Source organism: Chionomys nivalis, chromosome 3, assembly GCF_950005125.1.
Source record: "Chionomys nivalis chromosome 3, mChiNiv1.1, whole genome shotgun sequence".
In the NCBI taxonomy this organism is placed as follows: Eukaryota; Metazoa; Chordata; class Mammalia; order Rodentia; family Cricetidae; genus Chionomys; species Chionomys nivalis.
The window spans coordinates 77,035,154-77,179,332 of record NC_080088.1 but is presented as its reverse complement, the minus strand read 5'-3'; the positions used below and the strand labels follow the sequence as shown (position 1 = coordinate 77,179,332).

General features: G+C 41.1%; 5 protein-coding genes across 9 annotated transcripts in view; 2 read left to right on the top strand and 3 right to left on the bottom strand.

Moving 5' to 3' along the window:
• LOC130871326 (barrier-to-autointegration factor-like) overlaps positions 1–527 on the top strand; it is a 1,270-nt gene extending 743 nt beyond the window's left edge. The window contains exon 2 of the mRNA XM_057764677.1: positions 58–527. Coding sequence (XP_057620660.1) covers positions 58–454 — 397 coding nt within the window. The 3' untranslated portion in view covers positions 455–527. The remainder of the gene's footprint in view (positions 1–57) is intronic.
• A 34,599-nt stretch (positions 528–35,126) lies between these two features.
• Positions 35,127–86,518, bottom strand: LOC130872205 (sperm-associated antigen 6). 2 transcript variants are annotated; one of them, XM_057766070.1, is made up of 11 exons: positions 86,420–86,518; positions 86,245–86,340; positions 71,072–71,238; positions 59,688–59,871; positions 51,102–51,307; positions 49,496–49,669; positions 48,452–48,604; positions 46,839–47,030; positions 42,153–42,269; positions 41,470–41,615; positions 35,127–37,681 (listed from the first exon to the last, which is right to left on the bottom strand). In XM_057766070.1, exons 1-11 carry the CDS (start codon positions 86,442–86,444, stop codon positions 37,612–37,614), a joined length of 1,530 nt encoding a protein of 509 aa, XP_057622053.1. In that variant the 5' UTR covers positions 86,445–86,518; the 3' UTR covers positions 35,127–37,611. The 2 variants fall into 2 exon arrangements, with proteins under 2 accessions (XP_057622053.1, XP_057622054.1); XM_057766071.1 differs by lacking the exon at positions 41,470–41,615.
• Positions 86,519–109,522: 23,004 nt separating this feature from the next.
• Igll5 (immunoglobulin lambda like polypeptide 5) lies at positions 109,523–121,812 on the bottom strand. Its single transcript, XM_057765660.1, has 3 exons — positions 121,619–121,812; positions 111,149–111,264; positions 109,523–109,857 (listed from the first exon to the last, which is right to left on the bottom strand). Exons 1-3 carry the CDS (start codon positions 121,810–121,812, stop codon positions 109,535–109,537), a joined length of 633 nt encoding a protein of 210 aa, XP_057621643.1. The 3' UTR covers positions 109,523–109,534.
• Positions 121,813–139,544: 17,732 nt separating this feature from the next.
• Vpreb1 (V-set pre-B cell surrogate light chain 1) lies at positions 139,545–140,167 on the bottom strand. Its single transcript, XM_057765661.1, has 2 exons — positions 140,079–140,167; positions 139,545–139,992 (listed from the first exon to the last, which is right to left on the bottom strand). The coding sequence occupies exons 1-2, from the start codon at positions 140,122–140,124 to the stop codon at positions 139,628–139,630; spliced, it is 411 nt and encodes a 136-aa protein (XP_057621644.1). The 5' UTR covers positions 140,125–140,167; the 3' UTR covers positions 139,545–139,627.
• A 2,384-nt stretch (positions 140,168–142,551) lies between these two features.
• The window catches only part of Top3b (DNA topoisomerase III beta), a 23,753-nt gene continuing 22,125 nt past the window's right edge, over positions 142,552–144,179 (top strand). For 2 of the 4 annotated variants that reach the window (XM_057765550.1, XM_057765547.1), the window contains exon 1: positions 142,586–142,854. The gene's annotated coding sequence lies outside the window, so the exon portion shown is untranslated. The other 2 variants (XM_057765549.1, XM_057765548.1) reach the window with 2 other exon arrangements.

Genomic DNA, 144,179 nt, shown 5'->3' with positions numbered 1-144,179 from the left:
CCTCAACTCTATGGTGCTGGGTGGCTAGACGGGCCCAATTTGGGTATTTTTTGGAAGGCAGCTCATAAGACACCCGGAAGCGGAAGTCGAAGACCGTTCTAGTAGCTTGAGGTATCGGCGGGAGCGGCCGAGTAGCGCGAGCAGCCATTACCAGAGCTGGAGCCGCCGGTTAAACCTGATCAAGAAGACAACTTCCCAAAAGCACCGAGACTTCATGGCAGAGCCCATGGGGGAAAAGCCAGTGGGGAGCCTGGCCGGGATTGGTGAAGTCCTGGGCAAGAAGCGGGAGGAAAGGGGCTTTGATAAGGCTTATGTGGTTCTTGGCCAGTTTCTGGTGCTAAAGAAAGACGAAGACCTCTTCCGAGAATGGCTGAAAGACACGTGTGGTGCCAATGCCAAGCAGTCCCGGGACTGCTTTGGGTGCCTTCGAGAATGGTGCGATGCCTTCCTGTAGTGCACTCTGGGGACTCCTTAGTCCCCCCAGCCACAGAATCTAGTCTCCAGAGTCAGCAGCTGGGTGGGGCTCCTCCCTGTCCCCGTGAAGGAAAAGATTGCTGTTGTCACAGTCACCTCCTTTGTACTCTGGGGTCTTTTGGGAGTTCTCTTCCCCACAGCCTTTCATCCGTTTTGGAATTCTTGCCCTTGCATGCCTTGCCCCTCCTCCCCCTGCAGGTCGATGGCAACAGCTACCAGCTTTCCTGAATGGATTTCTGGCTCCTTTCTCCCTCCCTTCACCATCTGTTGGATGCCCTTTGGCTCCCCCCCCCTTTTTTTTGGCAAAAATCGTCACTCTCCTTATAAATATTTCTAGGTTAATAAAGTCAGTGGCCTTCCTAAAAATAAAATAAAATAAAATAAAAAAAGAGTGAGGGTTTTTGTCCTGACTCAACTTGATGTGCTAGGCATTGCTGACTCTTTATATGAGGCCTTACTCCTCCTGAAGAGTGAATAGGGATGGGTCAGAGAAAGGAAAGGGTATTGGGAGGGAGGGAGGAAGGAAGCTAGAACTGTGAATGGTATTGATATGAATCAAAATTTAAAAGAACAAAGAAAAATCGATTATGCTGAGCATTAAACTAAAATAATTATGTAGTAGTTGATGGTATCATCTTAAAATTTATGTCTATTAAAATGACTTCCATACACTTATTTAAACCAGAGAAACGAATTTTGTGTTTCTTGATTAGTTAACTGATTGTTTGATGATCTATTTTCAAGGAAAAAAAACCCAGTATTATCGTGTTATAAAGTAACTGTATTTCCAGTACACAAATTGCACAATATTGTGTATCCTCTTCTGAAAAGTCATTTGTATCACTGGACACACAGTAGCATAGGCATTGAGTATAAGTTTCTGAAGACTCAGAAGGATGGGGTCATACCTCCAGTGCAATGTTGAGTAAGATGAAATGATGAGGTTCATCCAGTATGTGACTACAAAGACACTCACCAGAGCCAGGATGGTCCAGGTGGCTCTTTGCTCTGGGGAGTGTCTTACAGAGAGGCTGCTTCTGTGAAGATGCAGTGATCGCCTATGATGCCAGAACAACAGAAACACCATGTATGCACTAGAGAACATCATGAGACCCACAAAGAAGACATCCCTGGAAAATGTCAAAATGAAAAACAGTCCCCTCATGATGGGGGTACTTGGAGATATCGAGCAGTATTCACTGACCACAAGTAGATTTGTCTGGCTTGTGTTGGAATAAGCTACAGTGAACGAAATGATGTTACTACTAAAAGACAAGTTGAGGAACCAGAAAAACAAGAAAATATACATGATGTAATTTGTAAGTGTGTGTTTGGTTTTAACCACCCAGTCAGTGCTTGGGCTGATGATGGTGGCCTGTAGCACACTTAGGAAGCAGGTGATACAGATGGAGAGGCCCCTCATCACCCTGCTCAGGTAAAACAATGCCTTGCATTTTAAGTCATTCTGTAAATTCAGTGACTCAAACATGTTTGGAGACCAAAAATCTAATGCAGTGAGCAGCATCACAATATGAACAAGGGCCAAGTGACATGTGATCAACTCCGTGGGCTTAATTCTGCAGTCTTGAAGGACCATGAAGACATGCAGCAAAAGAAGGAAGGTGCTGGCTGAAATTCCGATGCAAATTTGAAAATAATAAATGTTCTTAATGATGACATGAGTGTATATCTTATTCATCTTCATGAGAGAGGGGAACATTCTGTATCTAGAAAGAAATGTGGGAGAGAAAGGTTAAAAAAAGACACAATGCTACAATTAAGATGATATGGGAATCCTCTACATATGCTATGATATGTTTTATTTCCATTGGTTGATAAAGAAGCTGCTTAGCCTATGGCAGGCAGAATAGAGACAGGTTGTAAACTAAACTGAATACATAGAGAGTAGGATACATCAAAGAGATGGCATGTAGCTGCCAAAGGAGAAAGACTCTAGAATCTTACTGGTAGGCCACAGCCTTGTAGTATACATAGATTAAAAGAAATGGGTTAATTTCAGATGTAAGAGCTAGCTAGGAATATATCTAAGCCATTGGCCAAACAATGTTGTAATTAATATAGTTATTGTGTGAGTATTTGGGTCAGGGTGGCCGAGAAACAAAAGTGAAAACTCCACTTACAAAATGGCACCCAGTTCAGGAATGTACATCAACATTACAGAAAGCTTTTGAAAAAGGGCATCTAGACCTACAAAAACAGAAGTCAATTGGAGCTTGTTGGTAGTTGCATTTTTTTTTTCAGATTGGCTCTGTCTGCTGGCAGTGAACAGAGGCATGACTCCTTTAAGAGAAGGCTTCCAGACTCAGCCTTAGCAGCAAAAATTGCATGGCTTCTTTAAGAAACTGCTTCATGGTCCATGCTTGTGGCACAAATGGCTCTGGTTCTTTTTGGAGGTCTGATTGAATGGGGTTTGTGGGCAGCATGATGCAAGTTACTTGGTCGTAGCATGGGCCAACTGCTTCCCAGAGTTGGGGTGGTAAGCATGCCTCCCAGAGCTGGCAGTGAACATCTGTCATGTTGAAAAGCTGAGAAGGGTAAAACGGCAGCCAAAGAGGCCGCTCTGGTCCTAGCCATGCCTGCTTAACAGTTTACAACATCGATTATAAAATGACTGCAGATACACAATAGGATTCAGATGAATAAGATCTCTGAATGGGTCACAGTGTTAGATAAATGTACATGGATTTAGGAGAGAGAGAGAAGAAAAGTCTTAAAGAGTAAAGATAATGAAATATATATTAAGGAGTGATAGAATAAAAAAGTCTCAGAAAGAAGGAAAATACATAAAGAGTCTGGTTTATGTATATAATTGTGTTTTCTTTGAACTTTTTACTCTTAATGGGCTAACTGCAGAGAGACATGTGATTGTGAGAGCTATTGAGCTAAGCCGACATAAAGGTGTCTTGACTGCAAAATGTGAGTCTAAGGATGATGTGGGAGTGTCATATATCAATCTGTTGATTTCATTGGTTAAGTAATAAAGAAACTGCTTGGCCCTCATAGGTTAAAACATAGGTGGGTGGAGTAAACAGAATAGAATGCTGGGAGGAAGAGGAAGTGAGTTCAGACTCGACAGCTCTGCTCTCTGGAGCAGACGCCATGCTCTCCTCTCCAGAGTAGATGCAATGAAGCTCTGACCCAGGATGGACGTAGGCTAGAATCTTCCCGGTAAGCGCACCTTGGGGTGCTACACAAATGAATAGAAATGGGCCAAGCAATGCTTAAAAGAATACCGTTTGTGTGTCGTTATTTTGGGGCATAAGCTAGCCAGGCAGCCATGAGCCGGGCTGTGGGAAGAGGCACGCAGCTCCTACTACATAAGGACATGCTGCTTTGGCAAAGAGGGTCTGCTTTTGTTTCCACAGAGGATGGGAACCTGTGAATTCCTTCCAGGATAATGTGGTTTAATGGAACAAGAGCCCCTGAAAGGTCTCTGGAACCCTAAAAATACTTTGCCCAACAAATAGCAGGAAACACTTTAGAGAAAACTATGTCCAAATTCCCAAAATGATGTTTATAAATTGATGGGGAAAGCTCTCTTAACCAATCGCCTTTAAGAAGTGGAGCCTAGTTAAGGTGTGGCTACCTGGAGCCCAGGAAAAAAAACTGGGATGGACCAGGTGTGCACTGTCTCTGGGTGATTCCCGCCGGACACAGCTAAACTCAGACTTCCCATTTTTGTGGTGTGAGTTTCCCCTCATTAACAATTAAAAATATAATTATTTATCGTTAATCTGGCCTGGTTATTTCCTGAATTGAGCTAGCTTCTACACTTGGCACCCAACTTACGCTTGCCTGGTTCATGAGGCCACTCAATTCTTTGGCAGATTTGGCCAGTCGCAGCACAGAATGCTTCTACCTCTGTATAAAACATTTCTTATATTTTTGGTTGTGAGCCTAGCCCTTAATGGCTGAGCCATCTCTCCAGCCCGAATGGTGGCACACGCCTTTAATCCCAGCACTCGGGAGGCAGAGGCAGGCGGATTTCTGTGAGTTCGAGACCAGCCTGGTCTACAGAGCTAGTTCCAGGACAGGCTCCAAAGCCATAGAGAAACCCTGTCTCGAAAAATCAAAAAAAAAAAAAAAAAAAAACCATTTCTTATATATTGATGTATATTTACAATATTGCAGTGTATATTTCTACCTCTAATTAAGATACTTATACATTGTTTACATTTGGAAGTCATTGTCCTCATTTATTACACAGTTGTTTATTGTCTTGGTCTTTAAGTTATATAGGTATTAAGAATTACAGATCAATAGTCATCTGTGTTTGTCATACTTATAGTTAGACTAATCAAGTTCTTTAGATACATAGAGATTATATTCTGCATACATAGATAATATTCAACCACTTCAAAGAATTGTAGAAAATGGCATTTAAATAACTTAGAGTTCTGTTGAAGTGAGACATAATTGCTCCTGGCAGCACTACCTCAACCACTGACAAAGAAATGCCTATACCTCAACCACTGACAAAGATACATAGTGTCCGGAAATGGATAAAACAGAACTGTCAAATCTTGCCAAGAGAGTGTAAGTTAGTTTTGAAAAGTTTCTTGCCTTTGAAAATGATCAGTCATTTTAGGCATTAGCCAAAGTTGGTTGCTTCAATATTGCAAATGAGACTTTAAGTGATTGCCCAGGTAGCCAGTTGTCTCTGTCATTTGTTGCACATTTTGGAAGTTGCTTGATTACACTTCCTGCTTACTCAAGTAATATTATTTCCCTTCTCAGATATTCGATGGGGTTGAAGATTAAATAGTTGTAGTTACCTTTCTCATTATTTAGCCAAGCTTAATCTCAATGCAAGATTTAGACTCCTTAAAAAGAATGTTTAGTAAAACTTTTGTTATGCATTCCTTGCTTATTATTGTTTATATTGTTTGTAATTTTATATTTGGTATCTGTTCCTATTGTATATAGTTGTATTGGGTTTGGATCGATCTTGTTTAGACAAAAGGAGAAGGTGATGGGGAAAGCTCTCATAACCTTTAAGAAGTGGAGCCTAATTAAGGCGTGGTTACCTGGAACCCAGGAAGAAAAATTGGAATGGACCAGGTGTGTGCTCTTTCTGGGTGATTCCCACTGGACACAGCTGAACTCGGACTTTCCATTCTTGTGGCGTGAGTTTCCCCCTTATAACAATTAAAAATATAATTGTTTATCTTTAAGCTGTCCTGGTTATTTCCCAAATTGAGCTAGCCTCTACAATAAATGTTTTATTACAAAAGGTTGGTTATAAATGATTATAAATGATATAGAGATAAATACTTTGCATTGGTATGGATCTTGATCTATTGATACAAATTTAGGGTCAATTTTGTTACACTGTGTATAGGAATTTCTGCTCTAGTTTAAGGTATTGTGTTTGTGCAGTTCATTTTAAAATGTATAATTTAAAATTACAGATTAATAGATAATCATTTATAATAGTCAAACCTGTAGCCATATTAGTTAGGTTTTCTAGATATACAGAGGTACATTTCGGTTAGATAACCTTGAACAGTTCAAAGACCTACAGAATATGGCATTTAAAAGGTTTTAAGAACTTTACTTGACAACTAGACATGTCTGCTTCTGGCAGCACCAATTACTTCAAGAGAATGATGGGCATTGAAGAAGCTCCTTATGGAGTTTGCTAGACTTTTGAGCAAGAACCTGTTCTTGCCTGGACTGATTGATGGTATGCTGTATAAACTGGACATGCAGGGCCCACAGAAAAATTACTGCTGAACTTGCCTAAAGAAGGTGAGACAGTACTTTAGGGTTGCTACTTTATGAAAAAATATGCCAGACATTCTGTAGAAAACAGAAGAAAGTGACTGACAAACTGCCAATATATGCAAAACATTCTTTCAAATTTCTTGCTTCATGAAAAAGTCTGTCAGATACTATGGGCCTATAGGCTGAAGATGGATGCCCCAAAGTTACAGAAGAGCTTTGGGTGACTGTTTAATTAGGTAATATCTTTCTAGGGTCTCTGATGGAGTTGAAGACAAATAGTTTTCCTTAGTTACGATAAAAGATAAATTAGATATAAACCTTTAGACTCACAAAAAGTATTGAAACTTCAAGTCTTGCTTGATACCTGTTTTGTTATATATAATTTTAGTATGTTAAAGTTAAAACCTTCCTTTTTATTTAGACAAAATGGGGAGATGATGTGGGTTTCCCCTCTGTATACTGTGAATGTCTTTTATTACCATTGGTTAATAAAGAAGCTGCTTTGGCCTATGATAGGACAGAATAGAGCTAGGCAGGAAAACTAAACTGAATATATAGAGAAAGTAGGCAGAGACACCATGTAGCTGCCAAAGAAGAAAGATGCTAGAATCTCCCTGGCAGGTCACAGTCTCATGGTTATACATAGATTAATAGAAATTGGTTAATTTGAGATGTAAGACCTAACTAGGAATATGCTACTAGCCAAACAGTATTGTAATTAATATAGTTTTTGTGTGATTATTCAGGTCAGGGTGGCTAGGAAGCAAAAGCACAATCTGTGCTTACATTAAGTTTTTTTGAGATAATTACAGTTTTATACAATTTTCTACAATGTGTTTTGATCATATTCTCCCCATACAAATCCTCCTTAATCCACCCATCTTCCCTACGCACCCAACTTTGTGTCCTCTTTTAAGCATATAAAGTCCAATTTAAATTTTATTTTATTTATAGATATGAATAATTTGCCTGCATTTATTTCTGTGTACCACTTGTGTGCCTGGTGCCCACAGAATCTAGAAGAAGATACTGGATCCTCTGTAACTGGAGTTACAGGTGACTGTGAGTCTCTATGTGGTTGCTGGGATTTGAACTCAGGTCCTGTGGAAGAGCAGTCAGTGCTCTCAACTGCTGAGCCATCTCTGCAGCTTCCACATCAAGTCCAATTTGTACTGCCCATATACTATTGAACGTTTGCGACTATACTCCTAAGAAAACTGACTCTTCCTTTCTCCACAGCTATCAGTTGCCCGAAACCCCTCTGCTGGGGATGGTCCTTTCTGCCCACTTCCCCTCTCCATTCTGGGATTTGTTTGGTTTAAATTTGAACAGGTGTTGTGTCTGCTGTCATAACTTATAACTTTGAATTTAAAATGTGTTGTCTCCTGACTGTGTGCAGATGACATTGTTTCCATTTAAACGTCCACTACATCTGGCTACTATACTCTAGCTGCCTCCTTTTCCATAGGGACCCCTGCATGCATGGAGAGGAGTGTGTGATACCAAATGTACCTTTTAGGGATGAGAATTCCTTATTCCCTCACTCTCAAGACTTTGACCTCTTGTGCGAGTCTCTGTGTTAATCACCGTCTACTGCATATAGAAGAGTTGAGAGATGCATTAACCCATGGGTATAATAACACATCAACAGAAAATCTGTTTAACACTAGCAGTATAGCATTTATCAGAACAACAGCAGTAGGGCCCATGAGCTACCCAGCCTGAAATGGTGTCAGGTGTGAGTTTCTGTCCTATAGCAGTTTCCTCAGAGATTAAAACTTTCCATCTTGGAGGGAAGCTCCTTAAAACACTGGATGAAACAATTGGATATTTTAAGACAGGATTTTTACAGAGAGGAGAAACACCAGAATATTCTAAGGAGAGCTGAAGCATTCCTTCTTGCAAGCAAACTCAAGATCGGGAAGTAAATAACTCAAAATAGCCTAAGGAACTTTCTAAAACTGTCCAAACTCTCCAGGCCCCTCCCTCTCCCAGGCTGTAGAAGCAGTAAGGACTGCTGAGACACACACTCAAAAGAGGAGACCTTCCTTAAAGAGGGTGGAGCTACCCAAACAGCCTGGAAAGAACACTTTTCTACACATGAGGTTCCCAGCTTTTGTAAGTTATCACCCATGCTTCGGTGGTATCTGTCACTGGTTTACTATCTAGAGTGATTACATAGTTGTTCCTGTCTCCTTAGCAATAATGTTACACAACAACTTTATTTTGTAGATTGGGCTTTAAATCCAATCATAAACTGGCTGATTACTCCAAAATCCAACATGGTGAACCAATAAATTTCATTGTGTTTACTTACAAGGATACAGGTAAGGGGTTCCTTGCAGGAGTAGACATGACTCAAAGACAACTGCATCATCAAGAGAACAACTGTATTACCTACTTAATCTTCTGTCAGATTAAGTATATCAAGTGTTATGCTGGGATCCAAAACTCATCCTCATATGTGCAATTTATGACTGTCATGAGTACACATCAAAGTGATTTCCTAGAAGCCTTTCCTGAGGTTCCACTTAATACAGCAATCCCTTCTATTTTCCTTTGAAACGTCTCAGGCCTCAGTAAGTAAAGATGATGCCCCTCATGTTTTAGCAGTATATTTCAAATGTCTAAGTGCCTTGGACAATGTCGCTGAAAAAAATGGCAGCTGCTAGGATTCAAGGCAAATTATTTTCTCAAATTATTCTAAATATGTTTTAGAGCAAACAAAATGGAAAGCTAATTATAAATGATTATATATAGGCACAGTCAGATAACACATTACAAGCCTCCACTAAACTGAGATAAAATAATTATAACTACATAAAGAACAAATACAATGTTTCTTTGTCATTCCAAAATCTTCACTCACCTCTTTGAGCCATACACCTTTCTGTAAATGGTGTTGGAAAGGCTTGTACTGCGAGATCCTCAAATGACATCCTCTGTAATGTTCACATTGTGTTGTTGCTGAAACTGGGCAAGAAAAGATGATGGTTGCTATGGAACAGAGGCAACAGCTACCATGTAATCATCTTATGGTTCCTCTTGGAAATTTATCTACACCCGCAGGATCTAATAACTGATTCTTGTAAACAGTATACACATTCATCTAAAGGCATTGTATGCTGATTATCTGAATTTTAAAGTTCACTTTGTGTTCTGCTCTCAACACTGAAGCATCTTGGCATTTAGAATAATATGGCCATGACCTGTGAGCAATGGGTTAAAAGCAATTTCAGAAAAGTCACCTATAGGTTTGTCATAAAGAAAAGAAAATTAAGTATCTTTTAATATGCTAGGTATATCAAAATATGAACACACCAATTGGCATTTACTGTTGAAAGAAACAAGCATGAATTGCTGATCTCAGGATGAAACACCACGACTCTAAGGAAATGGGTAAGGCAGATCAATTGAACCTTCCTGATTCTGGATTTCCCATAAAATTTGTGTAAATTTAATTTAAACCTAACATGTATGTAGATGCATATGTGCACACTAATGCATATATATGTATATATGTATGTATATACATATTATTCATAGGATAAAACAGGAAGTATCACTATTAAATAGATTAGCAAAACCATCTGTACCAGCGAGGTTTTATGTCAATATCATCCAGGAAAAAGAAATCTTAATCTAGAAAATGCCTCCATAGAATTAGCCTGTAGACAAGTCTACAAGGCACAGAGCTGCTGAAAACAGTGTTTGTGAGTGGCCACTCTCAACTCGAGTTCTGAGAAAACAAGTAGGTGGCAGAAGCGCCAGTGTAGAGACAGAACACAGAAACCCGGCACAGGATCCTGAATGCAGCCGTGTTGTGAAGTAGGAGTCCCTCTAAAAAGCCTCTCTCAAAGCCTTACAATCTCAGCACACCAGGAAACCAATAGGGCATGGCACTGTGGTCTCACAAACCAGCACACGCGTCCTGTCCATGCCCGTGGAGACAACAGGAGACTCCAGTGCCTGTGTCAGACGCTTGACTTGAGGGAAAGGAGCACTAAAGCCTTCACATTGCAGGCTCCCTGCCGAGGGCAGCCGGCTTCACGCATTACCCTTCTCAGTGCACAAAGTACAGACTTTACACGTTAGCAATTTAAGGCAAACAATAATCTGCAGCATTAAAACTTAAATGAGTATCATGATTATCAAATTCCTGATCAAATGGACCAGCATTTTGTTCCACTTTTACAAAATGAGACCAACTTCTCTGCCTTCCATTCTGAAGACACATAGATGTTAGAAAACTACTACTGAGTTCAGAAATAGTCAATAATCTCATAATAACTCAGAAAGTAAACTATAATTTAACTTATGACTTAGTGAATACATGTTTAGTAAATGGACCTAGTTCGATATTTGGGGTGAAAAAAAATCAAGTTCTAGATATTTCTATATTATGTTTTCTCTAATGTATGTAATCTTGTCTAAAGGTTGCTAATTATATTTACTGCATTTCTATAACTCTTACCCAAATTAATATTCTGATCAGTATTATAAGTTCCATTTGGTGTATAAAATACTTAGAGTTTTTAAGAAAATATTTGAACTTCATAAAATTGATTAATAAATTATCTTATTTAGATATAATTTAATGGTCATCAGAAGTTACCTTGATATCATTTTGTAGTAAAATAAAAAGATTTGTATGGCCACATATCACATCTAATTACTGTACAGCAATAGAACACCTTACTTTTACAATGATGCAATAAAATATTTTTAAAATATAAAAATTACATAATACAATCAATGAATATGCACATGAAATTTTTATTAAAATGATTTTAATTATCTCCTGACTTTCTTTTTTAATTAATTAATTTATTTATTTATTTATTTATTAAAGATTTCTGCCTCCTCCCCACCACCGTCTCCTGACTTTCAAAATATGACTACAGTACACTGAATTCTTTCAGATGAGGTGTATTCTACTAGAAAAATTGGAAATACATACATACATACAAAAAGACAAACTAGCATGAAAAATAAACCCTGAAACAAATACTGGGGTAAAACATAAAGCCAGAAAAGCAAACCAGCCAGCCACTGACTCTTACCTCTACCTCAGTCCAAAATAACAATCCTAATTTTGAACTGAGGTTGAGGTGACAGCCAGTGACTAGTTGTTTTGCATTGCTGACCTTCAGATTGAACCCCAATATCTGTCTGTGACTTTTTATTAATTGTACTACAATAAACTGTGAAGGTATTTTTTAAAAAGCCAAAATATAAATTCAATCTAGTTCTTCAAAAAAGTTATAAAAAACAAAAGCCCTTATCAAAACTACAAATGTATGGGTTTTCACCTTTTGTGAAATTGTTCTTTTCACGTATGCTACTTACTATGATTCAGTGAGCACACAGACCATGTCCTGGACAGATACAGCTCTGTTGTTTTAGTGGAAACCATCCTACCGCTCCCAGCCTCTCCCCCAAGTCTCCAGCCTTAAGCACTTACTGCAAATGAAGTAGAGAAATAAGCACTAGGCAGCCTGAGAATTTTCTGTGAATGAAGTGAAGGGAGGCCCCGGACAGGGTTATATAGAGGGTGCACCATCCTCTCCTCTCCCACTGCACTGCTAGTCAAGTCCTGCTCTTCACCAGGACAGCCCTGGCCTGGGAATGTAGACGGGGGCGCTACCAATGGGAAAACTCAGCTTAACTAGTTAGAAAAAAACAACATAGAAGGACCAGCTGGGCTGTCACCTCTTCCCTGTGGGAACTCATTTTCCCAGCCACATCTGTCTGAGTTCTCTGCATAATCCCAGTCTCATCCACAGGAGCAAACTACAGCTAAGAGTCTGTCTCTGACAAAAGGATGATGCTGTGTCAGACACCCAGTGATCTCCATGGCTTTGGGAAGTTCCTGGGAGCCTCTGCAGGCTGTGCCTTGGGAGCCTCCATAGAGGACAAGGTGCTGTTGTACAAATTAAGCATGCATAGAAAAGTGCTCTGAGCACATGAATTAAATCAGGCTTATGATTTCCAGCATGCAGGGAAAACAAGTTCAACCACTAGGCAACCAGCACTGATCACACTCAAATGTAGCAAAACATAGTTGAACTCTGTCAGTACTATGTTATGAGATGAAACAAGGTCCTCAGCCCTTATAGGATGTAAAGTGATGATGTGAGTGACTGTTAGTGCACCATACAAAACACTAACTGTGAACTTGCATCTTCATGATATCCTGAAAATGAGAAGGGATCTGACAGAAACCAGAAACCTAACAACATACCATACTGTTTTCACAAACTGAAAAGACAACAGACAGGGACAAGTGTGTCTGCACCACTGCCAGGAGGTGCTTGTACAAGACAGGTACAAAAATTATTTCTCAATAAGCTTTATAAGAACAATAAAGGTTCAAAATAAGAATAATGGAATCATCATATATATATATATATATATATATATATATATATATATATATATATATGTATTACACATCTGATTACATATGGGTCAAAGGTGTGTGCCACCACCACATAGTCATAGATATATTTTAAAAGATGGGTAATCTTCAAACACTTCAGAGATCTACAGAATGTGGCATTTAAGATGTTTTAATAACATAGGTTCTTTTTTATGACAATGAGACATGTCTGTTCCTGACAGCACCAATCTTATTTGGAAACAATGAAGGGCCTTGAAGAAACTTCACATGGAGTTTACGTTCTTTGTGGCAAATGCAAACCACTGGGCAAGAAAGTGTTCTTGCCTCTATTACTTGTCCAAACTGGACAAGAGGACACAAAAGAGAGTGATTGTTAAACCTTGTCAAGACAAGGCAGACAACCCTTCAAAAATACTGCTTCATAGAAAAGTCTATTGATATTCTAGGCCTGTAGGCAAAAGAGAGCTGCTCAAACATTACTGTAGAGAGCTGCGTGGAGCCACACCTTAAAGATGGCGCTGGCTTCCACCTTCCGTGATCCCGAAAGTGAGGGCTCTCTGTGAAAAACAACTCCATATATGGCAAAGGCCAGACTCTTGCAATCATCACCCGATGATCATAAGCTGCCTGCGCATGCGTGGACCTATGAACGGTGCCCACGTGGCTATCCAGGGTTGGTAGCCCAGGCCTATTTAAGGGCTGGGAGAGGTTTTGCCCGGGGAGAGAGAGGGATTTTACAATTATTTACAAGGTCCTGAATAAACTGCTTAGCAAGAAGAGCTCCGGTGTTGCGTCTTCCTTGCTGGATGAGGCGGCCATGACACATTACAGAGGACTTGGATGACTGTCCAGGCATCCAACTGGTTTTGTCATTTCTCGCATTTTTTGGAAGTCACCTGCTCACACTTCCTGCTTAGTCAGTTAATATTATTTTCTTTTCAGGTCTCTGAGGAAGATGAAGACTATATAGTTATAGTTTTCCTTGTTTACCAGACTCAGAAAAGAAACTCATTAAAAAAAAAAATATATATATATATATATATATATATATATATATATATATATATATATAAAATATCCATGCTACTGGTAGTGGCACATGCCTTTAATCCCAGCACTTGGGAGGCAGACACAGGTGGATATCTGTGAGTTCAAGGCCAGCCTGGTCTACAGAGTGAATTCCAGGACAGGTTCCAAAGCTGCAGAAAAACCCTGTCTTGCTTTTGCTGGCTTGGCCTCCCCTGCTGAGGGCTATATATACTTGTGAGAAAGTGGAATAAAGGACTTGTCTGCAGAACCTGAAGTTGTGCTGTGTGTTAATCCTGATGTCCCTTGCTCAGAAGAATGACAGTTGCCGTGCTGGCGCGGCAGAAAGATTCAAAGGATAGTTTTGGATATTAATGAAAATTAGGATAGAAATTGAATCAGGTATAACACTTTAGACTCACCAAGATAGGATAGATAATAGAGTATTTTCTCTGAATTTGTCAAATGCAAATGAACTAGACATTGTTGAGGTATTTATTGTCTGTATAGATTGTAAATATTTGTTGTATTTATTGTATATAGCTTTTCTTATATTAGTTATAGCCTTCTTTTCTTAATGTTTTAGTTGTAGCCTTATTTTTTTAATTTTAGACAAAAATGGGAAATGTGGTGATATTTTCTTTGTGTTTTAACAAATAAAGTTTGACTGAAGATTAGAATGCAGAGCTAAGCCATTAGAGGCCAGGTAGAGGTAGAACACACCTTTAATCCCAGGACTTGGGAGACAGAAGAAGATAGATCTCTGTTAGTTCATGGTTACCCTGGGCTACACAAAATTTATGCAGTCTAAAAGAGAACAGACAAAGGTAATCCCAGCACTTGGGATCACACATCTTTAATCCCACTAGGGAAGTGGAGACAGGATGGGTGGAGAAAGGAATATAAGGTGGGAGAAGACAGGTACCCAGAGCTGTCTAAGGCAATCTGAAGCAGTCATTATGAGGAGCAGTCTGAGCATCAGTCAGTCTGAGGAGGCAGTCTGAGGACAGGATCATCCCTTTGGCCTGAGTATTGGTAAAGGTGAGTACTCTAGTGGCTGGCCACCCTGCTTCTCTGATCCTTCAGCTTTCACTCTCTGATAGCTGGCTCCAAGTTTCTATTACTAAGACCAATAAGAATTTGTGTTACACTTCACTGCCCCATTTTCTACATAATCATGGTTTTCAGTGCTAGGTCTCTAATACAGAACCTCATGCTTGCAAGCAAGGGCTCTTTGACTGAGATGCATTTGGTGACCTGTTGTCTTAGAGACACCATGGCCACAGCAATTCTTATAAAGTAAAACATTTAATTGTGGTGGCTCACACACAGAGGCAAATATTTAGTCCATTATAGTCATGGCGAGAAACAAAACAGTAATGGTACTAAAGAGGGAGCTGAGAGTTTTTATATCTTGACTCAGAGGAAACAGGAAGGAGTCTGAGATATTAGGTGTGACTTTAGCATATATGAGACCTCAAAGCCCACTTCCACAGTGATACACTTCCTCTAAAAAGGCCATACCCACTCCACCAAAGTCATGCCTCTTAATAGTGCCACTCTCTTTGGGTTCATTTTCTTTCAAATCACCAAACCTGTCCTACTTCCTGCCATTCCATGTCTCTGAACTTCTCTTTGCTCCTGTTTCTATTTATCTGGTGGAGACATGGAGATAGGGTCATTCTTCTGTGGCTACATCTGTTCCAAGCTGTACCTCATACTTGCTATAAGGATTCAATGCTGTCAAGGTCTCTGCAGCCCTCCAAGTTGATACCAGCAGAAATCTTTGATCCACCTTTGCTACCATCCTCCATGAGCCCAGATATTCTGTCTCTATACCCCAGTGTGTACCATTGGGCATTAAATAGCTATTGTTTCCTAGGGAGAAACTTCCATGTCAGGCATGTGTCTACTTCAACCAGCATGTCGTGGTAGGTCTCCAAGTTGGGGTTGAGATAGAGATAGCCAACACCTCATTCCTCATCAGGCTCTGTCCAGCTGCAGGAGGGTGGGTTGGGCCTGAACTTCATTCTGATGGATCTTCAAGGAGAAGGTCCTGGAGAAGGATTTAGAGAGAAAGTACTTTCAGAGTCTCTTATGACGCTTTCACCCCTCACAGTGAGCAATTGTCACCACTCTGGCCACAATGAAGACTGAAGTTTACTCACTGCAACCACTGTTTGATGATCTCAAAGGCAAGCTCCTCTCCCTGGGTGTCAGGAGCCATGTCCCTCCAAATTATTATAGGAAGCAAAGCCATGAGGAGTTTTGCAGAGAGCTCTACTTCCCAATTGTATTGAGAATAGTTTTATTGACCAAGCCTATCCCACACCCAAATTAACTGTTAATAGAGAGCTATCTGTTAACTGAACCCGTCTCATATTTCAAACTATCTAGAGAACTAGGTGTGTCAACTTGTGACTTCCTGACCAAGGAATCGTGACCTGACTGATTGTAACCTTTTGGCCTACGTGACGGGCGTGGACCACGTGGCAAGATCCCGTGCCCCAGCCCCCCACGCTCCTCATCCAGGGGCTATATAAGCTGTAACCATGACTCTAATAAACGGAGGCTTCGACAAATATGCTTAGCCTCCTTCCTCTCATCAGCCCATGTCTTTCAGGTGGTACCTCTCCGTGACCCTGGAATAACTGACCAGCCAGGCGGGTTACAGACCCTAGACAGAGTAACCCGTCAAGGCGGTCAACACCTAGGCAGCATAGAGAGCCTCTGGCAATCCTTCACACTCTTTATTGTCCCTCATGAAATGGGCTAGCTCTTCAGTACCTCTACTCCTTCCATAGCTGATCTCTCTACAGTATCCATTGCTGAGGAGACAGCCAGTTCAGACCCCATGAAACATGCTAAAGAGAGTGCAGCCACAGTTAAGAAGGCACATGTCACTTCCCATCAGCTCTACTCTACTTCTGCTGCAGGAGGCTACACTCCACAGTGGCACCCTTGAAGTGCCTCAATGGCTACCTGCCCCGAAGATGAAAACTCCCCCATGCTGTGGTGTGACCCCTAGGTTCTGCAGTCCCCCTCCCATCTCCGGCCTCAAAGGCCAGCGGAAGCCTTTCTGGTAAACCTGGGACAAAACGCCATTAACCAGCCCTGGATCCCGCCCCCTGCCCCGTATCTGAAAAGGTTTGGCATAATACAAAAAAGCTATTTGATCCCTCCTGGATGTTCACACATGCCTTAATTGGGGCAGGGGGAGTATTGTTAATCCTTATTCTCTTTAAATGTCTCCTGCAGCATATTCAACAGCAGTGGGCAGCAACTAAGGCCACTCTTCAGCTGTTAATGGCTCTTAGGCATCCCTCTCACAGTCCTCTGCAGGAGGTTAAGCATGCCTGGTTAACTGAATTCAAAAGGCTACTGCTAAACCTCACCCTAGCAGTCTCCAGGAATGAAGACTCTTAGAGGACAATGATAGGTAAGGGCTTGTTCAGCAGGTCAACCTAAGACAGGCACTGTCAAGTTGCTGAGTCCTCCTAAGGCAGGGTCAACAAGGCCGGAGCACCCAAGTAATAAATAAAACAGGGTGGATATGTAGGAAGATAAGGTTTGTAAGACTGAGAGATGAGACAACCTGGAGTCTGCCCGAGGGCCTAGTAACAGGCACTGTCAGAGGTCCTGATTGTGTCTAGGGACAACAACACAATAGCAATGGATTGGAATGCAGCCTGGGTGCTGGGAGGATATATGAGGCTCTCCCCGTTGCTAGTCTGCTGTTTGCTGTTTACCTGACTCCAGGTGTCTATGCTGATGATGCTGTGCCTTCTCACCCCCTCCCCTGAGGGAACCATTAGGACCCAGCAATAGGTCTCCTTGCGAGACCCCTAACAGTGGGAGCAGGGCTTTCTCTGACACCTTTGCTGGCTTTTGGGAACCTGTCCCTCATACTGGATTACCGTGTCTATAGGGACACACAGATGTGAGCCTTTTCCACCTTGAATGGAGGTGAGAGAGTTTGAGTTTATTTTTGTTCTTTCAAAGTCGTTGAGAACAGGTATGATATAAATCCTGACCTAGGATGTGGTTACTTAGTGTTTTGAATATTAAGATGGCCCATACAGGTGGATCCACTCCACCCTGACCAAAGGTCAGAGAATTCAAGCCTCCTCCTGCTCCTTCATTTAAAACAGGAGGATTTGACATAGGGAGTGGCTACAGAATACTTGGTCTAGGGTGTGTTCCCTGCATATTCCTGCCCAAAACATAAAATGTTTTACTTAGGAAATAATGGCTTGATGTCTCAAGTATTGAAGCACATAACTTTTCTTGTTGTCCTTTGTGTCATGTTAAAGTAATCTTTTGCCTTCTCCAAACCCCTGTATTGGGGTATAAAAGCATATGAAAAATAAACATAGGGGCAGCCGGGCGGTGGTAGCGTACGCCTTTAATCCCAGCACTCAGGAGGCAGAGGCAGGCGGATCTCTGTGAGTTCAAGGCCAGCCTGGTCTACAAGAGCTAGTTCCAGGACAGGAACCAAAGGTACAGAGAAACCCTGTATTGAAAAACCAAAAAAAAAAATAAAAAAATAAAAAAATAAAAAAAATAAACATAGTTGAATTCAGTATTCAGTATTCACTGAGTTGCCCTCCTGCACTATCCTGTGTCTCTGTATTTCTTTCATATCTCTGCTCCTCCTACCTAATGTTTATAACCCACATGCCTCTACCCTGAAACATACGAGTCTGTCATGGCTGGACCATGACAGAAGTCACCCCAAAATGTGGCTTACGACACTTGCCCAGCCTTAATACATGAGGAGGTGCTCAGATTGGCTGCAACTTGATATGCCATGTTTTGTTGATATCCATGAGAGGCCTGCCCTTTTCTGAATAGAAACGGAGGAGGAATATATTGGGGTTGGAGAAAGAGGGAGTGGGACATAGGGACTGGGAGGAGAGGAGGGAGGGAAAACTGTGACCAGAAAGCAAAATAAATACATTTTTAAAAAGAATCTGAACACTTTATTTAAAAATGTTTTACTTTCATACACAATATTAGCTTTCACTATGACATTTTCAGTTTTGCTAATTCTCATCTTCTTCTCACCCTTCCCGCCCCCTTGTCGCTTCCATCTGACTCCACAACCCGATCTGCTTTCATGTTACTTGTGCCTGATTGGTCTCCCTCTCTTTCCTTTTTTTTTTTTTAATATCCTGTAACCACATTTTCTCCCACGTATACATACACATAAATAAGCCAGGATTTACTTATAAAACAGAATGTGTGGGATTTGCCTGCATCTTTAAAAGATTCTTGCAATGCTTTGAGAATATTATACAATGTATTTTGATCATATTCACCCCTCCCCCCCAACTCCTCCCATATCCAATCTCTCCACATCACCTTCTTCATTTTATGTTCCATCAAGTCCAGTTTGTGTTTCCCAACAACTCTTGGGAGTGAGGCCTGCTCTAGTATTTGATTGGCCATCCAGGGATGACATCATTAAAGAATACATATTCCCTTTCTCCCAGCAGCTATCAAATCAATTGTTCCTCAGCTAGTTCTCACTGGGATTTGTGTCCACTTCCCTCCCTCCATGCTGGAATTATTGTCCAGTTTGAGCTTGCATCCCATTTAGGCTTGAACACTCTATAGTCTTCTGTGCTTTGCATTGACCAGCTGAGTGGCTCTGTTAATTGTCATTTACTGTAAGGAGAAGTTTCTCTGATAAGAGTTGAGAGAGGCACTGATCTGTTTATATAACAATAAGTCCTTAGGGTTATTTAAATAACATGTCAATTTAGCAAAATGATGCTTTGTGGTTCTCCCCTAGGGCCTATAACCCATCTAGCCACAGGTTCTTGGCTCATTTAGCAGTGTCAGATATGGGTTCCATCTCATGGAACAGGTTTAAAATGCAATCAGAAAGTGGTCAGTGACTTCCATAATGTTCATATCAGTATCACATCAGCATATTTTGTTAGGTCAGTCATTTTGTATCCTACAGACATGATCTCTTTTCTCCTATGGGGGTTTCCATATCACCTTCAAGCACTATGAGAACTAGCCATAGGGATGAAGATTCCAGGTGAAACTCAGTTTGGTTTCTCTATGTTCTATGACTTAAGCATGTGGAGTCTTCAGGAATAGGATTTTGTCATCAAGCTCTGGAGAGAACTTAAGAGTATTGCAATACCCTGCAATGCCTGCAGATCGATTGTATTCCATAGGCTAACAACTCAAAAGGAGTTAACCAGTTGCTATTATTGGGTTTATAATTTCCTAGCATTAAGTGTCTAGTTGGGTTATTGTCCCCTACTGTAGCATTTCTCCATTAAGACTCTTTCAATGTGTGTATATGTTTTAGGAAGGTTCTGGAGTAGTGAATTTCCAAATCGTTTTTCTGTTGTGGCATAGTTGATCACACAGTGAATCCTGAGATTAACTTAATTAAATAAAATCAGCCTGTGTCAAGAGGTTGAACCAGCAACTGGTTGACAGGAAGTAGCCATGGAGAGTAAGAGGGAGTATGGAAAACAGAAATGTACAGGAAATAGAGAGGAGGGACTTTGAGTTTGGCGCCCTGTTGGGGGAGGGGTAGCAGAAGAAGAGCCCTATTTCTGAGATGCTGGCTAAGGAAGAAGGTCAACTTGTTGCTCCTCAGCCTCTGTGAGCTTGCAGGTTGTCACCCCTGAAATCTGACTCACAAGTCTTCATTGGGGTAACAGTTAAATAATAATTCCACTGTGTATAAATGAACATTTTATTGTTCATGCATCATTTGATAAACATCTAGGTCATTTGTATTTTCTGGCTATTGTGACTAGAACAGCAATAAACATGGATGAGTAAGCCTTTGTAGTAAGGTTTAGAGTTATATGCCCAATAGTGTAGCTGGATCATTTCAAGCTTTTTCAGAAAACTCCACACCAATTTTCATAGCCATTGTACCAGTCTGGGACTTTCATCCTAGAGAGAGGTTCAGTTTGTCAGGGGCATTTTTGCATCCAATGAGATGATCATGTGGTTTCTCTACTTTATTTTGTTTATGTGATGGATTACATTTATTTAAAAATATGTATTGAACTACCCTTGCATCTCTTGAATAAAGATAAATTAGCCATAAAGATAACATTTTTATTTGTTTTTAAATTCAATTTGCAAGTATTTCATTGAGAATTTTGCGTATATGTTCATAAGGATTATTTATAATTTTTGTTGAGATTTTGATTGGTTTTGGTTTCTAGGTAATAACAACTTCATAAAAAAAGCATGTTTTGCAGTGTTTCTAGTCTCAGGTGGATTTTTTACTTAGTTTGACAATTCTTAGTTACTGCTTCTCATTTGTTGTTATTGGTCCATTTTAATTATTTTTCTCATCTTGATTTAATTTTGGTAACTCTTCCATATATCAAAACTCATCTGTTTCTTTTAGATTTTTCAATTTGGTGGAATATAAATTTTAAAATATGTTCTTATCATTCTTTGAATTGGCTCAGTAGGTATTGTAATATTTTCATTTTCTTTTTTCTTATTTTTTTCCTTTTCTTTTTCCCCTTTTTTATTTACTAAAAAATCTTTTTTTCATTATATATAACAATCCAAGTTCCCACTCCCTCCCCTCCTCTCATTCCCTCCACATACCCTCCCACCTTACCCTCATCCAATCCTCAGAGAGGGTAAGGCACATTGCTTTGCGGAAGGCCCAAGGCCCTCCCTACTATATTTAGACTAAGCAAGGTATCCACCTGTTGTAAGGAGAGCCTGCTTGTTCGTCCCAGCTGCCCGGCTAGCTTATCCCTGAAATAGCCACACAGAAATTGTATTAATTAAAATACTGCTTGGCCCATTTGTTCTAGCCTCTTATTAGCTAACTCTCACATCTTGATTTAACCCATTTCTATTCATCTGTACATCACCACGTAGCAGTGGCTTACTGGGAAAGATTCAGCATGTCGGAGTCTGGGAGCTCCATGGCATCTCTCTCTGCCTTCACCTTTCTTCCTCCCAGCATTCAGTTCTGTCTTCTCCACCTACCTAAGTTCTGCCCTATCAGGCCAAAGCAGTTTCTTTATTCATTAACCAATGAAAGCAACACACAAACAGAAGTACCTCCTACACCATCCATCCAAAGAGAATAGGTTCCCAAAAAGCCAGTACATGCAGTATGGATAAATCCTTGTTACACTGCCACTGGCCCATCAGTCTTCCCCAGCCATACAACTTTCAACCACATTCAGAGGGATTAGTTTGGTCCTATGCTTGTTCCTTCCCAGTCCAGCTGGAGTTGGTGAGCTCCCATTAGCTCAGGTAGACTGTTTCAGTGGGTGTACCCATCATGGCCGTGACCTCTTTGCTCATATGCTCATTCCTTCCACTCTTCAACTGGACTTTGGCAACTTAGCCCAGTGCTCCGATGTGGGTTTCTGCCTCTGTTTCCATCAGTGGCTGCGTGAAGGTTCTATGGTGATATTTAAGATATTCATCAGTCTGACCACAGGGCAGGTCAAGATCGGGCCCCCTCTCCTCTATTGCTTAGGGTCTTAGCTCTGGTCATCCTTATAGATTCCTGGGAAATTCTCTAGAGCCAGGTTTCTTGCTAACCCTATAATGGCCCCCGCAATCAAGATATCTCTTTCCTTGCTCTCATCTCTGTTCTTCCTCATTCTCAACTATCCCATTCCCTCAAGTTCTCCTATCTCCTTCCCTTCTCCCCTCCTCTTCCACCATCCCTTATCCTCTCACCCCCATGCTCCCAGTTTTGTCAGGTGATCTTCTCTGTTTCAACTTTCCAGGTGGATTTATATATGTTTTTCTTAAGGTTCACCTTACTACTTAGCTTCTCTAGGATCATGAAATATAGGCTCAGTATCCTTTGTTTATAGATAGTATCCAATTATGAATGAGTACATACCATATTCATCTTTTTGGGTATGGGTTACCTCACTCAGGATAGTGTTTTCTAATTCCATCCATTTGAATGCAAAATTCAAGATGTCATTTGTCATTTTTTACCACTGAGTAGTACTCTAATGTGTAAATGTGCCACATTTTTTTTTTTTTTGGTTTTTCGAGACAGGGTTTCTCTGTGGTTTTGTTTGTTTTTTTTTTGTTTTTGTTTTTGTTTTTGTTTTTGTTTTTCGGGACAGGGTTTCTCTGTGGTTTTGGAGCCTGTCCTGGAACTAGCTCTTGTAGACCAGGCTGGTCTCGAACTCACAGAGATCCACCTGCCTCTGCCTCCCGAGTGCTGGGATTAAAGGCGTGCGCCACCACCGCCCGGCTTCTCTGTGGTTTTGGAGCCAGTCCTGGAACTAGCTCTTATAGACCAGGCTGGTCTCGAACTCACAGAGATCCACCTGCCTCTGCCTCCCGAGTGCTGGGATTAAAGGCGTGCGCCACCACAGTCCGGCAAATGTGTCACATTTTCTTTATCCATTCTTTGGTTGAGGGGCATCTAGGTTGTTTCCAAGTTATGGCTATTACAAATAATGCTGCTTTGAACATAGTTGAATAAATGACTTTGTAGTATGATTGAGCATCTTTTGGGTATATTCCTAAGAGTGGTATTGCTGGATCCTGAGGTAGCTGCCATACTGATTTCCAAAGTGGTTGTACAAGTTTGCATTCCCACCAGCAATGGATGAGTATTCCCCTTACTTCATATCCTCTCCAGAATAATCTATCATTGATGTTTATGATCTTAGCCATGCTGACTGGTGTAAGATAGTATCTCAGAGTCATTTTGATTTGCATTTTCCTGATGACTAAGGATGTTGAACATTTCCTTAAGAATCTTTTGACCATTTGAGATTCTTCTGTTGAGAATTCTGTTTAGTTCTGTTCCCCATTTTTTAATTGGATTATGTAAGATTTTGATGTTTAATTTCTTGAGTTCTTTATATATTTTGGAGATCAGTCCTTTGTTTGATGTGGTGTTGGTATAAATCTTTTCCCATTCAGGAGGCTGCCTTTTTGTCTTATTAACTATGTCCTTTGCTTTAAAGAAGCTTCTCAGTTTCAGGAGGTTCCATTTATTTATTGTTGTTCTCAGTGTTTGTGTTACTGGGGTTTTATTTAGGAAGTAGTCTCCTGTGCTTATACATTGAAGACTACTTCCCACGTTCTCTTCTATCAGGTTCAGTGTGGTCAGATTTATATTGAGGTCTTTAATCCATTTAAACTTGAGTATTGTGCATGGGTATAGATATGAATCTTTTTTCATTCTTCTATGTGTTGACATCCAGTTATGCCAGCACCATTTGTTGAAGATACGTTCTTTTTTCCATTGTATAATTTTAGCTTCTTTGTCAAAAATCAGGTGTTCATAGGTGTGTGGATTAATATCCAGGTCTTTAATTCAATTCGATTGGTCAACCTCTCTGTTTTTATGTCAGTACCAAGCTGTTTTCCTTACTGTAGCTCCATAATAGAGCTTTGATGTCAGGATGGTGATGCCTCTGGAAGTTCATTTATTGTACAGGATAGTTTTGGCTATCCTGGGTTTTTTGTATTTTCATATGAAGTTGATTATTTTTCTTTCAAGATCTGTGAAAATTGTGTTGGGATTTTGATGGGGATTGCTTTGAATCTATAGGTTGCTTTTGGTAGGATTGCCATTTTTACTTTGTTTTCCTCCCTATCCAAGAGCATGGGCGATCTTTCCATTTTCTGGTATCTTCTTCAATTTCTTTCTTCAAGGACTTAAAATTCTGGTCAAATAGGTCTTTCACTTCCTTGGTTAGTGTTACCCCAAGATATTTTATGTTATTTGTGGCTATTGTAAAAGGTGATGTTTCTCTGATTTCCATCTCAGCTTCTTTATCATTTGTATATAGGAGGACTACTTTGTTTTTAGTTGATCTTGTATCCTGCCACATCACTGAAGGCAATTTTCAGCTGTAGGAGTTCTGTGGTAGAGTTTTTTGGGTCAGTTATATATACTATCATATCATCTGCAAATAGCAAAAGTTTGACTTCTTAGTTTCCAATTTTTAATCCTCTTGATTTCCTTTTGTTGTCTTATTGCTATAGCCAAAACTTTAAGAAGAATGTTGAAGAGATATGGAGAGAGTGGACAGCCTTGTCGTGTTCCTGATTTTAGTGGAATTGCTGTGAGTTTCTCTCCATTTAATTTGATGATGACTGTTGGCTTGCTGCATATTGCTTTTATTATATTTAGATATGTTCCCTGTATCCCTGATCTCTCCAAGACCTTTATCATGAAGGGGTGTTGGATTTTGTCAAATGCTTTTTCAGGATCTAATGAAGTGATCATGTTTTTTCTTATATGATGGATTACATTGATATATTTTTGTATGTTGAACCAGCCCTGCATCTCTAGAATGGAGCTGACTTGATCATTGTGAATGAGTTTGCCAGTATTATATTGAGTATTTTTGCATCCATGTTTATTTATTTTTTGTATAAATGGCATTTTTAATGAAGGCCAATTAGACACAGTTGCAAATGTTCAGTATAATTACTCCAGAATCTTGGCATCAAAATTGGCCTCTTCAAGAGGTATATGTTCAGTTCCTTGGAATTGGAACCTTATCTCAGATAAAACAAAGCATGAGATGGGTTGAATGTATAGGGCTAGAAAGGCAAATAGGAAGACTAAGGCCACATATAGCCTATATTGCAGTGAATTTGTGGGGTTGTGACCTATTGCAGCAATGGAATACCCATATTAACATTCCTGCATCCCCAAAAACTTATGTTTCTGAGGAAAATATTAGATGATGATGGACACCAGCCATTCAGACTGTACAAGAGCACAAAGCACTTGATAAACCTTCAGAGGTACCAACAGCCTTACCTTTAAAATGGTTGACTGAGAAACATTAAGCAGTGGCCTCTAGCTGAGGAAAAGATGCAGACTTTAGAACAGCTGGCACAAGAGCAACTAGATGCTCGACATATAGAAGAATCTACCAACCCTTGGAATTCTGTATTTGTTGTTAAAAAGAAATATGGAAAATGGAGAATGGTGACAGATCTAAGAGCTATCAACAAGGTTATTCAACCTATGGGCCCTCTACAATCTGGAATTCCTCTGCCTTCTCTGTTACCAAAGGGATGGCTTCTCATAGTTATTAATTTAAAGGATTGTTTCTTAACTATACCTTTACAAGAAAAGGATAGAGAAAAGTTTGCCTTCACAGTTCCTACTTATAATAATTCTCAGCCTACTAGAAGATATCAATGGACCTCCCACAGGGAATGCTCAATAGCCCCACCCTGTGCCAATACATTGTCAGCCAGTCATTGGAAATAATAAATAAGCAATTTCCTAGGTCTATAATCTACCATTACATGGATAACATTTTATTATCTGATTCAAATACAGATACTTTAGAAAGGATGTTTGAAGAAGTAAAGAAAGTCTTGCCTAAATGAGAATTACAGATTGCCCCTGAAAAGATTCAAAGAGGAGATTCTGTTAATTACCTAGGTTACATGAGTAAGATTGGCCTATAATTCTCTTTCTTCATTGAGTCTTTTTGTGGTCTTGGTATCAGGGTAACTGTAGCCTCATAAAAAGAGTTTGGCAATGCTCCTTCTGTTTCTATTATGTGGAACACTTTAGGAGTATAGGTATTAACTCTTCTTGGAAGTTCTGGTAGAATTCTGCACTAAAACCATCCAGTCTTGGGCTTTTTTGGTTGGAAGGTTTTTGATGACAGCTTCTATTTCCTTGCAGTTTATAGGTCTATTTAAATTGCTCACCTGGTCTTGATTTAATTTTGGTATATGGTCTCTATTGAGAAAATTGTCCATTTCTTTTACATTTTCCAATTTTGTGGAGTACAGGTTTTTGTAGTATGATCTAATATTCTCTGAATTTCTTCAGTGTCTGATGTTATGTACCCCTTTTCATTTCTGGTTTTGTTAATTTGGTTGTTCTCTCTGCCTTTTGATTAGTTTGGATAAGGGTTTGTCTATCTTGTTGATTTTCTCAAAGAACCAGCTCTTTGTTTCATTGATTCTTTGTATTGCTTTCTTTTTTAGCCCTCAATTTGATTATTTCCTGTCTTTTATTCTTTCTGAGTGAGTCTGCTTCTTTCTGTTATAGAGCCTTCAGGTGTGCTGTTAAGTCACTAATGAGAGCTTTCTCCATTTTCTTTACATGGGCACTTAGTGCTATGTTTCCATTTTCATCTCTAATTTATTACTTTGATGTTGATCTTTTCAAAGAACCAACTCTCTTCCTTTAATTGATTTTTTTATTTTTATTTTCTATTTCATTAATTTTAGTCCTGACATTTATTATCTCTTCCCATCTACTCTTTTTGGGTATTGTTTCTTCTTTTTCCCCAAGGGGCTTTTGTTTTTTATTTCTGGCACAGTGGATGCACCTAATTCCATTGTTGTTTCAGTCAATAATTGAGCTTCACATTTATTGATCCACTTGTCCAGTAGCTGCTCAATGGAACATTGACATCAAGCCAGATCTGCCCCTACTCTTGCCATCAAATGTATTAACTAAATCTCTATGGTTCTATTTATCAATACTACTTGGGAATCAGAGGCTGGGTTGAAAACCTGCTAGCTCAGAGAGGTTGAGAAGCAATTAGTTGATCTTATTTTTTCACCAGCATCTCAGAAGGAGAGTATCATTCCACTCCACCTAACCAAAAAGTACAGCCGCACTCAACATCCCTCCCTATTACTTCATGTGCATCTGTCTATCCATTTTCCAGACCCCCTCTGACTCTCTATGATTACGTAACACAAACTCCAGGTTCACTGTGTTATATATCCCACAACAACCTTTAAGTGTAACATTAAGTTAGCAATATGTTATCTCTCCAGCATTTTAGTGTAGGCTCTTCATGCTATAAACCTTCCTTATTGGGAAGCCTTTATTGTGTTCCATAGTCTTTGGTTTATTGTGTTTTTATTTTCATTTAGTCCCAGATTTTTTTAAGTTTCCTTATTTATTTCCTAAAACAACTGTCACTGAATAGTGTGCTGTTTTGATTCCATGAATTCTTATACTTTCTGTCATTTCTTTTTTTTTTTTTTTTGGTTTTTTTTCGAGACAGGGTTTCTATTTTCTGTCATTTCTATTATTGTTGATATCTAACATTGTTCTTTTGTGGTCAGATTATATAGAGGAACCAATTTCAATTTTTCTAAATTTGTTGAGACATGTTTTTTGTCCTAATTGTATGGTCTATTTTAGGGAAAGTTCCATGCACTAGTGAGAAGAAAGTATATTCTTTAGTGTTTGGGTGAAATGTTATGTAAATGTCTAGGGTATCTATTTGACTTAAAATGAAATTTAACTACTTCAGAGTTTGTTTAGCTTTTGTATGAATGATTTGTCCATTAGTGAAAGTGGAGTACTGATATCATCCACTATAATTGTGTTGTAGTCAAACTGTAATTTTTGGAGCAGGTACTGTTCCTTTTTTGAAATTTGGGGCCCTGTGTTTGGTGCATAGATGTTTAGAATTATAATACCTACCTCTCTGTATTTTTCCTTTGATGAGTATGCTATGTCTCTCCCTATCTTATATTTTGTTTTCATTTGAAGTCTCTTTTGTCAGAAATTATATTAGCTATTCTTGCTTGTTTCTTAGTTCTTTTTGCTTGGAAAAACCCTCCTCCACCACCATCCACTTATAGTAAAATGGTGTCTATCACTGGTGAGGTATGGTTTCTTGTTGGGTGACAATGTTCTCTAAGAGACATGAAAAATCATATACTCATCAGATATAAAACTGATGACAGATCAAAGTTAGTATATTTGTTATAAAGCCCAACTTGGTGAACCATTGACTTGTATTGGGATTACTTACAGGAATATGAGTGAAAGATTGCTTTCAGGAAATTTGCAATATAGTTTTAGCCATTCTGACAGCCATCACTGTGCCTAAAAATATAAAAGGGGTTTAACACTCTTGAAAGAAGCCATGGAACATCAAGAAGTCCTAATGAACTTTGATTTAGACATTTGAACAACTGTTTGTGTTCTGTTTTCTTCTAATTCCCTCTCCAGAACTTGAAATGCTAAGAACTACTTCTTCCTTTCCTCTATTTTCAGGCACCAGTCAAGGATTTCCTTTCATCTCTATATATGGTAGTTATATAGCACTGTGGGGATCATTAAAAAAGAGTACTCTTACTGCCACACCTAAAGTACTCATTCAACTTGAATAAAACAGATCAGTCATCACTCTAATTACATAAAGGAAATAAAGTTATCTCTGCAGAATTGGGGGATGATGAAAACATGAGGAAAAAATTGTTAGACAGTGTAGGGTAAGAATATCCTCCTCCAGAGGTAACCAGTTTCTCTGATAAAACCCAGAAGTATCATTGGTTCTCTTAGCAGGTTCATTCATGTTAGAGGTCAGAGAAGCCAAAAGTATTTGGGACTCTGATTTCTGATCTAGCTTATACTTGATTTTAGGGATAAGTTTTTTAAACAGGAGGTAGGGGGTTTAAAGAAGAAAAAAATCCTATGTGCTGGTCAGATTTTGCCAATTTGACACAAACCTAGGTGAAACTAGGAAGAGGGGATCTCAGTTATGGAAATACTCACATCTGTTTGTCCAGTGGGAATGCTTGTGTGTTGCAGGAGGGAAGCTGCTTGTTGGTTCCCAGCCACCTGGCTAGCTTAGATCTGAAATAATCACATAGAAACCATATAATTTAAACCACTGCTTGGCCCATTATCTCTAGCTTCTTATTGGACAATTCTTCCATATTAATTTAAGCTATTTCTATTAATCTGTGTATGGCCACATGGTTGTGACTTACCGGCTAAAGTTCTGGCATCTGTCTCCAGTGGGGCTACATGGCTGGGAGAAAGTAGGAGGGGTGAGAAGCCATGGAGCCACTGACAGAGTCAGACATGCCAAAACTAGAGTTAATGGGCCAAGCAGTGATTTAATTAATACAGTTTCTGTGTGATTATTTCAGGGCTGAGCAGCTGGGGACAAAATAAGCCCCCCCCAACACATGTGGGGCATTTTCTTGATTAATGACATTCAGATACTCAGATAACTGTAGAAATGTCACTGTGTAGAGTCTCCTGGGTTGTATAGAAAGCATTCTGAGAAAACCATGAAGAGCAAGCCAGTAAGAAGCTTTCCTCCAAACCTGGAGGGACAAGAGAGTGTCTGATATCCCAGTTGGAGAGTCCTATTCTCAAGGCCATAGTCCCTACTCCTCCATGATCCATAGCACCCCAGCATAAAAAGGACTGTTTCGCACATGCCAACACTTGTGATTTCATGCAGTCTCGTTTGTTATCCTAGGGCTCTGTCCTGTGCTATGGAGTCCTGTGCAGGAAATTCTTGCCAATCCTGAGTGGATTCCCTGTGCTTTCCTCTGAAACTTGCAATGTGTCACATTTTAAAGAAGGGCTTTGGTCCACTTTGAATTTGTTTTGTATGTGTAAAGGGTGAAAGATAGAGATCAATTTTAATTTGTTATGGTGTTAATTTGTTTTTGCCAAGGCTATTTGTGAGATAGGAGTCTCTCTTCCTTTTCTTCTTTTTTATTTATTTATTTATTTATTTATTTATTTATTTATTTAAAATTTTCACCTCCTCCCATTTCCCTCCCACTTCCCCCACTCCCTCTCCCCCTCCCTCTTCAGTCTTAAGAGCACTCAGGGTTTCCTGCCCTGTGGGAAGTCCAAGGTCCTCCCCGCTCCATCCAGGTCTAGGAAGGTGAGCATCTAAACAGACTAGTCTCCCACAAGGCCAGTCCATGCAGTAGAATCAAAACTCAATGCCATTGTCCTTGGCTTCTCAGTCAGCCCTCATTGTCAGCCACATTCAGAGAGTCCAGTTTGATCCCATGCTCCACTAGTCCCAGTCCAGCTGGCCTTGGTGAGCTCCCATTAGATCAGTCCCATTGTCTCAGTGGGTGGGTGCACCCCTTGCGGTCCTGACTTTCTTGCTCATGTTCTCCCTCCTTCTGCTCCTCATTTGGACCTTGGAAGCTCAGTCCAGTGCTCCAATGTGGGTCTCTAGCTCTATCTCCATTCATCGCCCGATGAAGGTTCTATGGTGATATGCAAGATATTCATCAGTATGGTTATAGGATAACGTTAGTACAGGCACCCTCTCCTCTGCTGCCCATGGAATTAGTTGGAGAAATCGCCTTGGCCACCTGGGAACCCCTCTAGAACTAAGACTCTAGTCAACCCTAAAATGGCTCCCTTGGTTAGGAAAACTTCTTCCCTGCTCCATATCCACCCTTCCTCCAACTCAATTATCCCATTCCCCCAAGCTCTCTCCAATCCTCCCCTTTTCCCTTCTCTCTCCCCATCTCCCCTTTCCCCCAATCCATCCCCACCCCCCTGCTCCCAACTTTTGTCATGCTCAACCTCCTTAGTGATCAGGGAAATGCAAATCAAAACAACTTTGAGATACCATCTTACACCTCTCAGAATAGCTAAAATCAAAAACACCAATGATAGCCTCTGCTGGAGAGGTTGTGGAGTAAGGGGAACACTCATCCATTGTTTGTGGGAATGCAAACTTATGCAACCACTTTGGAAATCAGTGTGGAGGTTTCTCCGGAAACTGGGAGTCAACCTACCTCAAGATCCAGCAATTCCACTCTTAGGAATATACCCAAGAGATGCCCAATCATACTACAAAAGCATTTGTTCAACTATGTTCATAGCAGCACTATTTGTAATAGCCAGAACCTGGAAACAACCTAAGTGCCCCTCAATAGAAGAATGGATAAAGAAGGTGTGGCACATATATACTTTAGAGTTCTACTCAGCAGAAAAAAAAAAAAACAATGGTATCTTGAACTTTGCATGCAAATGGATGGAAATAGAAAACACAATCCTGAGTGAGGAGGTTAACCCAGACCCAAAAAGAGGAATATGGTATGTACTCACTCATAAGCAGATTCTAGCCATAAACAAAGGACATTGAGCCTATAGTTTGTGATCCTAGAGAAGCTAAATAAGGAGGTGAATCCAAAGAAAAACATATATTTATCCTCCTGGATATTAGAAGTTGAGTCTCTTTTCTTCTGCATGCTTTTGGTACCTCTGTCAATCATTAGGTGGTTATATCACCAGACTTAGGTGCCCCATCAGCCAAGTTCAGCCATCTAGTCTCAATAAACCAATTAAAGGAGCCAAACTAATCATGAAAAGCAGTAAAAGCAGATACATTCCATGTGCCCACATGTGGAACAGGAACAAAGAAATCTAGTGATTCTCCACCTCCCTTCAGGGTCCTGACACCAGGGTAGGCTCACATAGAGAGTAAGCAAGGGATTGGTGTGGCGGCGTCCCTCCCTACCACCATCTCAGCCCCATGTCTCTATGTGGACGATCTTTCCTTCAGAGTCTTCCAAAAGTTTTCAACCTTTTCCCAAGTGACCCATTTTCAATCTTTCTCTAGTAGATAAGTTTCTTCTCTGGAGACCCCAGAAGCTTCAGTCATTCCCTTTCTCAGCAGGAAATTCCTGGGGGAGTTCTAATTTCTTGAAGTTATGAAGTGTGTTTCCATTGTATCTAATTTATTTTGTCAATATCTTAAAGTTTTCAGTACAGAGGTCTTTCCCTTCTTTGGTAAGGTTATTCCTAGGGTACTTTTATGTTTTATTTTTCAGGCTATTATGAATGAGATACTTATCCTATATTTTCTCAGCAAGTTTATTATTTGTATATATGAAAGCTACTGAATTTCATATACTGAATATTTATTGAAACTGTTTTTTTAAGTTTAACACTATTCTGGTGGCAACATTAGGGACTTAGTACAGAATCAGGTCATTTGTTAATGGGGATAATTTGGCTTCTTCCTTTCCTAGTTTTTATATTTTGTTAGTTTTTGGAGAATTTAATACAATGTATTTTGACCATATTCTTTTCCGTCCTTCAACTCCCCCTATCTCCTTCCCCACCTCCCTGCTCATCCAATATAATTTTTTTCTCTTTCTTTCTTTAAAAGAACAAGAACACAAGCCCCCAAAAAACTAAGACAAAACTATGTAAAAGCACACAAAAGCCAATGAGTACAGTTTGTGTTGGCCAAACACTCATGAGCATGCAGCCTGCCCTGGAATGTGGCTGACGTATCCAGTTTCACTCCATCAAGGAAAACTGATTTTTTTTTTCTCCCCAGCAGATGTCAGTTTCAAAGAGCTTCTTGTCCAGGGGTAGAATTTTGTACCACTTCTCTTTCTCCAATCTTGGATTTTTTTTTCTGGCTTGCACTTATACGCATTTCGTTCATGCTGCCACAGTCTCTGTGAGTTCGTAAGTGCGACAGACCTTTTGTATCTGGAAACTGCTGTTTCCACCACCACTGGCTTTTCTTCCGTGTAGACCCCTGAGCCTTTAGGGTAGCAAGTTGATAAAGACATCTGTGTAGGGTTGAGTGCTCCAAGGCCTCTCACTGTCTACAAATATTCTCCTTCCCCCAACTCCTCCCAAATCCATCTTCCCTTCCCAACCCAATTCAACCCACTTAACTATTTTGGCTTTAAAAGAACATTAAAATACCAAATAATCCAATTAAAAATAGGATACAGATTTACACAGAAAATTCTTACCAGAAGAATTTCAAGTGGTTTAGATACATTTAAAGAATTGTTCGGCACCTTTAGCCATCAGGGAATTCAAATCAAAATGACTCTGAGATACCATATTACACCTATCAGGATGGTTAAAATCAAAAATACTGATGACAGTTTATGTTAGAGAGGATGTGGACTAAGAGGAACATTTTTCCACGGATGGTAGGATAGCAAACTTGTATAGCCACTTTGGAAATCAGTATAGCAGTTTCTCAGAAAATTGGAAATTAATCTAACTCAAGACCCAGTTATACCAATCTTGGACATATACCCAAAAAGATTCTCAATCATATCACAAGGACACTTGCTCAACTATGTTCATAGTAGTGTTATTTGTAAATGCCAAAATGTGGAAACAACCTAGATGCCCTCAACCAAAGAATAGATAAAGAAAATGTGGTACATATAGCACAATGGAGTACTACTCAGCTGTAAAAAAACAATGACATCATGAAATTTGCAGGCAAATAGATGGAACTAGAAAAAATAATGCTAAATGATATAATCCAGACATGGAAAGACGAACATGGCATGTGCTCATTCAAAAGTGGCTATTAGTTGTAAATTAAAGAATAATGAGGCTACAATCCACCGCCCCAGAGAAGCCAGGAGGAACCTAAGAGAGATGCATGTATTTCGCTGGGAAGATGAAATACGTGGGATCTCCTGGGTAAACTAGGGCAGGGGATGGATGGAGGTAAGCGAACATGAGTGATCAGCTTGGGTGGGTTGGGGGCAAGACAGATGAGGAATAATGAAAGATATATCTTCATAGGGGGCTTCTGGGGGTTACAGAGAAACCTAGTGCCAGGGAAACTCCCTGGAATCCACAAAGATGATTCCAGCTAAGATTCCCAGCTATAGTGCAGAGGGTGCCTTCTCTTGTAATCAGATTTGTAACTCTTCTAAATGTCCAGTAACTGATGTAAGTAGATGAAGAGATCCACAGCCAAGCATTAGGCCAAGGGCCGAGTCCTGTTAAAGAAAGGATTGTACAAGCCAGGAGGTCAAGGTCATGACAGGGGGATCCACAGAGACAGCTGACCTGAGCTCTTAGGAGCTCACCGACTATGGACCAACAGCTAGGGTGCCTGCAAGTGACAGACATAGGTCCTCTGCATGTGTGACAGTTGTGTAGTTTGGTCTGTTTGTGGGTCTCCCAGCAGTGGGATCAGGACCTGTCCCTGGCACTTGAGCTGGCTTTTAGGAACCCCTTCCCCGTGCTGGCTTGCCTCATCCAACCTTGATGCAGGAGGATAAGCTTGGTCCTACCTCAACTTGATATGCCATCCTCTGCTGACTCCCATGGAAGGCCTGCCCCTTTCTGAATGGACATGGAGCAGTGGGTGGGGAGGTGGGAGAAGGGAGGTGGGGTGAGATGAGGGAGGGGAGCTGTGGTTGGTATAAATAAATGAAAAAATAAATTAAATGTCTTGAGGAATGCAGACCTTTTCAGTTCACAGAAATATTATATAGATTTGTGGTGGCATCACTTAACTACCTGTCAAGCTCTAGACTCTTTAAACCCCATTAATCAATCTTCGGGATCTTATAAGAGAGGGCTTTAGAAACCAGATGAGGCTCTTTACTCTGTGGAGTAATTTTGAGATCCTCTAGTCTGTCTCCTTTCACAGTACACTGTGATAATTCAGAAAAGTAATGCGGAGACTTCACCATGGTCTGAAAGTTGAATCAGTCCAATTCATCCAGGTGCCCACAAGTCCTAACTTTCAGGCAAACCTGATACCACTTCTAACTAAAATGTGCTTGCTGCAATCCTGGCTAGCACTGGGAGCAGATGAGAATAGAACAATGACATCTGGATTATTTAAACTATACTGTGCATGCCAGAGACATCTGGAAATTTAAGAACTCAATGTAAGTTAAAAAACACTTGAACTTCTTTATATTTAAAATATTTTATTGTATAAATATCCATTCCAAACTCCCTTATGTTCTTATTTTTCTCAATCTGACATTTATCTGAAAATCTACTATAGACAATACACCAGTCATGAATGAAAGAAACACAGTAACATTTTATATTGAATTTTATATTAAATTATCCCGAGAAAATATCTTTATCTAAGTCCACTGAGATAAACAAGAGAAAACGTGAAAACTCTGTGTTCTACTAAACAAGACTCCTGTGACTCTAGGGAATTTGATTCCAGTCCCACATGCCATGAGCACACCTTTACAGCGTTCCTAGCTGTACAGAAAGACGCCAGAACATGCCAACTTGTTAAAGACAATTCTTTGCTGTGTCGTGATATCTGGAGTGATTGTTTAAGGTTTGTCTTCTTCTTTTGCATTAAACCTTTTAAAATTTTACTTACTCAAGTTTGCAAACTCAGTAAAACTAACTCTCTTGATTAGGGTTTCTATTGCTGAGAAGAGACACCATGATCTCGGCAGTTCTGATCCAATGACATACCATTCTTAGAAACTTGATTTCATTGCTCAAGCCTGGTCACCCTGCCTATGGGTATGCATAGCCATGGTCCCCTTAGTGTCAGAGGCTGACAAAATGATTTGAGGATAAGAATTAACAGTCCAAATGTCACACATAGTATTAGCATTAGTGGATTAAGGGGAGGCACTGGCTAACTAATGCCCAGATGGTCAGATATCAGAGAACGAACGCTATGTGAGAAAAATCACACAATCATCTAAAGTGGAATGGTCACAAACCCTAGAGACTGTCCTACGTGTTGGACCAGTAAGTCAGATCATGACTGTGTTAAAGTTATGCATAAGGTATTTTTCTGATGACCAGAATTAATGGACCAGTCCATCAAGGACTCTGACATGAGTATTTCACCCATGATAGTAGTTTCGCAAAAGGAGAATGCCTTTTAAAGGTACTTCATGATTAACTGAGTTTCATCACTGAGTTGAAATCTCTGCCAAAGTGAAACTCAGTAAAAAAGCCAGAACTCATAGTACTGACCACAGCTCTCTAACGAACAGCAGGGACTGAGGTCAATATAAGCGTAATCTCTAAATAGCCTTCACCACCATCCACATACATGAAGCGTTATATAAAGAAAGGGGCCTGACTCAGAAGGAAAAGTCTTAAAACAGGGAAAAGAAATCCTTGAAACCTCAGATGCTGTTTGGATTCCTAAAAGGGCAGTAGTCATGCACTGCTGGAGAAATCAAGGGATTACATTTACCGTGCAATGACTAGCAATTCTAGTTTGACATAAATAAAAGATAGGTTGGAGAATGCTGGTCATAAAGAAGTTTTAAAGTTTCCACAAAGTTGTGCATTACTAAAAAAAAATGAAAGCAGAGATGGGTTCGGAAAAATGTCCAGACGTAATGAACAGTTTCCTTTTGATGAAAAATCGAAGATTGGGGGAGTCCAAAAGGGAAACCTGAAGCTAGGCTTTTAGGACAATCCCCACTGTCCTAAAGGTTGTCTAGGCTGGCCTGCACCTCCTCTTCAGGCCTCCTGATGAGACCTCTGTAAGCCCAAAGATACAAATATACTGACCATCAAAGACTCCTAACTCCAAAGACAGATTCCCAAAGTCAGAAAATCATTAGATATAAAAAACAAAAAGGACAGTTCTAATGCTGTTTTTAACACTTTATTGAAATCTTCTTTGGCCCCATTACTGAATCTAATAAAAATGAATATAAAGTCTGAGCCTGATATATTCTGCTCAAATTACTTAAATCCCTGAAAACATGACTTCTGAAATTTGGTGAAGTGAACCTAGGACAAGGACAATGAAGGCAAATATTGCATGTTTTGTCCCTGCATATGGATCAGGAATAAGAGACTTCTCACCAGGAAGGGAGAGCACAGGTACCAGAGAGTAATGCTGAGAACCCTTCAGTGAGGACCCAGAAGGAAAGAGCTTCCCGACCGGTGAGTAGGAATGAGGAGAATGTGCCTAGGTTCTTAGGAAACCTAGCAGGCTCTAGAGCTTCTACTTAGTCCAGTGCGTTTGTGTGACCAGCACCAGAGCCTCTTTTAGGGTTATTTGTCATCAGGGTCACCTTTCAGCTCTTTTCCTTCTAGATGCTTTTATGTAACTTGAAAGGCAAGTTTTCCTTGCCTATGTATGAGAAAATGGCCAAAATAGCCTAAGCACTGTTGAGCGGTATTTCTCAGCTAGTTGGAGGGAATGTTTATGCTGTTTATATGTGGTTTTCTGCAGAACGATAACAAATGTGTTAAACCTTTTAATGTCTTCAAGACTATCTTTAGAGAAATTCCTATGCATGCAATGACTATGGCTAGCCCTTCGTATATTCCAGCTACTAATTCTTAAACTACTACATACATTTAGAAAACATTATCCAAAGGTATCTCACACTGAACATAGCTAGAATGTACTTTCAAAAAACTTTAACAATCACTATTCATACTCTCCTGGGAAACTGAGGAGTATAAAAGTATGGTTTGTTCAGTTGGTAAGTGGCTGGTAGCTGTCCACCCTCTGTAGAAGAGTATCCGAGTATCCAGGTGAATAGTACCTGAAAAAATAAATTTGTTATTAGATAGGGAAATTTTTCAAAGGTGGACTCAAGAAAGTCTACATAAGAACTTGCTGAAATAATATAAGTAAAACCTCATGTATGGTCTTAATCATTACATGCTTTATGCATACGGTTAGAGACAACAAAGAATTTCACCTCACAACACTGTACTTGAGAGAGAATAAAACACTTAAGAAATATATATAATAACAACTTAGATGCTTTCTAAGCAAAACCTTCAATCCATGTACAAAATTTCACCTCAGACATTGTTTTATCAATTGAGTAATTTTACTTTTTTCTTTTGATTTTATGTGTATGTGTGTTTTACCTGTATGTATGTATACATATGTAAGTGTGTTTTACCTGTATGTATGTATACATATGTAAGTGTGTTTTACCTGTATGTATGTATACATATGTATGTGTGTTTTACCTCTATGCATAGATGCATACAACTTCCGTGTCTCATGCCCTTGGAGGCCTGAAGAGGGGATCAGATCTTAAAGCATTGGCCTGGAAAATGGCTGCAAGTCACCATGTGGGTGTTTAGAATTGAAGCCAGATCCTCTGTAAAAGCAGCCATTGCTCTCAACTGCTCAGTCAACTCCATAATGTTACTTTAAAAGAACAATAGCTAATAGATATTTTATGTTAGACTATATAATTTATCATTACTAATCAAATTCTGCATTCAAGCCTTGTAAATCATTTCTTAATATATATTTTAATTATACCTGGTCACAATTCACATTAAATAACTATTTCACAAATTACTTTTAAAATTACTAAAATATAAACTATGTATACATCGATGTCCATACATATACCCATATACAGATACATACACACACATATATACATAGTGATATTAATTATATTTTTAAATTGAACATTTCATAAAAGATTAGCATTTTATCTTGGTTTGGACTTGATTTGGCCGCTTTCAGCTAACTTTACCTATGCCTACTTAAAAATTTGTGAATAATATTATACTAATTTCCTCCATAATTTGTTAAATTACCATGGCAAAAATCAATAGCTGTATTCTTTTTCAGTAACATCCTTATACACAGTCACGGTTAAACATAACATATACACATCTAAAGAATGTTTCTCACAAGGCCTTCTACCTTGGAAAATGGCTTTCAGAAGTGGGTTCCTTCATGCAGTCTTGCACTTAAGGGTCCCCAATTATTTATTAGTCTGAGTTAGTACAAATTTTAAAGCTTGCTTCAATCTCCTATGCCCCTTATAAGTGCTTTTGATGTAAACAGATACTTTATTATATAACTACAAGAGGCAAATTTTCTATGATCTTTTTAAGTTATGTTGTTTAGTATGGTACCCACTGTCCACACAAAGCTAAGGAACACTCCAAACAACTGGTCTACATGAGAAACTGAATACTTTGTATCTAAGTTTTAAAATTGATAATGCAATGATCAGAAAATATTTATATGTTGTAGCTTTGGCGTTTGTCCTGGAGCTAGCTCTGTAGACCAGACTGGCCTCGAACTCACAGAGAACTGCCTGCCTCTGCCTCCCAATTGCTGGGATTAAAGGCATGTGCCACCACCACACAGCAATAACTTTTTTAATTTGGAAAAAAAAATCAGTCAGTATGTTCTGGTCATAGTTTCCACTCCAACTCATTCAAGAGCCTTCTCACGCTTCTACCTACACAATCCCATACCCCTTTATCTTGCTTTAAAAAAACAGACAATACAGCTCCGTTGGAAGTCAGTGTGGTGATTTCTAAGAAAATTAGGAAACAATCTTCCTCACGACCCAGTAATACCACTCTTGGGTATATATCCAAAGGATACTCAATTGTGCCATAAGGACATGTGCCCAACTATGTTCATAGCAGCATTGTTTGTCATAGCCAGAACCTGGAAACAACTTAAATGCCCCTTGATTGAAGAATGAATAAGGAAAATGTGGTACATTTACACAATGGAGTACTGAACAACAGAAAAAAATAATGACATCTTGAAGTTTGAAGGCAAATGGATATAGCTAGAAAACACTTTTTTGAGTGAGGTAACCCAGACCCAGAAAGACAATTATCACATGTACTTACTCATAAGTGGTTTTTAAACATAAAGCAAAGAAAACCAGCCTACAAATCACAATCCCAGAGAACCTAGACAACAATGAGGACTCTAAGAGAGACATACATAGATCTAATCTACATGGGAAGTAGAAAAAGACAAGATCTCCTGAGTAAATTGGGAGCATGGGGACCTTGATAGAGGGTTGAACGGGAGGGGAGAGGCAGGAATGGGAGCAGAGAAAAATGTAGAGCTCAATAAAAATCAGTAAAATTTAAAAAAAGAAAGAAAGAAAAATATGCCCACATTCCCAAAAAGTGGATTATGGATGTCTGTCTTTGTTTAGTGTGTTGGTTACAAGGCATTATGGACAATGGTCAGAAAAAAAGCTAAACAAAGGAGATTAGATTAAGGGTCTTGTTTTGAAAAGAAAAAAAGGGGGGGGGGACTGCTTCAGGATAATATTTTTGTACACTGTAAACATTGGCCACTCGTATTGGTTTAATAAAACATTGATTGGCCAGTAGCCAGGCAAAAAGTATAGTTGGGGCAACCAGACTAGGAGAATTCTGGGAAGAGGAAAGAAAGACACAGTCACAAGCCACACACAGGAAGAAAGATGAGAATGCCTTACTGAGAAAAGGTACCAAACTATCTGACTAAACATAAACAAGAATTATGGGTTAATTTAAGTTGTAAGAGCTAGTTGATAATAAGCCTGAGCTAATAGCCCAAACAGATTAAAACTAAAATAAGGCTCTGTGTGTTTATTTGGGACTGAACAGCTGTGGGACCAGGTGGGACAAAAACTTTCATCTACAGTTACCCATCACTTTTGGCTCTTATAATCTTGCTTACTCCTCTTCCTTATACATCTCTGAGCCCTGAAGGGAGAGCCTTAATGAAGACATCCATTTACAACTGAGTGTTCCACATCTCAGTCTTGGTCCATTGTCCAACTATGGATCCTAGAATAACCTATGAGTCACTTTTTCACATATAAATTTTGTAATTATAATTTTTATGTGAAAATTTTTCAGGTAAATTTTCCAGTAGAATATGCTCTCTGAATTAAGGTACAGTATAAATGGAAAAAAATATTATAAAAACATAAAGTAACTCAACAAGAATTTGTCTCGTTGACCATGTGCTTTGCTTTACAGAAGTTTGTCAGTTTCAGGAGGTCCCATTTATTAATTGTTTTTCTCAGTGTCTGTGCTACTGGGATTATATTTAGGAAATGGTCTCCTGCGCCAATGCATTCAAGTGTGCTTCCCACTTTCTCCTCTATGAGGTTCAGTGTGGCTGGTTTTATGTTGAGGTCTTTGATCCATTTGGACTTGAGTGTTGTGCATGGTGATAAATATGGATCTATTTTCATTCTTCTACATGTTGATATTCAGTTATGCCAGCACCATTTATTGAATATGCTCTTTTTCCATTTTATGTGAAAGTCATAATCTATCAACCTGTATAGCAGACATTCACAATTTCAAAGCAATTTAATTTGAACTCTGCATTTGGGTATTTAGTAAAATATATATCAAAATAGTATGCACATGTGATAAACAACATTGCAGACTGACTGAATGTGTCAATAAGAACATAATCTAATTGTTTCATTTGCATGAGGTAAAAGGGTCTTGTGTAGAATTTCAAAGTCCACATATTTACACACTTGAATACTGAAAACACTGCCATACTGAAATTCCCAGTCCAGCTCCGTACCGTACTATTTCCTCTGGGTAGCAGTTGTTAATGCTGTTGATGTATTCCTGCAGGAGAGAGCCAGGTTCTGCTTTTATCTCTTGCACCTTTTTAAGTCCTCCACTAGTTACAAAAAGCCGCCGAGCTTTGCTGTCATGAGGCAGCACCTTAAAGGGAAAATGCACAGACAATCACATCTTCCTTCGCAAGCTAGCATTTTACTACTGAAAATAACTTAGTAGAGAATTTACTCTCAGTGTGTCTATAACAGAGTAATCCAAATCTGCGGGTAATGGGAAGTAAAACAGCTCCTTTTAAAAGTCTATCAACTGTTCATGTTGTAGAAATGGAATAAAGCAATGAACATGAACAAAGTTAGTGCTATCCACTGCATACATGAAGCTTACACTCCAGTCTCTCTGCCTCTACAAAATAGAGGCAGGTTCTTTAACAAGGTAGAAGGGTCCCTCATAAACATCTAGTACTCATCCTGGATCCCCACCAGCCAGTCATGAACTGCAGCAGTTGTAGTAACTCAGAGCATGGGTGTTGTGGCATTGCTTGCCTTTGCCCGTGCTCTTCCTTCTCTCTAGAATGCCTTCCCACTACAGGAACTCATCCTCCCCTGCCTGGTTAACTCCAACTTGTTATTTGCGGCAGTAACTTTAAGATTTTCTTTCCTTCCTTGCAGGTATGTTTCTTACCTTACTGAACTGACCAACAACGTGTTTTAGGATATTTGGAGGTGCATCATATAAAAATGGCTCGAGGGCTGGGAGGTAGGTGCATTTTTGAAGAATATTCTTTATGGCTTTTTTACTCTGTTGAAAAACAAAGCAAAGTGCATATAAAATCTTAACAATCCATAGCCTATATTCTTACTGCAAATGAAACCAGTTTACTGGCCTAACCTGCAGAAGTTACATTTTCACAAAGAGTTACAATAAAAACTTTTGACTGGTTTTTAATGATAGAATACCTTGGCAGTTATCATTGTGTTAAATCTTAAAACATAAAGTGAATTGTTACGTTAGTTACTTAGGGTTTCTAATTAAAAGAGACACCATGACCACAGTAACTCTTACAAAGGAAAACATTTAATTTGGATGACTTACAATGCAAAGATTTAGTCCATTAACATCATGGTGGGACATGGCAGCGTGCAGGCAGACATGGTGCTAGAGAAGGAGCTGAGAATTCTACCTCTTGATCCAAGACAATAGGAAGTGAACTAAATTAAATGTAGCTTAAACATAGGAAAACTCAAATCCTGCCTTCACAGTGACATACTTCTTCCAACAAGGTCATGTCTACTTAAACAAGGTCACACCTCCTAATAGTACCATTCTCTAAAAGCTTTGGGGACCACTTACATTCAAACTACCACAGACCTCTAAAATAAAAACTTTAATCCTCTAAAGAAAGAGAGAGAGAGAGAGAGAGAGAGAGAGAGAGAGAGAGAGAGAGAGGCACTAGAAAATGGAAAGAGAGAGAGGCACTAGAAAATGGAAAGACATTCCATCTGCATGAGCTGGTAGAATTAATATGATGAAAATGGCCATTCTAGCAAGAGCTATTTACAGATTCAGTGCAGTGCCAACCAAAACTATCCTATAACTCATAAAGAACCACAAAAAATCAAAGCAATCCTAAGGAAAAAAAATCTGGAGGGATTACTACTCCAGAACTTAAGATATATTACAGAGACATAGAAATAAAAACATAAAGTTTTGGCACAAACATAGACATACAAACTGATGGAGCAAAATAGAAGAGCCAAACACGAGCACACATAACTTCAGCCACTTAGTATGTGACAAAAAAAAACAAGCTGAAGAAAAAAAAACATCTTCAATGAAAGGTCATAGGAACTGGATGTCTACACAAAGAAGAATGAAATTAGATCCATATCTATCACCTTGCAAAAAAAAAATCTCCACACTGATCAAAGACCTAAATGTGAAACCCAAAACCACTAGAAGAAAACATAAACAGAATCCTACACAATAAAGGTGTAGAGAAGGGCTTTTTGATAAGTCCCATTTGCTCAAAGGCGAGGGCCAGCAGTGACAAGTGGGACTTCATAAAACTAAAAGGCTTTTGCACAGATAAAGAAATAATCAGCCTGATGGAGAAGAAACCCTCATAATGGGAGAGAATCTTTGCCATCTATGCATCTGACATCCAGAATCTGTAAAGAACTCAAAAGAGAAAAGAAAAACAAATATCCCCTTTGAAAGATGGACCTGAAACCCGAACAAAGGAATCTCAAAAGAAAAAACTAAGGAGGCTAAGAATTACATCACAGAATCTGCATTGTCCCTAGCAATGAAGGAAATGCAAATCAAAACAATACTGACATCCCATTTATCCCAGTCAAACAGCAAAGAGCAACAAAACAACCAACAACATCCGAGACTGGGTGTGGGGAATAGGGGAACCTCATTATCTGCTGGTAGAATTGCACACCAGTGCAGCAGTGTGGGAATTAGTGTAGACAATTATCAAAGGCTAAAAATAAATATACAATATACCCCAGCTATGCCACTCCTTGGCATATACACCAAGAACTCAAGCTCCTGTTCCACAGGTAACTTCAGTCATGTTCCCTGCTGCCCTATTCACAAAGTTAGCAAATGGAAACCACCTAAATATCCTTCCTTTGATGGATGGACAGTGGAAATGTGTACCTATATACTATGGAATACTATTCAGCTGTAAAGAAAAATGAAATCATGAACTTTTCAGGTAAATAGATGGTACTAGAAAAGAACATATCAAATGAGGTAACCCAGACCCAGAAAGCCAAACACTGTATATTCTCTCTCACTGGAGGCTGCTGGCTCCAAATTTTCAGATTTAAGTGTAGTCCTCTCTGCTCATCAGGACCTTCTCTATGTAACAGAGACCATTACAGAAAACAACAACCAAACAAAATGCAGAGTTTGTAGCCCAGCCACAAAGGATACCTCTACTCCTTCACCTAACACTTGGGGAATATTATGGAATGGGGGGGGGGGGTATAGAAGGATTGTAAGTGTCAAAGGATAAGAAATTTACTATGAGATTGTGTCTTCTAGGAATGTCAGAAGCAATAGTCATGAAGTTCCACCAATGTGACTACCTAAGCATCAGCCAAACAAGGACAATAGGCATGTTAAAGTGGACAAAGGAAAGCCCAGGAGGCATCAGCCCTACATGAAGAATTATAAGCAGCTAAGAAGGCTGAGAGCAGGAGAAATGGTCTTCCCCAAGTAAGGGCACACCAATTGGTTATCCCATACCAAATGGACAGCTCTAAAGACATATATAGGAGTAACATAAAGAATAGGTGAGCAGGTTATTATATTCAGGAGTATTAATGTATATACATATGCATACATGCATATAACAACAACTAATGAAAAACAGAGGTCATGAATTAAAAAAGAGTAGAAGTGCCTATGAGGTTTATAGGGAAGAAAGGGAAGGCAGAAACTATGTAATTATAATCTCAAAAATAAAAGAAATAATAAAATACAAAAAATGACCCAGTTTTAAGACACAGGGATTTTAATACAGTGGAAGGCTTTTCTAGCATGAGCATGAGACTGAATCGTGTAGAAGACCCAGATATTAACCCACAAACCTATGAACGCCTGATTTTCGACAAAGGAGCTAAAAGTATACAATGGAAGAAAGAGAGCATCTTCAACAAATGGTGCTGGCAGAACTGGATGTCAATCTGTAGAAGAATGAAAATAGATCCTTATCTATCACCATGCACAAAACTCAAGTCCAAATGGATTAAAAACCTCAATATCAGTCTGAACACACTGAACCTGATAGAAGAGAAAGTGGGAAGTACTCTACAACACATGGGCACAGGAGAACACTTCCTACGTATAACCCCAGCAGCACAGACATTAAGGGCAACATTGAATAAATGGGACCTCCTAAAACTGAGAAGCTTCTGTAAAGCAAAGAACACTGTCATTAAGACAAAAAGGCAACCTACTGACTGGGAGAAGATTTTCACCAACCCCGCCACGGACAAAGGTCTGATCTCCAAAATATATAAAGAACTCAAGAAACTAGACTTTAAAGTGCTAATTAACCCAATTAAAAAATGGGGCACTGAACTGAACAGAGAATTCCCAACAGAAGAATTGCTTTTGGTCCCATTGTTTTATCACAGCAAAAGAATCCGTAACTAAAATAGTGGCACGCTTTTGGCCCAAAATGAACTTTAGCATAGCCTTCTAGTTTGCCAGAATAACAGATGAAAATATCACAGGACAGTTCTTAATGTTTTCAGATACACTTTTCCTCAGTATAGTACTGTCAAATCAAGCAGAGTTGACCGAACTCCATCCTAAATCTATAAAACAACAGTTGATAGAATCCAAGAGACTATAGAGAAGGGGGAGGAGAATGGTGGATCCCCTACAATAAGATGCTCAGGGGAATTGAAGTCTGAGGAAGATTCTGCAGTGGTGTTTTGTTTTGTTATGGTTTTTGGTTTTTTTTTTCGAGACAGGGTTTCTCTGTGGTTTTGGAGCCTGTCCTGGAACTAGCTCTTGTAGACCACGCTGGTCTCAAACTCACAGAGATCTGCCTGCCTCTGCCTCCCGAGCGCTGGGATTAAAGGCGTGCGCCACCACCGCCCAGCCTCTGCAGTGTTAGTATCAGGACTGACAATGGTTCTTTTTTCGGTTTAATATATAGAGAAGCTACTAAAAGCAATTAACTAATTTATAGTAAATAAGACACATTTGATAAACTAAAACACATTAGGAAGGAAATCTGGGGCTAATGAGATAGCTCAATGAGTCAAGATACTTGCTGCCAAGTTTGAAAACCTGGGCTCAGTCAGCAGAGACCCACATAATGGAAGGAGATAACTAATTCTCACGTGATGTTTTCTGGCCTCCCCGGGTATACCATAGTATGTGTGTGCCCACAAATACACATATGCTCAAATAATCAGATAAACATAATAAAATTTTAATAAAATAGCATGAAAATAATTCTTCATAGGAAATACCAACAGAAATATAGTCTAAAAAACATTAATTTTATAAACAACTTGATATCTTTAGAGAATGAGGAAAGTGATCTCAATTCTTTTAATAAATTTCTATTTCTTTTTTCAAGACAGGGTCTCTGATAGCACAGATTGGATTTGGAGTCACTCTGTAGACAAAGATGACTGAACGCTTCCCCTCTTCCTGTCTTCAGAGTCCTAAGATTGTAAGAGTGTACCACCACACTTGATTTTAAATTTGTATTTCTTGATTTAGAAAAACCATATTATCCATCAGAAAATGAAGACTTTAAATCACATGTTAAGAAAAAAAAACTAGTTCTATCTAGCACATCTTCCCAGAGCATAAAGACTAAACACTCACTTTGACCTGCAAGTCCTCGGAGCTCTCTGGGGACATGTACAAAGAAAGCAGAACCGGAAGAGTGTTTGTGGCCGCAACAGCCCTGGCGTGCTCTGGCGTGTGTCTTCCCAGCTGTCCTAAGGCCCAGGCGGCAGCAGCCTTAATGTGATCTTCTGGTTCTTCTGAGAGGCAGATTGATAACTGGGGTACACCCTGCCAGGGACCCAAAGAGCGAGTGTTATACGTAAATCTAGAGCAGACATCAAAAGAAGGCATATTGACCTTCATTCCTTTCTCCCGAATGACTCAAGAAATAGGCACATCATAATGCCTCCTGCCATTTAAGCCAACGAACTGGCTAGAGCCAAACTGTATTAATTATCTGTAATAAGCTAACTTAACTATCCTTGTATCTCTAATAGCTTTTACTTCACAAATGCTACTGTGATCAACTAAAACTATTGAGGATCAGAAAACCTTTCTTTTTGCTTGTTTAAAAAGTTAACAAAGGGGGCCTGAAGAGATGATCCAGCACTTAAGAGCACTGGCTGTTTTTCCAGAAGTCCTGGATTCAATTCCCGACAACCACGTGGTGACTCAACAGCTATCTACAGTGAAATCTGATGCCCTCTTCTGGTGTGCAAGCATATATGCAGATAGAGCACTCGTGTACAAAAAATAAATAAATAAATCTTTTTAAAAAGTTAACCAAGGACTGAGAATACAGCCAAGAGCCCTTGCCTAGCATTTGTGCAATACTGGGCTCAATCTTCATCAGTACACACACACACACACACACACACACACACACACACACCATTAATTTATTTTTACCAATTACAGTAAATCTGAAAGCAACATGATGGAGTAAAATTTTAATAATATGAGCAAGTGGACTATACCCCATTAATATCTTTCTTGAAGTAACACATATTTATTTACTTTGTTCAACTTAATTACAGCTTTGCTCATCCTAACAAGCTTGGATGCCTAAGTAGGAATGAATCCTTTTGTTATACTAGTAGAATATGCTTATATTTTATATCATAAGCATTAATGTTAACTAACTAGTAAAAACATGACTACCTAGAATACCTCAAATATATCACAGCTTTTGTATCAAAGGAAAACAAATCAAATTCTAATTCCAGACTCTTGGTGAGCATATTTTTCTAATTTGATACTATAGTAATTACCCCAAATTCAGTACCCCCAAAAAAAATCCTCTCAGTGTCAGAAGGCCATGGCACCAGGCAAAGGTTAAAATTACTAGGTTGCAGTTCAATTTCCTAAAGAGACCTACTAATTTTTTTCATTTGTTCCTTTCCTACAACTGTGTATTTCATCCACCAATACATATACTTAACAGATAAACCAGATAACAATATTTAAAGGTGGTAATAATTATTGATTCCAGAAACTGAATAAAACAACATTGTCAGTTTCCCCATGCTTTCTCCAAGGTTTACTCCCGGAAATATACTAACAAGCACTGAATTCAACAGTGAACTAATTGGGAAAATGGGTGATCTTTTTGTTCTGCTCAGTTAGATTTTCTCCTCTGATGGAGAACATCAATGTACCGTTCCACCACAGAACAGCTGACTACGCCACCGGAAGTGAAGAGCGCACACCTTGGAAATGATCACCGCCATGGCCAGGTTCTCAGAATGAGCAGCCACGTAACCCAACAACATGATGCCGGGCAGCCGTATGTTCCCTTTGCAGAATCCGATGCAGTCAATCACAGCAGCCACGCCTCCTGCGTTAACAATCAGCTGTGAGAGCTGAAGGGAAAAAAAGCCCAGATAACACAAGATGATCTTTAAATATGGCCTGACCACACTTTAATTTAGGACTTAAAATACAACTGACAAAATTGAACTATGACGTAGAGAAACTCTTGTACTTCCTAAAGAGATACACAAGTATAGCACTCTTGCTGTTTACAGATACACGCGCTGTGAGAACCTTATTCTGTGGTTCACTTTCTTCACATCAGTGGAACCAGGTTTGCCTGTATGATGGATGTTAAAATCCTTCACCTAGACCCGAAAATCAGAGCTAGTTTATAACTAGCTAATTATTCAGCTAATATTAATCACTGAAAACTCCGACATTAGAATATTCTAACCCATTGCCCCTCTGCTGGCAACGACTAGTAAGCTGCGTGCACTTCGATTATGGAAAGTCCCATGCAAACAAAGATAAATGAGACACGAGGACTAATGTGCGATAAAAATTAAAACTGTTAAGCAACACATGCACAGAAATGATTAAAATTTCAGCATCAGCACAGGCTTTCTTTGTGTTTATTTTTTCCATGTAAATCTACAGAACTGATACAGGCCAGGAGATCTCTGTGGTATGAACCAGCCTTGTTCCTAGCTGACACACAATGACAGAGGCCCACAGCCCCTACACCTAGACATGGAAAGCTAAAAGTGATTAGCTGGATGTTAAACTCCAACTACACTAACACGACCCCGTAGTTCTCGCTGGAGGGAATGTCAGAGCCTGCAGAACATTTAGCGACGGACAGAGAACTTTTTGATTGTCCCCACCTGGGAAAGGGCACTGCAGCCATCGAGTCGGCAGAGGCCAGGGACACTGGTACTCACTAGAACTAAGTATATTGCATCCTGAAGCACAATTTTTAGTTGTTTGTTTGTTTTTACCTCGGGTGTATGTTTTGCAATCTCTCTAATTAAAGTGCAAGCGTTTTTCTTCACGTATTCATCTTTGTCCTTCAGACAGGTGAGTACAACCGGGAAAATCTCCGCTTCAACCACCATCTCTGCCAGATCCACCGAATGTTTTGCAATCTGACTGAGAGCAGAAAGGACCTGGCGCTGCCGAGCAAAAATAAAATGTAACATTAGACATCATATGAATCCAATTGTGCGCCTTATAATTCAGATGTAGTTTTAAAGGATTTATAATATTCCCATGCAGTAGTGCTGTTTTTGAAGGCATGAAGAAATTATGGGGAGCAGCTGATGAGGCATGGCATTGTGTGGCAGGGTTGGAGCCTCCCTGAAAAGAAACAAGGAGGCTATTGGTGAAGGCACAGCTTCTGCTGCAGTGGAAACCTTAGGACTGAAGGGGTCATGGGGCAAAGCTGAGACTTGGCACCATGTGGCAGGGTCAGAATTACTGAAGAGGCCGGGAGAGGCCATCAGAGAAGGCACAGCCTCAGCTACAATGGAGACGCCAGCATACTGGAACTACAAAGGACAAGGGCAGGTGTGGAGTGAAGCTGCCCTGAGCCTTGGAGACAAGCTGTGTGTGCTGCAGATGACAGAGCTGGAGAAGAACCTTTGGAAACCAGAAGATCATGAGTGGACCAGAGATAGCAGGCACTGAGTTATACTGTTGGAGTTTGGTTTTGCTTTGATCTGATGTGCTCTGGTTTTTCCATCTTGGAATAAGAGAAAACATTTTTCACAGGAGCCCAGAGTTAAGAGACTCTGGATTTTTAAACTGCCGAAATTTCTAAAGATTATGGGACTTTAGAAATTGTACTATATTTATAATACATTATTAATTAATTATTTATATAATTAATTATAATATTAATAATATTATTAATATAGTTATTAATTATAATATTAATTAATGTTAAATCTTGGGGGCGAACAACAAAGAAAAGGTGATGGTTTAGAGTGATGTATTTATACGTCACAGATACAAGTACGAAATGTCATAGTTAGCTTCAGCTGTCAACTTGACACAAACCCACAGTAACCTGGGAAGGGGAAACATTAAATGAGGAAGACATTGGGTTGGCCTATGGACATGTCTGTGGGGCAGTTTCTTAGCTGCTAATTGATGAAAGAGGCTTCAACCCACTGTGGGCGGTGCCATCCCTAGGCAGGTAGACCTGGGCTGTATAAGAAAGGGGCAAGCCAGGAAAGCAGGCCAGTCATCAGCTTTCCTCTGGGGTCTCCACTTCAGTTCCTGCCTCCAGTTTCCAGCCTTGAGCTCCTGTCCTGGTTTCCTTGGTGATGGACTCTTAACCTGTAAACTAAACAAACCCTTCCCCCACATTGCTTTGGTCGTGGTGCTTTTATCACAGGAACAAAACAAATCCCAATCATATCTTTACTGTATAATCCTTACAGCATTATTTTCACATATTAAAAGACCAACTATAATATATCTGTATGCTTTCAACTATATTTACTAATTCTTTTTGCTATATAACAGCAATATGTACATCTTTTCATTTTCTTAGACTATAAAAGCACTGGCTTGTCTGTCTCTTAACCTCATCTTTATTACCTTCAATTTTGCATCAGGGTTGAGGATCATCTGGGCTAAGTGAGCAATGGCTCCTGCATCCACCACCGTCTGTGCTAACTCTGGAGAATGCTTTGAAGTATCACTGAGAGCAGAAGCAGCGATCCTTTTCAAAGCAATTTCTGGCTCCTGGATACAGAGAACTAGAAGAGGAATTGCTCCTGCATCCACCACAGCTTGAGATAATTCTGTGGGTCCAAGAAAAGTTAGTGAGTATGGGTGGCTGAATCTTGGGCAAGCCATTTTCACACTGACGAGTACAGCAAACCAAAAGGATGAGGGTGTATTCGACTCTCTAGACAGCTGAATTTTAAGTCAGTAGATGGAGTAGGTAGGTGATATATGTTTCCCTCACACCCACCAAAGAGAAACAAAAAAGAACTGCAAGCATGATTTGTATAATTCATTAATATAATATCCATAATTTCTGTTAATTATTGACTACTGGGCATGGTGGCACATGCCTCTTTCAAAGGTAAAGAAAGAAGCTCAGGAGTTCAAGGCAAGCCTCAAATACATAGTAAGTCTGAGGCTAGCCTAGGCTACAGGAGGGCCTGGCTCAAAGAGAAAATCATAATACACAGTTCAAATACTGGGCTTAACTCAAGCTGGAACTGACTGGAAGCCTTGTACCTGGGGGCTAGCTCTCATAGTATCAGAAGGTGCTATGTAAGTGGCCAAAAGAAAAAAGCAATCAGCAGTGCCACCAGCTGTAAGCTTGTGAACCACAATAATGTCCAACTCAACAAAATATATTGATAGTGCAATAGCAGTACTGTTATCTTGTGGGTAACCAACAGCTATCTAATTGGATTTCAGGTCTAATCAATATGATGGAATTTATGATAAGTGCTGGAAACCTAAACAACTGGCACTGGCTAGAGAGGTTATAGACCCTAGGCCCTGCCATTTTCCTAAACCAATACAATCTATAGCTATATTCTAAGCACTTGTCCTTGTACTGGGCAGAGATTCATGACTGGTCAAAATACCAACAAAAACTGACCAACCATCAGGCATCCAGCCCCAAATGATACATTCACAATGCAACTCCTATACCTGGGGCTCAGAGGAAAAAAAATCATAGGGGGCGGGAAGAAGGCTTATAAAAGCCAGAGGTTCAGCACATCTGCCGGAAGATTGCATCTTCTAGGCAATCTGTGCCCATGAAACCTCAATGATACAGTTTCCAAAACAAGACCTCCATAATAAAAACACAAGCTGACATACCAAAATGGATAACAAAACATAAATCATCTTTTGTAAAATAATTCTTTCTCTTCATACTTTCATACATGTTATCCTCTGCATGACATAGCAGGGGTAGCTGCACATACAAACTCATAGCAATTATGATAGTCTTTATATACAAGACCTGTGCAAACTTAGTCAAACCAAATCCCAACATGAAGAGGGGAGGGTAGACAAGAAGTCTCAGCCCTAGCCAGGAAGCTATTGGCAATTGATAGCTGCTAGGTGAGGCAGAGATGGTTTTCTTGTAGAATATACCTCCTAATAAGTTGACCATGCTCAGCCAAAGGCCACACATACAGAAATATATGAGCAGTAGAAACTGGACATCAAAGATATACAAAAAAATAAAAGATAACATAAAGTTAGGTGTATATTGTTGTGGAATATTAGTTGAAGATGTGTTACATTAGTTTATGCTGTGGAACATTTATTTAATGATGCAAAGATGTATTTTAAAAGTTATGTTACATTTGTCTATCTCTGTGAAGGTGTCTTTTTTGCCTGTCTAAAATACCTAATTGGTCTAATAAAGAGCTGAATGACCAATAGATAGACAGGAGAAAGGATAGGCAGGGCTGGCATATAGAGAGAATAAATAGGAGAATAATGTGAGACTGATGAGCAAGAAAATGAGAAAAAGAGCAGGACATCAGGGGTCAGCAATCCAGCTACACAACCAGCAACAGAAAAAGAAAGGAAGGAAGAAAGGAAGGAAAAACAAGATGTAGAAAGGAAGGAAGAGAGAGAGGGAGAAAGAGAAAGAAAGAGGAAGGAAGGAAGGAAGGAAGGAAGGAAGGAAGGAAGGAAGGAAGGAAGGAAGGAAGGAAGGAATAGAGTAAGGAAAGATAAAAGCTCAGAGGCAAAAAATAGATGGAGTAATTTATGTTAAGAAAAGTTGGCTAGAAACAAACCAAGCTAAGGCCAGACATTCTCAAGTAAGAATAAGTCTCTGTGTGTTTATTTGGGAGCTGAGTAATGGGCCCCCAAAGAGCAAAGAGTAAAAAACCACCAACTACAGGATATAGAATGAAAGGTTGGTGGATCTGTGAGGAGTTCAAGGAAAGGGTGCATCTGTTCAAAACACCTTGAATGAGATTTCCAAACACACACACACATACACACACACACAAAAAAAGCCTTAAGCAAGGGTGTTTAACGATTCTTTTTAAAGATAATTTCAAGAATTTCTACTACTAGGTCTAAAGAGAGCAGCAAGCAGTTAAAAGGACCCAGGCTTGATTCCCAGTACCCACATGGAAGCTCATACCATCTGTAACTCCAGTCCCAGGGGATTCAACACTCTCTTCTGGCCACCCCAGTACTGCACACATGTGGTGCACAGACACATGGCAATCAAACACACAAAATAAAAATGAAGATTATATTTTTAATTACTAGTCCTGGAAAGATGGCTCAGCAGTTAAGAATGCTCACTGCTCTTTCAGAGGACAAGAGTTCGGTTCCCAGGACCCACATCGCGAAGCTCACAATTCCAGATTTCGGGATCTTACACCCTCTTTCAGGTTTCCATAGGCACCTACATATATGATATATATATACTCACACAGATACGTACATATACATAAAATTTTTAAGAATTAGTACTATATACTAGACATATTCATTTATTCATACTTCCATTGTTTCTATTAATACTCCTATACACTTTTTAAAGTAACCTTTTTAACATTTATTCAGTGTGCGTGCTTGTGCCAAGAAAACCTGTGGAGGTCAGGTGAAAGCTTGTAAATCAGTTCTCTGCTTTGACTATGTGTGTTCTGGTGATCAAGCTTAGAGTGTCAAGCTTAACAGCAACCTCTACCTGCTGGGCCCCAAAACATTACAAATTTAAATGTTAAGAGTTACTCACTGTTACCATTTTTAGATGTCTTGGGGAATGAACTTTCATGAGTAATAATTTTAATCTGACAGCCAAGCATTTTCAGCACAGGAATAGATGACCCTAAATATCCTCATCACTGTGAGTAGAGTACAAAGTCAGGCTACTCCTCCTTGAGCTGCAGGAAGCCTGGAGGTGCGATCTTTATACACTTCTCTGTCTCCAGAGCTTTCCATAATTGTTTCTAACAGAACCATAAGGCTGAATGGCAGCATTTTTAAATAACAGCAACATGTGAAACTGAGTGTTTACTTCATAATTCTCTTAAAATATCTGAGCTATTTGTAGGACTTGCCTGGAGTGTTTTGCTTATTTGGTTCTTTTTCTAACATACTGGTGCTGGACTGAATTGTACTGATTTTGCATCAACAGCTGTAAAGTGAAATAGATCAAAATCTTTACCTTAAATAATCAAAAATCACAGAATAAGCTTAAGGTTTACAAAAGAGAACAAGGTTGGAGGGAGGACTTCAAAGATCAACCACATCATAAAGTTAGTTCCAGCACGAGATGGGTGGGACATTAGAATTGACTCAGTGTCTCACTCAGATGTCACAGAGGAGCTTCCCTTGTGGTAGATGAGTATAGTGAGGAGGTGAGCAGGCCTGCTTTTCGTCCAGCCCAGCTCCCGCACGACTAGCTTTACCCAAAATAATTACACGGAAACTGTATTCTTTTAAACACTGCCTGGCCCATTAGTTCTAGCCTCTTATCGGCTAATTCTCATATCTTGATTAACCCATTTCTAATCATCTGTGTAGCACCACGAGATGGTGGCTTACCGGGAAAGATTCAGCATGTCTGACCTGGCGGCTGGCTCCATGGCGTCTGACCCAGAGAGGAGAGGCATGGCTATTGCCTCACTTCCCTCTTCCTCCCAGCATTCTGTTCTGTTTACTCCACCCACCTAAGGTCTGGCCTATCAAATGGCCAAGGCAGTTTCTTTATTAACCAATGAAATCAACACAAAACAGAAGACCCTCCCACATCAGATGAGAGCTAACAGAGAACTACAACTGGACGGTACGCAGAGACCAAGAGACTTTGGAATGCTGAGTCCCAAAGGGTGTGTCCTCATCAAACCACTCTCTTCAGGGCTTAGGGAACTATGAGGAAGAGGAGGCAGGAAGACTGTAAGAGCCAGAGGGGATGGATGGCTCCAAGGAAACAGGGTCTTTCATACATAACAGACTGCCGCAATGTGAACTCTCAGAGACTGTGGCAGTGTACACAGAGCCTGCACAGGTTCAAGTCAGTGGAGTTCTCGCTGAGATACCGAAGTTGACAAGAGCTCCCATCCCTAACCAAGAAGCTATCTCCAGCTGTCACCTGCTTGCCAATGAAAACCCAGTTTTCTTCAATGGAGTCTCACTGGGATATAAACCACACTTAAGGGCTGACCTCATGCCCAGCAGTAGGTGGCCAACAGGAAATGAACTCAATGTTATTTTTGTAGACTACTGTCTCATATTGCTTTGCTTGGGCATTTTTTCCTTACTTGATTCCTGCTTGAATATTATGGTTTCCAAGTTTGTGTTTTTATGGGTTTTGTGTGAGTGTCTTGTGCTCTTTCTTTCTCTCCTTCTTCCTTCCTTTCTTTCTTTCTTTTTTTTTGTTGGTTCTGGTTTGTTTGTTTATTTGTTTGTTTTCTAAAGAGAGAGAGTTGGATGGGTGGGGATATCAGGGGGATCTAGAAGGATCATGGGAAGGTAAACTATTACTAGAACATTTGGTATAAAAATGTTTTTAATAAAAAGAATATATAAAGAACTAACTCGTGTAGGCTGAAAAGAAAGACAAAGCATAGAAGAATGCCTCCATTGTACAACCTTGGATACAACTTTATGCTTTCATTGAGGATAGATACTGGTCCCACTGTCAGGGGTCACACAAACAGACTAGGCTACACAACTGTCACCCACATAAAGAAGGCCTTGTTCAGTTCTAAGCAGGATCTCCAGTTGTCAGTCCAGAGCCCGTAAGCTCCTGCTAGTTCGGGTCAACTATTTCTGTGGGTTTCCCCATCATGATCTTGACACACACACACACACACACACACACACACACACACACCCTGTGCCCCACGCCTTGCTCGAATAATCCCTTCTCCCTCTCTTTGACTGGACTCCAGCAGCTAGCTCCTCCTGGTGCTTGGCTGTGGATCTCTGCATCTGCTTCCATCAGTTACTTGATGAAGGTTCATGATGATAGGGTGATTAACCAAACATCATTCTTCTGGTCCACATCCTGACAAGACTGTGGTAACAACAATCAAAGAACTAAACACATGCAACAATGTTGAGACCAGCAATTCACTCAAGGAACCACTACAAACATTGTAACTCCAAGAGTCTCTATCTCAATAACACAATATTTCCTGAAGCAAAATCATAGAAGAAAACTTCCCAAATCTAAAGAAAGACAACAACAGACATGCTAAGGGACATGAGGGACATTCACAAGGACTCAACCCTACACAAAGAATTAAAGGCAACTAATCAACACGGGGATCAGAAGAAACAGTCTTTCTCAGGGAAGAGCACACAAACTGGTTATCCAGTACAAAATAGTCAGGTCTGAAAACATATATACAAATGACATTATACAGACCAAACAGGGCATGCTTACTTTTTTTTGAAATACATACGGATATACATAACTGTATGTAACAATAATTAATGAGAAAAGACACTGTGACTTTGAAAGAGAGCAAGAAGGGTTATATGGGGACAGCTAGAGGGAGGAAAGGGAACACATGCCTGGTGCTGCAAACCTAGCCAAGAACCCAAAGATGGAGATATGAGAACATACTACTACCATGTTCCTAAATTCTATCTCCTGAATACTTGTCTTTATCCCATAGGTCATTGCAACTCTCATTCCCTCATCAGGGTGAGTTCTTTTTGAAGATTCTACTAGAGAGATCCACAGCTGGTCAAAATGCAGAGGGTAAGTGGTCATGGAATACCCAGCCCCATGTGAGACATCGATAACACAACTCTTACACCTAAGGCTCAGAGAACATGATAGATGAGCAGGGAAACAAATTTTAAGGGCCTGATGAGCAGATGACTGCTACAAGACAGTATCTTCTGGATAGGACAGGGATGCTGGGTCCATGAACTCTCAACAAGACCTACAAAGGCCACAGCAGTTAACATGCCAACAGGGATGGAGGAAAGTTTCTCAAAGCCCACCCTAGATTATAAACTGCAGGATTTTAATGGGTGTGAAGGAAGGAGAGCCAGTTGTCTTCAGGGACTAGCTCCCAATTCTAAATAGTCAACCCTAAACAAATGCTAATGCACATAAAACTAATTGGACTCAGTAGACTATACTATATATTAATATTCATATTTTTATATATAATTATATACTATTAACATATAAATTTATATATAATATGCAGTCATATATCATATATTAATATATAGTAATTGTTATATCAATATTTGATATATTTATAATTAAAAAATATAATTATATTTATTGCATTATATAACTATTTAATTATATATTATATTTTATGTATCAAATGTAATGTTTATATTATATATTACTAGCTTTTTGTTATTATATTAATATTGTTTTATATTATGTTAAAATTTAAAAATATTATTATAATATAATATTTTGTAATATAAATATTATGTTTATACATAAATATGTAGGTAATATATAAATATAAAATTATATAATATATAATCATTATAATATAATTAATGATAAGAATTAATGTGCATGTATTTATATATACAATATATTAATATATAATTATAAACTAGGACATGAATTTGGGAAGAGGTGAGAGTGGGGACATAAGAAGACTTGGAGAAAGGAGAGGGAGGGAAAGAAATGATGTAATACTGAGTAGTCATGTATCAAATTCTCAACCCCAATAAAACTCACTGGGTAAACAAAAATATAAAATAACGTGACATAAGAAGAAAAGGAGGATGTGCTGGATAGTTTTATGTCATCTTGACACAAGCTAAAGAGAGACGGAATCTCAAATAAGAAAATGCCTTCATAATACCAGGATGTAGGCAGGCCTGTAGGGCATTTTCCTAATTAGTGATTGATGGAGAAGGGCTACAACCATTGTGGGTGCTGCCATCCTGGGCTGGTGCTCCTGAGCGTAACAAGGTGGGTTCAGCAAGTCATGAGGAGCAGGCCAGTAGGCAGCACTCTTCCATTGCCTCTGCATCAGCTCCTGCCTCCAGGTTCCTGCCCTGCTTGAGTTTCTGTCCTGACTTCCTTTGATAATGAACTGTGATGTGAAGGCATAAACTGAATGAACTCTCTCCTCCCCTGGTTGCTTTGGTCATGGTGTTTCCTCACAGCAACAGTAACTCTGATGAAGACAGAGGACTAGGGAAAGGAAAAGAATTAGCAGGAGGCAGAACAGAGAGAGTAATAGGGTTTAGGGGGAGCAGGGTAAGTTCAAAATACACTGCGTGTGTGTGTGTGTGTGTGTGTGTGTGTGTATAAGAAAATGTCATAATGAAGCCTATTATTACATATCATTAACATATGTGAGTTTAAAAAGAAAAAGTACTGCCCACTTTCCCAAAATAACAGGCTTAAGTGAACCTATTAGGAAACCAAACTAGAAGTTTTGTTGTTACTGCATAATTATAATTTTGCTACTGTTATGAATCATAATGCAAATATCTTATATGCAATATATCTGGTATGGGACCACTGTGAAAAGGTAGTTTGACCCCCAAACAGGTTGTAACCCAGAGGTTAAGAACCATTGTTCTAAGATGGGCATGGTGACACATGCCTTTAATCCCAGCACTTGGGAGGCACAGAAGGGTGGATCTCTATGAGTTCAAAGGCAGCCTGGTCTACAGAGTGAGTTTCAGGACAGCTAGGGTTACACAGAGAAACCCTGTCTTAAAAATCTTGAAAATCAAAACAAAAAGAAAGAAGAAAGAAAAACAAAGAACTGCTTGCTGCTCTATAAATTATGCAATGAATTTTAATATATTAATTTTAAATCCTTCTAAGGAAGACAATAATATTCTTTCTTAATTTTTTATATACTATTTTCTGTCTCTACTGGTACTGCTAGTTTTATGGGTTGTCAACAGTATTCTCAGAAAGTAGATAGTAACATGAACTTGACAGTCAGAATTAAACCCAGATCTGGTGCTACCACTCACATAACTGGCTACCGAAGCCTTTGAGAACAGTCTCTTTCCTTACACCACCCCTTTCCTTCATTTTTTTTCTTGTAAGACTATTATGTATAAGCATGTTGTGGGCATGTGATCTAAATAGCTGGACTAACATTCAAAACCTGATTTATCATGTACTCAATCACCCTAAAACTCAATCAACTATTATTAAAGCTGGATTTATGTAATAAATTTGGAGTTACCCTATTTTCAAATATGCTCCATTACCTGTATTGTGTCTTGCAATATATCCAAGTGCCCAGGCTGCGGCCTCCTTGACTCCAGGGTCAAAGTCCTCCAAGCATATCACCAGTGTGTCCAGAGCTCCACAGTCGACTATGGCCTGGGCCAGCTGCGGGGAATGTTTACCAACTGCTCTCAGCACAAAGGCAGCTGCTTTCTTGTAGAAACGCTATCAGACAGACAACAGAACAGATTAAAAACAGCTTTAGAATTATAGTATAGAAAACTCAAAAGACGTGGAATACAAAAGACAAAACTTAAACTGAAAAATCATTGTGATGCTTTGAAATTCCCCCATTGCTCTTCTTTGGTAAACTGAAAATAAAATATGTTTATAATTACATTTTCAAATGCCTTACACTTACGTATGCATTTGAAAATTGTAAAAATTAAATATAAACATGAGTTTTTCATAGTGTCACAAAGTAATGAGATTTTATGATACTGAAGATATTATTTAGCTCATGAAAACACTTAGATTGTTCAAATATGTCACTGTATGTTGGAGACCATGGAAATATACAGCATACGACAATTGATAATTCGGATGTCAACCCATCAGATGAGAGACTCTGATGGAGGGTGATCCTGTCTTGGCAAGGCCTATGGGACCACCGACTCTGGAGACTGCTGCTCACATCTGCTAAGGCAGTTTGGTGTCTCCCCAATGCCTGCATTGTAGTGTGTAATCTCATGTGATGTGCATATGTAATCTCATGATTACAACTCAATCTTATGGGCACATATATCTGTGAGTGTTCATAAAGATGACTTTTTGTTTATTTATGTAATATTGATAAAAAGAAAATATGCTTGGGCGTGCTTCATAACTGCATCTATTTGTCCCACGAGGCTGTAGACACTTAAAAGCCTGCTTTGTTCTTTTGCTCAAACTAACTACACACGATTAGCTCACTTTCACCTCAGAGCAACTTCAAACTAGACTAAAGGATTTTTGCAAATAGATCATGAGTTTAAAACTTTACAGCTGTACATAAGGTCAGAATCACAGGTGTCCAACCAAGGTTGCTACACAAAGCACCCTAAGAAAAGCATGCCAGTTCTTCGCTTGCCAGTCTGCTGACAACAGACCTATGCCTCAAAGTTTGTCACTGGAAACTGTGTCCCCCTCCCTGTCTGGTCACAGTCTTACTCCTGAAACCTTGAAATCCTTGTGTTGCCATGGTAAATGGTTCAGCTTCTTATTCGCTTACCCTAGCAATGTGCTTTTGACTGATGAGAGGTAACTCTTAAAATTTTTTATTATCACTCCAAGCCTCCTATAGGAGAGAAAAGTTTTGAGGCTAAAAAGAGAAGAAGCTAGGAGGAATTATAATTAGGACAGGAAATTAGAACAGAGGCAGAAGAATAAAGACTCTTGTTCGGAACAGCACGTGTGAGAGAGTTCATCCACCCTCAGTTAGCCTAAGAAATAAGTAAGTTCCTTTCACTTGCTGGAGCATCCAATCTGAACCCTGAAGAGGACCTGGGAGCTGGACCCCAAAGGCTGTCAATAACTGTGCTCCTGTCAGCTAATTCATCTTTTACTTGTCTTCAGTCTGTAACCATGGCAGGACTTTCATGACCTCTATTAATTTTTCTTGTATCCCAAGTTATCCTGAAATAATAACGTTTCAGGATGTCCTGAGCAGTCACCACATAAACATAAAGGTAAAATAGTCATATATTTCCACTTTCTTCCGGTAAGCTAGACAGTACAATATAAGTTATTTGGCCCTTCTAGAAAAGTGTTTTCTGGACACAGCAATGCAGCTGCATATATGAACTTACGAGTGTGAAGGTCGTTGTGCCCACAGACCTCCAGGGAAACCAGAAATATTAAACACACATGATTGTCCTCTCAAAGGAAAAGACATGCAACCTTATTTCCATCCAGAAGGCTGGTAATTGGAGGTGATTAACAGCCTGGTGATCTGCGTTATATGGAGGACCAGGCCATGTCAAGCACCTATGACCAGGACTGTAGGTGGCGATTAGCTTAAATGTCATCTATGCTCTATCCTACGACTGATATCCTTCCCGTGCCATATCCTTCCCCAGGCCCTTCAGATAAATACATATAGCCTATCTCTAGAACAGACCTTGGGAAGAAATGACACACACTTAGAGTTGAGTTTCAAGGTAAGCATGTCTCCTTGCAAACCGGGGATTGTATTACATCAGAAAACTTTTTTCCCAAATTGTACTGTGTTTAAATATACTGCCAATAAAATCCCAAGCATCTGACGCTCCATGAGATCTAGTCTGACTAAGCTGTACTGAACAGTTTCCATTCTCATCTCTTTAAGGTTCAGTTCCCTGCCTGCCATGATGCCTGTAGGGACTCCTGGAACTGGCCCCCAGTGTGGGGCATACAACCTCAGGGGGAGGTAAGAAAAGGTTTCTTTGAATAGATATAGAGACGCAGAAAGCTTGAGCCTCTCACTGAAAAGGGTTTGAGACCTTAAGTGAGAGAGTGGGATCAGCCTGGATTCTCCTCAGTCCTTTCCCACAGAGCATTCTGTACAATTATTGAAGCGTTTGTTAATATACACAAAAACAAAGTAATTCGGAGCTATAGCTCTGCAACTTTTATATACATAGGACCTAATGTAAAGAAAGCCCATGAAAGGGGAGATAAAAATTTAGTCTGTTATTTTTATAAACTGGAGAAAGTAAAAATATTTTTTCTGGACAATTAGGATGACTTTTATATGACAACAAATTCCCAAGATTTAAAAATATAATGAAACAAAACTCGGGATAATAAAACTGACTTGGAGATGTGTGTCTAACTACTCATATCTTTGCTAACAGTGTTCAAACCCAGGTTCTAAATTTTTAAATAAGAAACAACTTATGTTTGATAAATAAGGCATATTTAATAAATAAGTTCAGTAAATTCCTAAGGTCTGCTCTCACTATCAGAAACTGACCAAAAAATATAGGTCTAGTCCCTTTGTCTTTGCAGCTGTATTTATTTTGATGGTAAAGGATCTTTAATTTAATGTTTTAAGGTTAACAGTGATAAAACTATAAAATCCTAGTCTTATAAAAGCTACTAACTTCTTGTAAACTGTTAGAAATATTTTAGCCATACAAGCTAATGGCCTTAAAAATGATCAAATTCTTTATAATGTGCTCAGAACTACAGCTGTGGTCATGCTGAATACAAACATAATTCATTTACAAATACAAGCATTATTTAGCCTTCATATATGCTGTCAAAGTTAAACCTAAAGCAAGTAGCTAAAAACAAGGAAAGTTCATTTCAAATCAGGTATAGTTAATAGACGACTCCTGGCCACATTAAACATCCATCCACTGATATGCTCACAGCATTAGCAAAATAAGAAATTTTATCTTGTCTTTTATGTCAAAAAGTGGAAATGGTTTTTTCTCATTCCAGGGCTTTTAAGCACTAAAAACCCAAGCCACTCAGACTCCTTTATACTTGTGATTACTAAAACTTCATTTTTTAAAGTTTATATTTTTGTACAACATCACAAAAAAATAAATGACAACATAAGCAGGCTTGAGATGTATTTTAAAAGGAAAATTGGAGTAAATTGGAAGTTTTTTTAAAGATTTCTTCTGAATAACATGGTGGTCATGGAATATAAACATAATTCCAGGTTTCTCAAATTTCTTTGGAGTCCAAGGAAGTATTGAACCAAAAATACAATTAATAGAAGTTAGATTATTTAGAAGTTTTCACCTAAATTCTCAATAAAATACTGGCAAACCAAATCCAAGAACACATCCAAAAAATTATACATTATGATCAAGTAGGCTTCATCCCAGAGAGGCAGGGCTGGTTCAACATACGAAAATCTATCAATGTAATCCATCATACAAATAAGCTGAAGGAAAAAAAAACCATATGATCATTTCCTTAGATGCTGAAAAAGCATTTGACAAAATTCAACACCCCTTTATGATAAAGGTCTTGGAGAGATTAGGGATACAAGGTTCATTCCTAAATATAATAAAAGCCAACAGTTAACATTAAATTAAATGGAGAGAAACTCAAAGCTATCCCACTAAAATCAGGAACAGACCTTTGTCTGTTGCAGGGTTGGTGAAGATCTTCTCCCAGTCAGTAGGTTTCCTTTTTGTCTGATCTCCAAAATATATAAAGAACTCAAGAAACTAGACTTTAAAATGCTAATTAACCCAATTAAAAACTGGGGCACTGAACTGAACAGAGAATTCTCAACAGAAGAAGTTCAAATGGCCAAAAGACACTTAAGGTCATGCTTAACCTCCTTAGTGATCAGGGAAATGAAAATCAAAACAACTTTGAGATACCATCTTAACACCTGTTAGAATGGCTAAAATAAAAAACACCAATGATAGCCTTTGCTGGAGAGATTGTGGAGAAAGGGGTACACTCATCCATTGCTGGTGGGAATGCAAACTTGTGCAACCACTTTGGAAAGCAGTGTGGCGATTTCTCAGGAAATTCGGGATCAACTTACCCCAGGACCCAGCAATACCACTCTTGGGAATATACCCAAGAGATGCCCTATCATATTACAAAAGTATTTGTTCAACTATGTTCATAGCAGCATTGTTCGTAATAGCCAGAACCTGGAAACAACCTAGATGCCCTTCAATTGAAGAATGGATGGAGCAAGTGTGGAATATATACATATTAGAGTACTACTCAGCAGTAAAAAAAACAATGACATCTTGAATTTTGCATGCAAATGGATGGAAATAGAAAACACTATCCTGAGTGAGGTAACCCAGACCCAAAAAGATGAACATGGGATGTACTCACTCATAATTGGTTTCAAGCCATAAATAAAGGACATTGAGCCTATAATTCGTGATCCTAGAGAAGCTAAATAAGAAGGTGAACCCAAAGAAAAACATATAGTTATCCTCCTGGATATTGGAAATAGACAAGATTGCCGGGTAAAAATTGGGAACTTGGGGGTGGGGTGGGATGGAGGTAAGGGGAGATGGGGAGAGAAAAGTGAGAAGGGGAGGATGGGGGAGCATGGGGGAATGGGATGGTTGAGATAAAAGAAGGGTGGATATGGGAGCAGGGAAGTATATATCTTAATTAAAGGAGCCATCTTAAGGTTGGCAAGAGACTTGACCCTACATATATATATATATAATTAAAATAAATGAAATACTATGTTAACATTTGTACAAAATCACACAAACACAAAAAAAAAACAGATCAAAATTCTTCACAGACCTTGAAAGGACAATAATCAACTTTATATGGAAAAACAAAAAACCCAGGATAGCCAAAACAATCTTATACAATAAAGGAACGTCTGGAGGCATTACCATCCCTGACTTCAAACTCTATTACAGAGCTACAGTATTGAAAACAGCTTGGTATTGGCATAAAAACAGAGAAGTCAACCAATGGAATCATATAGAAGACCCGGACTTTAACCCACAAACCTATGAACACCTGATTTTCGATAAAGGAGCTAAAAGTATACAATGGAAAAAAGAGAGCATCTTCAACAAATTGTACTGACAAAACTGGATGTCAATCTGTAGAAGAATGAAAATAGATCCATATCTATCACCATGCACAAAACTCAAGTCCAAATGGATTAAAGACCTCAATATCAGTTCGAACACACTGAACCTGATAGAAGAGAAAGTGGGAAGTACTCTACAACACATGGGCACAGGAGAACACTTCCTACGTATAACCCCAGCAGCACAGACATTAAGGGCATCATTGAATAAATAATAGGACCTCCTGAGACTGAGAAGCTTCTGTAAAGCAAAGGACACTGTCACTAAGACAAAAAGGCAACCCACTGACTAGGAGAAGCTCTTCACCAACCCCGCAACTGACAAAGGTTTGACCTCCAAAATATATAAAGAACTCAAGAAACTAGACCGTAAAAGGCTAATCAACCCAATTATAAAATGGAGCACTGAGCTGAACAGAGAATTCTCAACAGAAGAAGTTCAAATGGCCAAAAGACACTTAAGGTCATGCTCAACTTCCTTAGTGATCAGGGAAATGCAAATCAATACAACTTTAAGATACCATCTTACACCTGTCAGAATGGCTAAAATCAAAAACACCAATGATAGCCTTTGCTGGAGAGATTGTGGAGAAAGGGGTACACTCATCCATTGTTGGTGGGAATGCAAACTTGTGCAACAACTTTGGAAAGCAGTGTGGCGATTTCTCAGGAAATTCGGGATCAACCTACTCCTGGACCCAGCAATACCACTCTTGGGAATATACCCAAGAGATGCCCTATCATACAACAAAAGTATATGCTCAACTATGTTCATAGCAGCATTGTTCGTAATAGCCAGAACCTGGAAACAACCTAGATGCCCTTCAATGGAAGAATGGATGAAGAAAGTATGGAATATATACATATTAGAGTACTACTCAGCAGTAAAAAACAATGACTTCTTGAATTTTGCATGCAAATGGACGGAAATAGAAAACACTATCCTGGGTGAGGTAAGCCAGACCCAAAGAGAGGAACATGGGATGTACTCACTTATATTTGGTTTCTAACCACAAATAAAGGACATTGAGCCTATAATTCGTGATCCTAGAGAAGCTAAATAAGAAGGTGAACCCAAAGAAAAACATATAGGCATCCTTCTGAATATTAACCTTCATCAGGCGATGAAAGGAGACAGAGACCCACATTGGAGCACCTGACTGAAATCTCAAGGTCCAAATCAGGAGCAGAAGGAGAGAGAGCACGAGCAAGGAACTCAGGACAGCAAGGGGGGCACCCACACACTGAGACAATGGGGATGTTCTATCGGGAACTCACCAAAGCCAGCTGGCCTGGGTCTGAAAAAGCATGGGATAAAACCAGATTCGCTGAACATAGTGGTCAATGAGGACTACTGAGAACTCAAGAACAATGGCAATGGGTTTTTGATCCTACTGTACGTACTGGCTTTGTGGGAGCCTAGGCAGTTTGGATGCTCACCTTACTAGACCTGGATTGAGGTGGGTGGTCCTTGGACTTCCCACAGGGCAGGGAACCCTGATTGCTCTTAGGGCTGATGAGAGAGGGGGACTTGATTGGAGGAGGGGGAAAGGGAGGGAAATGGGAGGCAGTGGCAGGGAGGAGGCAGAAATCTTTAATAAATTAATTAATTAATTAATTAAAAAAAGAAAGAGAGAGAAAAGATTCAAATAAAATTAGAGATGAAAATGGAAACATTTCAACAGATACTGAGCGAATTAAGAAACACATAAAGACGTAGTCTAGAAATCTACATTCCACCAAACTGGAAAAATTTAAGAGAAATTGATAAGGTTTTAAATATATATATTATTAAATTATATTAAAATTAAAGCAAGATGAGCTAAGTAATTAAAATAAACCCATAACAACCAATGAAAGTCAAAAATTAAGATTCAACAAAATTAAAAAGGAAAACAGTTGAAGATGGAAACATTGTTGAACATGCTTTTTATGAAGTCATCATTACCTTGATACCAAATCCAGATGTCTCTAATACTCGTTAAGAACATAGATGCACCTTTAATCCCAGCACTTGGGAGGCAGAGGCAGGCGGATCTCTGTGAGTTCGAGACCAGCGTGGTCTACAAGAGCTAGTTCCAAGACAGGCTCCAAAACCACAGAGAAAAACTGTCTCGAAAAAACTAAAAAAAAAAAAACATAGATGCAAAAATTCTCAATGTAATACTTGCAAATTGAATTTAAAAAGATATAAAAAGATTATCCACATGGTCAAGTTCTCTTTACCCAAGAGTTGCAGAGGTGGACATAAATAAATAAATACATCCACCACATAAACAAAATAAAGTCAGAAACCACATGGTCATCTCACTAGATGCAGAAAATGCCTTTGACAAACCCCAACATCACTCCAGGATAGACGTCCTAGAGGATATAGGGATATAGAGTATGTAGTTCAACAGAAGAAAGGCAATACACAAACAACACAAAGCAACATCATAAAAACTGAAAAAAAACTCAAACATTTCCACAAAATCAAGACTAAGACAACATATCCAATCTCTCTATTCTTCCTCAACATAGTACTTGAAGTTTGAGCTAAAGCAATAGGAAAAGTGCATGAGATAAGGATATTAGTAGAAAAAACAGTCAAATTACTTTTATTTGTATGTGATATGATCTTATACATAAAAGTAAATACTCCATCAGTAATAAACCAGCAAAGTAGAGATTTATAAAATTAACATGCAAAAATCAGTAGCCTTCCTATGTACAAATGGACAAACATACCCAAAAAAAGCAGGGAACCATTTCCTTCACAATTGTCTCAAAAAAAAAAAAAACTTGGAATAAATCTAAGGAAATGAAAATATTTTGTAATTAAAACCCTAAGACTTCAAAGAAAGAAAATGAAGAAGACACAAGAATATGAAAAGACCTTCTATATTCATGACTATTGTGAAAGTGGCCATTTCACCAAAAGCAATTTATAAATTCAATCCAAAGTAATTCCTTAAAGAAATTGCAAAGAATAATCATAAATTTCACTTGTAAATAGAAAAAAAGCCCTGAACAGTCAAAAACAATTCTGAACAGAATTGTGGAATATTAGTTTAAAATGTGTTACATTCATTTATGCTGTGGAATATTTGTTTAGTGATGCGTAGATGTGTTGCATTCTTTTATATTGCATTTGTTTAACCCTGCAAAGCCATGTTATTTTACCTGCCTAAATCACATGATTGGCCTAATAAAGAGTTTAATGACCAATAGCAAGGAAGGAGAGAGAAACAGCCAGGGCTAGCATGCAGAGAGAATAAATAGGAAAAGTCTAGGGAAGAGAAGAACAAGGAGAGGAGGACACCAGGGGCCAGACACACAGTCACACAGCCAGTCAGGGTGTAAGGAGGAAAGAAAGACATATAGATAATAAAGAAAGGTAAAAAGCCCAGGACCAAAATGTAGTTAAAGAGAAATGGGATCATTTAAGTTAGAAAAGCTGGCTAGCAGAACCTGGAAACAACCTAGGTACCTCTCAATAGAAGACTGGATAAAGAAGGTGTGGCACATATACACTTTAGAGTTCTACTCAGCGGTAAAAAACAATGACATCTTGAATTTTGCATGTAAATGGATGGAAATAGAAAACACTATCCTGAGTGAGGTAACCCAGACCCAAAAAGATGAATATGGTATGTATTTACTCATTAGTGGACTCTCGCCATAAATAAAGGACATGGAGTCTATAATTCGTGATCCTAGAGAAGCTAAATAAGAAGGTGAACCCAAAGAAAAACATATAGTCATCCTCCTGGATATTGGAAGTGGACAAGATTGCTGGACAGGGGTTGGGAGTGCGGGGGTGGGGGTGGGGAGGGGATAAGGGGAGATGGGGAGAGAGAAGGGAGAAGGGGAAGATGGGGAGAGCTTGAGGGAATGGGATGGTTGGGATGGAGGAGGGGTGGATGTGGGAGCAGGGAAGTAGATATCTTAATTAAGGGAGCCATTTTAGGGTTGGCAAGAGACTTGACTCTGGAGGGGTTCCCAGGTGTCCAAGGAGACGTCACCAGCTTGTTCCTTGGGCAGCAGAGGAGAGGGTGCCTGAACTGGCCTTATCCTATAGCCACACTGATGAAGATCTTGCATATCACCATAGAACCTTCATCTGGTGATGGATGGAGATTGAGACAGAGACCCATATTGGAGCACTGAACTGAGCTTCCAAGGTCCAAATGAGGAGCAGAAGGAGGGAGAACGTGAGCAAGGAAGTCAGGACAGTGAGGGGTGCGTCCACCCACTTGAGATGTTGGGACTGATCTAATGAGAGATCACCAAGACCAGTTGGACTGGAACTGATGGAGTATGTAATCAAATCGGACTCTCTGAATGTGGCTGACAGTGGAGGCGGACTGAGAAGCCAAGGACAATGACGCTGGGTTTTGATTCTACTGCATGTACTGGCTTTGTGGGAGCCTAGTCTGTTTGGATGCTCCCCTTCCTGGACCTGGGGGGGGGGGGCGGGGAGGACCTTGGACTTCCCATAGGGTAGGGAACCCTGACTGCTCCTTGGACTGGAGAGGGAGGGGGAGGGGAGGGAAATGGGAGGAGGGGAGGAGGTGGAAATTTTCAAGAAAGAAAGAAAGAAAGAAAGAAAGAAAGAAAGAAAGAAAGAAAGAAAGAAAGAAAGAAAGAAAGAAAGAAAGAAAGAAAGAAAAGCTGGCTAGAAACAAGCCAAGATAAGGCCAGGCATTCTTAAGTAAGAATAAGTCTCTGTGGAGTATGTGATCTAACCACTGAACAATCTTTTTGATCCCTGATAAAATGGTTTTGAAATCATAAATATCAAATTTATCAGTGCTTCAGTATGTTGTATAGATACAGTACTTTGTTTAGCTATGCAGTTGTTGATGGCTTTGTGCTGCTTCCACACAGACCGCTGAGTAGTGCTGTCTGAACACGTGCCACAACGTTTTAGTGCTTTGGGTGTACGATGGGAAAGAAAGTGGCCCCATCAGATGGTAAATACACTGATCTTATTCATGTTGCCAACTGATTTGCCACAGCAACTGTACCATTTACATGCCAACCAGCACCACATGGTTTCAATTTTTCCTCATCATTACTGATACTTATTTCCTTTTTATTATTTTCATTATGGTCATCTTAGTAGATATGAGGGGTTATGTCATCGAGGGTTAATTTATAGTTTTAATTGCTAAGCCGTGGAGATTCTTTGCTCATGCTTGTTAATAACTATTTATGGATTTTCTTTGGGAAAATATTCAAGTCTTTTGCCCACTTTTCAGTTGGGCTATGTTTCATTATGCAAGTAGAAATTTAGTGTTAAAGATGTCAAGAAAAGTTTGTGTCATATTTAGCTTATGATAGACTAATGGAGGGTAATGGATGGTTTAAAATGCTTAAATTCTTAACTACTGTATAAACTAAACTGGCAACACTGTAGAGAAAAAACATCATATTGGGCAGTGATGGACACATTCAGAGGGTATATTTAATGACTTGAAATGCTATCTACTTAGTAAAAAACAATGCTTATCAAAACTTTCATTAAAGGTGTTCTCTCCCTTCAGGACTTACTCTTCCCACTAAGCTCCTTCATATAAGGATGGCAGAAAGAGTTTATTCACCTAGGGTCTTCACACTCTTCCCTCAGACAGAACCTACAGCTCTGTTCAAAGCTCCCATGTACACACACACTACTTTATGCATGCCTTGCAAAAATTCTTTTACATACTGCCCCAAATTAACAATGATGGAAAGAAGCTGCCTAGCACACCCACATCAAAATAATATAATCATCCCAATGCCTTCAAACCCACAACTGTGTGACAAAAATTGTCATATTTTATCGAAAGCCAAAAACACATAAATTATTTTTGAAAAAAGTCTTACATTTTGTTCTGCCAATGAATAAACAAGCTGTGGAAGAATGTCGCCCTTCACAACTGCTTCTGCTAAGTCATCATTGTAATTGGCCAATCTCCCCAGAGCCAAAGCAGCAGTCTGCTGAATTGTTGGGACCACATCCAGAAGAAGAGGCCTCAGCAAAGACATTACACCTGAGTTAAATTATGAAAAACAGAAATCAGCAAAATTGTTATTAGAAAACAAAACATGGGAGCCGGGGAGGTGGCTCAGTGCTTGAGAGCGTTTGCTGCTCTTGCAGGGTTCCTGCATTCAGTCCCCTGTAACCACATGGCTGCTTACACCTGCCTGCAACATCCAATCCCAGGGATCTGTCCTCTCTGGCCTTCTCAGAAACTAGGCAGACACATTATATATATACACACACACACATATGTGCAGGCAAAACACTTATACACATAAAATAAAAGATTTTCAAACATGTGATTTAACATATACACACACAAAATAAGGGTAAAAATTCCAGCACAAACAAACAACTAATAACCAGATATCATAGTGTATGTCTGCAATCTCAGCATTTAGGAAGCTAAACAGAGTAATCACAAGTTCAAAGCTAGCCTGGGTTACAAAGAGAGACGCTACAATGTACAGATATATAACTGGTATCAAATTGGACAGGATACAAAATCATACAAACTCTTTTTAAAATATATTGATGATCTCATTATTCTTTTGCCAGCACATATCCAGTATATGCTAATAGCTTCAACAGCCCCATCCCATCCATCAGACCCTGTAAGCTACCAGTCCCACTCCACTCCCAAACCCTCCTATACCCCTGCAAGCTCAGTGGAACTCTTAAACGCAGCCTGCTGCTACATAGAGAGAGGATCAAGAGGTGAGTTATCACCCATCCAGGGGGCCACCCCACTCTCTAGGCCTTCTATACTGGGGCAAACCCTGGGCCCTCCCCCGTCTGCCTCAGCTTCTCTAGTCAGTCAGCAGGCAAGTGTCCTGCATGTAGTCTGCTCCAATAATACCACTCCATCCATCAGACTCTACAAGCTACAAGTTCCACTCTGCCCCAAGCCCTTCTATGCCCCAACCCTGAAACCTCAAAGGAATTCTGAAGCACATGCTGCAACTACACAGAGAGGACCAAAACAGAGGAACAAGAGAGAGGACCAACAGATGAACTTTGAAACACAAGCTGTGACTATACAGAGTGGACCAAGAGATCAAACCAAGAGAGCAGATCAAGACAGAAAGACAAAAGAGAGGGCCAAGAGAGACCTCAGTGGCTCCCTGAGACAAGAGAGTGACAATACAGAGCAGGCCAAGAACAGTTCCCAAAGACTGGTTGTCTAACCACTGCAAGGATTGGACCAAGAGGCAGAGACACTGCTGGCACCAATTTGAGGAAGAGATGGGAAGGTGCCAATGCAAGAATTCATCCAACAATCTAAAAAGCAACATGGTAACACCAGAACCCAGTACAACAAAAATATTTAATCATCCTAACCAAGAAGAAGCAGAAGAAAACATAACTTTATGTTGTTACCTTTAACAACAAGGATGTTGGAGAGCTTTAAAGAGGAAATGAAAAATTCCCTTAAAGAAATGGAGGAAAAGAAAAACAAAAAACTGGAAGAAACCAATAACTCTCTCAAAGAAAACCAAGAAAAACCAAGAAAAAGTAATCAAACAGGTGAAGCGAACAGTTCAAACAGTTCAAGACTTGAAGACTGAAACAGAGGCAATAAAGAAAACATAAACCAAGGGAGTTCTGGATATGGAAAATTTGGGTAAATGAACGGGAACTTCAGAGGCACCCATAACCAACAGAACACAAGAGATGGAAGAGAGAATCTAAGGTGTTAAAGATACTATAGAGGAAACAGATTCATTGGTCAAAGAAAACATTACATTCAACAAATTCTTAACATAAAACATCCAGAGCTGGGCGGTGGTGGCGCACGCCTTTAATCCCAGCACTCGGGAGGCAGAGGCAGGCGGATCTCTGTGAGTTCGAGACCAGCCTGGTCTACAAGAGCTAGTTCCAGGGCAGGCTCCAAAACCACAGAGAAACCCTGTCTCGAAAAACCAAATAAATAAATAAATAAATAAAATAAAATAAAATAAAAAAAGACACGGGCTAAAAGAATGGATACTAAACAGGATTCATTCTTTCACTGTGTACAAGAAACACACCTCAACCTCAAAGACAGACATTACCTCAGCTCAGAGTAAAGGGTTGGGAAAGGATTTTCCAATCAAATTGACCTAAGAAACAAGCAAGTGTAACTATTCTAATATCAAACAAAACAGACTTCAAACTAAAATCAATCAGAAGAGATGGAGAATGACACTTTATACTCATAACTGGAACAATTCATCAAGATGAAGTCTCAATCCTAAAGATCTATACCCCAAATATAAGAACACACACATATGTAAAAGAAACATTACTAAAGCTTAAATGTCACATCAAACCCCCACACACTAATATTAGATTTCAACATCCCACTCTCCCCAATGGACAGGTTAACCAGACAGAAACTTAACAGAGAAATGAGGGAACTAACAGATGTCATGACTCAAATGAACTTAACAGTCATCTACAGAACATTCCACCCAAACACAAAAGAAAATATCTTCTTCTCAACATCTCATGGAACATTCTCTAAAATTGATCACATACTCGGTAACAAAGCAAACCTCAACAGATACAAAAAATTGGAAAAAAAACCCTACATCTTATAGGATCACCATGGTTTAAAGTTAGAATTTTACAGCAAAAATCACAGAAAGCCTACAAATTCACGGAAATTGAACATTGCTCTGCTGAATCACCTCTGGGTCAAGGAAGAAAGAAAGAAAGATTTGCTAGAATTCAATGAAAATGACGGCACAACATACCCAAACCCATGGGACACTATGAAAGCAGTGCTAAGAGGAACGTTCATAGCACTAAGTGCCTACATAAAGAATGTGGAGAAATCTCACGTTAATGACTAAACAGCACAACTGAAAGCTCTAGGGGAAAAAAAAGCAAACTCACCCAGGAGAAGTAGATGAAAAGAAATACTCAAACTGAGGGCTGAAATCAATAAAATAGAAACAAAAAAAAAAAAATACAAAGAATCAATGAAACAAAAAGCTGGCTGTTTGAGAAAATCAACAAGATAGACAAACTATTATCTAAACTAACTAAAAGGCAGAGGAAGAACATTTAAATTAACAAAAGCAGAAATAAAAAGGGGGACATAAAAACAGACACTGAGGAAATTCAGAGAATCATTAGGTCATACTACAAAAACCTGTACTCCACAAAATTGGAAAATATAAAACAAATGGACAAATTTCTGGATAAATACCACATACCAGAATTAAATCAAGACCAAGTGAACAATTTAAATAGACCTATAACCTGAAAGGAAATAGAAACAGTCATCAAAAGCCTCCCAACCAAAAAAAAAAAAACAAAAAAAACAAAAAAAACAAAAAAAAAAACCTAGGGCCAGATGGTTTTCAGTGAAGAATTCTACCAGAACTTCAAAGAAGAGCTAATACCTATACTGCTCAAAGTGTTCCACATGATAGAAACAGAAGGAACATTGCCAAACTCTATGAGTCTACAATTACCCTGATACTGAACTCACACAAAGACTCAATCAAGAAAGAAAAAAACATACCAATCTCACTCATAATCATAGATGCAAAAATACTCAATAAAATACTGGCAAACCGAATTCAAGAACATATTAAAAAAATCATCCATTATTCACTATGATCAAGTACGCTTCATTCCAGAGATGCAGGGATGGTTCAACATACAAAAATCTATAAATATACTCCATAAATAAACTGAAAGAAAAAAACATATGATCATCTCATTAGATGCTTAAAAAGCATTTGATAAAATCCAACACCCCTTCATGATAAAGGTCTTGGAAAGATTGGGGATACAAGGAACATATCTAAACATAACAAAGAAAATAAACAGGAAGCCAAAAGACAAAATCAAACTGAATGGGGAGAAACTTAAAGCAATTCCACTAAAATCAGGAACAAGACACGGCTGGCCACTCTCTCCATATCTCTTCAACGTTGTTCTTGAAATTTTGGCTATAGCAATAAGACAACAAAAGGAGATCAAGGAGATCCAAATTGGAAAGGAAGAAGTCAACTTCCGTTATTTGCAGATAATTTGATACTATACATAAGTGACCCAAAAAACTTTACCAGGGAGCTCCTCCTACAGCTCATAGAAGTCTTCAGTAATGTGGCAGGATACAAGATCAACTCAAAATAAAATCAGGTTTTTTTGGACTCCCTGATACCCAAATGATAAAGAAGCTGAGAAAGAAAGCAGAGAATCATCCGCCTTCACAATAGCCACAAATAACATAAAATATCCTGGGATAACACTAACCAACGAAGTGAAAGACCTATTCAACAAGAACTGTACATATCTGAAGACAGAATTTGAAGAAGATACCAGAAAATGGAAAGATCTCCCGTGTTCTTGGATAGATAGGATAAACATAATAAAAATGACAATGCTACCAAAAGCAATCTGTAAATTCAGTGCAATCCCCATCAAAATCCCAACACAATTCTTCACAGATCTTGAAAGAACAATACTCAACTTCATATGGAAAAACATTGATGACAGCTTATGTTGGAAAGTATGAAATGTGGAGTAAGGGGAACACTCCTCCACTGCTAGTGGGAGTGCAAACTTGTACAGTCCCTTTGGAAATCAGTATGGCAGTTTCTCAGAAAACTGGGAATCAATCTACCCATTATTACCACTCTTGATCATATACCCAAAGGATTCTCAATCTTACCACAAAGATACTTGCTCAACTATGTTCCCAGAAGAATTATTCATAATACCCATAACCTGAAAACAACCTAGATGCCCCTCAACTGAAGAATAGATAAAGAAAATGTACATTTATACAATGGAGTATTACTCAGCTGTAAAAACAATGACATCATGAAATTTGCAGGCAAATGGAAGGAACTAGAAAAAAATCATCCTGAGTAAAGTAACTCAAACCCAGAAAGACAAACACAGTAAGACAAACACAGTATGTACTCACTCATAAGTGAATATTAGATTTTTTTAAATATTTATTTATTTAGTATACAATATTCTATCTGTGTGTATGCCTGAAGGCCAGAAGAGGGCGCCAGACCTCTTTACAGATGGTTGTGAGCCACCATGTGGTTGCTGGGAATTGAACTCAGGACCTTTGGAAGAGCAGGCAATGCTCTTAACCACTGAGCCATCTCTCCAGCCCGTGAATATTAGATTTAAAGCAAAGGATAGCCAGGCTACAATCCCCAGCCCCAGAGAAATTACGTAACAAGGAGGACCTTTAGAGGTATGGATGCATGGATTGCCCTGGGAAGGGGACGTAGATGAGTTCTCCTGGATAAACTGGGGGTAGGGGCGGTAGAGGGGGGAACTGGGAATGAGAACATGGGAGAATGGGGTGGTTGGGGGAGGGGTGGAGAGGGAGAGCAATAAAAGAGATATCTTGTAGAAGGAATCATTATGAGGTTAGGGAGAAACCTGGTGCTAGGGAAGTTCCCAGGAATCCCCAGGATGACCCCAGCTAAGACCCCTAGCAATAGTGTAGAAGGAACCTGAACTGGCCTTCCCCTGTGATTACCCTAATTGTCATCATAGAACCTTCACTCAGTAAATTATGGAAGCAGATGCAGAGATCCACAGCCAAGCACCAAGCCAAGCTCTGGAAGTCCAGTTGAAGAGAGGGAGGATGGGTTATATAAGCAAAGGGGTCAAGATCACGACAGGGAAATCTATAGAAACAGCAGACTTGAGCTCATGGGAGCTCACAGACTCTAAACAGATAGGTGGGGAGCCTGCATGGGACCAACCTAGGCCCTCTGCATGTGGGTGACTGTTGTGTGGCTTTGTCAGTTTATGGGATCCCTGGCAGTGGGACCAGGATCTACCCCTGGTGCATGAGCTGGATTTTGGAGTCCATTCCCTATGGTGGGATGCTTTGCTCAGCCTTGATGCAGGGGGGAGGGGGTTGGTCCTGCCTCAACTTTATGTGCCAGGCTTTGCTGACTCTCCTTTCTGAGGAGTGGAAGGGGTATGGTGGAGGCAAAGTGTCAGAGAGCAGGAGGAGGGGAGAGAGGTAGAACTGTGGTTGGTATATAAAATGATTTTTAAAAACAATTTTTTTAAAAAAAAGTGAACACTAACAAGCATATGACAAAGTCTACACTGGGCTGTATTGAGATTTCCTCTGCTGATACAATTAATCCAAAGCTCTTCACTTTGCCTCAAGCAGATGAGGGTGAAAAGCAGCCACATTCTTCACCAAAATATCACAAAACCAGTCTCTAGGCCACATATTAATATTCCTTTCCTCTGAGACCTCTTGAGCCAGGCCCCACAGTTCAAATCACCCTCAGCACCACTGTCTTCCAAGCTCCTCCTAGTGTGACCCATGAAGCTGTGCTTAAAGCATCCCACTGCTTTACTAACCCAAAGCTGCAAAATCCAAATTCTCCCAAATAAAATCATGGTCAGGCCTATCATAGCAATACCCCAGACCCTGGTACCAACTTCTACCTTAATTAAGGTTTCTATTGCTGTAATTAGGGTTTCCATTGCTGTGAAGAGACACCATGACTATGAAAATTCTTATAAAGGAAAATATCTCATTGGGACTGGCTTACAGTTCACAAGTTGAGTCCATTCTCATCATGGCAGCATGTGGGTAGACATGGCACTGGAGAGTAGCAGAGAGTTCTACATCTTGATCTGCAGGTAGCAGAAGCAAATGCCACACTAGGTCTATCTTAAGCATCTGAGACCTCAAAGCCCACCCCCACAGTGACAGGCTTCCTCTAACAAGGCCACATCTACTCCAACAAGACCACAACTCTTTATGGTGCCACTCCCTATAACCATGCATTCAAATACATGAGTCTATGGGTTTGTGGAATCTTCCTTCATGGTTAAGGAAAGCTGCTGAGGCCAGCTATTATTTTGAGAAAGTTTTATTGGGCTTTGTGGTTTCTCTTTTGTATATTCTAGGTGTTAACTTTTTGTTGGGTGCTGGTGAAGGCTCTTCATTCAGTTAAGTCAACTTTGTGGTGTTGTACTTTGTCACTGAGGATAGCCTCACAATGGTGACTCTCCTGTCCCTGCCTCCTAAACACTGGGATGACAGGTGTACAGCACCACACACAGCTTGAATTTTCTCGAAAAATATATAAAATGTAAATCTGCAAGGTGCTGGTAACAAACACTTTGTCCTCAAAGAACTTCAGAGAAATTGTGAAAGAGGACCTTCCAGTCCCTAAGGAGGGATTCCTTGCTCAGCCTATGTACAGGAGAGAGGGCCTTGGTCCTGCCTCAATGAGATGTGAGAGACTCTGTTGACTCCCCGTGGGAGGCCTCACCCTCTCTGAGGAGACAATGTGGTGGCGTGGGGGTGGGGGGGATGAGGGTAGTGGGAGGAGGGGACAGAGGGAGAACTGAGATTGGTATATAAATTAAAAATCATTTTGTTGAGATTGTTTTAAAAAATAGGAAACAAAGAAAGATGATCTCAATACACTGTAATGTATGTATCTAGAGGAGGATTGCTCTCTGCTTTCCTACAGCCAAGCAGGCTCTGGGGGACACAGAGAGGTTCTCAATCTGTTTACTAATTGAGCAAACACTTGTACAGTCTTCCTATCTGTTAGGAGCTTCCCTAAGAAACTAACAAACATCAACACTCTTAATCCTCACTTCAGTTCTGTCAGGTAAATACTATTATTGGCAGCATCAGTCGCTAAGGTGTGTTTCTCCCATTGTCTATCACACCTGACAGATTTAGAATATACACTCAAAGGTTCCGCCTGTGGGACTCATTTTCCATGCTCCACGATCACTCCATCAACTCAAAGCTCCACTCATTTTGCTGGCAGAACTACCCTGCTCTTCACTCCATCAACACTGTTACCTGTGAGATTTAAACTGAAAGAGTATGTCAATAACATAAAAGTTATCTCAAAGCCATAGATACAACCGTAGCTTTGTTATACAATGCTTGCCTGTGATGTACAGGGCCTTAGGGTCAATCCCCAGAACTACATTTTTAAAGTAACTTCAAATTAAGTTTGCATTATACTAGAAACAAAACAATTGGAATATGTTTACAACTGCATAAGGAAATAGTAAATGGACTTTTATATTGTTATCAAATGAGCATTTAAGTTTCGTGTGTCTAATTGTTTCTTTCCAGCTAAGACCTCTTTCCCAAACTTCAGTCCTTGTCCCCATACTGCTTACCACAGTTAATAATACCCCAAGTGAGCACATGTCCCTGATATACTTCAGCCTCCAGAAGGAATCACAACTCCCTCTGTGTTGTGTGTCTGTTGCTATTGAATGGTACTGGTGTCCAAGCAACTGGAAAACCCTGGCAGTAAACTCTCTAATGCACAAAGGGAGCCCAACAATTCCTCTAACTACAAGCCCGAGTGGCTGTGTATTTACTCAAGAGAAACACAAATATCATGAGTAGTCCTGCTTTCCTCTCCAGCCTCCCCCTCACTCACGAGTGACACCTAAACATCGACCATTTCTGTTCAGTATCAGCTTTGCATTTGTGCTTATGCCTTTACACAAAATACTCTCTCTGCCTAAATGCGGTTGCATGTGGCTAATTTCTAGCAAATGCAGGGGAGCTAACACTTAAACTTAGATGTGTCTTTTAAACAGTACCTCCTCATTCCCAAATTGACTTAAGTTCCCTTCAGATACACAGCAACTTTAAACACACAGCAATACATAACAGTAGTGTATACAGAATTCCATTATGAAACAAGCCCCTTGGACAAAGACATTCCTTTCAGCGTCATGTGAGTGTCATGAGGGCTCAGTACCCATCGATCTTGTGGATGTAATAAATCTTCACTGAATGACAAATGAAGAGACTTGTGAAAGTCAGTGTACAATTTTCTCTCCTTACAGTTAAATTGTGGTTCCAAAGAAAATATATAACACCGTATTCATAAATAAATTTTAGTTGCAAGATGCCAGGTATCAGAAACTACTATTATCATAGATTTAGGAAATCCATATTGGTCATTCAAACTGTTCCTTCTTCGGTTGGAGCGATGGCTCACTGATCAAGAACACCGGTTGTTCTTCCAAAGGACCTCCCAGCCCTACACGGCAGATCCCAAGTATCTACAACTTCAGTTCTAGGTGACCTAGTGCCCTCTTGTGGCCTCTGTGGGCACCAGGCATGTACGTGGTGCACAGAAACACCCATTAAAATAAAGTGTTTCCTCACCTAAAATCACTCCACAAAGTTTTAATTTGAAGATCTTCTAGGGAGACCAAAACTCTGGGCATGTGTTGCCTCTTTCTACTAATGTGTTTTCCCTTCTGTAATACATACCTACTGCATTCGTCTGTCAGCAGAAGACAGACTATCTAGGAAGGAGACCACCAGTGAATAAGAGGGACAGCCTGAAAGGATGACCTCTGCAAGAGCTTCATGAGAGGTATTCACAAAGGAAATATGTGTAAGACGGTTAATTAAAACTCTGTCTGAGGTTTCGGATGCAGCTCAATGTTAGCATAGCCAAGGCTTAAATTCGATATCCAGCATCACACACATAAAATCCACTTCCAGTTAGAATCAATCCATTATTTTGTACATATTTCACCTACTCTAAAAGATTTGAGACAGTTTATATGTATACATCAGAGAAAGTTTAGTTTTAAAGACAAGTATATATGGTATAAGACATCCTTAACACAGCAGAGGCCTCAGGTTCAGTTCTCAGCACACATAAAAAGACATGGAACTATATAACAACAAATACTCATGTGGTGAAGATGGGCACTGATAACTGTATCAGAAATACAGATGGGATTCCACAGAAATTAAGTTCTGCACATGAGTTTCCTGGGAGCAAAAAAAAATGAACATAGATGCTATAAAATAAAATAAAGAATAAATTTTTTGACTAGAATTTTATGCCCAGCTACAAGCATTAAACAAAACATTTAAAGCTTGCAGAATAAAGAAGCATGTCTTCCTATTAGATATTTGTGACATGATAACCACTGCCTTCACTGATCGATTTAAAGAAGTTATGGAAAAAGACAGTTTTTAAAAAATGATTTCATCTTTTAAAATTGTATGTTGAAAGTCCAGTGTGGTGATACACATGCATCATCAGATGTTAAAAGTGTGACTTCTACTGCAGTACAATAGAGGCAGCAGAAGGATAAATAACAGGGCATGCTTGAAAGATGTGGGGAATCACTGTTGTATATTTATCTAAATTTATATACAATACATATGACTGTGTATAACATAAGGAAGTTATCCCACCCCCAGGAACTATGAACTAAGTAATAAATTAAGGTACAGGTATGAGAAACTTCTTTTTGATTTGTTGTTTAGGCTAAATCCTCAACACACATAAACAATATAGGTCACTGTCATTTTCCTTAGTTGCTCCCAGAAGTTGAAAGTAAATAAATACCCATTGCCAAGGACAGCATGCACTTTTGACTTAGAACTCAAAAGATTTGAACTGGAACTGACCTAAAAGCCTCCTCCCTGGGCAATACTTGAAGACACTATATAAGCTGCTGAGGAAGGAAAACATTTGATGGTTGTCATGACTCAGCTGTAACACCTATGACCACAACAATGACCAGCACAGCAAGATCCTTCTGAAGTATCAGTGGCAGCATTCATATCTTGGCAGCAACCAACAGGTATCTAATTGAATTCAAAACCCACTTAACAGAGGGCAAATTGTGCCTAGTACTGTAAACACTGACAACTACCTAGGGCTAGTGAGGTCATGGTCAGTACAGTCCCTAAGGACATTCTAAATTCTTATCCTTAGGACTACAGACAAGTGTAAATCACATCCCTCATAAAAGACGTTTCTTTTTGTGGTTACATTACAGACAGCCATGAGTGCCAGAATGTAGAGAACAACTGGCCACGGGGTGCCCAGCCCCAGTCAACGCATCTACCGCACACTCCTACACCTACAGCCTAGGAAACATCTGGAAGAAATGGTGGGGAGACTGCCAGAGCCAGAGGATGAAGACGTCTGCTGTGAGACTGTGTCTTTAGCTGTGACAGAAAAGCTACAGCCATGAAAGCTCAACAACATGACTGCCTAAACAATTCCAGCAATGGCTGACATCCCAACATAAGTTGGGGGAAATATACTAGGGTTCCTCCCATCCTCGATGAAAAGCTACAAGCCATTAGCACCTGCTGAGACAGGAAGAATTGGTCTTCCCCAGGGATGAGTGCCAATACCAAGCCATCAGCCCTAGAAACATACACGTGCAGCCAGCCCTGAAGGAACCAACAGGTTGTATTCATACATTTATTTCATTCGCATGTACATGTAACGATGATGGTTAAAGAAGAGGAGGCCATGAATTTAGGAGGCAGAGGAGACAGAAATGGGAGGAGATGATGTAGTAAGAATGTAAAGTTCACATCTGCACAAACAGGGAATAAAAAAATTCCCCTACATAAAACATCTGCAAAACAAAATAACAGATTTTTTTATATTTTGTATTAATATTTATTGTTATTTTTGACAAACAATTCCTCAGTATACAGGAGTTATGAATCTAGGCCCGAAGTTCTCCAACTGTCACCTGCATGAGAACTGTCCAGAGTGAGTCCCCAGCATCTGTCCATCAAGTCAGCACATCTGCACATCTGGAGAAGGACCCAAGAATCTGTGCTCCTGATGAGGTTCAAGTAACAACCATGCTGGCCTGGGAGAAGTTTATTTTCTAACCAGTTACTGTTACAGGATTGCCAAGCCTTAGCTACAGAGTCAGAGACCTCCAGCATTCAGTTACATCCTGCGGATGAAGATCAAGATTGTCCCAAGAACCTCGACGCCCCAATTCAGTAGAAAGTAGTCCAATGAAAACATCTCCCATTCTCTCGTCCCCCAGTTGTTTATTAACAAACAAAAAAGGAGGGAATGTGGGGTAAAAGGGTCAAATGGAGCAGGAAGCGAACCAATCACTGAGCACCCAGAGCCAGTGGAAGAAACACACCTTGGATCTGAGACCTGAGCCAGGGAAAGAAACATCTTTATCCCTGAACCCAGGACCCAAAGAAACATGCCCTGACTCTTAAAACCAGTGCCAAAGAAACACACTTTGTCCCTAGAATTTGACCAGTGAAAGAAATATGTCCTGGTCTCAGTAAAAGAAATATGCCCTGGTCCCAGTGAAAAAAACACAGTTTGGCCATGAAATCGGAGCCATCTCTGCTCCTGACCAACTAAACTAATCCCTGAGAAGGAAAAACTAACCAATCCCTAGCCTTTCTGGGAAAGCTTCACCCCTAAGAAGCCCTATATAAACGTCTCTGCCGGTTCAGTTCAAAGTTCCCTTTTACCCCCACCCTGGCAGAGGCAGCCACTCTCCTGGACTCTTCCTTCCTAAATAAATCTCTTTCTTGGGTGATGGTCTTCATTCGCCAGTACAGAATAGAAGAACCTGGCTGGGGCGTCCCTTAGGGGACTGAACTGAAAAACTTGGCTGAGATGCTTCCTTGTGGAGACAGAGCAAGGCTGAGCAGAACAGAACAGAACAGAAGAACCTTGCTGGAATGCTCCCTAAGGGGTGGGGGTGGGGTGCTGAGCAAGGCTGAGCAGAACAGAACAGAACCTTGCTGGAATGCTCCCTAAGGGGTTGAGGGTTGGGGGGCTGAGCAAGGCTGAACAGAAAAAAATAACAAGTTTTCTCTAGAGCCGGAAAATATTGCTACATATGTGCAAGGGGCTTCCCCTTTAGCAGAATGTTAGCAAAAGAAGTAACATCTTGGGCCAGAGAAGAACCAGATAGCTCTGCTAGGACATTATCCTAAGAGAACAGACGAACCGGATTGCTATATCCTGCGGGGAGACCATCCCCCACCACACCCCAGCTCTAGGTTGCCTGGCTTCCTTATAAATCAGGGCACCTTTCCTCCAGAGCTGAGCTGTCCTGTTGCGGCTCTACCCTACAGAGCTGTACTATTCTGGCTCTAAGTATAACCTGGGTCCCCCATAAGTCAGGATGTCTTTCCAGCTCCACAGTTGGAACCCACTCCCCTACAATCCTCAGGAAGAACAGCACAAGCTCTTAATGGCTGAACCATCTCTCAAGCCCCAAAACAATGTTTTTCATGACAATCTGTCATAAGTTAGTACTAATTTAGTGGTTAGGGACAGAAGGAGGTAGGTGTGCTTCTGAAAGAACAGTGAAGAGTCCCGCATACTGACCTAATGTAAAGGACAATGGAGAGTCCTGCATACTGACCTAATGCAAAGGACAACACAAGAGTCCCGCATACTGACCTAATGCAATGTACCTTGAGAATAATGATGGTGTGAGTACATGAGACAAAATTACTTAGAATGAAGAACACGAAGATAATGTGACTGGGGAAATGTGGACTAAATTAATGAATTTCTGTCAATTTCAGCATAATTGTAATAATAAAATGTTGGCATACGTCACTAGTGGAAGTTAAATAGAAGGTAATAAGCCTAAACTTATCTCAAATTTTTCAAAATTAAAGATCTAAATGTTTTCCTCACCACTTCTACCAATGAAAATAACCGAGAATAAATACCAAAATCCCATAGACAAAAGAAAGCACCAAAAAGGTACGGGGGTATATAAAACATCTGCAAAACAAAATAACACATTTTTTTAAGTTTATTTTCTAACCAGTTACTGTTTCAGGATTACCAAATCCTAGCTACAGAGTCAGAGACCTCCAGCATTCAGTTACATCCTGCAGATGAAGATCAAGATTGGTTTTAAAGATATCCTATAAGAAGGCTGGAGAGATGGCTGCTCTATCAGATGACCTGAGTTCAATTCCCAGCAACCAAATGGCAGCTCACAACTCCAGTTCACATACAGACAATCATGCAGATAAAACACCAATGCACATGGAATAAAAATAAATCATTGAAAAAAGATATCCTCATAAACAGAAGGTTTTTATGACAAAACAGTGACAGCAATCTCAGGGCTCAGCTAGTGGCTCATGTTTGATCTGGGCAAGGGACACCCCTCCCTCTCTCTCCCCTTCTACCCCCCCCCCCCGCCTCTTCCTCTTCTCACACCCCTTTTTGTCTCCCGCTCTCCATTCTCCAGTTCCCCCTCTTCCTCTCTTTGTCCCCTCTCTTTCTCTCTCCTTCCCTCTCCTCTTTCTGTCTCCCTCTACCCACCTCCCTCTTTTCCTACCTACTTTTCCTATTCTTTCTCAAGCTAAGGAGTGGAACCAGAGCTTCATAAGGATTTTACAAAACCATGTCTTTACCTACTTCCAATCTAGGAGCATAACTTTCCTTTTAGCCTAACCAAGATCAAAAGTACTAAGAAATCCGTCTGTTATTTCTCTATTGTAAGGAAGTCTAAGATGATCAAAGGTGGCGAGAGGGAGCAAGCAAGGAGATGATTTCGTGAGTAAAGAACTTTCTGAGCCAGCTTACAGACCCTGCTAGGGCTCCCCAGCACCCACAGAAAGGCAGGGCATGGTGGTAGGTGCTTGTGGTCCCCAAGCTGTGAGGCTGCCAACAGCCAGTATTGCAAACCTGTACGGCAGGGTCCAGATTCCTGCGTGAGGAAGACATGCCTATATCAACCACAGGAGTGCCTGGCAGGAGTGCACGGGGCTCGTGGGTAAAATGGGTCTGATTAGGGTAGATTAACATCTATGCAAAATGACTTTCAGAGAGTTCATACTGCTTTGAAATACCTGACACCCTGCCTGATTTCAGTGAGAATGGAAATAAAGATATCAAGTTGCCCTTTCACCCTCTTGGCTTCACCCACTAAGACCCCTACTGGGACTGAAATTGTACAGGAGGAACTTGGAGCTGTCTCCTCTAGTCCCCCACTCCCCAGCCTCACCCGCGGGCCCACACCCCCCCCCACACACACACACACACAAAGCTTAGCAGGCAAGGGACCCACAAGTTCAGCAGCTCAAGGTCATTAAGGACGAATTAGGAGTGAGGTGGCAGGTCGGCAGGCGTATTAGAGACAGCGCAAGTTAAGCAAGTCCAAAGTGGCAGTAATAGCCAAGCAGGGCATGGACTGAGGCAGGCGGGTAATGCATGGGTTGCAGGCTCACCTGCGTTCTGCAGCGTCTCGATGTTTTGGGGTCTGGTCGCCAGCTCCGCCACCATCTGCACGAATTGCGTCCGGGCTTTCTGGTACTGCTCGAACACTGAGGAGAGAGACCCGGTGGAGTCGTCCCGTGACCCGCGGCTCCAACGCTCCCGAGTGCCCGCCCGCCCTGATCATACCTTGCAGCACCTGCCGCTGGCTCATGGTGAAGCTGGTCCTCCAGGCGCAGCAGGTCCGCAGGTAACAAGACCTCCACCACCTCCCGGACTGCACCAGGATCGGTTCCTCTGCGTCTCCGTCTCCAGGGCAACCGACCCAAACCGGATGCAACCGCCAGTCGAGGTCGTGACGTCATAGCCAGGGTGTTGGAGGCTGACACTTTATGAGTACTACTTAGCACCCGTCTATGGGCGTGGGTTTTTTTCCAGACCGGTGACTGTCAAGAGAACATGGTCCTTTTACACACTGACCCAGAGTAGCTGGTGTCGCGCCTATAGGTGCGAGCGCTGGAGTGTCGGAAGAAAACTGTAACCAGACTGTCAAGAATAACCAAACACGTAAATCACGTATAATATGATCGATACCATATTGTCAGAGCATCCTTAACTCAGTGTTTCCTTTTTACTGTATACCTGGTACACATGACAGTTTTTATTTCCGGATCTCTGAAGGCTCACAACAACCAAATATTTAATTACACTTCAGATAGCAAGTAAGCAGTCCGTCTGAGAGATTCATTGGGGAAAACAGAAGAGCAAATAATGTAATTAATGTCTAACGGTCCATGGTGGGGAAAATATATCTTGAACTTAAAGAAACCCAGTTTCTTCTTATTATTACTTATTAAAAATTATTCTTTGAAACTTTTATATATGTATAAATGTAATGATTTATAAATCATATACAGTAGTGCCTCACACAATGTCTCAAACTGGCCCTGTAGGAATAAGATCAATTACAAATATATTTCAAGTTAAAGGTCCTTTTAAACAAAAGAGATGTTTGCATTCTCACGCAGTAGAACACTTTGTGGGTCTGCCTGCTTGCTTGTTTAGTTTGAGACAGGGTCTCACTACATAGTCCTGGCTGTTCTGGTATTTACTGTATAGGCCAGGCTGGCCTTGAACTCACAAAAATCTGCCTCCCAAGTCCCACCATGTCCAGCTAAGCAGGACAACTCTTTTTGTTAATTAAAATTTTCCACCTCCTCCCCTTTCCCTCCCTCTCCCCCCACTCCACACCCCTTCCCTCTACAGTCCTAAGAGCAGCCAGGGTTCCCTGCCCTGTGGAAAGTCCAAGGTCCTCCCCCCTCCATCCAGGTCTAGAAAGGTGAGCATCCAAACAGACTAGGCTCCCACAAAGCCAGTCCATGCAGTAGAATCAAAACTCAGTGCCATTGTCCTTGGCTTCTCAGTCAGCCCTCATTGTCCGCCACACTCAGAGAGTCCAGTTTGATCACATGCTCCATCAGTCCCAGTCCAGCTGGCCTTGGCGAGTTCCCATTAAATCAGCCCCACCGTCTCAGTGGGTGGACACACCACTTGTGGTCCTGACTTCCTTGCTCATGTTCTCCCTCCTTCTGGTCCTCATTTGGACCTTGGGAGCTCAGTCCAGTGCTCCAATGTGGGAGCAGGACAACTCTTAACTGAGAAAATCTCCAGTTTCTTTTGACAGAGTGTATGCACTACACTTAGTCTGTCTACTGCTGGTTTCTAGCTTCTCTTTGAAAACTGTATACCAAATATTTCAGCAATGTATCTAAATATCTCTCCATCTGAAACACCAGTTTCACCAGATGTCAATGTGGGCAGATAGCAACCTGCAGGGTTGTGGCAAGACAGGAAACCCCCAGCCATCCTAATGTCTAATAGAGGGAGCATATGTGTTTATCTGGTCCTTGGAGTCTTCTCCAATCAATTCCAAATCTCACCCAATCTGAGCTTTCTTGATGAAGTGCTAGCATTTAACGCTGCTCCAAAAATAGTTGGGAACTAGTGTACGCTCTGAAGGGCAAGGCTTTACAAAGGGAGTGTGATAGCACTAAGGGGAAAGGCTTTCCCAATAGGAAGTGTTACAGCTCTGCTGGGGGAGAGGAGGCTTCCCCACTGCAAGTGTTACAGCTCTGAAGGGAAAGGTATCCTGGCAGTCGGGAGCCAGGCCACAAAGCCACACAGCACAACAAACGTCACACAAGAAACTTATTGGGAGGGAAGACCCCAGGAGGGTGGCTGCCTCTGCTCAGGTGACAAACGACAGAGAATGAGCAGAAGACAGGGTTAGGTAGCATTTCTTGGGGGAGGAGTGGAGCTTTCCAAGAGGGGACTAGTGAGATTTCAAATCCTATGCTTGGGTAAACCCAGGGATTGGTGGGATTTCCTCAGGGCTTCGTGGGTTTTCAAGTCTTTTGGGTGTAGCTGTTATAGTAGTTAGAGTGTTCTGTGGGTAGAGCCTGGCAGTTGGAGGTCCTCAGGGGAAGAAGGTCTGGCCACTTGTGAGTCTCAATGGATTTACATTCACTCCTTTTTTGTTGGCTACTGATAAATAATCTTGGACTGGTAAGAGGGTCAATGATCCCCTGTTGAATGGTAGTGTCGAAGTTCTTGGGGAGAACTTGACTATCACCATCAGGATATAATCCAGCCTCTGATTCCATAGCTAGGGGCCAGTAATCCTGTAATGGCAACTGATTAAAAGTCTAGTTAGAAATCTTTTGAATCTTTTGTTGAAGAAATCTAGACCAGGAGTTTATAAGGCAGTGTAAGCATTGCAGCTCGGATGGAAAGGCATCCTAGAAGTTGAGAGTCAAGAAATACTGCAAAATTGCTGTAAGCAGAGCAGCTTACAGCTCTGCTCCTCTAGGGGAAAGTGTTACAATTCTGCTCCACTCTCCTCTGCTCCTGCTCTGGCAAAAGTTGTTATGGCTTTACTCCAACAAAAATGTCATACAGGACAACAAACCTCACTCAAGAGATTTATTGGGAAAGAAGAATCCAGAGGGTGACTGCCTTGGGTGAGTATCAGCAGCAAATGGAACAGAGTAGAATACTTTATATAAGATTGGGGGAGCAGAGCTTTAAAGGGTGGTGTTGGATTGGTGAATTTTGGTGGTCTGATTTTTGGGATAAGCTCAGGGATTTGTAGCATTTTGAGCTCAGGAAACTCAGGAATTGGTGGGATTCTGTTCTCAGGAATTGGTGAGATTTCAATCCCTGTTCTCAAATCAAGGTCAGGGTGTTTTTCCTTGGCCCTTTTTACCCTAGCATTAATAGGAAGAAGAGAAGGTAGAGGGCAGGGGTGGCTAAAGAGGCAGACTCTAGAATTTAGAACCAAATTAGATTGGTGGCATGTTGACTGAGGTTTCCGCCCTGCCGGGTTCCCACAGTCATTAAGTCCCAAAGAAATCACAAAGAGGTCTACATTAATTATAAACTGATTGGCCTATTAGCTCAGGCTTCTTATTAACTCTTATAACTCATATTATCTTATAATACTTGTCTATGTTAGCCACTTGGCTTCGTACCTTTTTCAGCAAGGCAGTCACATCTTGCTTCCTCTGTCGCTGGGTCACGACTGGAGACTGACTCTTTCCTGTTCCCAGGATTCTCCTGTTCTCTTTGCCCGTCCTCTACATCCTGCCTGGTTGCCCCGCCTATACTTCCTGCCTGGCTACTGACCTATCAGCGTTTATTTAAAATATAAGTGACAGGATACAAGACCATTGTCCTGAATACTTCCAGAACAGCCTCAAGACTGCTGGCTGAGATGATCAAGCCTCAGAGAATATTCCAGTCATGACTTGACCATGATCCTCAATTTTCTTTAGGTTCCCATAAGATTATCAGTGCCCCCAATCAGCAGGAAGTAACCTGGAAAACTACACCCACATGCCCAAAAATTAGATTATGGATGTTTGCCTTTATTTAGAATGTTGGTTGCAAGTTGTTATGGATCATGGTCAGTAGAAAAGCTAAACAAAGGAGATTCAATTCAGAATTCCTGTTTAAAAAAAAATAAGGAGGAAATGCTGTGGGACAATGGTCTGTACCCTGTCACTTGTATTTTAAATAAACGCTGATTGCCCAGTAACCAGGCAGGAAGTAGAGGCAGGGCAACCAGGCAGGAAGTAGAGGCAGGGCTATGAGAATTCTGGGAAGAGGGAAGTTTCAGTCTGTAGTCATCACCCAGACACAGTGGAAGCCAGACACAGAGCAAGCGAGATGTGACTGCATCAACAAAAAAGGTACCAAGTCATGTGGCTAACACAGACAAGAATTATGGGCTAATATAAGTGATAAGAGTTAATAAGAAGCCTGAGCTAGTAGGCCAACCAGTTTATGATTAATGTAGACCTCTGTGTATTTATTTGGGACTAAACGGCTGTGGGACCTGGTGGGACAGAAACTTCAGTCAACAGTGTCAGAAGCCAGCAGAAACAAAAATGAACCTTTCACACCTTAAGAGAGTCAAATCAGCAACTTGAGTCAGTTTGAAATGTAGAGACATGAGTATGGCTGAAAGGTAAATGTGGCATCTTCTACCAATGCTACCTGAGGAGACAGAACACAGGAAGAGAGTTTGTTTGGAGAAGGTGAGACAGATAGTGAGGATAGAAGACAGTGATAGGTGGCCCGAAAATTAACTTATTTGATTCGTGTGTAAGAAGTTTGGCTGCGTGCCAGGCAGTGGTGGTACATGCCTTTAATACCATCACTCGGGAGGCAGAGGCAGGCAGATCTCTGTGAGTTCAAGGCCAGCCTCGTCTACAGAGCTAGTTCCAGGACAGGCTCCAAAGCTACAGAGAAACCCTCTCTCGAAAAAAAGAAGTTCGTCTGCAGCCAGAGGTCCATTCTGGTATATGAATGTATGGAGGTATAGTTTTAATACCTTATTAACAAGCATTATTTGTAAGTTTTTTCTTTCATTAACTGAATCTAGTGACCAGAAATCCCAGAGATAAATTCTGAGCTCTGGCTATCAAAGCAGCCATAGCAAGCAGTGGTAGCTTGTGGCTGGCAGCAACAGAGAAAACAAAAACAAAACCGATAACACAGAACACAGAAAGCTCACACACTCAAAGAAGACCAGTCAGGAATAAATCATGTGGTGGTTATCATTATCCATACATTCACCTGAGCCTTGACCAACTTCTGTCTTGGCTCCCATGTTTACAGCAAAACTTATGGATATACCAGAAAACATAGACCTATCTTCACACCGAAAACAGACAGACAAAACTTTCCAAACGTCCAGAATCAGATGGGCGGTTTATGTCTTGTTTTGCCCTGGATGGGAGTGAACGGGTTTTATAATTGGATAAGAGGGTGATGGTGTTTGTCTACGGCAGGGGGTATCCCATACCCATGGTTATACCCGGGAAGTTGGTAAGGAAAAAGGTATGTCAGACTATGTGGTTCAGAGGAGGAGTAAGGGGATGACGAGAATCTGGGGTTGAGCAGATAGAGGGAACAAAAGAAGCAGAGGCTCCTACTTTAGCAGAGGTCCCTATTTTAAGGGCAGCCTTGCAGAGACCAGCCAGAAAGCAAGTTATAAACTTGTCTCTAGCTAATGCACCCCAGGATAATGTAATTCCATTCAAGAGCCCTGTGGGGGAACTACCTTGGCCCCGACTGGGTGGGTAGCATTAGTTTTGTGGATTTCATCTGCATGCACCTTAGCCTGGTCCCAGTATCACCTGCTCTTCTGGGGAGAAGATTGCCGATGAGACTCGTGCAAACATCATGGAAGATGTGGTTGTAAGATTGGATGAGAGACTGGAATTCTTTAGCAAGGGCAGAATTAGCAATATAGGACTCCAATCTCTTTTCTGTTTGAAAATATTTATGTAATAATAAAGGAATGTGTACCCTAACCAAGTCGTTCACTCCAGAAACTTCCCACAAAGGGAGAACTAAGGCCAGTTTAGGTCGGGTAGGGGGAGGTAACGGAGTCCCGTGGGTAGAACTCCATGAGATTTTTCCCTTCTGTGATAATGTCACTGCTATTGTCTTTATTTGGGGTCCTGTTTAGGCAGCCATATTTTGGAAGCATTATGGGTAGCTTCCCTATTCATTTCTATAGTCGCAATCTCACAGAAGATTACCTGACCCTCTGCCTCTTGCAGTGTTCCCAGGCCTCCTCCACTATGCTTCCTGCCTTTGGTGCAGGAGTTGTATTGTGTAGTTGCTATTGAGTCTGGCCTCCTTGTGACAAGCTGCTCTCTATATTTTTAATTGGTGGTAGTTTTCTATAATACTCTCTATCTAGACTGCAAAGAAAATCATCTAGGATGAGGGGAGAGAGCTGCACTTATCTATGAATACAAGAATAATTATTTAAAATACAGTGAAGAATTATGCTAGTTAAGTAAGATGACAGTAGAAGGTTCTCCTGTGATGTCAGTCACCTCACAGGCCTAGAAAATTAGGTAGATTTCTAGTACCAGGCAAGATTTCCCTCCTTTTGGGCAGGCTTTGAGTCCAATTGGGCAGCTGTTAGCTATTGCCAAGATACGAATGTCACAATTGCACATCTAGGGATAACTTGTGCATGCTGTTCATTGTTGTGAACCATAGATGTCAGACTGTTGGTTGCTTCCCTCTGCTGGCAGTTTGTATAGTGCAACATGCCAGTTCACAGGAAAGAGGGTTTCAGATCAGATGAAGCTAGAACCATCCCAGTCCCGTGTCTGAAGTACATGGTGTCTTCAACAATATGGACTTATGTTCAATCTCTGGAAGGCAATTAAGGCAGCAGCAATAGACTATACTGTTGGGGGAGTTCAAAAGGAGTTTCTCATACCTTTATCAGGTGTGATGGTTTGAGTTGACCCATATGTGAAGGTTTGGTTACTATGGAATGAACTATTCGGAATGATTACAAGGATGAGGATACATGGCCTTGTAGAAATAGGTTCCTTGCTGGAGGAAGTATGTCACCAGGGGTGGACTTCAAGGTTTTCAAAAGTCCATGCTGTTCCCCTCCCCCCACTCCCTTGGCCTTTGGAACAGGATGTAACTCTCGGCTACTGCTGCCCACCATGCACCCCACCATAATGATAATAAACTAAACCTCTGAAACTGTTAGTGAGCCCCCAATTAAATGGTTCCTTATAAAGGAGTTGCCTTGGTCATCGTGTCTCTTCACAGCACTAGAACAGCAACTAAAACACCAGGTTTTGTATTTGATAGTCTATGGATCTTGGGAAGAGCATTGTCAGTCCAAGTGACACAACTTGATTTAAACTACATATTCATAGAACCTTCATCTGGCGATGGATGGAGATAGAGACAGAGACCCACATTGGAGCACCGGAATGAGCTCCCAAGGTCCCAATGAGGAACAGAAGGAGGGAGAACATGAGCAAGGAAGTCAGGACTGTGAAGGGTGCACCCACCCACTGAGACAGAGGGACTGATCTATTGGGAGCTCACCAAGGCCAGCTGGAGTGGAACTGAAAAAGCATGGGATATAACCGGACTCTCTGAACACGGTGGACAATGAGGGCTGATGAGAAGCCAAGGACAATGGCACTGGGTTTTGATCCTACTGCATGTACTGGTTTTGTGGGAGCCTAGCCAGTTTGGATGCTCACCTTCCTAGACCTAGATGGAGGGGGGAGGACCTTGGACTTTCCACAGTGCAGGGAACCCTGACTGATCTTCCAACTGGAAAGGGAGGGGGAAAGGAGTGGGGGGAGGGAGAGAAAAGAGGGAGGAGGGGAAGGGAAATGGGAGGCTGGGAGGAGGCGGAAATTTTTTTTCAATAAAAAATAAAAAAATATTTTAAAAAATTACATATTCATGTAAATACATAGTTTTAAGTATTATATGTAAATTTAGGTAAATATAAAATAGTAATTCCCTATGTCTTTTTCAAGCATCCTTCATGTTATTTAACCTTCCTTTCCTGTACTGATCTCTCTTCTCTCCCTTTTCTCCCTTCTTCCCCTTCCCGTGCCCATTTTTCCCATTTCCCCCTTCATCTACCTGCATTCTGCTATTTGCTTTAGAATTCTCCATAGTCATGGTCCCTTTTTACTGCAGGTTATAAACTCACATCTGAAGATATGAATCTAGGAACCACAGATGAGAAAGAGGATGGAACAATGTCTTTCTGGACCTGGCCTATCTTACTCAATATAATATTTTCTAGTTCCATCCATTTGCCTTCAATTTTCTTGATTTTGTTTTTCTTAGCAGCTGAGTTGTATTCCATTGTGTGTAGGTACCACATCTCATTATCCATTCATCAATTTAAGGACGTTTAGGTGATTTCCATTTTGTAACATGAGGTTGGGCACCAGTCTGTAACACGAAGGGGCCTGCTTGTTGGGGTTTCTGTCCCTCCTGGTACCCCACAGCCGGCAAGCCCCAAAGAAAATCACACAGAGATCTCTTTAAGTTATAAAGCTGATTGGCCCATTAGATCAGGCTACTTATTAGCTCTTGTAGCTTATATTAACCCATTATTCTGATCTATGTTATCCATGTGGCTCAGTACCTTTTTCAGCTGGAAGGTCACATCCTGCTTCCTCAGTGATCTGCACAGGACTGAGAGGAATCAACTTCCTCCTTCCCAGAATTCTCCTGTTCTCATTGTATCATTTCTACTTCCTGTCTGGTTTTCCCACCTATACTTCCTGCCTGGCCAATCAGCGTTTATTTAAAACGTGATTGACAGATTATAGACAATTCTCCCAGACCACTTCCCCCTCTTTAAAAAAAAAAAAAAAAAAGGAAAATATCCATAGTCCATTTTTGGGGAATGTGGGCATAGTATTCCAGGCTACTTCCAGCTGGTTGGGGGCACTGATAATCTTATGGGGACCTAAAGAAAATTTAGAGTTATGATCAAGTCCTGACTAAAGTATCCTGTGAGTCTCAATCATCTCAGGCAGCAGTCTTGAACCTCTTCTGGATGAAGAACTCAGACATCTGGGCCATCTATTCCTGCGGGAGACTTCTCAGATGTTCTTCCTTGATCAAACTGGATTTTTCTTATCTCAGAATGAATCCACAGCCTCTCATTTTCTGTGGAAACAAAAGCAAATCCTCTTCTCCAAAGTAATATACTTTTGACTTCAATTTTGAAGCCAAGGTACTTTCAAAATACCTATCTTGGATTAATTTAACAGCATTTATAAGCAAATATCTTTTAGCAGCTGTTGCTCCTTCCTCAGCATTTAAACAATTTAAAGAAAGCATAATAACATACAGTATAAAGATTCTCTGTGTATTTTCCATCTTTACGTGGCTTTATTTTAACCTCTATTTCTTTTATTTTTACTTTTAACTTTTGGCTTTTTGATACAGGTTCTCTGTGTATCTTTGTCCTGGAACTCCCTCTGTAAACCAGGCTATCCTTGAACTCATAGAGATCTGTCTGTCTCTGCCTCCCAGGCAAATCCTACTGGAGTGTGCCACCACAACCGACTACTCTCTTTCTTTCTTTTTTTTTTTTACTCTGAGAACTTTAACCTTTAGCCTGTATATATTTTTAACACACTGTAAACCAATTAGAGGTTTTCTTCCTCTTTGAATCTCTCTTTACTGTATATCTCTCTTTTTCTGACCACATGAGCCTTTAATTCACCAAGCAATCATGGCTGAGGTACTGGCCTGAGCCATGTTTATTGCCACAACTCTAAGAAATTTCAAGGTCCTTGCCAGCAAACATGCTGCAACAATGTGTCCATAAACAACACTCAAAAGCTCCTATGGTATTTCAAGGCCCTTGCCAGGAAGCAAGCTGCAACAATGTGTCCATAGCTCCATAGTTGGAACTGCCTGCTTGAAAGAGTCAGAGTTTCCCCTGTAGGAAGGCCCAGAAAGCCTGCATTTTAAAACAGCTCAGCTTTTTTCCTGCTATGGCTGAAAACCGAAATGCTTTACTCTAGTCTTTTCCAAGCATTTTCAGACTTTCTGTGGATGCAGTTATCCATGTGGGTGCCATTTGTAACATGAGGTTGGGCACCATTCTGTAACACAAAGGGGTCTGCTTGTTGGGGTTTCTGTCCCTCCCAGTACCCCACAGCCGGCAAGCCCCAAAGAAAATCACACAGAGGACTCCATAAGTTATAAAACTGATTGGCCCACTAGCTCAGGCTTCCTGTCAACTCTTGTGTGAAAATCGTGGCAATAAAATGCCTAAGCAGATACCCACAAAATATGATGTCAGGTACTTTGGGTATATACCAAGGAGTGACATAGTTTGATCAAATGGTAGATTAATGTTTAGCTTTTTAAGAATTCTCCATGTGGATTTTCATAGTGGCTAAATTAGTTCCATTTAATTCCATCAAAGTGAATTAGGATTCCCCATTTCATCTGTCTAAGCCAGCATTTGTTGCTGTAGGCAAACTTGCAGGGCATTTTCTTATTTAGCAATTGATGAGACAGAGCCCAGACCCTTGTGGATGGAGTTATCCCTAGGCAGATGGTCATGGGTTCTATACGAAAGCAGGCTGTGCAGGTAGGTAAGAGACCTGTATGCAGGCTGAGTTCAACTCCACCCCACCACCTGCTGGATGCTGTCCCACCCCACACACCTGAACATCCTCCCCATGGCCAGCCCTCACCCACAACTCCAGCAGACTACATAGGCACAGGTATAAACCACATCAGTTGGAAAATCATGTGAGCAACTGGCCTCTCAATTGAGCTGCCCCAAAATCCATAACCTAACTAAACTCCAGGGCATATCCTGTGCTCCTCTCCTCCCATCCCAGCATCAGCAAGCTGGAACCAGCCCCCACCTCTGGTGGAATTCTACTGCTCTGTCTCCAGACTGTGTTCAATTCCCCACCCCGCCCTGGCAACTACTGGACACTGTCCCACCAAGAACCACTCTGCCACACAGGCCCACACATCTGAGCATCCTCCCTATGGCCAACCCTTCCCCACAAACCCAGAAGACTACATAGGCACAGGCACAAACCTTACCAGTTGAAAAAATAGCAGACTACATACGCACAGCAAACCACAACAGTTGAAAGAACAGGCACAGACACAAACCACACCAATTGGGAGGAAGGATGAATAAACACAGGTATAAGAATACATGCAACAACCAAAACAGCAATGTGGCACCACCAGAATGCAGTGATCCTACAAAAGCAAAGCCTGAAGATTTTAACGCAGCTGGGACAAAAGAAAATGAACTTAAAATTTACTTTATCAAGGTGATAGAGGCTCTGAAAGACAAAATTAAAAATTCCCTTAAAGAAGTCAAGGAAAATGCAAACAAAAAATGGGGGGATCAATAAATCCCTTAAAGAAAGCCATGAAAAGATAATGAAACAGGTGAAGAAAATGGTTCAAGACTTGAAAACTGAAATAGAAACAATTGAGAATACACAATCCAAAGGGATTCTGGAAATTCTTGGAAAGCAAACAGAAACTACAGATACAAGCATCAGTAACAGAATGCAAGAGAAAATCTTATATGCTGAAGATAATGATAGAGGATATAGATTCATCAGTCAAAGAAAATGTTAAATCCAATCAATTCCTAACACAAAACATTCAGAAAATCTGAGACACCATGAAAAGACCAAACCTAAGAATAATAATAGAAGGAGAAGAATCCCAGCTCAAAGGCACAGAAAACATATTCAACAAAATCATAGAAGAAAACTTTCCCAACCTAAAGAAGGACATGCCTATAAAGGTGTAAACTTACAGAGCACCAAATTGAGTGGCTCAAGAAAAAGTCCCTTCACCACAAAATAATGAAAACACTAAACATATAGAATAAAGAAAGAATTTTAAGTACTACAAAGGAAAAAGACCTCCAAAACCACAGAGAAACCCTGTCTCGAAAAACCAAAAAAAAAAAAAAAATACAAAGGAAAAGATCAACTAATATACAAAGGCAGACCTATCAGAATTACACCAAACTTTTCATTGGAGACTCTGAAAGCCAGAAGGTCCTAGACAGACATTTTACAGACACTAAGAGACCATGGATGCCAGCCCAGACTACTATACCCAGAAAAACTTTCAATCAACATAGATGGAGAAAGCAAGATATTTCATGACAAAATCGGATTTAAACAATACCCATCCACAAATCTAGCCCTACAGAAAGTACTAGAACAAAATCCCCAACACAAGGAAGTTAGCTGCACCCATGAAAACGCAGGCAATAGATAATCTCACAACAGCAAAACCCAAAGAACACACACACTACCATCACCACTACCAAAATTAAAAAAAAAATAATAGGAATTAATAATCACTGATCAATAACATCTCTTAATATCAATGAACTCAATTCACAAATGAAAAGACATAAACTAATAGAATGGATTGAAAACAAAATCAATCCTTCAGTTGCATACAAGAAACACACCTGAACTTCAAAATCAGACATGACCTCAGAGTAAAGGGTTGAGAAAAGATTTTTCCAATCAAATAGTCCTAAGAAGCAAGCCAGTATAGCTCTCCTAATATCTAACAAAATAGCCTTGAAACTAAAATTAATCACAAAAGATGGAGAAGGACATTTCATATTTATCTCAGGAAAAATAAATCAAGAAGCAGTCTCAATTCTGAACATCTATGCTCCAAATACAAGGATACCCACATTTGTAAAAGAAACCTTACTAAAGCTTAACTCACACATCAAACTCCACACACTAATAGTGGGAGACTTCAACACCCACTCTCACCAATGAACAGTTCTGCCAGACAGAAAGTTAACAAAGAGATAAGGGAACTAAGAGTTGTTATGACTCAAATGGACTTATCAGACATCTATAGAACATTCCACTCAAACACAAAAAAAAAAATGTACCTTTTTCTCAGCATGTCATGGAATCTTCTCTAAAACTGACCACATACTCAGTCACAAAGTAAATCTCAATAGATACAAAAAATTGGGATAATCCTCTATATCTTATCAGACCACCATGGCTTAAAGTTGGACTACAACAGCACAAATTGCAGAAGGCCTACAAATTCATGGAAACTGAATAAATCACCACTGGCCCAAGAAAGACATAAAGAAAGAAATTAAAGACTTCCTATAATTCAATGAAAATGAATGCACAATGCATCCAAATCCATGGGACACTATGAAAACAGTGCTAGAGGAAAGCTCATAGCACTAAGTACCTACATAAAGAATTTGGAGAAATCTCACACTAGTGACCCAGGAGGAGTATACAACAGGACATAATCAAATTGAGGGCCAAAGTCAATAAAATAGAAGTAACAAGAACAATACAAAGAATCAATGAAACAAAGAGTTGGTTCTCTGAGAAAATCAAGAAAATAGACAAACCCTTATTCAAACTAACTAAAAGACAGGGATAAAATATCTAAATTAAAAAAATCAGAAATGAAAAGGGGGCTATAACAAGAGATGCAGAATGTCTTAGGGTTTCTGTTGCTGTAAAGAGACACCATGACTAAGGCAACTTTATAGAGAAAAGCATTTAATTGTGGCTGGCTTAAAGTTCAGAAGTTTAGTCCATTATCATGATGACAGCAAACATGACAGCATGTAGGCATATGTGGTGCTGAAGAGGTAGCTGAGAGTTCTACATCTGTATCCACAGGCAGCAGAAAGAAAGTGAGACACTGGTCCTGGCTTGAGCATCTAAGACCTCAAAGACCATCCTCACTGGCATACTTGCTCCAACAAAACTACACATGCTCCAAGAAGGCCACACATCTTAATAGTGCCACTTCCTATGGGTCCCATGGGGGCCATTTTCATTCAAACCATGACACCAAGGAAATACAAGGAATTATTAGGTCATACTTTAAAAACTTGTACTCCACAAAATTGGTAAATCTAAAAGAAATGGACAATTTTCTCATTAGATATCACTTACCAAAGTTAAATCAATATCAGATAAACAACTTAAATAGACCTATAACCCCTAGGGAAATAGAATTGGTCCTTAATATCTCCAAACCAAAAAAAAGCCCAGAGACAGATAGTTTTAGCATAGTATTCTACCAGACTTCAAAAGAGGAGTTAATACCAATACTCATCAAATTAGTCCACACAATAGAAAAAAAGGAGCATTGCCAAATTGACTTTATGAGGGTATAGTTACCCTGATACCCAAACCACACAAAGATTCAACCAAAAAAGAATTACAAACCAATCTCCCTCATGAACATAGATGCAAAAATACTCAATAAAATACCCACAAACTGAATATTTCAATCACATCAAAAAGATCACCCACCATGATTAGGTGGGCTTTATCCCAGAGATGCAGAGATGGTTCAACATATGGAAATCAGTCAATGTAATTCACCATATAAACAAACTAAAAGAAAAAACCTACATGATCATCTCATTAGATTCAAAAAGCCTTTAATAAAAATCAAACATCCTTTTATGATTTAAAAAATGTCTTGGAGTGATACAAAGGATATATCTGAACATAAAGGTAGTATACACCAATCCTACTGCCAACATCATCCTAAACGGGCAAAACTGGAAAAGCATTTCCATTAAAATCTGGAATAAGACAAGTCTATCTACTCTCTCCATATCCATTCAATACAGTACTTAAAGTTGTAACTAGTGCAATAAAACAACTAAAGGAGATCAAGGGGCTACAAATTGGAGAAGAAGTCATAATTTGCAGATGATATGATGGTATACATAAGCAACCTCAAAAATTCTACCAGAAAACTCCTTCAGTAATGTGGTGGGATACAAGATTAACTCAAATAATCAGTATCCCACCTATATACAAATGACAAACAGACTGAGAAAGAAATCAGGGAAACAACACCCTTCACAGCAGCCTCAAATAATATAAAATATCTTGGTGTAGATCTAACCAAGCAGGTGAAAAACCTGTATAATAACAACTTTAAGTATTTGAAGAAAGAAATAGAAGAAGATAGAAAGATCTCCCATGCTCATGGATTGGTAGATTAACATTTTCTGTTACACAGAGAAACCCTGTCTCAAAAAAAAATGACCATCTTACCAAAAACAATACACAGATTCAGTGCAATCCCCATCAAAATTCCAACACCATTCTTTACAGACCTTGAAAGGACAACTTTCAATTTCATATGGGCAAACAGAAAACCCAAGATAGATAAAATAATCCTGATCGATAGAAGACTTTCTGGAGGTATCACCATCCCTCATTTCAAGCTCTAATAGAGCTATAGCAATAAAAAACACATGGTATAGACATTAAAACAGACACTTTGATCAGTGGAATCAAATCAAAGACCCAGATATAAATTCTCACACCTATAAATAAAGAAGTCAAACATGCACAATGAAAAATGAAAAGAAAGCTTCTTCAACAAATGGTGCTGGTCTAACTGGATTCTGCATGTAGAAAATTGCAAATAGATCCATATTTATCACCCTGCTCAAAACTCAAGTCCAGCCCAGGTGATGGTGCATGCCTTTAATCACAGCAGTTGGGCAAGAGGCAGATCTCTGTGAGTTTGAGGTCAACCTGGTCTACAAAGAGAGCTTCAGAACAGCCAGGGCTGTTACACAGAGAAAACCTGTCTCAAAAAAAAAAAAAGCCCTCAAGTCCAAGTGGATCAAGGACATCGACATAAAACCAGACACACTGAACCTGATAGAAGAGAAAGTGGGGAACACCTTGGAAGCATTGGCACAGGAGAAAACAACTTTCTGAGCAGAATACCAATTGTGCAGGTACTGAGGTCAGCCATTAATAAATGGGACCTCATAAGCCTGAAAAGTTTCTGTAAGGCAAAAGACACAGGCACTATACCAAAATGGCAGCCTTCAGAATAGGAAAAGATTTTTACCAACTCCACATGTAATAGAGGGCTAATATTCAAAATATATAAATAACTCAAGAAACTAGACATCAACAAACCAAATAATCCAATTAAAAAGTGGGGTGCAGATCTAAAAAGAGAACTTTCAATTGCAAATGGCCAAGAGACATTTAAAGAAATGCTCAACATCCTTAGCCATCAGGGAAATGTAACTCAAAATTACTTTAAGATTCCATCTTACACCTGTCAGAATGACTAAGATCCAAAACACAAATGACAGCTTATGCTGGTAAGGATATGGATCAAGAACACTCCTCCATTGCTGGTGAGATTGCAAATTTTTACAGCCACTATGGAAATTAATAGGATGGTTCCTCTGAAAATTGGAAATCAATCTACCTCAAGACCCCAAAAGAAGTTCCATCCTACCACAAGGACACTTGCTCAACTATATTCAAAGTGATTTTATTCATAACAGCCAAAATCTGGAAACAACTAGGTGTCTCTCAGCTGAAATGGATAAGGAAAATGTAGTACATATACACAATGGAGTGTTACTAAGATGTTTTTCTTAATTACTTCATGAACTTTGCAGATAAATGGATGGAACTAGAAAAACTAATCCTGAGTGAGGTAGCCCAGACCCAGAGACAAACATACTATGTATTCTCTTATTAGTGCTTATATGGTATAAGTAAAGAACAATCAAACCACAATCCACACACCCAGAGAGCTCAGTAACAAGGAGGACAGGGAATGCATATCTCTCCCTGAGAAGGAAAATAGAATAGATTTTGCAGTGAACTGGGAGCAGATGTGTAGTAATAAGAGCAGCGGGCTGCGTCCTGCCACCCGGCTAGCTTTACACCCGAAATAATTACACAGAAACTGTATTCTTTTAAACACTGCCTGGCCCATTAGTTATAACCTCTTATTGGCTAGCTCTTACATATTGATCTAACCCATTTCTAATATTCTGTGTAGCACCACGAGCTGGCTTACCAGGAAAGATCTTAACCTGCGTCTGTCTGGAGTGGGAGAGTCATGGCGACTCACTGACTCCGCTTCTTTCTCCCAGCATTCTGTTCAGTCTACTCCACCTACCTAATTTTCTGTCCTATTAAAGGCCAAGCAGTTTCTTTATTAATTAACCAATGAAAGCAACAGATAGAAAGATGACCCTCCTCCATCATTTCCCCTTTTTCTGTTTAAACAAAAAAGGAAGGCTTTCATTTTAACATAGTAAAATTACATAAAACAGTTATCAAGCAAGAATTACAGTTACAATATTTATATCTATTTTATACTTTATCATGACTAAGGAAAACTATAACTATAACTAACCATTCTTCAACTCCATCAAAGACTCCAGAAGGATATAATATTACCTAAGCAAACAAGAAATAAGAAAACTCTAGAAATGACAGAGACATCTCGCTGCCTGTACAGTCACCCAAAGTTCCTCTGTACCGTTGGGGCATCCATCTTCGGCCTACAGGCCCATAGTATCCAGCAGACATTTCCATGAAGCAGGAAATTCCAAAGACAGTTCAGTCACTTTCTGCTGTGTCCTGCAGAATGTCTCGTAGACTCTTTCATAGGTCAGGAACCCCAAAAGACCATCTCACCTTTAGGCAAGTTCAGCAGTCCTCTCTCTGCGGGTTCTCTGTGTCCAGTTTATGCAACAGTCCAGGCAAGAGCAGTTTCTTGCCCAAATGGCTATCAAACTCCATAAGGAGCCTCTTGAATGCCCATCTTCCTCTTGAAGTAGATTGGTGCTGCCAGGAGCAGACGTGTCTCATTGTCATGAAAAGCCCTAAGTTATAAAAATATTTTAAATGCCATGTTCTGTAGTCTTTGAAAGATATGAAGAATGCCTATCTAATTGAAATATATCTCTATATATCTAGAAAATCTAACTAACATGACTACAAGCTTGACTATTAATGATGATTATCCATTAACAACCTATATTTCCTAACTAGACATTACATTTTTAAATGAACTACACAATCACAATACCTTAATCAATATCAGAAATGCATATACATATAACAAAATTGACCTTAAAATACATACTAATTCAAATTATTCATACCTATATCATTTCCCCCTTTAAATGTAAAAGAACGTTTATAAACCATATTTGGGAACAAGGGCGCAGTTTTTTTCTCTCCAAATTGCTTCCTGTTGAATGGGGGCGCTGTTATTCAGGTCTTTTATGGGATAACCTGTCTACTAGGTTCATCTCAGTCGGCAGTTGAGCAAAGTAATTTTTTGAGGGTGTTCAAAGCAACCTTTTGGGAGGGCATGGTCTATCATACCATATTGGGATAGAAGCAATCCACAGGGTCTCGTCCTCTGTGAAAACAAAAGAAGACCCTCTCCAAAGCATCACATCCTTAGTCCCAAATTCTGAAATCATAATACCCTTATATCTATTCTGGTTTAGCTTGGCAGCCCATATAATGAAATGTCTCTCTGTACTTAGCTCCTTTACAGTCAAAAAATTTAAAGAAAACACAATGTACATAATCCAGACTCTCTGTGAATTTTTCATTTTTACGTGGCTCATTTTCCTTTATTTTTTTTAATCTATAACTATCTGTACTCTGTCTCTTTAAAGACTTTACCCTCTTTTTTTTCAGGGCATTAACTCTTTTCTCTCTATTTTTTTTCTTCTCTCTCCAAAGCCTATGTCTGAATCTGTCCTATTGTGAATCTATATTTTTTTTAATATCCAGGAGCATTTCTTAAAATGTTAAGCACTTCTTAAAAATTTAAGTTGCACCATGTAGGGGTAATACGGTACTGCCTGTTTACTGCCAGTCTAAACCTTAACTGCGCTGTTGTTATGGTAATTACGATCGTTCCTGCCTGAGTTCAGCACAGATCATCAGGGCAGAGTGGAGCTGGAGCCACTCCTGCCTCAGAGCCATTTGGTGCCCCTGAGCCGCTCACAGTTCCAGGCACACAGCAGTCCACATTGCCATCAAACAAGCTGTAGCACTTTACTCCAAATGCTCCACTCAAAGACTCTGTCTCCCGCAGGAGCCAGACAGAGATTGTGATGGCGGCACAGCCCAGAAAGCCGGCATTTTAAAACTGCAGTTTTTTTCCTTTTGCGGCTGCTGAGTCAGGGAAATTTCTCTACATCACGCAACCCACAAACAGCAAAAAGCTGTCTTAAATTCTCTCTCTCTCTCTCTCTCTCTCTCTCCTTTTTAAGCCCTCTCAGGTTTTTAAGTGGATTTAGTCCATCACATTGGGCGCCACTCAGTAGTGAGGAGCGGCGGGCTGTGTTCCTGATGCCCAGGCTCACGGCTGCCTAGCTAGCTTATGCCCAGAAATAATTACACAGAAATTGTATTCTTTTAAACACTGCCTGGCCCATTCGTTCTAGCCTCTTATTGGCTAATTCTCACATCTTTGATTAACCCATTTCTAATATTCTGTGTAGCGCCTTAACTGCGCTCTCAGATGGGGATCGGATCAGGTGGGGGAGAGAGGGAGAGAGTACAGGGAGAGATGACTGAAAATGGGGGTCATTTGGGAGTGACGTGGAAACCTAGTGCAGTAGAAACTCCCAGAATTCTGTGAGGGTGACCTGGTGGAGGTGGGTCATCTTTCTATCTGTTGTTTTATTGGTTAAGTAATAAAGAAACTGCTTGGCCTCTGATAGGACAGAAAATTAAGTAGGCTGAGTATACTGAACAGAATGCTGGGAGAAAGAAGCCGAGTCAGTGAGTCGCCATGATTCTCCAATTTTAGACAGGCGCAGGTTAAGATCTTTTCTGGTAAGCCAGCTCGTGGTGTTACACAGAATATTAGAAATGGGTTAGATCAATATGTAAGAGCTAGCCAATAAGAGGTTATAACTAATGGACCAGGCAGTGTTTAAAAGAATACAGTTTTTGTGTAATTATTTTGGGTATAAAGCTAGCAGTGTGGGCAGCCGGGTGCCAGGAACGTAGCCGCGCCGCTCTTTTTACTACAGTGACCCTAGCAAGGATTCCTGGCAATTGAGGATATAGAGCCTGAATTGCCCATCTTCTGTAACAAGGCAACTTTCAGTGGTGAGACTGAGACACTGACATAGCCACAAAATCCTCAACCTACAAAAGTCTAGCCTGCAAGATGTGCTGGACAGTGGTGACTCAGAACTTGTGGGAGTAGCAAACCAATGACTGGTCCAACTTGAGACCCAAGCCATGAGAGGGAGCCCATGTCCAACACTGCCTGAATGGCCAGGAACCAGAAGCTGGATGCTTCAGAGACCTAGGAGAGATCCATGCCTAGCCCGGTTGTCATCAGAAAGGCTTCTTCTGAAAGCTGATGGGAGCAGATTCAAAGACCAACAGCCAAACATAAGGCAGAGCTTGGGGAACCCTGTGAAAGAAGGTGAGGAAGGATTGTAGGAGCCAGAGGGGTCAAAGACACCTGAACAACACAACCCACAGAATCAACTAAGCAGGGCTTATAGGGACTCACAGAGACTAAAGTAGCAATGGCAGAGCCTGCTTGGGTCTATACTGTGTCCTCTACATATATGTTGTGATTGTTTGGCTTGGGGTTCTTGTGAGACTCCTAACAGTGGAGTCGGGGTGTCTCTGACTCTTTTGCCTGTTCTTAGGACACTGCTCCTCCTCATGGGTTGCCTTGTCCAGTTGATATAAGGGTTTTATTGCATCTTGTAATGCCGTATTTGGCTGATACCCCTGCGAGACCTTCTTTCTGAAGGGAAATAGAGACCAGTGGATGTGGGGGAGGGACTAGGAGGAATGGACAAAAGAGAAGCTGCAATAGGGATGTATTTTATGAGAAGAATAAATAAAAGCAAAAAAGAAGAGACCATCATAAATGAGGCAGAATCTTCTGAGAAGTGTTTCCTCAGGGTGAGCACACAGAAGCTATGATCTAGACAGGGCCAAGCCTCTGTCTTGTGCAGGCAGGCAAACCTGGTAATGTGGTTTCCAGGTAGTGCTTACTGGTCATTGAGGCATGAAGGAGTCGTGGAGGATTGCTGAGTCTTGGCACTGGGAGAAGAGGGGAGAATCCTTGGTAAATGTGTAGCCTAACGTAGAACCATCAAAACTGAGGGGTGCTGGGAGAAGTTTACACTTGGCATCATGTAACAGATCAGAGTCCCTGAAGATGGCCCAGGATAGACTGCCAGTCAAAGGGCAGCCCAGTCTCCGCAGGAGACTCAAGCATTTTGGAGGCACCAATACACTGAGCGAACCACCAAGAACAGCAGCATCTGTGGGCGGAAGCTGGCCTGAGCCTCTGATACGGGCTACCTATGCTAGTCAAGCCCATTGAGATTTAAGGTCCCAAAGGCCTGCCACTGATCTTCACGATGTTTGGCTTTGGTTTTGCTTTGATATGATTGTGGCGGTACCTAGTTCTTCCCTCTTAGAGTAAGAAAGTATTTAACTTTCATTTTATTTTTATTTTACAGGAACCCATAGTTAAGAGGCTTTGGAACTTTACAGATATTTTGGAATTACAGAGAAACTTTGGATATTTTAAAGAAACTGAATTTTTAAAATATTGAAAATTTGAAGAACTATGGGACCCTTAAAAGTTGGAATAGTTTACATTGTGATATTGATATTAATATGAAATCTTAGAGACAACAAAAAAGGGAAACATTATGGTTGGACAGTGGGGTATTGGCGTGTCAAGTTGACACGGGGTCTATTGTGCTCACTAGTTTCCTGTCAACTTGACACAAGCAAGAGTCATTTGGAGATGGGGAACCTCCGCTGAGAAAATGGCCCCACCAGACTGACCTGTAGACAAGCCTATGCTGCATTTTCCTGATTGCTGTAGAATGGATGGTGTCACCACTGGGCAGGTGGTCCTGGGTGCTAAAAGAAAGCAGGCTGAGCAAGCCATGAAGAGGAAGGCAGTAAGCAACCCTGTCCTCTGCTTTACTTCTTGCCTTAAGTCGCTGCCTTGACTCCTATGAATGATAGACTGCACACTGTAAGCTGAAATAACCCTGTCCTCCAAAAGTTGTATTTGGTTATACTCTTACCACAGCAATAGAAGCCCTAACAACGGCAGAATCCAACAACACGCGTGGATCAGATAGTTCACCATCTGGGAAAGTAAGTCGTTGAAGGAAGATGGCAGGAAATACCAGTTAAAGGAGCCAAAGGAGAATTTGGTGAGGGACCTCAAAGGTCAACCGTCTGAAAAAGCTCAAAGTCCATGGATGCAGGAGCTGGCCAACAGCCAAGACAGGCAGTGTGCCTTAAGATGCTGCAGTGTGAAGTAGGCCAGTAAAAAAGGAGAAGGGTTGGAACAGGTCACTTCCCCAATGCCAGTGACCTTGCCTATAACTGTGTGTAGAAATTTCCTCTAAATTGAAACACTGTGTACTAGACAGAGGACTCTTAAGACTTAGAAGTAGGGGTGGAGAAAAAGTTGTCTTTGATTATGCTCCAATCCCAGTTCTGATTGTGACTCAGATGTGATCTGGGCCACTTCCTAATGTCTCTAAGCCTTGATCCCTCAGACTAGAGATAGAAGGACGGTATCTCAGGAGGTAGAGATAGAAGGACGGTATCTCAGGAGGTAGAGAGAGAAGGACGGTATCTCAGGAGGTAGAGAGAGAAGGATGGTATCTCAGGAGGTAGAGAGAGAAGGATGGTATCTCAGGAGGTAGAGAGAGAAGGATGGTATCTCAGGAGGTAGAGAGAGAAGGATGGTATCTCAGGAGGTAGAGAGAGAAGGATGGTATCTCAGGAGGTAGAGAGAGAAGGACGGTATCTCAGGAGGTAGAGAGAGAAGGATGGTATCTCAGGAGGTCCTAGTTCCATCCTGGAGGGAGGCAGGAGTAAGGAAAGGGCTACACTGGAAGGAGAAGGAAAACACAGGGGAGGAACATAGACCGAAATCCTGAAAACCACAAGCAACTGCCATCTTGGGGCATTCAGCCACACCCCTGCAAAAACCATCCAGTTGGGATTGCTGATGGTTTACACGCCCCAAATTGAGGGGTGGAGGGAGCATGAGACTCTCACCTGAGTATTGCACTCTTTGTCACAGCCTGTTGAGTACAACTCTGCCTTAATTGGTGAGGACTATGGAAAAGCCCTTGTCCCTTCTGGGAAAGGTTTTTTAGGTACACTCTGTGAGGAGGGAGGGGCACCCACACCCCTGTAAGTAACCCCTCACCTAGACTCTGTAAGGGAGCAAAGGGTGAACTTTGGTGGAATCATGCCTTGGTTTATTGTTGGGACCTTAGAAGGAGGGAATATGTTGTTTATGTCTCCCCAGGAATGGACTTTAGCAATAACACTGTTTCCCAGATAATGTGCAGGTTGTGGGCTCTCGCTGGGTGAGTTTCCCACTGGGCTCCAGAACTCTCCAACTCTGAAGTTCCTGGACATGCCAGTGAAATATGACATGGGGACAATGAGATAGAGAACAAGATATTTATTGAGTATTGGGCACAGGAGGGGAGGGGACAAAATAGACCTTTATTCTGGCACTTCAGATCCAGGCCCCTGAGGCTTCAGGGAGGATCATGGTCTAGGAACATTGAACAGGTGACACGCTCTTCTCCACAGTGTTCCCTTCATGGGTGACCTGGCAGCTGTATCTGCTGTGAGGTGTCCACTGGTCAGAGGTCAGTGTCAGGTAGCTGCTGACCATGTACTTGCCGTTAATCTGCTTGGAAGGCTGGGTTGTCTCTATACCCTGCGTGACAGGGATTCCATCCACTTTCCAGTTCACCGTCAAAGTGCCTGGGTAGAATTCACTCACCAGACACACCAGTGTGGCCTTGCTGGTGGCCTGGGGATCCTTCAGGGAAGGCAGGAACAGCGTGACCAAGGGGTCAGACTTGGGCTGACCTATACAGATAGAGAAGAGGATGAGAGATGTCCCAGGAGAGCCCAAGTGACAGGGAAGCACCCTTCTCTTGACAGGAGCTCTGTGACCATTAATGATACCAACAGAGTTCCATCCTAGGACCCTGCTCCCTTCTTCTTCTCTGTCCACTCAAGTTCCCTAGAGAGCAGATAGCCTGGTACCTTATTAGGGTACCCAGCTCCAGCTCCTTGCAATCTCAGCTTCCCCACTGGGCCCGATGCTGACTCTGCTCCTCTCTCCCAGGAGCTACACTCTGAATTAGGACCTGATGCTGATCTCCCGTACATCCTTCCACTCTGATTCAGCCCCCCACCTCCTTTACTTCTCCAGTACTCAGATCCTCCCCTATGAACTGGAATACTCTTTTATTCTGGGAGCTTGGTACTGGGGAGTAGATCTTGAGGTGTGCCTGCTGTCTAAGGGCTCTGGGGCCTGGGCTCCAGACTCCATTCAGATGTCTCACCAAGGATTAGATTCTGCCCAGAAAAACCCTAGGAACTGACATTTTGTGCACAGTGGTTACCTAATCACAGGACTCTGCATTGGCTGTGTTCCTGGGGCTCGTTCTCCCAGACTATGATGATAGCAACCCCCTGAGCACCCCAGAAGTCTCTGGTGACTCCTGATTTCATTTGGCATCATTTGCTCCCTCCTTCCTCATCTAAGTCTAAGGATAACTGAGGAAGAAGGACAAGAGAAACACCTCGCCAAGTTAGCAACCAGGCCCCAAGCCTGAGAGAGCCCAGGAGCAATTGACAGTCTACATTCTTTATCCTAGTAAGCATCCTGGGAGGACCAGGTTCTAGTTACCTTGTCACCCTGAGCCTTTGTGTGTCCCTGTGACCTTGTAGGCCAGCCGAAAATTAGAGACCTGCAGCCTAGACTGAGCCAGATCCCTCTCCCAGCCTCCGCGGTTTTCCGCCTGGAGTGACCTTAGCTCTAGAGGCTGGGTTCATGGCACCAGCCAGATAGATGGCCATACTCTCTGGCCTTCTCAGTTTGGATACGCATCTGGGCCTCAATTCAGATGCTGGGGTCTAGCAGTCTTTAAGACCTGAAAACCTAGCCTTTGAGTCCTGTTGGGGATCTATCTCAAAAGAGTAGATGAAGCTATTGGGATCCTTCCTGTGGTTTACCCTAAGACTGCTGCCTCTCCCTCACCCACAGAAAACAGTACATGTCAGACTGTAAGGTTAGGGAAGGCAGATGGGAAGAACTCCCTCGAGGGAAAGCAGACTTTTCTGAGATAGTCGGATCATGAGAGCCGCTTACCTAGGACTGTGAGCTGGGTGCCACTACCAAAGACCAAAGTTGACTGGGGCTCAGATGAAAACCCACGGGGCCAGCACCTGGGGCCTGTGCCCTGTTGGATGGTCTGGAACAGGAACCTGTTGGGCAAGACAGGCACATGGCCACAGTAAGTAGACTATGTCCTTGGCAGAAAGTAGATGAACAGTAAGTAGCCCACAAGTCTTGCTATCCCATCTGCCACTTCCATCTCTGAATTTTTCAGTGCTGATAGCAACACCAGGCCCAGAAGATGCTCAAAAAAGTTTCTGGGTGGTGTATCTTCACTGGTGGAAATGGTGGAACCAAGAAGTTCTCTCTCTCTCTCTCTCTCTCTCTCTCTCTCTCTCTCTCTCTCTCTCTCTCTCTCTCTGTGTGTGTGTGTGTATGTGTGTGTGTGTATACATGTTCATGTGCATGTATTTTGTTTATGTTTTAACAAATAAAGCTTGCCTGAAAATCACAGTGCAGAACTAAGCCACTAGAGGCCAGGCAGTGGTGGTGCACACCTTTAATCCCAGGACTCAGGAAACAGAAGCAGATGGATCTCTGTTAATTCAAGGCCACCCTGGGTTACACAAAATTGATCCAGTCTTTTTAAAAGAGAAACAGCTCACACAAAGGTGATCCCAGCACTTGGGATCTCACGCCTTTAATCCCAGCACTAGGGAGTTGAATATAGGAGTGATATGGCTGAGCGGAGAGAGAGATAAAAGGCAGAAGACAGGAGCTCAAGGCAGTCTAAGCATGCAGTCTGATGATTCATAGAGATAGGATCGCCCTTCAGTCTGAGTATTCGGGAAAAGTAAAAAGTGGCTGGCTGCACTGCTACTCTGATCCTTCAGCCTTCACCCCCTAATATCTGACACTGGGTTTATTTATTAAGACCAGTTAGAATTAGTGCTACACACTCATGTGTCTTTTTACAGTGTCTGAGTCTCTTCCATACCGGTTTCTGGTGATCTAAGCCAAACCAGAACCCAATCACACTGCCCTGTGGGGATTCCAATGTTTTTAATTTCTGTCATGAGGCCTTCAGGTGGCTTGAAAGAAAATGGCCCCCAAAGGGAGCAGCACTAATGGGAGGTGTGGCCTCGTCAGAGAGGTGTGGTCTTGTTGGAGGAAGTGCATCACTGTGGAGGTAGGCTTTGAGGTCTCATACAGAGCACTTCTTTTTGCCTGCAAGCCAAGAGATAGGACACTCAGCTATTTCTCCTTGTCCACCTGCATAACACCATGTCATACCATGATGATAATGAACTAAACCTCTAAAACTGTAAGCCGCCCGAGAAAGGGGCACACTCATCCATTGCTGGTGGGAATGCAAACTTGTGCAACCACTTTGGAAATCAGTGTGGCGATTTCTCAGGAAATTTGGGATCAACCTGCCCCAAGATCCAGTAATACCACTCTTGGGAATATACCCAAGAGATGCCCTATCATATGACAAAAGTATCTGTTCAACTATGTTCATAGCAGCATTGTTTGTAATAGCCAGAACCTGGAAACAACCTAAATGCCCTTCAATGGAGGAATGGATGAAGAAAGTGTGGAATATATACATATTAGAGTACTACTCAGTGGTAAAAAACAATGAATTCTCGAATTTTGCATGCAAATGGATGGAAATAGAAAACACTATCCTGAGTGAGGTATCCCAGACCCAAAAAGAGGAACATGGGATGTACTCACTCATAATTGGTTTCTAGTCATAAATAAAGGACATTGTGCATATAATTTGTGATCCTAGAGAAGCTAAATAAGAAAGTGTACCCAAAGAAAAACATATAGTCATCCACCTGGATAGGGGAAGTAGACAAGATTGCCGGGCAAAAACTGGGAACTTGCGGTGAGGTGGCATGGGGCAAAGGGGAAATGTGGTGAGAAACGTGAGAAGGGGAGGATGGAAGGAGCTTGGGGGAATGGGGTGGTTGGGATATAGGAAGGGTGGATACGGGAGCAGCGAAGTATATATCCTAACTAAGGGAGCCATCTTAGGGTTGGCAAGAGACTTGACTCTAGAGGGGCTCGCAGGTGTCCAAGAATATGTCCCCAGCTGGTACCTTGGGCAACTGAGGAGAGGGAACCTGAAATGACCCTATCCTATACTGATGAATATCTTGCATATCACCTTAGAACCTTCATCTGACGATGGATCGAGATAGAGACAGAGACCCAATTTGGAGCAACGGTCTGAGCTCTTAAGGTCCAAATGAGGAGCAGAAGGAGGGAGAACATGAGCAAGGAAGTCAGGACCACGAGGGGTGCACCCACCCACTGTGACAGTGGAACTGATCTATTGGGAGCCCACCAAGGCCAGCTGGACTGGGACTGAATAAGCATGGGTTGAAACTGGACTCTCTGAACATGGCGGACAATGAAGGCTGATGAGAAGCCAAGGACAATGGCATTAGGTTTCGATCCTGATACATGAACTGGCTTTGTGGGAGCTTAGCCTGTTTGGACGCTCACCTTCCTGGACCTAGATAGAAGTGGGAGGACCTTGGTCTTTCCCCAGGGCAGGGAATTTGGACTGCTCTTCAGTATCGAGAGGGAGGGGGAATGGAGTGGGGGGAGAAGAGGAGTGGGGATGGGGGGCGAGGGGGGAGGGGGCAATATGTGGGAGGAGGGGGAGGGAAATGGGAAACGGGGAGCAGGTGGAAATTTTAATTAAAAAAGAATAAAAATAAATTTAAAAAAAAAACTGTAAGCCACCCAATTAAATGTTTTTCCTTTATAAGAAATGCTGTGGTCATGGTATCTCTTCACAGCAATAGAAATCCTAAGACAGAAATTGGTACCAGGAACTGTACCAGGCTGTGACAGGCCTGACCTGACTTCTGCTTGAAGGAATATGGACCTTGAAACTTTGGATTAGAAAAGCAGTTGAACAGTTTTAATGCTGCTTGAATGGGCCACACTAGTAGGAGCATGGAAGACTGTGCTGTTGAGTGTGATTAGAACTGTGGGGCCTGACTCAAGAGGCTACAGAGGAGAAAAATATTAATATGTGGCCTAGAGACTGGTTTGTGATATTGTGGTGAAGAATGTGGCTACTTTTTGCCCTTGTCCAAAAAGTCTGCCTGAGGCTAAACTGAAGAATTTTTGGATTAATTTCATTGGCAGGGGAAATCCCCAAACAACCTAGTATTGACTCTGTTGTGTGGTTATTAGTGTTAACTCTGATGAAAATTTATAAAGAAAAGGAGCAAGCTGAGCAAATAAAATATAAAATGTACAGATTGAAAAATGGGTACCAAGAAGTGGAACTGAGTTAAACCCTATGTTTAAGGAAAATAAAAAGATTAAGAAATGGAATAAAGGAAGTGGTGACCTCATAGCAAGAACAAAAAAAAAAAAAAAAAAAAGAACCCAAGTGCCCAGGCTAGGGTATGAGTGTCTTTCCTGATCACAGGTGTCTTGAATGAGAAGCCATGGAGCCACCAGAGGGGAAAGACATGAGCTGCCAGCTGGAACCTTGCTGATAGGCCATGAGCCTTGTAATAAAATATAAAATACTGAAAATGGGTTAAATTAAGATGTAAGAGCTAGCCAATAAGAAGCTAGAGCTAATAAACTAAGCCATGACTTAATTAATACAGTTTCTGTGTGGTTATTTCAGGTCCAAGTGGCTGGGAACAAACAAGAGGCCACCTACAACAAATTGGTGCACCAACGTGGTCAACTATATCTATGTGAAATCTGAGAAAGCTTAAAAAGGAATCAAAAAAAAACAGAGTTAAGCATGGTTTGGTAGTGGCATTTTCTCAGGTGGGTTCTATTTGTTAGAAGCAAGCAGAGGCATGATTCCTTTAAGAAAAAATACATGGTTTTGAAACAGTGGTTTTCTGAGCCAAATGGCTCTGACTCTTTCAGGAGGTCTGGCTACAGAGCAGTTAAATGGGTTCTGTGAGCAGAGTGCTACAACTTGCTTAATGGCAACATTGACCCATTGTGTGCCTAAAAATGGGGCAATGTATATGGCTTTCAGAGGCAGCAAACAGCTCCACCATGTCTGACTGGGCAGAACAAGCAGGTGGTGCTGTATTGGTCCTAGCCATGCCTGCTTAGCAATTTACAAAAAGGCACTTCTGGTCAGAAAATAATTACAGACTCACAATAGGACAGATTCAGACATAAAAGACCTCTAAACAAGACACAGTGTGTTTTAAAAATATACATAGGCTTGGGAGAGAGAAGAAAAGGGGTAAAGAAACATTAAATGCAATATAAAAAGTACAAACAGTCATAGATTAAAGGAGTAAAGATAACAAAATAAATATTAAACTTGTAGAAAAAGTAATAGAGTAAGAAAATTTAACCACATAAAGATGGGATATACGCAGAGAGTCTGGATTATGTATATTATTGTGTTTTCTTTGAATTGTTTGACTGTGAAGAAGCTAAGTACAGAGAGACATTTCATTGTATGGGCTGCTAAGCTAAACCAATATATATGTTTTAGAGGTATCTTGATCTCAGAATTTGGGTCTAAGGATTTCTTGCTTTGGAAAAGAGGTTCTTCTTTTGTTTCCACAGAGGATTAGAACCTGTGGATTCATTCCAAGCTAATGTGGTTTGATGGACCAAAAGCCCCCAAAAGGTCACTGTGAACACCGCCAAAAATTATTTCACCCAACAAAAAGCAGGAAGAAGTTTGGAGAGAACTAAAATCATTCCTTAAATGATTGTTTATAAATGTTTGTTTACATTTAAAGGGGGATATGCTATAGAGATTTGCATTGGTGTGAATTTTGGCTTATTGATACAAATTTAAGGTCAATTTTGTTATATGGATTTCTGTTCTTGATTAAGGTATTGTGTTTGTGCAGCTCATTTAAAAATGTAATGTATAATTAAGAAATAAAGGTTAATAGATAGTCATCTATAATAGTCAAGCTTGTAGTCTCGTTAGTTAGATTTTCTAGATGTACAGAGGTATATTTCAGATGGATAGTTATTCTTTAAACCTCTCAAAGACTACAAAATGTGGCATTTAAAATGTTTTAAGAACTTAGGACTTTTCAAGACAATGAGACACATATGCTCCTGACAGCACCAATCTACTTCAAGAGAAAGATGGGCATTGAAGGGGATCCTTATGGAGTTTGCTAGCCATTTGGGCAAGAAACTACTCTTGTCTGGACTGCTTGATGCTATGCTATATGAACTGGACAGACAGGACCCACAGAGAAATGACTGCTGAACTTGCCTAAAGATGAGGCCATCCTTCAGGGTTCCTGCTTCATGAAAAAGTCTGTCAGACATTCTGCAGGACACAGAAGAAAGTGACTGACAAACTGCCAATATAGGCAGAACTGACTTTGAAATTTCCTGTATCATGGAAAAGTCTGCTGGATACTATGGGCCTATGCTGGATAATATAGGCTGAAGACAGGATGCCCCAACATTACAAAAGAACTTTGGGTGACTGTCCAGGAGGTGAGATGTCTCTGTCAATTCTAGAGTTTTAGAAGTTGTTTACAATGCACTTTCTGTTTGCTTGGGTAATATTATATCCTTCTGGGGTCTTTGATGGAATTGAAGAAAATATATTTATAATTATGGTTTTCATTAGTTATGATAAAAGATAAAGTAGATATAAATATTGTAACTGTAATTCTTCCTTGACAACTGTTTTGTTATATATAACTTTTCTGTGTTAAAGTTAAAAACCTTCCTTTTTATTTAAACAGAAAAGGGGAGGTGATGTGGGATTCCCCTCTGTATGCTATGAATACTATTGGTTAATAAAGAAACTGCTTTGAGTCTATAGCAGAGCAGGGCAGAATATAGGTAAATGGGGAAAACTAAATTGAATTCTGGGAGAAAAAAAGGCAGAGTCAGTAGAAGCCATGTAGCGCTGCCAGAGACAGACCCCAGATGGAACTTTACCCGGTAAGCCACAGCCACGTGGAGATACACAGAATAATAGAGTTAGTTTAGGATATAAGAGTTAGCCAAAAATATGCTTAAGCTATTGGCCAAACAGTATTGCAAATAATATGGTTTCTGAGTGATTATTTTGGGAGTCTGGGCAGCCAGGAAACGAACAAGCAGCCTCCTCGTACAACAAATACCCAAACTCATTGTGTTCAGATGATAATGACCCTGACTCCATGAGTTCTTTCTATCTTTGAAACAACCATGACTCTTCTTCTACCTTATAAATCACTTCTATTATAAGGAGTAGTTAAGTTTTTATTATGTAAAATAATGTTTTGCTTAAAATTCTTATTGCTTTAAAATTATAAGAACATAAAACAATTAAGCAAATATCAATGCAAAAATTGTGGTAAGATAAACATAGCAAGCCAGACATGGTGGCATGTGCTGGTAATGCCAGTGTGTGAGATTAGGAGACAGGAAGATCATGGGTTTGAAGTCAGTCTAGACTATGTAGGAAGACAGTGTATTTTCCCATTTACACCATCTCTACCTGCTCTGCCCAGTGGTGTGAATATATGCTCATACAGTTTTTCTGTACTCATTACACAATAACTTCTCATTCCCCTCCACCTGCCCCTTGTCACATTGACTGTGCTCTTGCTATGAATCTACACTTATGAGGCACTCTACGTGAGTGGAATCACTGTTGGTCCTTTGGGGTCAGGCTTATTTCACTAAACACAATGTCTTCAAGTTTCTTCCACATTGTATATGATTTCTGAATTTTGTTCTTTATTAACTAATACAAAATAGATTTCAAAGTAAATAACAATTGCAACCTACTATCACCTACTAAAAGTCATTCAAAATTTGTTTCTCAAAAACAAACAAAGTGATTCTCACAGCATAGCTAGGAGACATTTACTTGGCCAGGGTATGTGCTGGCTATATCAACTTGATCCAAGCTAAAGCCATTGGAGAGGAGGGAGCATCAACTGAGAAAATGCCTCCTTAAGATCTGGCTGTAGGAAAGTCTTTGAGGCTTTTTTTTTTTTTTTTGGTTTTTTTCGAGACAGGGTTTCTCTGTGGTTTTGGAGCCTGTCCTGGAACTAGTGCTGGGATTAAAGGCGTGCGCCACCACCGCCCGGCTGGCATTTTCTTAATTAATTAGTGATTGATGTGGGAGGACACAGCCCATAGTGGGTGGGGCCAACTCTGAGGAGGTTGTCCTGAGTTCTGTAAGAAAGAAAGCTGCTGGGTGGTGGTGGCACACGCCTTTAATCCCAGCACTAGGGAGGCAGAAGCAGGCAGATCTCTGTGAGTTCAAGAACAGTCTGGTCTACAAAAGCTAGTTCCAGAACAGGCTCCAAAGCTACAGAGAAACCCTGTCTCAAAAAAAAAAATGGCTCTGGGAGGAGCTGGAGTGGTGGCTCAGCAGGTAAGAGTACTGCCTGCTCTTCCATAGGTCCTGAGTTCAATTCCCAGCAAATACATGGTGGCTCACAGCCATCAGTAATGAGATCTGGTGCCCTCTTCTGGCATGCAGGCACACATGCAGGCAGAATACTATATATAATAAATAAATAAATATTTTTTAAAAGGTGGGGGCTGGAGAAATGACTCTGGTTAAAAGCACTGACTGTTCTTCCAGAGGACATGGGTTCAATTCCAAGCACCCACATGGCAGCTCACAGTTACAGCTGTCTGTAACGCCAGCTCCAGGGGACCTGACACCTTCACACCAATGCACATACAGTAAAGTTTAAAAAGAAATAACTGGCGAAAGAAGGTTGAGCAAGCCATGGAGAGCAAGCCAGTAAGCAGCATTCCTCTGTGGCCTCTGCACCAGCTCCTGGCTCTAGTTTCCCACTCTGTTTGAGCTCCTGCCCTGGTTTCCTTGATGATGAACTGTGGTGTGAAAGCATAAGCTGAATAAACCCTTTCCTCCCCAAGTTGCTTTGGCCATTGTGCTTATCACAGAGGTGTTTGCCAGATTCTTCAAGTTGTGCTATTGTGCCATATATGAATTTCAAGATGTTCATTTGTTTGCTTTGTTTGTGTGTTGAAACAGGGTCTCACACTGCATCCCTGGATGACTTGGAAATCACTAAATAGACCAGCCTGGTTTCAAACTCACAGATATCTGCCTGCCTCTGCCTCCCAAGTGCTGGAATAAAAGGTGTGCACTACCACACCCAGTTCTATTCTTTTCTATTTATGTGAGAAAAAAGGTGATTGAATCTTGATAGGGGTTATTGAGTCTAGTCACTCTGGAGAGTATAAACATTCATGATTGACATGCTGGAAAGGTGCCAAAACAGTTGAAGGTGAGAATTACCATTCAACATATGGCTAAGACAAAGGGACAGGCACTTCCCTGCCTCATACCACACCACGAGCTGATCAGAGATCTCAGAATAAGAGCTACAACTTAAATGGTAGGGTTATACAAAAATGAATGTGAAATCTGTTTACAAAAGAAATGGTTGGGACTCTTCCCCAAAGCTGCATACCATCTACCTTGAACAAAACCATAAAGGAAAATGACAATAAATCTGGACTAGGGGATGTCGTGTCCCGTTGAGGTCAATTACCACCCTGGAACTGAAAGTTAAGTGAACACTTGCACCGCGGAAGCTGAGGTTCCCTAAGGCCTCTTTTCTATTTTAGTGCCCCAAACACTAGAAGCTAGTTTTTAATCTTCCGGGAAAACAGCAGTAAGAGTCAGGTCAAGGAGAAATACCTAATGATGCTAAAGTATCTTGAGATACTATCCAGCCAAGATCGCAGTGTAGTGAGGACCACAGTCTACCATCACCAGTGTTACAGTGTCCTCTGCACAATGCCCCATTCTCAAATAAAGAACAGACAACACCGTCACATGCCAGAGGAGGCTTCCAAGGAAAGACCAGTTTTCCACATCAGCATTGAGTTTTCTCCACAGAAGGACTACAGGTTTGTGTTTTTCTTGTGCCATTTTGGTAGCTTGTGTTTTAAATGTATTGGGACAAAGTATTTCTGATGCATACCTTTGACTATAGCACCTACTATGATGACCTCCACCCTGTCACAAGTAATGATTTCCTTATCTGAAGCTCTTAAATATTTCAGATTTGGGATTTTTTTGCACATATCTGATCTATGAGGAATGAGCCCCAACTCTAAACAAAGCAGTATTTATATTGATATACACATCATACAATAGTCTGGAAGTGTTTTTATACAGCAGTCCCAGCATGCCCATATTTTGACTATGAGGCCATTATACAGCATTCCCAGTGTGCATATATCTTGACTATGAGACCATAATACAGCATTCCCAGTGTGCCTGCATTTTTGGCCATGAGGCCAGTTACGCAATTCTCCATGAGCAGAGCCAGGTTTGCACTCGTGAAGCTTGGGAGTTTGGAACATTTTTGAGTAAATATGTTCAACCTATATGAAGAGTAGTTTATAATTTTGCTTTTATTTCTTCCATTTTCTTGATCATTTCTAATTTTTTAATTATGATTTAATAAAAAATTTTAATGTTTCATTAATTTTTTTCTTTGGCTATGATGTTAAAAGTGGAGACCCATTCAGTAATCAAAGAACAAAATACTGATAAAAACAACTTGGATAAATCGCAAAAGTGTCATACTGAGCTAAAGAGTACAAGTTCAAAGGTTATATACACTGAGATTCCTCATCTTTAAAAAGTGGAAATAACTAGTGATCCCTCCACCCCCTGATGAACATCCAGTGAATCGGGCCAAATGAAAACTACACAGTGCTTTTTCCTCTGCAGAGCACAGCCATGGCGCAGCTCGGAGCAGACCATCTTGTTATCTGAGACAGGGTCTTGTGCTGAACCTGGAGCCCACGGAGTCAGCTGGACTAGCTGCCCAGTGAGCCACGGGGCTCCCCAAAACTTCCCTGTGCTAGCATCAGCAGCAAGGCCTACCACTTCCCACTGTTTGCACGCGCGCTGAGAGTCTGAACTCAGGTCCTCGTGTTTGAGGGGCAAGGTCTTCTGGACCGAGCCATCTCTGTGGCTCCAGTTTCTACTCTCCCCACCCGAGACTTCCATAATATTTAATGGACAATTTGATAATTCTCTGAGAATAAATTTCCAGAACTACAACTACTTGACAAAGATGAACACACACTGTTAATTCTAAATGAATTAAGACCGTGGGACACTAAAATGATCTTGGGCCATGGCCTTAATCCCAGCTATTCCAGACAGTGTAGGGTGGAATATGGCAAATTCAAATCATGCCTAGGCTAAGAGAGTAATATCAGACTGGGCAACCTAGCAAGACCTTTTCTCAAAAGAAAAAAAAAAAGGAAAGGAAAGGAAAAGGGAGATGGGCTAAGAGTGTGGTTCATTGGTAGAAAACTGGCCCACCATGAGCAAGGTTTAAACTTAGTTTAAACCATCATCTGCCCAGAGCCCTCCTCCCAGGCAGATCCTCTCTTCTCACACCTCTGGCCTCAAGGGCCACCTTCCTTCCTAGTCACCCGTTCCAGCCTCCGGTCCATGGACCCCCCACTCAAACAGTCACCCACAAGCAAGTCCCTTACCTGCCTGGCAGGGCCCACAGACTAGGTCTGCTGCTTTTCATTGAAGTTCCAGGGCCCATAGCTCTGCTCCTTCGTGCTGAGCTTGGAGAAGGTACATGCTGAACACCGCCTACTAGGCCCAGCAGCAGCAGCAGCAGGAGAAGTTTGCACTGCCTGGGGATGGTACCCAGTTTCTGTCCTGCTCTGAGTTCCATTGTCCCTAAAGTCCAAAGTTACCTCTGGCTCCTCTTGCAGCGTAGGTTTCCTGGCAAAAAGGCTCGCTCCTCCACTGATGGCCAGAAGCTGTTCCAGAGCAAATGGATCTGTATAGCCAAACCCCAGGTTGGCTCTGGTTTCCGCCAGCAACAGGCACCCTTGAGTGCCCACGGTCCTCTTCTGCGGAAGCCTCTCCCAGAGGGACATCTGAAAACTACCCTGTTGCGGTTGGAATGTAAGCTCACACCTGCCTGTCTAACCCCATCCTTGGAGCTCTGGGGGGCTCTGCCTAACTGATATCCAGTTCCCCAAGGGCCCCTGGGTCTGTAGAGCAAGTCCCCAGAGCTTGGAGAGGCCACAAAGAGCAGCTGAACACCTGCCTGTCAAAACAAGAGTCTCTAGAGGCTTAATGTCAAGGAGGTGCAGTTGTAGCTAATGCAGGGTCACGGGTGTCCTGAAAGCGAGGTTTGAATTCGGCAAAAAGCCATTGTTGTGATCCAGGAATTATGAGATAGTATTTAGAATGGTGTTTAATGCACCATGTTCAGCACCCATAGATCCTTATAAATGACACTCTGTATCTGTAAAAGTATACTGATAAACATTAGCTGCTCATGGTGGTGCCTGTCTGTAATTCAGCACTGGGGAGGCTGAAACAGGAGGATGATGAGTTAAAGGCCATCCTGAGACATAACAAGATCCTGTTGCAAAGAAAGCAATGCAAAACAGAGAAAATAATGAATTGTACAGAGGTATATTACATGCTCATTGGATACACACCTTATGTGCGCATTATGAAATAGCTTGAACTCTTGTTTTCTGTATGATCAGATCATGTAAAGTCTACCCTCATCACCATTTTCAATGACCTGTTAACTTCCTATGGCATGGCAGAACTTCAGAACTCATTTGTACAACCTTCGCCCAAAGCTCGTAGGCTTCTTCACCAGCCGTGGGAGCGTTCGCTTGGCCATGCAAGGCTCCCCCATCATCTATCCAGCCACACTGTGGAATTCTGTAACAAGCAGATGTCTTGCTTGTCCCACGGAGATTATGAGGGCCACAATGAGCCCAGACTCCATGTACTCATGAGATTCTGCTTGGCTCCCTGCGTCCTCAAAAACTGACTGCAGACCCTGAGGGACAAGTACTACATCTTGGAGTGCCTATGATCCATCCAGACAAGGACAGGTACCAGAAAATAGAGTGTGAGTTACCTAATAGATGCGAACTACAGGAGTGCTTCTGGTACAGCCTAGCTTTTCCTCTCTTGAGGCTCATGACACTGCCTACTTTGGGCTCTTTATAACTTGAACATTGAAGGAAGAATCCAAAAGGATATTGACTGTGTTGTTCTACCCCAGAAACTCCACATCCCTGGATTCATGGGTGCCCCCTCAGAGCAATGCCAGATCTCCAGTCCTTCCCAGGTGTTTTCTGAGTCCTGATCCTACCATGGCCTCTGGCCAAGAAGCAGCCACAAACCACAGCTTCCTGCAGTTATCCAAATGTAGCCAGCAGACCGCACCCTCGCTCAACACTCAAGATGCCTGAACACTCAAGATGCCTGACTCCTCTACTCGGGTAGAAAACTGCCTCCTCTTCAGGTACTTCAGTCCTGCTTTGGAACCAAAAAATGCCCCCTTTTCTCTAGCTCCTGCCCATCTCTCCCTTCAAGGCTCCGGAGGGGCTGCCAGCCGCCATTGCACACCCACCTACACAGACTAATTTTAAGACAGCTACAGAACTGCTTTTTCCAGATCACACTTGTTGATGCTCTAAAACATCCCTGACCTGTTCCGTGGCTCCTAAGACCCTCTCTGGGGTGGCTTCTGTGATTTTTGGAGGGCGCAAACCACTCTCCAAAGCCCAGAGGTTTCAGGCTTCCTTGTACATGAGAATGATAATGTAGCAACCACTGGCAAGTACTGAGGCCAGTGTGAAGAAGTCTATGTGTCTACGTGGCTGAGCCACAGAGCCCAGGCCCTTGATCAAACATTAATCTTGATGTTTTGTGAAATATTTTGGTGAAATTAATATTTAAATCATGGACTTCAAATAATATAGATTTCCTTTTGTGATATGGATAGCTTCATCTAGCTCACTAGAATACAAAGATGGAAATTCCCTGAACAAGAAGAAATTTTGCCGGCTGATGACTTTGAACATGAACAGCAACTCCTTGCTGGGCGTCCAGTCCGACAGCCCCCTTCAGATTCTGAACTTGCCATCTTTGAGCTGTGGACACCAATTCTTGAAAGTCTTAATCTCTCTGCATGCATACACACACACACACACACACACATTTTTCTGTATGCTATTAATAAATCAGCTATGTCATCTGATATCCATGGAGTGCTCACTACAATCTCTCATAGATGGGCACACTGAAATGCAGAGGCTTGTACTGGTACACTTCCTGCCCAAGCCAGGAAAGCATAGAGGGCCTTAAGTCCAAAAACACTAAGCCTTTTATGGGTCATGAATTTCTTTGAAAATGTAAGGAAAGTCACCGAAAATCCTTCAGAAAACATGTATGCCTCCATACAATGCTGCTTCTGACCTGTGGGGCTCCACAGTTAACTTACACATGGGTTAGACTTGAAACCTGGGTGAACGGGAAATGTCCCCATTCACTACAGCTTCTCTGGTGCACTGAACCCCAAATGATGGCACTCAGTGGCTTCAGGATCCAGAGTTCAGCCCAGACAGACGTTTCTGATCAGGATACATGAGATATAAGGTGTAGTCAAGGCTCTCTTGGTAGAGAGAATCACAGAAAGATCAAGTTCAAGTTCCAGATAGAAGACAAATCTAGTCACTAATTCTGATGCCCCTGTCTTCAGCAGAGGCCAACTAGAACATGGGTACAGATCTGCGGGACTTACAGTGACCTAGGCACACTGACCCTCTGGTCAGTGAATGGGATGAACACCCACAGATAACCAACTCTGCCCTCCTCCCCTGCCCTGCCGACACTTCCTGAAAGAGATAAACCAAAACCCATGGCAACTGAGAATGCCAAAGCTGGGACAGGTGTCGTGTGAGTGTAGAGAAGAAGCACCTACATCTCCCCGACACACATTCTCTCTGGTGTGGATGTAGTTTGCCCTCTAAAAGTTCATGTGCTCAAAGCTTTGTCCCCAGTGTGGCAATCCTGAAGATGGTGGTACCTCTAAAAGGTAGGGTCTAGGGGCTGGGGAGATGACTCAGAAGTCAAAGTGCTTGTCACACAAGGGAGAGGTCCCCAGTCTGAACCCCCCAGAACCACATAAATGTCCATCTATACTCCTAGCACTCTGAAAGGAGAAAGTGAAGATTCCTGGAGCAAGCTTGCAGTTAGACCAGCTGAATTGCTGAGGTCTGGGTTCAACTTCCAACCTCTATATACAACACACATACATCTCACACACACACACACACACATTAACATGTATACACAAATACACATGCAAAACAGAAGTTGAGTCTACTAGAAGGTGATTAGGTAATTGGGGCATTCACCTATGGAATGGTTTAGTAGAACCATACCAGAGGACTGCATGGAGATTGTAATACTTGTGAGGCCAATAGTCTGATAGGATGTTAGACTTATAGAGCCAAGGGTTCTAATGTCTGAGATCTGCACAGGGATTTTAAACTGCTAGGCCCTAAGGCTCTGATGCCTGGGGTTACCTGGGATGATAACATTTGTACGGCCTACCTATTTTTACCATTTAGTAATATTACTCACTTATGGAAATAAAAATTACTAGAGACCGGCATTTAAACAGCTTTCCTTGCCCAACCAAAAGTCCTATCCACATAGAACAAGAGTCCTTGGGCTGGATCTTCCTGCTGCCACATGGGCCTTAAAGGAGGAGGAGTGGATGGGGGTGTGTGGAGAGGAGAGGTTCACATGCCCAGGAAATATCACAAAAAACAAACAATATGAAATACCAAGATAATATGTTTCCTCCCTCACAAAACCCACCCCCTAGTTAGTCCTACAGAAATGTTCTCCAAAGAGAATTACTTAGATAAATCTCAGCACACATAAATTAAGAGAACAATCATAAACTTGAACAAAGAATCTAAAAAGATTAAAGAAGACATAAAAAAAAAACAACCTCAATGAACTTAAAGGGATAGCAAAAGGCACCTAAGGTATGTCTACAGGTGAATAAAATGATGAAGATAATCCAAGACTCAAAAGCTTATTTAAAGAGATAGAAATATTGAGAGTTCAAGTTGAAACAGAAATGGAACTGAAAACAATAACACAATCAGAAAGCTGAGGGGGAAGCCTCATAAGTATGATCAAGTGGAAGTAGAAGACAAAATACGTGAATTTTAAGATAATGTGGAGGAATTAGACCACACAAGCAAAGAATATGAAAACAATAAACAAAAGAAAGAAACTTGTGGGAATTGTAATATACCATAAAAAGACCAAATCTTCAGTTTATAGCTGAAAGAGAAGAATACAAAGTCAATGCCATAGATAAGATCTTCAATAGGATTACAGAAGAAAAACTCCCCAAAGTAAGGGGAACATACACATGCAGATACAAGAAGCACCTAGAAACCAAAAAGACAGGACCAGAAAAGAAATTCCCATTATCAATCAGGGGTCTCTAAAGGAACAAAACTGATAGATGAATTTATATGTAAGGGAACTTTATTAGAGGGCTTACACGCTGTGGTCCAGCTAGTCCATCTGTCACTGTCTCCCAAGAATCCAATAGCTTCATTCCACGAGGCTGGATGCCTCAGTTTTTCCTCAGCATACATCAAAATCCTGGAGAACTAGGCTCAAAAACCAGCAAAGGAATGTTTCTGTGCAAGATATAAGAACTTGTCAGGGATAGTGAAGGCCAACAGGCAAAAGGCTTTTTTCTTCCATGTCCTTTATATAGGCCCAAGTGTGTTAGGGGGGTCTTCTGACCTTGTATGATCCAGATTTAAGGTTGACCTTCCAACTTCAAATGATCCAATCAAGAAAAATCCCTGACAGGTGTGCCTAGCTGCTTGGATTTGTAGTAAATTACAGATGTAGTCAAGGTGACAACCAAGAATAGCCATCACATTCCCTACGATATTGTACAGTTAAAACACTAGATATAAATAATAAAGAGAGGGTACCGAAGGCTGCAAGAGAAACACCGCAAGTCACATACAAGGGACACCTGTTGGGATTACAGATGATTTCTAAGTGGAAACTTTAAAAGACAGCAGGGCCTAGAACAATATACTTCAAGTTCAAAAGGACCATGGATGCCAACCTAGATGACTATACCCAGCAAAACTACCTACCATAGTTGAAGGAGAAAGAAAAATGTTACATAATATATCAGGCTAAAAGAATTCATGTCCATCAAATCAGACTTATAGAAAATACTGGAAGCAATACTTCAGTGTGAAGAAAGGAATAAGCACAGCTCATAGGCAACCATCATCAGAGAAGCCTCCTCCTGCAGCAGATGGGAACAAATGGAGACCCCCACCACAACCAGAAAACATGCAGAGTAAGACCTTGAAACTCTCAGTCCTAATGAGATGTCTCCATCAAATCCCTCCCCTCAGCACTCAGGGAACCCTGCAAAAGAGGAGGCAAAAAAAGGTGAAAGAGCCAGAAGGGATGGAGGACCCCAGGGAGTCAAGGCCTTCTAGACACAGCAGGGCAGTGCACATCTGAACTCGCAGAGACTGTGACAGCATGCACACAGCCTGCATGGGTCTCTACTAGGTGGGGTCCTAGAGCTGAAAGAAGAAATGGACACACAGCCCATCTCTAGCCCAGAAGCTATCTCCAATTGATAGCCACTTGCAATAGCCACTTGCAAATGAAATAATTGTTTTCTCCAAGGGAATCTCGCTGGGGAATCAAACCACTCTTAAAGAGAGGCCCCATGCCCAGCAGTGGATGCCAACACAAAACAAACCCAATGGCATCTTTGGGGGGGGTTGTCTCATAATGCTGAGTGTGTGTGTGTGTGTGTGTGTGTGTGTGTGTGTGTGTGTCTGTCCATCCTTCAGGTCCTTTGTGTATATGTTTTGGCTTTCAGTTTTGGATTTTTATGGAATTCCTGAGTGTTCCAACATGTGTGTCTCCAAGTCTATACCTTTTTCTTGAGCTTTTTCTTTGGTTCTTTTTCTTGTTTGGTTGTTTTTTTCTATTCCAATTTGTTTTTTATTTATTGTATTTTACTTTATTAAAATATCTTAAAATAAACCTATTATTATTCCTTAAATGCCTGTTTGTTTTCTAACAATAGACAGAAAAGATGTGGATCCAGATGGGAGGGGAAGTGGGGAAGAACTGGGAGGAGGAGGAGAAACCATAATCAGAATATATTGTATGAAAAAAACTATTTTCAATAAAAGAAAAAGTAAAAAATAATGATTACAAGAACCAAAAAAAAAAATAAAAAACAGGCTGAACTATCAACCTCCATGGGAGCAGGCCCAAATGACCTCCAGAATTGCAGCGTGACCTCTGGGATTGCAGAGCAACCTCTGGGAGCACCAAGTGACCGCTAGGAACACCGAGTGACTTCTGGAGTGATTGGAAATGTGGCCCTGATTGCACTGTGAGGAATAACCATCTGAGCCTTGGATCCACTGGCACCTGGAAGATTGATCATCAGAGACACAGCCCCAACTACACAAATCAAAGGAAAAGATGGGTAGACAAAGTAAGAACACACTCAACACCACAAAGAACATCACAACACCAACAAAAACTAGTGGCTTTACAAAAGCAAGATTTAAACACCCCAATATAGATGAAGCAGAAAAAAAAATGACCTAAGAAAAAACTTTTGGAGAATGTTTGAGGCCCTTAAAGAGGAAATGAAAAATTCCCTCAAAGAAATGAAGGAAAAGACAAACAAAAAATTGGAAGACATCAGCAAATCCCTCAGAGAAAACCAAGAAAAAAACAATCAAACATATAAAAGAAACTGTTCAAGTCTTAAAAACTGAAATAGATACAATAAAGAAAACACAAGCCAAGGGAATTATAAAGCAGAAATCATGAAAAACTGATCAGAAACCACAAATGCAAGCATAAACAGAAGAATACAAGAGATGGAAAAGAGAATTCAAGTGCTGAAGATACAATAAAGGAAATAGACTCATCAGTCAAAGAAAATATTAAATCTAACTAAAGCTTAACATGAAATATCTAGGAAATATGGGACATCATGAAAAGACCAAACCTAAGAATAACAGGTATAGAAGAAGGATAAGTCCAACTCAAAAGCACAGAAAATAGATTCAACAAAATCATAGAAGAAAACTTTCATAACCTAAAGAAAGATATGCATATGAAGATACTAGAAGCTTACAGAACACCAAATAGACTGGGATCAAAAAAAAGTTTCCTCACCACATAATAATTAAAACACTAGACATACAGACTAAAGAAAGAATATTAAGAGCTGCAAAGGGAAACGGCCAAGTAACACATAAAGGCAGACCTATCAGAATTACACCTAACTTCTCAATGGAAACAACAAAAGCCAGAAGGTCCTGGCAAAGCATTATATAGACATTAAGAGACCATGGATGCCAGCCCAGACTACTATTCCAAACAAAACTTTCAATCATCATAGACGGACAAAACAAGATATTCCAAGACAGAACCAGATTTAACCAATACCTAGCCTCAAACCCAGCCCTACACAAAGTACTAGAAGAAAAACTCCAACCCAATGAAGTTAGCTACATCCACAAAAACACAGACAATAGATGATCACACAGCAGCAAATCCCAAAGAAGAGAAAAATGCATACAATAACATGACCAACAACAAAAACTAAAATAACAGGAGATAGCAATCACTTGTCATTAATATTCCTTAATACGAATGGACTCGATACACCTATAAAAAGACAAAGGCTAACAGACTTCTATTGCATATAAGAAAGACACCTCAACCTCAAAGACAGACATTAACTCAGACTAAAGGGTTGGGAAATTTTTTTCCAATCAAATTGACCTAAGAAACAAGCAGGTGTAACTATCCTAATATCTAACAAAATAGACCTCAAACTAAAATCAATCAAAAGAGATAAAGAAGGACATTCCATATCCATTACAGGAAAAATTCATCAAGAGGAACTCTCAATTCTGAACATCTATGGCTCAAATGTGTTTTTTTATTTTTGTTTACAAAAATTCCTAAAGCTTAAATCACACATTAGGCCCCACACACTAATAGTGGGAGACTTAACACCCCACTCTCACCACTGGGCAGTCTGCCAGACAGAAACTTAAAGGAGAAATAAGAGAACTAACAGATGTTATGACTCAAATAGACTTTAAAGACATCTGTGGAACATTCCACCCAAACACAAAAGAATAGTTCTTCTTTTCAGCACATCATAGAACCTTCTTAAAAATTGACTACATACTTGGTAACAAAGCAAACCTCCACAGATACAAAAAAAAATTGGAATAACCCCAAGTATCTTATCAGATCACTACGACTTAAAGTTAGAATTCAACAGCAACACTAATTTAGGAAAACCCACGAACACATGGAAATTGAGCAATGCTAACCTGAATCACCACTGGGTCAAGGAAAAAATAAGGAAAGAAATTAAAGACTTTCTAAAATTCAATGAAAATGGCTGCACAACATACCCAAACTTATGGGATATCTATCATGAAAGCAGTGTTAAGAGGAAAGTTCATAACACAAAATGCCTACAAAAAGAAGCTGGAAAAATCTCACACTAGCAAATTTACACAACACCTGAAAGATCTAGAACAACAACAAAAAAAAAAACTCACCCGAAGGAGTATATAGTGGAAAATAATCAAATTGAGGACTGAAATCAATAAAATAGAAACAAAGAAAATAATAAAAGAATCATTGAGATAAAGAGTTGGTTCTTCGAGAAAATTTACAAACCTTTGTTCAAACTAATCAAAGACAGAAAGTATCAAAATTAACAAAATCAGAAATGAAAAGGGGGACGTAACAACAAACACTGAAAAAAATCCAGAGAATCATAAGATCATACTTCAAAAACCTGTACTCCACAATTTGGAAAATATAAAATGAATGAACAATTTTCTGAATAAGCACCACATACCAAAATTAAGTCAAGACCAGATAAACAAATTAAATAGATCTATAACCCATAAGGAAATAGAAACAGTCATCAAAAGTCTCCCAACCAAAAACAAATAAGCAAATCCAAGATCAGATGATTTCAATGCAGAATTCTACCAGAATTTCAAAGAACAGCTAATACCTAAACTCCCCCAAATTGTTCCATGCAACAGAAGCAGAAGGAACATTGCCAAACTCTTTTTATGAGGCTATAGCTACCCTGATACCCAAACCACACAAAGATGCAACTAAGAAAAATAATTACAGACCAATCTCCCTCATTAACATTGATGCAAAAATACTCAATAAAATACTGGCAAACCAAATCCAAGAACATATCAGAAACATCATCCACCATTACCAAGTAGGCTTCATCCCAGAGATGCAGGGATGATTCAACATATGAAAATCTGTCAATGTAATTCAACATATAAACAAACTGAAAGAAAAAAACCCACATGATCATCTCATTAGATGTTGAAAAAGCCTTTGACAAAATTCAACACCCCTTCATGCCAAAGGTCTTGGAGAGATCAGGGATACAAGGAACATTTCTAAACATAATAAAGGCAATATACAACAAGCCAGCAGACACCATCAAATTAAATGGAGAGAAACTCAAGGCAATTCCACTAAAATCAGGAACAAGACAAGGATGTCCACTCTCTTCTTATCTATTCAATATAGTACTCAAAGTCCTAGTTAGAACAATAAGACAATAAAAATGAGATCAATGAGATACAAATTGCAAAGAAAGAAATCTAACTTTCACTATTTGCTGATGATAGTATAGTGTACATAAGTGACTCCAAAAACTCTACCAGGGAACTCCTACAGCTAATAAACACCTTCAGTAATGTGGCAGGAAACAAGGTCAACTCAGAAAAATCAGTAACCCTCCTACGCCCAAATGATAAAGAAGCTGAGAAAGAAATCAGAGAAACATCACCCTTTATAATAGCCACCAACAACATAAAATATCTTGAGATAACTCTAACCAGACAAGTAAAAGACCTGTAGTACAACAACTTCAAGTCTTTGAAGAAAGAAATTGAAGAAGACACCAGAAAGTGGAAAGATCTCCTGTATTCATGGACATGTAGAATTAACATAGTAAAAATGGCAATCTTACCAAAAGCAATCTACAGATTCAGTGCAATGCCCATCAAAATCCCAACACAATTCTTCACAGACCTCAAAATAGCAATACTCAATATAGAGAAACAAAAAATTCAGGATAGCCCAAACAACCCTGTATAATAAAGGAGCATCTAGAGGCATCACCATCCCTGACTTCAAGCTCTATTATAGAGCGATAGTACTAAAAAAACATCTTGGTAATGGCATGAAAACAGACAAGTGAACCAATGGAATCGAATCGAAGATCCTGATATTAACCCACATACCTATGAACAAGTGATTTTTGACAAAGAAGCTAAAAACATAAAATGGAAAAAAGACAGCATCTTCAACAATTCTTGCTGGTATAATTTGATGCCAACTTATGGAAGAATGCAAATAGATCCATATCTATGCCCATGCACAAAACTCAAGTCCAAATGGATCAAAGACCTCCAGCCACACAATTTGTTAGAAGAGAAAGTGGGAAGTAACCTCAGACACATTGGCACAGGAGACTACTTCCTAAATATAACCCCAGTAGCACAGATACTAAGAGCATCAATTAATAAATGAGATCTCCCAAAACTGAGAAGCTTCTGTAAAGCAAAGGACACAGTCAACAACACAAAATGGCAGCCTACAGAATGGGAAAAGACCTTCTTCATCAATCCCACATCAGACAGATTGTTGATCTCCAAAATACACAAAGAACTCAAGAAACTATACATCAAACTACCAAATAATCCAATTAAAAATGGGGCACAGATTTAAATAGAGAATTCTCAACAGAAGAATCTCAAATGTCCAAAAGACACTTAAGAAAATGTTCAACAACTTTAGTCATCAGGGAAATGAAAGTCAAAACAACTCTGAGATATCATCTTAAACCAATCAGAATAGCAAAGATCGAAAACACTGATGACTGGAGAGGATGTGGAGTAAGGGGAACACTCCTCCATTGCTGGTGGGAGTATAAACTTGTACAGCCATTGTGGAAATAAGTATGGTGATTTCTCAGAAAATTAAAAATCAATCTACCTCAAGACCTAGCAATATCACTTTTGGAAATATACCCAAAAGAGGCACAATTACACAACAAGGACATTTGCTCAACTATGTTCATAGCAACATTATTCATAATAGCCAGAACCTGGAAACAACCTAGATGTTCCTCAACCAAAGAATGAATAAAGAAAATGTGGTACATTTACACAATGGAGTACTACTCAATGGTTTAAAAAAAAATGACATCTTGAAATTTGCAGGCAAATAGAACTAGAAAAAAAAAAAAACATCCTGAGTAAGGTAACCCAGACCCAGACAGACAAATATGGTATGCACTAGCTCCTAAGTGGATACCAGTCATAAAGTAAAGGATAACCAGCAACCCCAGAGAAGTCCCCAGCCCCAGAGAAGCTAGAATCCTCTTTCAGAAACAGATGGAAACAGGTGCAGAGATCCACAACTAAACATTGGGCCGAACTCCAGTTGAAGAGAGGGAGGAGAGATAATAACAAAGGGGGTCAAGTCCACAGTAGAAAAACCCACAGAATACAGAGTCAGCTGACCCGAACTAGTGTGAGGTCACTAATTCCATACTGACAACTGAGGAGCATGCATAGGCTTGAACTAGGCCCTCTTAATACAGGTGACAATGGCATGGCTTGGACAGTATATGGGGCCCCTGGCAGTGGGACCAGGATATAACTCTAATGCATGAACTGACACTGCGGGGACTATTCTGTCTGCAGAGATACCTAACTCAGCCTAGGGGCTTGGTCTCCCTCAAGGAGATGATGAGACAGACTTAGGGGAGACTTCCCAGGGAAGGCCTTAACCTCTCTGAGGAACTGATGGGGGCTGGGGTAGAAGAGAGGAGGGTAGGGGAACTGGGATTGGTATATAAAAATAAATATTTTTTTAAAATGGGAAAAAGTGGAGTTGTCCTTTGGTTCCAGGGATGTTCACGTCCCTTGTGTAGAATGCATATTTGCTAATTACTAATTACTAATTACTAATTACTGGTTTATAATGAGAAATCTGCACTTCTTACCACTACCGCTCCAGGAGTGCTGAAGTTAGGCTCCCGCTCTCCAACAGAGACTTCTAACAGGGGCTCCCCTGAGTACACTCATTCTGCAGTTTTCAGGAGACAATTCAAGAGGGAGGGACTTGGGTCCTCCTAGACGTTCCAGTGTTAAGAACTGGTCAGTGTTTGCATAGTCTTTATGAGCCAGGGTTGAAGCCTGGTTGAGAAGTTAGGTTAGGATCTGTCAGCATCCACCAGCCATGACCTGTTTCTAAGTAAGGGCAGAGAAGCAAATGTGAACACATACACCAGCATCGTCACAGGCTGAGTCAGAAAAGCGGGCGCTGCAGGGGAAATAAAGGATAAAGCACAATAAACGTAATGGCTTCTCTGGGGGGATGACAAAAATCTAAGTGCCTCCCTGTAAGACCCCCCCCCCCCCGAGGAGCCCCTCAGATCCCGTCCCCCAGGGACTCAGGATCTTTCTCAGGTCAGAATGTTTGAGTCGCTGTCAACACATCCAGTTCAGTTGGTTCTATTTCCTGTTGCATTTGGAAGCTGTGTGCATAGGTCACCGTCCTCGGAACCCCACAGTTCCACGCGACTGTTAGGAGTCCTCTTGATTCCCTAAGCGGAGTCTTTGCAGTACTAGGTCTGACACTGGGACCCGCCCCTCCACTCGCTCTCTGGCTCAGGCTCAGAAGGTTCCCTGCGTTCCTTCAGTGCCTTCACCTCCTTCAAGTTTTCCCTTTCTGGGCCCCTCTTGGTTACAGCATTCAGTCACTTGTTTCATTAGTCAGACATCAGAGGATGGTAATGCGACAGAGGGAAGCAACAGAGAGACAGATGTACAGACAGTGAGAGAGTGTGTCCAGTCACAAATGTGAATGTGAATCTGGGCTTCTTCCCAATCTCCCGAATCGCAGTGGCCCCAGCCACTATGGGGTCCCAATGAGATCCTAATGAGAATAGCCTAGAATTCCCCCGCCCAAGCATTCATCACTCATTCCCTCGCTCACCCGCCTGTCTCATCACCTAGAGTGTTTATCACACGCAGAGCCTCCAGCCAGCTGGGAATTTGCAGGCTAGCCTAAGAGTCTTGCTAAATAAAACCAGAGCTGCGAGGCAGGTACTAACTGTAATTAGGGAAACAGGCTGTCTGCTCACTGGAGGGAGGGAGCAACTGAAGAGCGGCCAGGAAATGGTTGCCCAAGGAGGGGGAGGAGTGATCGCTGTGGAACCTTGCATCCGTGCAGAGGGCAGACACAGTCCAGGGACAGCTTGAGGGAAGGTTTGGAGGTGACCAAGCGAACCAGGCACCTGATCAATGGCAGTTAGGGGAACGCGGCAGAAATGGACGGGACAAGACAGGAGTTCCAGCACAGGAAAGGCTGGATGGTGAGGAATCTGAATTCTGCCCCTTCAGTCTGTGTTCTTTTCATACACCATACACAGTTGTTGTGGTTCTGAGCTGAGATACACCACAACTATAAAAGCATACTGGATTTCAAAGATGGAATACCAAAGAGGTAATCCTCATATGTGCCTATTATACTGGTTGCTCATTAAAATAACCATATTTGGGACATGTTGTGTTAAATAACATATATAATTAGAAATCATTTCACCTGCTTTTTTTTTTTTTACTTATTTCTTTTTTTAAGCTCGAGGACAATTTCGTTAGCATTGAAAAGAAAAACAACAGCATAGGCAGGCTGAAAACAGCAACTGCCCAAGAGAGAGGGAGGTGGAGAAGAAACAAAGAAAACCAAGCCCACTCAGTTAGGTATGGAGGGTCAGCAGACAGCCACCTAGCAAAAGGGGTAGATTCAGAGAAAGACTGAAAAAAGCCAAAGTGCCAGAGAAAGCATACTTGCATTCTGGCCCACATTCCAAAGAAAAAGACAAAAAAGAAGAAAAAAAGGAAAGTTCCACCTTTCTGAGTCAGGACTTAGATGAGGGGATCTCACTATGTTGCCCAGGCTAACCTCAAACTTAATTCTCCTGCCTCAGCCTCCAGGACTATAGATTCACGCCAACATATGAAAGACCCTCAGGGAGGACCTTCCCTCAGGAGGAGACCCCTGAACCCAAGGAACAGTCTGAGACCACTGGCTGCAACGGCAAGAGGTTTTTTATTGAGCGGTGCATAGGTACCTGCGGGCGCCAGAGTCTATTTGGAAGACTTGCGCGCCCTCAGGCTGGGCAGGGGGTCTTTTATATGGAAACGGGCGGCAGAAACAGTCATACAGAAGCAGATATATGGTTACAGGGATCCCATTGGTCAATTCAAATGAGGCGATGGGTTCACTTGGGGACAAGCTCCTCAGGGACATGAAGATCTGATAATAGCTGACTTGGCTCTATCTAGGGCACATGTGGTTTTTCCCAGAACTTTTCATTCTCCTCCTAGGCCTGATGTCTGACCACAGATATCCTGTTTGGCAGCCTAGGAGTACCAACTTTACCTTGAACTTATACTTGTTTGTGTGAAAGCCTTGCAAAATGGCGTTACAGCAGCTAAGCTGGGGTCTTTCACATACAGTCACTTTATTTGAATGTGGTGACTAAACAGTGGGGGACTACAGACATGGCTAGCCCCCATGCCTCAGAATAGAGGAAACAGTCAGAGTGAAGGCAGACTGGACGAAGGGACAGTAAGGATGGAGGAAAAGTCACGGCTACAGCAGAGCGAGAGGTAGGAAGCCCAGGGGGGGGCGGGGAGGGAAACGACTCAGATGAAGGCAAATAACTGACGTGACACCAAGGAGGAACAGACCACACCCATGGCAGGCAAGCCTAGTTACGCATTTCATATAACTTAGTCAGTGTTAGGCAGTCAAGACAGTTCAGCTCAGCCGGTAAAAGTGTTAGCTGCCAAGTCTTAAGACCTGAGTTTGGTCCAGGCACACGGGACGGAAAGAGATCAACGATTCCCACAAACAGATGGCAAGGTCCAATTGACAAAGACAACACCTACACTACTCATTGAATACAGAAAAGATGGGCTGGTGCCTACCTGGAGCCTTCACCCCTACAGAGTAGTGTTCGTAAGAAGGAACTCTGCATGCTACCAAAGAAGAGAGGTAAACCCCAACCCAACTACAAACCCAGCAACCTACAAAAGTGGCCTGCCTGCAGGATCTGCTGGCGCAGTGAGGACACAAAGTAACCAGTCATATCTGATCTGAGTTAGGCCCACTCTGAGGTGGAAACCATAGCCGACACTGCTTCGGTGGTCATGAACATGAGGCTAGATAGGCCAGGAACCTAGAGGAAAACCAAATACCACTGTTTTGAATGTAGCAACAAAGTGACTCCTGATGAACATTCTGCTATACTTGTAGATCCCTGCCTTGCTCAGTCATCATCAGAGAAGCCTCCTGCAGCAGATGGTAACAAATAGACATACGCAGAGTAAGGAGACCTTGGAACACACAGCTCTAATGATGTCTCGATCAATCCCTCCCCTCAGCACTCAGGGAACCCTGCAGAAGAGGAGGCCAAAAAAATAAATAAATAATAAAAGAGAGAGAGCCAGAAGGGATGGAGGACCCCAGGGAGTCAAGGCCTTCTAGACACAGCAGGGCAGTGCGCATCTGAACTCGCAGAGACTGTGACAGCATGCACACAGCCTACATGGGTCTCTACTAGGTGGGGTCCTAGAGCTGAAAGAAGAAATGAACACACAGCCCATCTCTAGCGCAGAAGCTATCTCCAATTGATAGCCACTTGCAAATGAAATATTTGTTATCTCCAAGGGAGTCTCACTGGGGAATCAAACCACTCTTAAAGAGAGGCCCCATGCCCAGCAGTGAATGCCTACACAAATCAAACCCAATGGCATCTTTGGGGGAGGTGTCATAATGCTGAGTTTGTGTGTGTGGGGTGTGTGTGTGTGTGTGTGTCCTTCAGATCCTTTTGTGTATATTTTGGATTCTGGTTTTGGATTTTTATGGGATTCCTGAGTGTTCCAACAAGTGTGTCTCTGAGTCTATATGTGTTTTCTTGTGATTTTCTTTGGCTCTTTTTGTTTGTTTGGTTGGTTGGTTCGTTCGTCCTATTCTGACTTGTTTTTATCTTATTATATTTTATTATTATTCCTCAGATACCTTTTTATTTTCTAAAGAGAGATGAAAAGGGTGTGGATCCAGTGGGAGGAGAGGTGGGAAGAACAGGGAGACGGGAAACTGTAATCAGAATATATGAAAAAGAGAATATATTATGTGAAAATATATATTTTCAATAAAAGAAAAAAGATAATACAAAAACATATACTTTTCACTCTATTTGTTGAATTTATTTTGATGTAATATTTGATGTTACTAATTTTGATTATTGTCTTGCATTGTTTGGACATCCCCCATACTGTGTGTGTGTGCGCGTGCATGCATGCGTGTGTGTGTGTGTGTGTGTGTGTAACTTCATTCGTGGTTACCAACAGACTCCCATAAGATAACTTGTTTCAACAGTCTATTTTAAGCTGATAAATATTTGCAAGAATGCTCTGTTTTCTACCTCTCCTCCCTTCACATTGTACTCACTGACGTCACAATTTGCAACTATATTTACAATGTGTTCACTAGTATTATTTAATCATAGTTTTTTTAAAATACTTTTGTCATTTGACTTTTACAGAATGACAATTGACTTACTAACCAGCTGCAGTAATAAAGAAATATTTCACAGGGTGATGGTGGTGCATGCCTTTAATCTCAGCACTTGAGAGGCAGAGGCAAGAGGATTTCTGAGTTCCAAGACAGCTAAGGGTACAGAGTAACCCTGTCTCAAAAACATGAATAAAGAAAGAAAGAAAGAAAGAAAGAAAGAAAGAAAGAAAGAAAGAAAATAATTATTTCTGGTGTGTATATTTTTTTAAATATTGGCTGGCCCCATAACTCCACTGTACAGAAGGTAGATGTGTCTCTCTCACCCTAGGGACCTTTACTGCTATCTGGAGCCATCTGGGGTTGTCATCACTTACAGTGGGGACATGTGCCGTGCATGGTAGTAGAGGCCAGAGAAGCTGCTCCACACACACAATGCACAGGCTCATCCCAAAGCATCACTAGGTACCAAGGAGGGGAACCTGCTGTACCCCAAAGTAGAGGGCCAGTGATGGTGTTCCCTAAGCCCCTTCACTCTGTGACTACGAAGGCGACAATAGAAGACCCTGCCCCTGGCAAGGAGGTCCCCCTCCAGGATGTTTCTGTCGCCCACTTGCCCCGTGATCATAATGAGCTTGTTGTTCACGGTGCCTGGCCAAGCTGAGAACCTCTAGTCAGGTTCCAGGGACTAGCCAGTTCTTACATTGGTTCTGAGATCACAAACCAGTCAAGCCAAACTCAGAGAAACAGCTTTAATTCTATAATCCAGCCTCCAGTGGGGTTCACAGCAACACTGCAAGACAAGGGAAAGCTGAATGGCTCCATCTCCTCGGCTCTGCCAAGCCCCATGCTCTACCCCTCCTCCCTCTACCAGCCTAGCCGAGCAAAGCAAACTGCACCTAAAGTTCAGGGTCTGAATGTCTCTAGAGCCTGGGATCCCGAATCTGGAACTACTTTTCTCCTCCTCTCTCCCTCTCCATCCACTTCTCCCTTTTCTGTTTCCGGGGCCCCATGGCGCAGTAATACACAGCCTCGTCCTCAGGCTGCAGTTCAGAGATGCTCAGATACACCACGTTCCTGGCCACATCTTTGGATCCGGAGAAGCGAGCGGGTATCTTGTGACCCAGGGGCTTGTCTGAGTGTGAGAAATGTCCCAGCAGTAACCTGGGAGGGTGACCCGGCCTCATCTGGTACCAGTAAATGCTGTAAATGTCCATGTTATAGTTGCTGCTCGGGGCGCAGGCGAGACGAACGGTGGTTCCAAGCGAGGAAGAGGCAGATGGTGGTTGATGCAACACGGGCTGAGGGCTACCACCTGGGAAGACAGAAGCATGCCCATCACCCGGGCAGAGCAAGGCAGGAGGAGGGGCAAGGAGGCTCAAGGCCCCAAGAGTCCCTTACCTGTGAGGTGGGCCAGCATCATGATCAGGACAGAAATCCAGGCCATGGCTTGCGACCTGCAGCAGTCTGCTTCCTACAGCCACTGCTCCTGTGGCCCTCGCTGGCTGGGAAATGCTCTCCTCCTCCTGGGGCCCTTGCTGGCTAGGAAACGCTCTCCTCCCTGCTTTGAGAAGAGGGTCATTGCACCCTGGTTCCTGCTCACCACCCTCCCGAGCTTTCTGGGGCGCTGGAGCGTCACCAGAATGGTGTGACGGCAGCCTTTGTGGTTCTGCCTTGGTCCTGTGGAAGTGTGCTGGGAGGAAGCACCTGCTAGAAGCTCGTGACCAGAACCCAGGAGCCGGCTCGTGGGTTCATCTCCCTGAAGGAGAGTGACCTCAACTGCCCCTGAGCCCCGTAGAAACAGATTTCTTGTTCACATTTAAATGCCTGGTGAACTGGGACTAGAGGATGCATCCTCAGAGCAGGAAAAGCACCTCTTCACACAGCAGGAAATCGGGGGTCCTAGGAGAGGGGTGCTCTGACCCCTTCTAAACTCTGAAGAGCCGTCAACCCAGGTCTTTCCCTCCTAGAACAAAGCCAGGTGAAGAGAATTCAAAAAAGAAGCAACAGAATCATAATCTGATGGGCAAAGGGAGGGGCTGCTCTTTAGAATGGAGTCATCCTGCCAAGATGTTACAATGACAATTTAAAGACAGACACTTATGCTATCAGACTATTGTCCCCAAAGAATTAAAATATCCCCAGGAATCCCATTCTGGTAGAGGGGAAAGGCTGAAGACTTGGGGCCAGCCACTGAAGGCCTTGCCTCTCAGGAAGAGATTTCACTCAGTTCTGACAATCTATCAGATCACTGTGTGACATCGATGAGTAGATTATGGGCGAGACCACACTTCGGAATAAAATAAAGAACTAAAAAGGAAAGGGGAGGCCATGACTGCTCCTAGGCATTGTGGAGGAGAAGGTTTATGATAGATAAAAGGCAGAATGTAGCTAGAGACAGTGGAAAGACCAGAGTGGACATGATCAAGTTGAGCTGGGCCATGGCGGGGAGGGGTGGGGGAGAGCGGAGAGAAAAGAGAGGGGAACCTGGTGCAGCAGCCAGGAGGCCAAAGGGGCGGGTGACCAAAGATTCTGGATTATATAGGGAAGAGCCTCTGAGGCAACGGCAGCCCAGCCCTGGCCTAGAGAGTTCAGGGTAGAAGGCAGAGGTGTGCCAGCGGGTAGGGACTGAGGGATGCTGGGAGAACCTGGAGGCCAGGTTCGCTTTGATATGTTAAATAGGCACCTCAGCCATTTATCCCAAGTTTAAAACTTAAACAACCTTGACCATATAGTAATGTAGCTAAGCGTACTTCTTGCTCTCTACTTAAACCTAAGTCTCATTTCAGGACCCCAAGAACTTGTGGGGAGGGTTACTAGACCTCATTAGTTGTTACTCTACCACATGTGAGCACATTGAATAAACCTCTTTTCTCTGCTTTTTAGTAATACTTATCTCTTTATTTTTATTTATGTCGCGTGCACAAAGCCAGCTTGGCAGTCGGTGTCTTTACATGCTGTGCTATCATGCAGCCTTAGTTGTCTCCTTCGCTGATGTATTGAGGATGGGCGCCCAACCCTAGCTTGTTAGGACTGCCAGGGCCATGGCTTAGTTACAGAGAGAAGGTTTAAAACCAGGGGCTCTCTCTCTCTCTCTGTCTCTCTCTCTATCTCTCTCTCTCTGTCTCTGTCTCTCTCTCTCTCTCTCTCTTTCTCATTGGTTTTTTTGAGACAGGGTTTCTCTGTGTAGCTCTGACTGTTCTAGAACTAGCTCTGTAGACCAGGCTGGCCTTGAACTCATAGAAATCCACCTGCCTCTGCCTCCGAGTGCTGGGATTAAAGGTTATGTGTCACTACACCAGGCTATTAAAAACAATATGCTAATAAAGTCATGAAAACTATTTCAAAACTTCTGTGATCCTAATACTCTAAAACAAAAATTTATACATCATCTTCCAGATATATTAACAGAAATAATACCGTCTACAAAATTTTAGGTGGTGTTTTGTTTGGGTTGTTTTGTATACCTTGTAGTCCAGGCTAGAATAAAACTCAATGTGTAGGTCCTGACTGGCCTCAGCCTCCTGATTACTAACTGAATTCCTGGTAGAGCCCCATCCTTGACTCTCAAAAGTTTCTAACTCTGAAAGAAGCCTGTTGTCTGTAATTTTTAAATTATTTTAATTATTAATAGCATCAGTTTTCATGCCAGTTTTCATAACCATAATGACAATCATCATTATTGCTTTCTCTGGGTGATTTTTGGTGGACACCCACCCCCTCCCCCAGGATGCAGAGAGAAGAAGGGATATAGTGGAGGTTTTGGGAACCACAGCTGCACCAAACCGGACGCAGACAGCTGGGCACCCGGAACTCACTAGCCTCGGAACTTTCAGACACCGAAGTGTCGACATCGGAGAACAAACGAGAGGACGCCACGTGCGGACAGAGCCGGAAGTGGATGCGTGAGTGGCCACCGGAGAAGCCCGGTGAAGCGGCACAGCGGGTGAGCGGTGGGCTGGTGCAGGCGCGAGGAAGCGGAAGACACTCGCTTTCCTCAAGCATTTCCGGAATAATAGCGGAGCTCAGACCCGGGCGGGGGCGCGGGGCACGGTCCCTGCCTGGCGCCGCTTTCTCGCCGCCGCACCCCGCCCTCGCGGCGGGGCTTCTGGGCCATGCTGGGCCGGCGCGGAGTGGGCGACTGTGGCTCCTCCACCGAGCGCCCCGCGGCCCCGAGGTGAGGTGTTTCCCCCCGACTCACGGGTAGGGAAACCGGCTTGGGAGGCCGTGCCGTCCGCAGAGGCCCGCGCGCCGCCTCTAAGCTGAAGGATTCACTCGCTTGCCTCTCCGTCTGGAGACCGCAGCTGTTCTCTGACTTGGAGAAAACTTGGGTGAACCCGTGAACTAGAATCGAGGGCCAGCACATAAGCATAGGTGAGAGGGAAGACGGTGACCTCCCTGAACCTGTTTGTCACTCACGCCTTTGGGAACCGGTCCTAAGAAGCCAGAACATCCAGGGTTTGATAGTAGGAGAGGCAAAAACAGAAACAAAACTTGCCAAGGTTCCTTCTCACTAGTTCTGAATTGTTGCGAACTGCAGTTTACTCTGGCTTCAAAACTTCAGCTGCTGAGAAGGCTCAGCGTTCTTGGCAGCCCGATTTCAATCCCTGGAACCAACATGGTAAAAGAAAAGAGCCGAATGCCAAAGTTGCCCTCTGACCTTCACTTGTAGCCTGCAACATGTGTGCACCCATACACGTATACACACATAAAAAATGTTTTTTTTTAATTTAACTCCTATTTTATAGAGATGTTGGTAGATAGAGCTGCAGCATACTCAGTACAAAGGAGCTTAAGAGGTAGGCTGTTTTTCTGGGTCTGTAGATCTTTAAACGTCACTGGAGTGTTAAATACTCAGACTTTCGATGCTTTGCTGACCTCTTCCAGGCCTCCTCTTCAAACGAAATCTGCTACTTCATAAGACACTGGCTGGAGAGCAAATGCCCATATTTACATTGTTTCCAAAAGGATGCAGTGATGGTGGCATTGGCAGTGAGATTTGGCAAAGTATAACAGGCTGCCTTGCTATTCTCTCTTTGCAGTGAACACCTAAATAGCACTTGCTTACCTCACAGCAGAACAGGACAAACTAGTCTCAGAGCATTGGGAAACAAGATCGAACTTGGTGTGTCATATTACAGAGTCTATTTTATATATTTAAGTGATCGTATAGAAAAAAATCTTAGCAGACATTTTGGCATCTACCTGTATTTCCCAAAACCTGGGAGTTAAAGGCAGAAAGATTGAGAATTAAAGGCCATCCTTGGCTACATAGTGAATCTGAGGCAAGCTTTGGCTACACAAGGCACTGTCTCAGTGCCCTCTCTCCACATACACAAAAGGCAAGAACTTAAGTGAACAGACGTGTTACTGAGTCAGACGTGAGTGCGATGTAAGTGATGCTTGTCAGCCATCAGGTTCGGCTTTCTCATTGGTTTCCATTTTGAAATGGAAGATGTGCCTTAGTAGAGAATCACAGTTACATCTGCAGAGATCTTTTTA

Coding starts and splice junctions, on each gene's coding strand:
- LOC130872205 (XM_057766070.1), bottom strand. CDS start 86,444: ATGAGCCAGCGGCAGGTGCTGCAAG. Junction 48,605..49,495: donor TTGCAAAACATACACCCGAG/GTAAAAACAAAC, acceptor TTTTCCCTTCAG/CTCTCACAGCTGATTGTTAA. Junction 42,270..46,838: donor CCGAGGACTTGCAGGTCAAA/GTGAGTGTTTAG, acceptor GTTTTTCAACAG/AGTAAAAAAGCCATAAAGAA.
- Igll5 (XM_057765660.1), bottom strand. CDS start 121,812: ATGGAACTCAGAGCAGGACAGAAACTGGGTACCATCCCCAGGCAGTGC. Junction 111,265..121,618: donor CTGTGGGCCCTGCCAGGCAG/GTAAGGGACTTG, acceptor CTTGCCCAACAG/GTTCCTGTTCCAGACCATCC. Junction 109,858..111,148: donor CACCCAGCTCACAGTCCTAG/GTAAGCGGCTCT, acceptor CTATCTGTATAG/GTCAGCCCAAGTCTGACCCC.
- Vpreb1 (XM_057765661.1), bottom strand. CDS start 140,124: ATGGCCTGGATTTCTGTCCTGATCATGATGCTGGCCCACCTCACAG. Junction 139,993..140,078: donor GATGCTGGCCCACCTCACAG/GTAAGGGACTCT, acceptor CTGTCTTCCCAG/GTGGTAGCCCTCAGCCCGTG.